General features: G+C 35.6%; 2 pseudogenes; both read right to left on the bottom strand.

Annotated features, from left to right (window-relative positions):
• Positions 1-64,155: 64,155 nt before the first annotated feature.
• LOC119509564 lies at positions 64,156-121,635 on the bottom strand (annotated as a pseudogene).
• Positions 121,636-128,718: 7,083 nt separating this feature from the next.
• On the bottom strand, positions 128,719-129,892 carry LOC119509468 (annotated as a pseudogene).
• Between the last annotated feature and the right edge of the window lie 14,287 nt (positions 129,893-144,179).

The following is a 144,179-nucleotide window of genomic DNA, read 5'->3' as shown; positions in this document are numbered from 1 at the left end:
CCATATTTCCTTGTTTCTCTCACTGGCCAGTTGTCAGACTAGCTCTGTCCCCAGTTTTCCCTCCAAATCAGTTACCCCCCCCTCCCCCATTGCCTGCCACAGGGAAGGGAAGTAGGCACTGGGTATACCAGCAACTTTACTGTGTATGGTAATACAGATTTGCTGGCTTCCAGTGGTTCTCTGCTTTTCATCAACCAGCAAGATCTGGGTTTGTTTTACAGCCATGCTTTAACAGTTGTGTTGTCTGTATTTCTAAGCCAAAACAGGGCTGGGTTTCTGTTCAGGGCATGTAGACCAGCTCCTGTGGTCCTAATAAAGGTTCTGGAGCATCTTTTTAAGTGTCCATTCCCTTGCAGTTTCTGAACTTTCCAGCAGATGGTGCTACTCAGTAACTGACTCATCCTCAGAGCTTGCTTTGCCTCCAAGCACACACTGCATTTACACAGGTGTACTGAAACTGTGAGAATCCTATGCCCTAAATTTGTTGGCCAAAATCTGGCTTCATGTGGGGCTACACCTGTGGCAGAATACTGCCTCAGCTGACCCAGTACTCCAGCCATCCAAAAGGCAAGGAATCAGCCACAAGCTTCTGCTTTCCTCAAGGGTGGGGGAAGGGTTTTCAGACCCAGGACTGAAAACACATACTCTCTCCATGTTTTCTCAGTCCCTTTGACCCTCACTGACTTTGGCCTTGAAATGTCCTCCCCTATCCCCTGGGTTTTCAAACAGTGGGGGTATGTCTTACTGTTGTGAGAGATTTGAAAATCTATGTCCCTGGTGGGAGAAGTCCTGTCTGCTGATACCATGCCTTTCCCACATGGCAATCAAGTGAGGGGGAGAGGAGAGGACTGGCTGGTCTGGAACAGAGGATCCCTACCTGATATTTTTTCTCTTTCTTTAATACTACATTTGCAGGGTCCTTCTCTAGTCTATATCCTTCTCCAGAGTTTCAAACAATTCAGAATTGTCTGTTTTTTTTTTCATTGAGTCTCTGGAGAGGAGTTTTCAGTAGCTGTTTATGACACCATGTTGATCTCTAATGTGTATTTTATATGTACTATATATAACTCTACTTAGTGGGAAAAATAGGAAGGTGTGTGTCTACTCTATGTTGGTCCAGTACTGGAAGTCCATTATCTACATAATGGTGAATGTTCCTTCACTTCTTAGGGCTACTCTGTTCTTATATATCCTGTAAAGTGATGGGTTTTTATATATTTTAGATTCCTTTGAGTGTTTATATTATAGAGAAAAGAGAATAAGATTTTGGCTTATACACATCTAGATCAGAATCTTTTCTCATCTATATACCAGCTGTATGGAGCTAGATGAGAAATTTAATCACCATGTGCTTCTTCATCTGTAATATCTTTTAAATGCCCATCCCAGGGTGACTGTGTTAAATGTAAACTGTTGGCATACAGGGGGCACTCAGTTTTAATTCTTTTCCTAGTTCTTCTGAAGCTATTTTAACCTCATGTACTATTTATTATCACTGTGTATTGTGGAAAGAAGTCTTCATATGAAACTTTTTGAAAGAAGGAAGTAAATACCAGTATAATTTCTTATGTAATTTAGCTATAAGGCAGATTTCATCTTCAAGATCCTTTAGGTTATCTTGTTATATCACTTCTAGAGTCTTTTACCCATAAGAATATACCTTGCACTTAATGGCTTGGTGATATATGAAACATGGAAAAACATATTCTTAAATATAATCTGTTACTGTAGGTGTGAACCCATTGTAAGTAGGTCTTTTTGATGGGGTTGCTTCATTTAAGGTTAGGCCAACCTCAATCAGGATGGGTTATAATTCTATTGCTGGAGTCCATTATATGCAGAATAGAATTCAGACATATAGGAAAGAAGGCCATGTGACTCAAGATGCTGAAAATCAATGGAAACTGGAAGAGAAGGAAAGGCCAGAGGGGCCACCATGTCCATTGCCATGTGACAGAGGAGGCCAGAATCAAGAATTATGGGCAGTCAGCCCCAGAATACCAGTCTTTAGGAACAAAGCATTGCCTCATGATGCCCTGATTTGGACTTCCAGCCGCAAAACCATGAGCTGACAAATTTCTATTGTTTAAGCTAACCAATTGCATGGCATTTGCCTAAGCAGCCAACAAAACTAAAACATATTTTGGTACCAAGAGTGGGGTGCTGCTACTACCAAACATGTGAAAACAGCTCTGGAATTGGGTAGCAGGTAGAGGCTGGAAGAATTGTCAAGGCCCAAAAATGAGTGAGAGACATAGAGAAACTCTGTATCATCTTAGAAAATACATTATTCATTATTAGCAGAATATTGGTAGAAATATGTACTTTAAAGATAGCCCCATTGATGCATTAGAAGGAAATCATAAAGGTGTTATGGGAAACTGGAGACAAGGCAATATTTGTTTTAAAGTGACAGAGAACTTGGCAAAATTGAGCTCTGATGTCAAATGGAAGGTAGCACTTGAAAATGATGTACTGAATATTTAGCTGAAGAAATTTCCAATCTTAGTTTGGAAGGTACAGCCTGGCTTTTCCTTACAGTGAAATGTGAGAGAAAAGGGATAAGCTAAAAACTTAACTCTTAAGCAAAGAAACCAGAAATTGATGGTTTGGAAAATTCTGATGCTATGCAGATAGTTTTGAGATTAGGCCCAGAAGCTGGGCTCTCTCAAGCACCTCCCTGAACTTCCAGAAACAAGTCCCCAGAGAATAGGGCTCTGGAGTTTAACAGAACATGGATTCAGGCAGTTGTTTCAGTGGAAGTCACTATTGCAAATGCTGATATGCAGGAAAGATCTGTGGAAAGTTCTATTGTCCAATGGCAGGGGTGTGAACTACATGTAAAGTGAACAATTTTTTTGTGAAAGTTCTTTGAATGGAACCACAGCCACCTGTACTGAAAGGGACACAGTAGGGACAAACTGAAGATTGAATGAATCAAAGGACAGAAACATGGAAGCTGAGGTCTGGACTGAAGTAAACTTCTCAGGACAAGCGAGTGGGCCCACCCATGTTCATGGAAAGGGCAAGTCAACCCCTGTACTTGGCGGGGGCAGGACATCTGCCCCAAATCTTGGAGGGGCTGGGTTCAGGGAGAGAAATGCCACCCTAATTATTGATGAGGTTAGGGTCTCTGCCCCAGGGTTTCTGGAGAGCCTGGTTGCCATCCAAATTCATACATAGAGATTCAGGGAGAATGTGGTTTCTGTGCAAGCACTTGGAAGGGGTGCTGCTGATGCTGTATCAGGCCTGGAGGACAAAATGTCCATCCATAGATGACTCCCACACTTTGAAATCTAATGGAGTTTGTCCTGCTGGGTTTCAAAGTTCTTTGGGACCCATGACTCCTGACTTCCTTCCAAGTTCTCCAATTTTCTTCCCAAATTATTAGAAACACACAAAGTGCCTATGATGACTCAAGAATAGGTAGAAGCTCTCAAAACACCAATAACTAGCAAATAGATTGAATTAGTAATCAAAAACCTCTCAACAATGAAGAGCCAATAGCTTCACAGGGGAGTTTTACCAAACATTACAAGAAGAATTAATACTAATCCTGCTCAAACTCTTCCCAAAAAAAATTGAAGAGGAGGGAACATTCCTTAATTCATTCTATGAGGCCATAACCTTCATACCAAAGCCAAAAATACCATAAGAAAAGAAACTGAAGACCAATATCTCTAATAAATATAGATAAAATTATCCTTAACAAAATCATAGCAAGCCAAACCCAACAGCGTATCAAAAGAATTATATACTGTGATCAAGATGGATTTATCCCTGGTATGCAAGGGTGGTTCAACCTAAGTAAATCAATTAATGTAACATATGACATTATCAGAATGAAGGGAAAAAACACATGATTATACCATTATATGAAGAAAATGCCTTTGGCAAAATCCACCACCCCTTCTTCATAAAAACACTTAGAAAACTAGGAAAAGAAGGAAACTTACTCAACATGAAAAGGGTGTATATAAAAAACCCATAGCTAACATCTTCCTTAATGGTGAGACTGAAATCTTTCCAACTAAGGTCAGAAACAAGAAAAGGATGCCCATTGCCACCACTGTTATTCAGCATTGTGCTAGACATTTTAGCCATAGCAATTAGTCAAGAAAAATTTTGAAAAGTAATCCAAATTGGAAGAGAAGTCAAACTTTCATTATTTGAAGATGACATGATCCTATATATAGAAAACCCTGAGAGATCAACAGCAAACCTACTAGAGCTAATAAATAAATCCTTCAAAATCAGTAATATTTCTATACACAATGAACAGCAAGCAGAAGAAATCAATAAAAAAATTCCTTTCATAATAGCAACTAAAAGAATCAAATATCTTTGAATACATCTAAGGATGTAAAATTGTACACAAAAAACTACAAATTGCTAAAAGAAATCAAAGTAGACTTAATAACTGGAATAGCAAAAAACATTTGAAAAAGAAGAATGAATTTGGGAGACTCACGTTTCCCAATCATAAAACTTATTACAAAGCCACAGTAATTAAAACGGCATGGTACTGGCACAAGGACAGACATATAGACCAAAGGAAATGAATTGAGAGTTCAGAAATCAAGTTTAATATTTATGGCCAAATGGTATTTGACAAGGTGACAAAGACCACTCAATTGGGAAAGAATAGACTCTTCAACAAATGGTGTTGGGAAAACTGGGTATTCATTTGCAAAGGAATGAAGGAGGACCCCCTTATCTCACATCTTATACAAAAATCAACTCAAAATGGAGCAAAGACCTAAATATAAGAGCCAGAACCAAACACCTAAAAGAAAACATGGGGAAGCATCTTCAGGATGTTGTGTTAGGCAATGGCTTCTTAGTCTTCACTCCCAAAACACAAGCAACCAAAGAAAAATATATAAATGGGACCTCATCAAATTTAAAATGTTTGTGACTCAAAGGTCTTTATCATGAAAGTAAAACTGACAGTCTACACAATGGGAGAATATATTCAGAAAACACATATCGTATAAAGGTTTACTATCCAGAATGCATTAAGAAAATCTGCAAAAAGAAAAACAACCCAATTAACAATGGGCAAAAAACTGGAATAAGCATCTCTCCAAAGATGTGTAAAAATGGCCAAAAAGCAAATGAAAAGATGCTCAACAACATTAACCATCAGGGAAATGCAAATCAAAAACACAATGACATGTCATTTCACACTCACTAGAATGACTACTATTACAAAAAAAAAAAAGCAAAAATTATAAGTGTAGAAGAGGATGCAGAGAAAGAGGAACACTCAGTCATTGCTGGTGGCAATGTAAAATGTGCAGTCAGTGTGTAAAAGAGCTTGTCCATTCCTCAGAAAGTTAAGTAGAGAATTACCACATGACCCAGCAATCCCACTTCTAGGTATATACCGAAAAGAATTGAAAGCAGTGACTTGAAGATGTATTTGCACACTGATGATGTTCACAGTTGTGAAAAGATTATCACAGTTGTGAAAAGATGGAAACAACCCAAGTGTCCATCAACTGATAAATGGATTAAAAAATGTGATTTATACATACAATGGAGTATCATTCATCCATAAATGTAATGAAGTTCTGATACATGTGACAGCAGGGATGAACCTTGAAGACATCATGTTGAATGAAATAATCCAGACACAAAAGGACAAATATTGTATGATCTCATTGATTGATATCATTGATTGATATGATAGGGAAGTGTATATGATTGCAATTTATCTCATCATCTGTAATGTTATTATTAACCATTCATTTTTAAATTTTTGTTAGAAAATTGTGGGTTTACAGAACAAGAATACACAAAATTCAGGATTTCAAAATACCACTCTATTATTAACATCTTTCATTGGTGTGGTTCATTTGTTAAAACTGATAGCTTATTTTTATAACTGCACTCTTAACTATAGTCCATGATTTAACTTAGAGTTCACTGTTTGTGTAGGGCAGTTTTATGGATTTTTAAAAAATATTTTTCTATTACCATATATACAACCCAACATTATCCCTTTTAACCACATTCAGATATGTATATTTCAGTGCTGTGAATTATATTCATGATGTTGTGCTACCATAACTATCATCCATTACCAAAAAATTTCTACTGCTTTAAATAGGAACCCTGTACATTTTAAACCTTACCTCCCTACTCCTTATCCCCACCTTGTACCCAGGTAACCTACATTCTAGAGAAAAGAGAAAGTTAGCTACCCTGGAGGATATAGTCACTTTCCCCAAAATCTGAGATACCCTCTTACAAAATGCAGCAGTAATCAACCAGATAGTACCTGGTATGAATATTGATTAAACACCAGGGTGAGTAGGTATTACTCTTCTATCATTTCTAAAATGAAGATAAAAAATTGCTTGGCAAATACTTCAAACACCATTAAAGGAAAGAATGCTACACTTTAAAGAAATCGCTAAGAAAAACACTTAACCTACCTTTCCCATCAGTAAATACTTTGGGAGTAACAGATATAAAAATAGATTTTGCAGGAGATCTAAAAAAATAACAAAACCAAAACAACTTCACCTTTACCCATAATATTCCAATCAAGTGGTTTATCTAGAAAAATTCTACTCCATCTTCAAATTTTAGCACTAGTGTCTTTTCCCTGGGAAGACTTACCGAATTCAATTCAAATATTATAAATGCTCACAATATAACACAGTTTTGTGATTATAGATATATATATGTATTTGTTTACCACTCTGACATCCCAAGGGCAGGGAAAAATGGTCTTTAGAGTTCTAGCTCCAAACGCAATGCAAGATTTCAATAAATACTGGGATAATGAATGTAGGAGAGTAACGATATGTAGTGTACCTACTCTGATTAAGGTAAAACAAGTTTGTGAATAATACTCAGATACATTTTTTAATTTTCATTTCAAAATTATTTGAATATATAACCTACCTTATTGCTTTTTTAAGTTTGAAAATAGAACTGCAACTGCCTAGGATGCCTGAGATTTATTACATTTATCTCTTAGCTTTATTTATTTTTAATTGACTTTATTTTTTAGAGCAGTTTCAAGTTTACAGAAAAGTGCAGAAAGTAGGACAGTTTTCTATTTTCCACCCCACCCCCCACATACAACATAGTTTCTCCTATTATTAATATTTTGTATTAGTGTGATGCATTCATTACAATTGATGAACTGATATCAATACATTTTTAGTAACTAAAGTCCATAGTTTCCATTAAGTTTCACTCTTTTTATTGTACAGTTTTGGTGGTTTGGACTATTTATACCCCAGAAAAACATGTTCTTGTGGGTGTGAACCCATTAAGTTAGACCTTTGATGAGATTATTCCATTAAGGTGTGGCCCAGGTTGGGTCTTAATCTATTGCTGGAGTATTTTATAAACAGAATAAAAGACAGATAGAGGAAAATCCACAGGAATTAAGAAGCTGAAAATCAACAGAAGAGGACTGAGAGCCCAGGAGAGGCTGCTAGGTGCCTTGCCATGTAACAGAGGATCTAACGAACAAGGATCAGTGGCAGACAGCCCCAGAATGCCCTTTATTTGGACATTTTTCCTGGCTTCAAAGCAATGAGCTACTGTATTCCATTGGTTAACCAATCCATTCCATGGTATTTGCTTGAATAGCCAAAGGAAAATAAAACAATAGTTCTATGGGTTTTGACAAATGCCTAATGTCATGTATCCACCATTAAAATATCACACAATAGTTTCATGCTTTACACATGCCCTGTGCTCCACCTACTCATCCTTTCTTCCTCTCCCTGAACCCATGGCAACCACTGACATTTTAATTCTTTCTACGTTTTTGCCTTTTCCAGATTGTCACATAGTTGGAATTGTACAGTATGACACTTTTTTTCAGACTGGCTTCTTCCACTCAGTAATATGCATGCAAGATTCTTTCATACCTTTTGGTCTTTGATAGCTCATTTCTTTTTATTGTTGAATAATATACCATTGTATAGATGTACCATAGTTTATCCATTTACCTGTTGAAGTGAATCTTGTTTTTTTCTAATTTTTGACAATTATTAATAAAACTGTTATAAACATTGCATTCATATTTCTGTGTGGGTATTAGTTTTCAACTCCTTTGGGGCATGGTTGTTGGATCATATGGTAAACCTATATTTAGCTTTGTAAGAAACTGCTAGACTGTCTTCCAAAGTGGCTGTACAATTTTACATTATCACCAGAAATGAGTGGGGGTTCCTATTGCTTCACATCCTCACCAGCATTTGCTGTTAATATGTGCAATTCACAATTACATATGCCATTGAGCATCTTTTCATATATTTATTTGACATCAGTATATCTTTGGTGAGGTGGTTCTTCAGCTCTTTTGCCCATTCTTTAAACTGGATTTTTTGTTTAATTATTGTTAAATTTAAGAACTCTTTGGATATTTTGGATACAAGTGCTCTATCAGATACATGGTTTGCAAATATTTTCTCCCAGTCTGTTGCTTGTCTTTTTATTCTCTTAACAGTTTCCTTCACAGAGTAGAAGTTTTTAATTTTAATGAAGTCCAACTTCTTGATTTTTGTCTTCATGGATTATGCTATTGATGTCGTATCTATAAAGTCCTTGCAAACCTAAAGTCACCTAGATTTTCTTTTATGTTATTTTCTATTATTTCTATAGTTTTGTATTTTACAATTAGGTTTATGATGTATGGGCTATAATCTAATGGGTCTATTATCCATTTTGAGTTAATTTGGGGGAAAGGTGTAAGGTCTGTGTCTAGATTCATTTTTGTAAGTGGATATCCAGATATTCCAGTACTATTTGTTGAAAAGACTATGTGTTTTCAGTTTAGTTGCCTTTGTTCCTTTGTCAAAGATCAATTAACTATATAGGGTGAGTATATTTCTGGGCTCTCTATTTTGTCTCATTTCTATATTTGTCTATTCTTTCATCAGTGCCACACTGTCTTGATCCCTACAGTTTTAGAGTAAGTCTTAAAGTTGGGTAGTGTCAGTCCTCTATGTTCTTCAGTATTCTGTATCTTTTGTATCAAGAGAAATAAAATCAATATACGTTTATGTGTGTATGTATATGTATGTTTATATCATACATCAACAAAATACTTTCACAATAGTATCTAGACCAGTGTTTGACCAAACAACTGGGCACAGAGACTAGCCATAAATTAAACCATCACATCATGAAGTTGAGGTATTCCTGAGTCTACCTGAAGGAAAGAAAAATATTGCATCCTATGTCTAAACATCCAAGTTGCAAGATTCTCCATTTTCCATTCTACAAAATGCACTCCTTTGTGTTTACATGTTATTGTAAACATTAATATTACTTTGTATGCCTACTTCAGTAATAGTACTTTAATTTTTTGCTCTTTGCTCATTGACTATTTTAGACCATTTTGCTGGTGTGCTGGTGATAGGTGCTACAGGACATTTGTCCCCAATCCTTAAGCCACTGTCATATGGTTGTGCAGGATATTCATAATTCATCTAGTTGCAGGGAGTAGCAAAGGGGGCTACAACTATCCACTTTTTTCTAACCAGATTATGCATGCTGTCTCAGAATTCTTTTGTCCAGAAGAGGTGCATGTTTTCATTCTAGACAAAGGCACACTATAGGCTAGTTTGACCCTGCTCAGTCCTTGAGACAGAGGGAATCCTGTGCTTTTTGCATCAGGGCTTTTGCGGCCTCATTCTTTTACCCCAAGGCTATACAAATATAATAATTTTCTATGTGTGTTTTGACATGAAGGAGTTTGGAACCCAGTTGTCTGTATGACTGTTTTTTAGAAACTTGTGGAGGGGAGCAGGTTCATGTTCACTTTGTAAATATTCTCATACCATAACATTTAAAATGAACACTTAATGCATAATGATTATCATGAAAATAAAGGTAATCATAATAGTAAGTTTCACAACAGTAAAAAATTCATGAGATCTTAAATGTCCACATATATTAAATCTTTACAGTGAGACATCCGGTAGCATGGTGTCTGATAACGGCCTTGAGGGGAAATTGCTTATTAGTGACTTGAAGGAAACCATGTCATCTATTGAATTACTAACATTATATCCTTTGCACCTGGATTTTCCTTGGAGATTATTACTCTTCCAAACATTAGCCAGATTTGACCCTGCTGAGCTTGAGAGCTCTGATGAGCTCATGGCCCAAGGTGGTGTGGTTGCAACTCTGCATTGCAGTAAGAGTATATCTGTCACAGATGAAAATGTAGAAGCATATTTATGTCTTCATGTAGTCCATTCATTGCTTTTTATGAACCTAAAGTTCTCCAAGGAGTGACACAAATTCACATAATGTTCCGATGTGTTATAGTTTGTATTTTGATCTCTGCTTTAGCTGACAGATTTGTTTTTTAATAACTAGAATACTCTCTAGTGAATGCACACATGTGGACATTAAAAAGTTAAAGAATATCTTATTCTAGTTAAAGTCAGCATTCAATTATTTTGAATTATTTTTGTTTCATCTACTCCAATATTTGGTTGAATAATACATTTTCGGCTCTGAGTTTGCATAAACTGCCTCCCCACTGTCTTGGTGGGATATTTCTCACCGTGGTCCCAGCTAATCTCTAAGTGCAGTGCCACTTTCAATATTCCTGACTTGTTCCACACAGGTGTGAACAAAGCAAAAGTTCTTAAAAATAATTTAAAAACTTTACAATAAGCACCTATTTACAGGTATTGAAGTTATAAATATGAATAAGACAATATATAAGAATAACTTCTATAAAATAGAACAAAATAACTCACAATCTTATTGTAGAGTCAACAAATAGACTACATAATATAAATAAGACTGATAAGTATGTCTATAAACAGCCATAACTTCACATTTGAGAATAAACATTTCCTGCAAATATGAGAAAACTTTTATTTTAAAAAATATTTCTAGATATTAAAAATATGATATAACCTGAATATCTACTTTACTCACACCAAATTTATGGAAGTTTGAATATCATATTAACAGCTTGGTCTGAGCTGCATAAATGGGTAGAACACATTTGCCAAGCGTCAGTACTCAATGTCATTTCCAAGACGAAAAATGAGTGGGGGTTCATATTGCATATGACTATTTTTGTTGTTGTAATAGCTCTAATACATCTCTGTAAGTTTTTCATCTTGCCCTCTCTTGCCATCACTGATTTTTCCTCAAGGCCTGCCTGGTTTTGACTCAGACATTTTCTAGTGTCCAGTCTTTCAGAGGATGATCCTCCAAGATATTTGGGGACTTTAATTCTCTTATTTTACCTTAGGTTTTTCCTTCTCAGGATGCAAGACCCACAGTTTGGAGGAACTTTGGAAGCAATGAGAAAGAATGTAAGAAAGAGAGAGTTAAATGAAAATCACTCATGTACAGCCTCATGCTGTACTCTTAACCACTACACAATTAAATCTTTCAGGCTAATTCTGACATTATGGTATTTTCTGTCATGTTCCATTTTCCCTGAAATCTAGCAGGAATTATATCTTATTCTAGCTTTATTACCCAGTATTTTGGCACAATGCTGGAACTTTTATTTTGTAAAAATAAATGAAGATTGCTGTTTTTTCTCTCCTCTCTTTGGGTATTGTTTTACACTTCTTACCTTAATTTATCAGCTAAATGTCAGTGATCTTCAAAGCTCCATACTTATTTTTATTGACTTCGTATTTTATCATTATCTTCCTAACTGATCTAATTCACTTCTATTATTTTAACTGCCTCCAATAAGCAATAATTACCAAGCTTCATAATGTAGATGGTTTTGGCGAGGTAGACCAAAGCCAGACTATGGAGAATATTGCTGGATCAAAGCCATTAGATGTTTTATTTTGATCAAAGGATCAAAACCATTAGAAGTTTTAGAAAAAGGGATTAAGTGATTTTACCTTCAAAATATCTTAACTCTAATAATGTGCTGATAAATATATAAAAACTGACTCTTATCATCATACCTTCCTTGACTTATTTAAGCTTAGTCTCCTTTAGTTCATCAAACGTATTTCTAACAGCTGCCTTAAAGTCTTTGACTATAAGTCTGATATTTGGACCCTCTCACAGGCAGATCCTGCTGCTATTTTTCACATGTATGGATTGTACTCCTGTTTTCTTATTTATTTTGCTATTTTTTGTTGAAAACTAGAAATTTTAGATTATATACTGTTCCAACTCTGGATATTGATTCCCTACCCTCTCCTGAGTTGTTGTTTTTGTTGTTTATTTGCTTATTTGTTGGTGACTTGGCTAGACTATTTTATTGAAGTTTATTTCCCCAACAGTGTGAAGCTCCTTAGATCACAGCCTGAAACATGCACACAGTCATCCTGGGAGGACAATGGTTTCAGCATTCCTCCCTTGGACTGTCTTTTTCCATAATCTTGCTGCTCAGATGTCTGCCTCTGTTGATCTCACACCAGATGTTAAGATCCACTAATTGCCAGCTGGTTGCTCTATTGTTTTCAACAAAGGGTGCAAACATTTTACTCAGCCAGGCACACAAGGGGATTTTTGATACTTCTCCATCCTCCTTTTCTCTATATTAAAATTGCTCCACAGTCTGATCCAATTAAGTATGGACCCTTTTGAAGGCCAGTCTTTGAGGTTTGCTCTGACCCCAGGGGGACTTTTCTTAGCTGTGGCTTTCTCTATTTCTCTATGGTAAACCAGATAACCTGTGTTTTCACTTATTGCTTTCAAGGAGCTAACAGCCAACTCTTAGTTGCTTGCTGCCAAAACCTCCATTGTTTTCAGGAGTGCCCTTATTCTTAAAGTTCCCCACTCCATTCCAAATAAAATCACTTCCTTTGGAGAAAGTTTTGGATTTCTCAGTTCCTATGGTTTGGCTCTCAGCTACTGTTCTGAAGCTGGGGCAAGGGCGGTAGCCTGTTTTTCTTGGAATGACAACCTAGTTTACAAGCATAGTGCCAGGGAGGAAGGGAGGAGACAGTGGGAAATGACTCAGGTGTCACAGACTCTTGCTGTTTTCATTGAGATTTGGCAGATTTTCTTGAATAAATGTTTCTTCATATGCTGGATGCTCTTAGGACAATTTCAGTGACTTTATATGGCTGCTTTTAAAAGTTAATTTTCACTAGTTAAGGCTGTTTTGTTGGGGACCAAGCAAATTCACAGAGATCCTCATGCTGCATTCTGGAGGTGGCTCTCTTTCTTTGTATTAACATTAGTAATCTTATTCTGACTTTCATAAAAATAAAAAAAAAAAGTCTTTCTTTGTGGCTTTTATACAATCCAGTTTCTTGAATGTTATCTGCGATACTTTGACTATCTTAATGGTTTTCTCGTTAATAAGTTGAAAAATGTTTGACACACATTCATTCTATATATGTAAGACAAGTATGTGAGAATTACTCACTTGACATTTTAATCCCTTTTCATGTAAACTTTCCCTGTGAAAACTTCCTGATTCCCTCAAACAGAATTAAACATTTCCTGATGTATATCACTTTGTCTTGTATATATTTTTATTGTATTTACCACACACTCTTGTAATCATCCATCTACTTTGCATCCATTCCAATACAATGTGATATTAATGACAATACTGCAGCAATGTTGTTCTATGAATAGTTAATCCCAATTCCTCACTTTTCTTTGTATTGTATCTACATTGCCATATTTGTCCTTTCTATGAAGTGCCAAAAATATTTTTTGAAAGAGCTATGAACAAACAATAAGTTCAACTGAAATAGCATATACCTTCTCTGGGACTTATTTTCCTCATTTATAAGATGAAAGAGGTGAACTAGGTCAGTGATCATAGTCTGCCCACCTCTTCCTTAGCATAATTTTGAATGATCTTTCAGTATTAGAAAAAGTATCTGTCTTTATATTATCTGAACAGAGACCCCTTTTACTCTAAGAATAAAGAAATAAAGGAAAAAAGAGTCAAAGATGGAAACATAGCCATTCAGTGACATGTGTATACAGAGAAGAAAGGGTGAAGCACAAAAAATGCATACATCAGAAATTAAATCCATGTACTTGGAATTCAAATTCTGTGCTTAGCTGACAGAGAGTGCATACTCATGGACAAGTCCCATTTCAATTCTTCGCTATACTACTTCATTACTCTGAGCTTTGGGGCAAGTCTCAACAACTTAGACTCAGTTTCCTCTACCATATAATTGGAATATTAACATCTAGAAGAAAGAAATGCAATAAAGACATGACATGAATAAACTCTCCACTAAGCAGACTATCTCATGCAAAGATAGTTTAGGAAGCATGAATCAGACTGGAAAGTTGTTTATAAATGCATCACTTACTATTAAGTGTATTTGAAACTCTTCATAAGTCTAAGGCTTTCTACTTTTTGTGTGAATAATATGAACACAGTTACCACAGAAAATTAACCTCTGTAAGATATTTTTATTTAATAAATGTGCCATATGCTATTTACTGTAGAAAATGGAATACTCTTAATGTGTAGCCATTTATTCCCTTCATTCAGCATGTGGCCTTTCTTTCCCCAATTATATCAAGGCCTTACTATGCATACAGATGCTGGGAGGCATTAGCACAACCTCAGCAGGTTTATGGTATCCACCTGCAAGGAAATCGATTTTTTACAGACTAGATCTGGTCTTTTGAAAGACAAACACTTCTGGTTCCATTTTAATACAGTTTTAACTAGCATGACATAATAGCTGGAACTCTACATTAAGCATTTCTTGCAAAAGCCTTTCTTGTAGGATGTCCATTTCAAATTTTATACTCAGGGTTTAATTCATTTGGTTTTATTTTGAATTAATTACTTTTGAGTCTTCATTAAAACTAAATGGCAAAGGTGCTGAGTTTCATGGATGATGTTTAACACCATCCATAAATCTAACGCACTATATACATAGTGAAGGGTTTGATAAACCAGTCTTACATTTGGGGGCTTTGTGCAGAATGAATGGTTTTAAAGTTTATGTTACCATTGTAATAATGCATAAAATAATTTGTTAGGTAGGTAATAGAATAATATTTTTGAGATATCACTCTAATTCCCTAATTCCTCTAGTGTGGTCACTTCCCTTGGTCCTTCTGAAGCAGCTAATTGGTCTGTACTCATTGCCTGAGGGAAGGACATGACAAGATAGGAAAAAAGCCTACCAGAATTCCTGTACTTGGTTTCCAAAGCTTAAACCCTTTGCCATAAATATGCAAAAGCAACCACATTCAGGGGCCAAGGCAGGCTGTGTGAAAGAGTGAAATGGCCAGGTGTAAGAGAAATGTCAATGAAAGGTCACTGATGAATGACAGATGAAACTGTCCACAGTTTTCAGGAGTGGTGAGAACTGTCATGAAAGAGAGAATATAAGTTTCTTTTTAGATAAGCAGCACTAACTCAGCACTACTTTTTAATAATGCACGAAAAATAAAGAGCAGGAAATCCAGATTTTAAAGTTTTTGCAACTAATTTAAAATGTTTCTTCTAGCAAAACTGTGTAAGAAACACTTTGTATATCAAACAATGGAAATATCCGTGGTTGAATGTTTTCCACTGACTGGATTTGCCACATTTGTTTTTGGTTTTGGAGAAAAGAGATTAGGGAAGAAATATCTTTGAAAAAAATTATAAGGAGAAATATTTTCTTACCTTATCAAACCCACTTTGTCCAGTTTAGAACATTAATCTAAGCATTTGAGGTTTGTGGAGAAAGAAACAGAGAGAAGGGAGTGAAAACATAAGTCTCTGTGTCCCCCAAAAGGCCATGTGCACTAATAAGGTAGAAACACTCTGAGGAGGGAAATGGCTTGTGATTTTTGAAATGGAACAACAGATAGCCTCACAGAGAGTTCTTGGCCTTCTGGAATGTAAAATGCTGACTGGTCTCCAGGGTATCGATAACACAGGATAGAACACTTGGGTAGAGAGCTGTGTGTAGGAATGGCTGAGAAAGATGCTCTCTTCCTCCCAAAGCCTTGGCACTCCATTTCCCTCTTGTCCTCAGCCTCTCTTCTCCTTGTTCTGGTTACCTACACCAGAAATTTCATGGAGAAGTCTAATCCCAAAGTGTCCTAAAAGACCAGCTGGATAGGGCCTCAAAATAGAGAGTAAGTAGAGTTAGGTTACAGGAAAATAGCATTATATTTTTTGAATACCTGAATTTAAATTTGCTACAACTGAGGAAAATGTTTATCATTTGTTGCTTTTCTAGACTGTGATCCTTGTCAATCTTTGCCTACTCTGGTGTAGTGGCCCTGGACCTGGGCCCCCTCCTAAATAGGAATGAAACCCCAAGGATGTAACAGCCTACATAACCAGGACGAAGGTCAAGAAAAAAGAAAAAAGAAAAAAAAAAACAATCTCCCCAGAAGGAGAAGAATGTAATCATGGATGTAAAATGGCACTGATTATATCTTAGTCTTAAACATTAATCTTAGTAACCCTTCATGTCTTGGAACATGGATTGCACTAGAGGCCCAATGTCTTCATACTTTATGGAATGTCTTGGGTCTAGAAACATGTACACTTTGCCCCTTGCACTCCTGCCCCTCTGAGGAGCTGCCACTGGAGACTCTCTCCCATTCCTAAGTCCTAATAAGATTATTTCTGCCTCTGTGCCTGGCATGTTTTTTGGTCTCATGGCAGAAACAGCTCATGCTCTTCATGAATTCTATCTGAGCCTGAACATCTGGTTAATTTGTTCATTCTCAATATAAATACATGCATTCATGATAAATTTAAAGTCACAAGCATTGAGATGAAGAAAAATTTGAAGAATGTTGCAATGATAAAAGATGTAAAATGAAGATTTTAGAAATGAGACTTGAAAAAGTTAGAGAAATTAACACAAGGAAGACTTCTATCAAAAACTATACACTATGTTATAAATAGGGCCTCAAAGCCAAAAAACAAAAAAAAAAACAACAACAGAAATAAAGAGAACATGAAACAAAAACAAACACAAACACCACTGCAGAAGGCTGACAACTTTTGTTCTCTGGCTGTCTTCCAGGAAAGTCTCTTTGTTATCCCAGGAATACTAGATTTCTTTTTTTTTCCAAGTGATCTACAAGTTTCACTAATTATTTTTATAATCATCGCAAACTCTCCTCCACCAGTTTTAAAAAACTTTTTTTCCCAGTGGTACTTAGATGGCTTGGATAGAGAAACTCAACACACACACACATACACACACACATGAACAAATTCAAACTAATATTTAGTGATGCATTATGAGCTCAGCACTCCACTAGAAACCATGAAATAATCAACTAGAACACTTCTATGTTTTTAGTCATAATTAATATGTGTATCCTCCACTGTGAGTAATAAATCACAGTAAACCAATGCATGTTATATGCATTCTGTGAAACTTAAGAAAGATGAGTAATGGCTAGGCTAGTCAAATTTATCGTGGCACATATGAGGCAAAGAATTTATATAATTTTTCTTTTCCCTTAACCAATTTTCTCCACTTAATTTTTTGAATATCCAATTGGTTTTCATTGGTTTTTGATACTTCTTTTTAATACATTATGTGTATTATAAACACACATTTATTTATCAATAAATAAAAATAAACTTATTCTTTCATTGATCATTTTTATTTTATAAGTCCCACACTACTTTAATTATTACTGCTCTAATATTAATTTTATTTCCTGGTCTTCTCTTTCACAATTCTTAAGTATTAGTTTGGGTTTTCTAAATATTAATCTTGAGTGTCTTTATAAATAAAATAAGCAATGTTTTCTTTACATTATTCTGAATATGATTGTTTAAACACAACTTCAATCACATTATATGTGTAGCAACCACAAAAACAATGGGTGGAGTGGATGTAAAATGTAGACAGGCACCATTCTGTAGGGAACAGGTAGAAAATTTTTTTCATGGTCATCCAAGTACTATTTAATAATCTAAGGATCTAGGACAATAAATTTAGAAAACCCAAAGAGTTACTACATTGTGCTTGTTACCAAAAAGTTACATAGGTAACTTAAGAGTACTTGGTTCACTGACTCATAGAGTTTATTCCATGCCAGCTGCAGAGCAGTTTCCAGATGGAGGGAATGGCAAAATGGAAACCCGATGCCCCACACAACATCAGAGACGGGACTCTCTTCATTGTTAAAGATGAGCTCCTGGCACATTTAACGGTAAACATTGCCAAGGAGAAAGGAGTCTGGTTTGTTTTTTAGAACACTATACTTGTATACTCTTCCTCAAGGTGATTTATTGAAATCAATTTCAGGTGGCTGTTACTGAGACTAGACTGATGATATAAGTTTTTTTAAAAATAGAAAAGCTATATTTGTTCTCTGACTAAATATAATGCCCAGCAAATGGCGTCACAGTTTTTACACCAAAGGCAAGTGACTGCTGAACAAAACATCTTGCAAACCTGGACATAAAACTTAAATCAATGCTGGATCATAGATAGGCAGAGAACATGAATGCATCCCTATAAGGTAATTTAACTGATTAATAAATAGAGTCAAAATGATGGACTTGATAGACATATTCTCAATTACCTGTGGGCACACCTGATTTTTTATAAAGAAAGCTGATATTTAGATTAGAACAATAAAATTCCACTAAACTTTCTGCTAGTAGGCTTAATTATTAGTTTGCAAGACCACTTTGCTTACTGATTCTTTTCCTTCTTATAATATAGTTTAGGTACCTGGCTTTTATTTTAATTATGATCAAGTTGTTTAGTCTAGTGTTATAACTGTTGAATGTAATTACCCTCATGACAAAGATATTTGCATAATAAACTTATGGTTTCATAACTGTGTTTTAAATCTTGAGTTTAGATTAAAAATAAAAATAAATTTCTTATCTAACTCACCAAAGTACAGAACTCAGAAAAAATCAAAGTATGAAAATTATTTAAGAAAGAAATATTGGTTATTAGAATAGCTATAAATTACATTTTTGAGGGGTAGGCAATTTTGTTCCCAATAAATAAATTGGTTCTTTTTATTTGACCTTTATGTCTTTCACTATTTCAAGTAAAAGAGTCATTTGGACATGCTGATTTCATTTCAGAATTGCTTGTGCACTCTTCTTAATTCCATGGGTATGTTTAGAGAGACATCATACAGAAATTTGGGGGAAACAGTGTAAAATCACTTTGGGACTCTTCTCAAACTTTATTTTGCTGCTTTTATTTGCTCTCTAATACCTTCAAACATTATTTTTTTGGCATTTATATAAACATCATTGTATTTTTAAGAAGTCACAAATGGGATTGAGTACTTACTAATTTGAGAATTTATGTCTTATTATTTATAGGCAATTTGCGGCAAATATTCAAATATATTTTTGATACTTAAAATTGATTCCAATTTATTAAAGACTAATAATACCATTTTGGAAATGAACGTTGTTGTTTCAGACTTCATCATTATTTTTAGGAAGGAAAGGAATATTACAAATATTAGGTAAATTCAGATGAGAGTTTTGTAACATGGACAGAAATATAAGGAACATAACTACATGGAACATTAAATAATTAAGATAATGTTGTTAGAATCTCTGGTGTAGCAAAATAGGTTTACATTTTTATCAAGGTTAGTTAACTCAGAAAATCATATTAGATTTTTAAAATTAGGACTATATTGTGAGAAAGAGAAATCTGTTGAATAGATTACTTGGCAGGAGTATTAGATTTGTATAGCTTCAGAGCACTTCCTTACTCCTTCTCCAATCATCGTTTTTATGTTGTTTGACCCTTATAAGGGATATAGTGCATGGCAATGGGACACAACAAAGAAATTGTCATTAAATTACACCTCTGTTGGCAGCTTTTAAAAAATACATGCAGCAGATTGAGTTAGGTATCCCAGAAAAAAACATGCTCAATCTTAATTCCTCATTCCTGTGGGTGTGTACCCACTATACATAGGACAAGATACTATTTTTAGTTAAGGTGTGGCCAACTGAATAAGGGTGGGTGTTAATCCAAATTACTGGAGGCCTCGTAAAGAGGACTCAAAGTCACCAAAGCCAAAAAGGAGAAAACGTTGATTTCCATATGACGGGAAACACAGATAAGTCAAGCTGCCCCATGGATTGCTAGCAGCCAGCATCAGAACACTACAGACTTTGTGGGGAAAGCATTTTGATTCTGGATTTCTTATAGCCACAAAACCATAAGCCAATAAATTCCTGTTGTGGTATTTGTCATAGCAGTCAGGCAAACTAAGACAACTCTACCCAATTTCTAGCCAGAAAAATACCCATGTCATCTCTTCAATGAACTGGTCTTATAACAATATATGTAACTGTGAAGCTGTTGCACTGTGATGGAAACAATTACAAAGTGATAATAACCAGAACAAATGGCAAGATGGTTCCAGCAAACAGAACCTAAGAAAAAAAATTAATGTCATATTCCTACTTTGTATTGGCCAAGGTTCCTTAAGTTATTTAAATAGTGTGAATAATAAGAGTAATAATAATCTTTTAAAAATATTACCCCTTGCCAGTTACTGTTAAGTACTCAACACACTAAACACACGTTCAACACCCGTGTACAGTCTACAACTAATAAAGCTGTGCTCAGAAAAGTTAAGTTTCTTACAAAAACTAGCAAATGGTAGATTCAGGATTCAAAGCCAAGTTTAATTATGATTATTATGAAAACAATAAAGTTGATAATCATATGTTTTTTAACCATAGGAATTTATATAACTGCAAAGATTCAAAAATGATTGATCAGGGTGTATTAAGCACATTTTCTAAATTGATGCTTTAACAGCTACAGGTGACCCCAGTGGCCAAGCCTCATCTATATATCTGGTATTCCTAGATAATTCCCACCCCTACTGCAGGGATGTCATTTTCAAGTATAGTTAGTCAATCCCATGCTGGCCTGCCCCTGCCCAACTCTTGCATGCCTTCTACAGAAACCACAGTAAGAACACTTTCTCAGTCCCACTCGCTCTCTTTGCCTTGCAACCATCATTGGTGGCTTTCCTGTGTGACCCTGTATGATGTGCTGTTCTCTCCCCAGGGAACTGTGGGTATAATAAATCTATAAACCCTTCCAATCTCTCTCGTGATCTGCTTCTGGCCTCCCTGTACCTTACACAACGTAATATGAACAAAATACGGGGAAACAGTCAATAACCAGCAATTGAAGTAGAATTTGCCAAGTTCAAACATACTTTCAAGCCTATTATTTAACACACTGTAGAATCAGTAGGAGCTTTTGAAGAATATTAAGAAGTTTAAAAAATTTTTAAAACCAGTGGCTCTCCTTTGACTTCCCATACGTCTAACTGTCCAGCCCCCAACCCCAACACTCCTCCTTCCAGTTAAACTTAATAATTTGTCAAACCTCTTCTTAAATAAGTAAATGATAATTTTTATCAAATAGACAAATAATACTCAAAATGTAAGCAACATTGCTTTATTTTCTGAAAGGATCAGTTCACATATTTGTACTCATTATTTTCCAGATATATTGGGGAAAGTTTTCAGCATTGTGTTTCAGATGCTGTTAAGATTATTTTCTGCTCCATTTAATATTATTATTATTATGGTTGTAGTAGATGTTTGTACCAATTTAATTACACATGAAATTATAATTCTCTGGCCAATGTTTGTCTATAGAACTCTTATTATTAACCAGATTGTGTAGATATATATCTGATGTTGCCAGTACCTGACCTTAAAATGTTTTAAGAAAGAAATTAAAAAAAAAACTAAATGTTATGAAACTCTGATAGTAGGTTTATTGTACATGAACATGGTACATTGGCACTCAAAATATTATTTCTCTCTTGATAATGCATTAGTTATACTTTATAAACTCCTTTGGAAATATGAACTAAATATCCATGGACCTCAATAAACTATGAGTATGAATGATACTTCCTCACTTAAAGTATACTTTCAGCAATGACCCTCAGCTCCATCCTCCTTCAGCCACCCTCTTCCAAGGCTCCGTTTTAAGACTCTTACACTTCTGGTATCTGAAAATTCGTGAAAGTTGACTCTCAAGTTCTTTTAAACCCAGACTGCAGCTTACATCACAACTTGCTATTTTTGTCAGACTGGCAAATATCTGAACAGCATAAGTGATATTTAAGTTTATTGTTTTCATTGATATTATTCCCTAGGAGACTCTACAACCCACAAGTAAATGTATATGTATAAATATCTACTGGAATAGAAATGGATAGTTGGTAACGTAAGTAACAATTCAATTGCAGACCTGTGTAAGTTTCTGAATTCTGCTACTCACTACTCTGTGTAAAATTTACTTTACAATATATTTGGTTTATATTCTTGAAGAATTCCTTCTTGGAAGATATAATGGTAGAGAGTCTTTCCCACTATCCACAGGATTCCCCTCTAAATTTGGGGTACAGTGGTATTTTTGAATTAAGCTCCTATGGGAATTTCCCTAGATAAGAAATAGTGCCAGGCTACAGAGAAAGTATCTTCACTTGGCATTCGCAGAGCATTATGGGGATGTTGTTATCCCCATAAAACACATGTTCTCTTCTGGGTATCACTGATTAATCGACCTGATTCCTCTGAATGGCATTCTGAATTAATTTACCAAATATACTGTGAGAAAAGACTATATGTAAAGTACTCTCCTGGAAGTACCACAATAATCTGGTACACATAACCTGATGTAATAAAGATTTTTAAGTAAACAAAGAGTTACAATGCTATGCAGACAAGAAGTAAGGGAGAAAAAGAAAGTAAATGGATATGATATCTAAGCTGGGACTTAAAGAATGGGTAAAGAGCTGGTAATATATTGAAAGTAAAAATTCTGAAAGGCGTTGGTTGACAGACACAGGCTGATGTTTCTTCTTCCTACACCAATCACTAGAAATAAAAGACTACCTAAAAACTGTTAAAATGTAGTCATTGAAATCATGGAAAACAATTAGGGCAGCATTAGGTGGACCAGATTTAAGTAGTCCCCTGGGAAAAAATATGCAGATTTTAGATAGTTTTCTTAGGATTTAGTGATTGAATGAATATGTAAACATGGCAGATAATGTCAAATATGAATCTTAAGTTTCTTCTTTGGCCAATTGAATGGAAAATCATATTTTTTTACATAGTAGAACACAGGAGGAGGAAATCATCTTTTGTTTTGGGAGGGGAAAATTTGCGTAAGGAATTCAGTTTGAAATACGAAGAGTCTGAAGATTCTGTGGTATATCTAATTGAAAGTATTCAATGTATTATGGATAGACTGGTAGAAAGCTTAGGCTTCATTTGGGAATCATCATTGTCTACATGATTCCTGAAACCATGACATTTAATAGGATTTTGAAGGGGGAGTTTATAGAATGAAAGGAGAACAGGGCTTAAGACATTACTTTGAGGAACATCAGCATTCAGAACTGTTGCAAGAGACCCAGAATCATACGTAATCTCCTCTCCCTACCTTTTGAATTATCTTCAAATTATTACAAAGTACTTTGATGACAGTGGCTAAGTTTCAGTTATATTTAAGTACTCAAAACCCAGTAAAATATTGTACCTGCAATTGGTCATCAATAAATATTTATTAAATTAAATTTATTTTCTTACTCTCAGGCTAAAGAGATTTTCACCAGAACCAAATTTTCAACCAGAAAGCTTAGTAATGGGTGTGTGCTTGTCCACTCAAAGCTTCATAAAGAGACAAAGACTTCCCAGAACCACCTTAAGATGATGTTCCAGTTTGTAATGCTTCCCCAAGGCAAAATACCAGAAACTGATTGGCTTTTATAAAGGGGATTTATTCAGTTTCAAATTTACAGTTCTAAGGCCATGAAAGTGTCCAAACTAAGGCATCTACAAGAGGATACCTTCACTGAAGAAAGGCCAATGGCATCCAGAAAACCTGTCAACTGGGAAGGCACCTGGATGGTGTCTGCTGGTCCTTTGCTCCCAGGTTCTTGTTTCAAAATGGCTTTCTCCAAAATGTCTCTGGGCTTCTGTCTCTCTTAACCTCTATCTCAGCCTCTGTGCATCTTGGCTTGTTTTCCCAAGGCATTTCTCTCTAAGCATTAGGAGGTTTTCTCTTAGTTTCTCTGGGAAAACTCTGGACTTCATCTCCAAACGTCCTTCTGTCTGCATCTCCCAGCATCTCCAAGTGTCTTGGTCTGTGTAGGCTCTCAGCTCTCTTAAAGGACTCCAGTGATCTAAGTAAGACCCACCCAGAATGGGCGGGGTTGCATCTCCATGGAAATAATTTAATTAAAGGTTTCATCCACAGTTGGATGAGTCAAATCTCCATGGAAACACTCAATCACAAGGTTCCACCCTAATCAAAAGACTAATAAGTCTGCCTGCACAAGATTGCATTAAAGAACATGGCTTTGTGGGGGACATAATAGATTCAAACCAGCACAGAGGGGAAGCCTGAGGGAATTCCTCTGTTTAGCTGCTTCTGACCTATCCTGACTACATTTTTCTAAATTCTTTCTCTAAAGATATTAATCAAAGTAGGAAGTTTATTTAAGGAAAACAAAATATTAAAGCAATCTCATGGTTAGTATTAAGCTGATAAAAGAAAATCTTATAATAACCTTTTCTTTCAACAAATCTTTTTCTCTTCTTATATGAGAATAAGAAACAGAGAGGTATGCCAGAAGGGATGGACTTGAGAACAGGTTTGTGACGCACACAGTAATTGTGACTTTTCAGGGAGGAAATAATTAAATATACAGGAAAACTCAACATTTTTAAAATTCGATTTTTGAGAACTTCATCAACTGTCAAAATTGTTAAAATTGATTGTTTAATCTGTTACCAAATGTTGATGTAAAACTGGTGGTATCACAGCAACTAACTAACTAGCTACTAGCTAATTACCTAACTCATTACAATTTGTGGTCTATTTTTTTCCTTTCAAGTGAACTTTAAAAAAAAAAATCACTTGAAACTTATAGGAAAGTTGCAAAAATAATACAAAAACAAGAGCTCCAAGATAATCCCAAATCCAGATACCCGGATTTATCATCTTTTGACATTTTGTGATATTTATTATGTCATTTTATCTATCTATCTATCTATCTATCTATCTATCTATCTATCTATCTATCTATCATATAAACATTTGAGAATAGGTTGCATACATCATGCTCCTCTAACACATATTGCATCCAGGTGCATTTCCTGAGAACAAGCATACTCACTGTGTAACCACCTATAATTCAGTGGTGCTAATGACATTCACAATATTGTGTCTCCATCACCATCATTCATTAACAAAACTTTCCCATCACCCACAACAGCAATTCTGTACCAAGCAAGCTAGAACACCACATTTGCTGTACCCTCCCCAGCCCCTAGAAAGCTTTATTCTAGTTCCTGATTCTATGGATTTGATTACTTTGATTATTTCATATCAGTGAGAGCATACAATATTAGTCCTTTTGTATCTGGCTTATTTCAAACAACATGATGTCTTCTAGGTTCATCCACATTGTCACATATATAAGCACTTCGCTCCTATTTATGGCTGCATAATATTCCATTGTGTGTGTGTGTGTGTGTGTGTGTGTGTGTGTGTGTGTGTGTGAATCATACTTTGATTATCCATTCATCTGTTGATGGACACTTGAGTTGCTTCCATCTTTTGGTGATTGTGAATAATGCTGTTATCAACACTAATGTGCAAATATCTTTTCCAGTCCTTGCTTTCAGTTCTTTTGAGCATATGCCTGGAAGTGGGATTGCTGGGTCATATGGCAATTATATTCTTGAGTTTATGAGGAACCATCAAACTGTTTTCCACAGAAGCTGTCATTTTACATTCCCACCAACAATTAATGAGTGTCTCTGCTTCTTCACATCATCCCCAACACTTGTTATTTTTACATGTTTTTTACTAGTAGCTATTTTAGTGAGTGTGAAGTGGTATCTTGTGGTTTTGACTTGCATTTCCCTGATGACTAATGATGTTGAGCATCTTTTTGTGTGTTTTTTTGGTCATGTGATATCTTTGGAGAAATGTTTATTGAAGTATTTTGCCCATTTTCTTCCATTGAATTGTTTGTCTTTTTGTTGAGATGTAGGATTTCTTTTATAAATTCTGGATATTAAACTTTTAGTGATTATGTGGTTTCCAGATGTTTTCTCATAGAATCAGTTAGGCAGTGTTCCTTCCTCTTCAATTTTTGGGAAGAGTTTGAGCAAGATTGGTGTTAATTCTTAGAATATTTGGTAGAATTCACCTGTGAAATCATCCGGTCCTGGGCTTTCCTTTATTGGCAGTGTTTTCATTTTTTAATGTTTTTTATTACAGATTCAATCTCTTTACTTGTAATTGTTGTGTTGAAATCTTCTGTTTCTTCTTCAGTCAGTGTAGATAGTTTGTGTGTTTCTAGTAACTTGTCCATTTTACCTAGGTTTTCTAATTTGTTGGCAAACAGTTGTGTATAGTGTCCTTTATTTCTGAGGGGATGGGTGAGAAATTGCCTCCATGGTCTCTGATGGGTCTTATTGAAGATCCTTGCATATGATAAATTCCTTTTCTTTTGCTGCTTTCAGAATTCTCTCTTTATCTTTTACATTTGACATTTTGATTAGTATGTGTCTTGGAGTAGAACTACTGGCATTATCCTGTTTGGAGTACATTGCACTATTTGGACATGTATATTTAAGTCTTTTGTTAACAGTTGGGAAATATTGGCCATTAGTTCCTCAAATATTCTTTCTTTCCACTTTTCTTCTCCTTCTGGAATTCTCTTGATGTGTATGTTACACATTTCTGCTGTCACACATATCCCTTAGACTCTGCTCAGTTTTTTCTTATTCTTTTTTTCTGTCTATTCTTCTGACTGTATGTTTTTTATTGTCCTGTCTTCTAGTTCACTGATTCATTTTTCTGCCTGTTTAAATCTGACTTTTTTATGTCTGTAGTGCATTTTTAATTTTCATTATTGAGTTTTTCATCCATATAAGTTCTGTTGTGTTTCTTTTTAAACTACCTGATTCTTCTTTTTTTCATGCATTGTCTTCTTAATATCCTTTAGATTTATATCCATATTTAGTTTATTTCTATTTTTCATTCAGCTCTTTGAATTTATTTAGGATATTTGTTTGAACTTCTTTGATTAATTATTCCAAAGTTTGTTTCCCCTGAAGTTTTCATTTGTTTCCTTGAATGAGCCATATCTTCCTGTTTCTTAGTATGGCTTCTAAATTGTTACCAATGTCTGGACACCTAATTATTTTGATATGATAACTCTGAAAGTCAGTTTCTCCCTCTTGCCTAGGATTTAATTGTAGTTTGGCCAAGTATTAGTGTTATTTTTCAGTGTTTTGTATAGATTATACTGAACCATTAGAGCAGCCCATGTTTAACTGCTCAGATTTTCTCTGGTCTTCTGCACCTGTTTCTTAAAAGGTGTGATGCACCTTTTAAGATTGTCATTTTATGAGCAGTTATTTCACCTCCAGGAGAAGATTTTCTTTTTCTGATCATTCTCTGGGAGTCCTGGGCTGTTCTGTTTGTTTTTGTGCAGACTTTCCTCCCCTTTGACTTTGCTCAGCTGCTTGTCCACACTCAGCTGCTTGTCCACACTCAGTGCCTTCTTTTCATTACAACTTTTGGTTCTGTGTCCTGACCTGCCTTACAGTAGTTCAGTTTTCCTTTTTTTTTTTTTTTTTTTTTTTTTTTTTTTTTATGAGGGTTTTCTGCTTCTGGTAACTTACACAGTAGGGTATCCTGCTCCAGGGACCCTGATGGTGTCAGTGTTCACAAACGCCCATTTACTTTTTATTTTGATTCTCCAGTAATTAAGAGACCAGTTTGGATTTGCTCACCACTTGCCAACAGTTCTGCCTGCAGCACACTTTTGTTTCCTAGGAGCCCTTTTGTATGCACGTGCTTGCCAATCACTGTGGTCTCTACAGCCCAGAGTCCATGAGGCCTTGGGTTCCCAAGTCTAAATGTACATAGAGTTCTAAATCATTGCAGTGAGTGACTTTGTGTTCCATGACCACAGCTGGAGTGCTGCAATCTGTGATTCTTAAGCCACATGATACCAAGTGTGGGGTAGGGGTCTGACTGGCAGGTCTGAGTGCAGATTTCCTATCTTCTTTCTTAGAGTTTTTTTTTTTCTTTAATTCAGGGTTTGTGGATTCTTTTCCTAGTTTTTACTTTCCTTTAGAGTTCCAGGCAAGTTGCAATTGCCCTTTTATTAGCTGTTTCTGATGGAAAACTTTCCAGGGATGCCTTAGGCTGTCATCTTGATGACATGGGAGGGTTTTTTATTTTTATAGGAGAGATGGAGAAAAGTGGAAGTCCTTTGCTTGTGTTGTACTCAACTGCTTTTCTTTTCTTATAGATACAGAATAAATTTATTTCCTCTGTAGAATATTAAAATTGCAATAAAGTCCATGCAATTAATTCTATATAAAACCTCAACATTTCTAAACCTCTATGGAAACATCTTGGTTTGTAGATAAGTGGAAACATAATTGATAAAAAGAGGCAATCTATAAATATTTATGGAATGACTGCTGTTTTCATAGTTCTGGAATTCATTCATATACCATTTGTGAATCAGTTTGTGACAGTTTCTGTGGATGAGAAGGATCAGAAACACTATGACATGCTGCAGTAGGATAGTTTTGATGGAGTTATAAAAATTGTATTCCTTACATTTAGCTAGTTATCATAACTCAAGCATTTCTGCTGCTTCTCCTTTTCTCTCCTGGCTTAAAATTTTTAGTTGACATAATTCTAAATATTCCATTGGTTCAACAAGACTAAATTTAGACTAAATATATAATGCTTTTGTATTGAAATTAAGATTTTGGTGAAATCTTGTTGACTTCCTAACCAGTCGCCAGGCATTTGAGTTCAACTTCAATTGCCCAAACTATATAGTACACAAAAGAACTGTTTTATAGGAAAGATCATTATAAAAACATTTTTAATTGTTTTTTGAACTTTATGCTCATGTTACCTTAGATTATTAGAGAAATGAATTCATTTTATTATTAAATATTTCATTGCTAAAGTTAGCAAAGTTTCCTAAATGTTTAAAAAATATTTCCAGTGTATTAGAATTGAGAAAAGTGAAATAATCCTTTTATTTTACAGCTGTTATTAAATGTGAATGGAGCACTCCTTTGATTTACACTTTGACTAGCTTTTGAATTTGCTTGATTATAACATTAATGCAAAATTAAAAGTTAAAGAAGCAATATTAATATTTTACATTAGGAAAAACAGTATAATACATATCATAGATTGAATTATGTGTCCCCAACAAATAAATGTTCTTAATCTTAATCTAAGTCCCTGGGATTTAATCAGGATTCCTGGATGCCTTATAAAGAAAACTGGGAAGTCACTGAAATGAGAAAAGAAAGCACAAGGCCATGTTATCAGAAGAAGAGGGATAAGCCAAGGAACCCCAAGGATTGCTGGCAGCCAGTACCAGCAGCCTAGACTCTTAGTAAAAGTAAGCCTTGCTGATTTTGTATTTCTAGCCTGAAAACTGTGAGACAATAAATTCTTGACGTTAAACCAAACCATTATGTGATATTTGTGATAGCAGCTCTGGCAGACAAGGACAACACGTACGTGATTGGCTTCAAATAATGACATTTCAGATTTTTATTTATTTATTTATGTGTGTATATATATACACATACATATATAATGTATCAATTATAAGAAACTGTTATATCTAACATTAGTCCCTGTCTTTGAAATTTATAAACCAAAAATTCTTTTCATACTTATGTCATATTAACATGATTAGAATTACTGGAATATTTTAAAAAATCATTTCAGACATTGATATTAGTAGGGTCTACTAAGTAATGCAGTTGGTTATACAGAAATCAATGATCAGTTGCCTCAAAATGCCAAACTGGTGATGGCCTGTTCGATTTTGCAAACTAATAAAATTTTGACCTTTACTAAATTATCCCCTGAAGAAAGTGCTCTGGATCCTTGCCTGGGATAAAATGACAGCAGATTTTACCACTATTAGTGTTTTCTTAATACAAATTGATGGACAATCTCTATGAGAAGCAACTAGGATGCTTTTATAAAAATTTAGATTCTTGGGCACCTGCTCTAATTTGAAACATCTAGGGTGAACTCTTGAAATCTATAGAGCTCCCCAGAGGTTTCTGGTGAACGTACAGGTTTTACAGCAATTGTTTATGCCAAATTAATACAGTTGTTAGACTAAAGAAGTAGTTCATAGTCTAATAAATTTGTCCAGAGTGCAGTATTCTTGCCTCTAGGTTGTTGTGGTGATTTATTGTGTTGCTTTAGACATGTCACCTTACTCTTGACATATACAAAATGATGGAGGTAAACAACTAATTTCTAAGCCCTTATCCAGTTCCAAAATTCCATAATTGTGGCTTGTTTATTTTAAATTTGGTCATTTTTTGTTGTTTTTATTTTGTTCCATTGATAGTGACTCAATTTTATAGTAAATTTCTAATGAGGCAGTAAGAAGCTGGACTTTTCACTCAAGGACTCTGGCTTTATTTTCTGGGGGTCAAAGTCTTGCCTTGGAATTTGTTTATCCTCTCTGTTTCTCATCTGCAAAATTAAGAGAATAATTGTATCTATCTCAAACAGTTGTTAAAATGGTTGTTTGTACCTTTGAAAGCTTAACTCAATGCCAGAGCAAAATACTTTATTATTTAGTTTCATTTCATGGATTTGTAATACCCTGGAAATGTGTCTTTTTTTTTAAATCATGCTTTTTATTTTTCAATTATGGTATCATAAATTTTCATCTTATCAAAATATGTGATTTACCACACAAGGAATGAATAGCAGTGTATAGATTTTTAGTAGTTACTGGTTAGAAAAGCAAATCTTATTTGGATATTATTTACAATTAATTTTTATAAATGTAGGAGTTAATGGTTAATTCTTCTATAAAATAAGAATGTGTAAATCAACATACAGAGCAAAAGATCCCCAATCACAAATTGCTTACACTTGATGTAAATATTTGCAACACTATCATGACTGTGTTAGAGTAGGCTTGGCATCTGTAGTAAAGGTATTTTGGTTGAAGAGTGAAATAAAATATGATAGTATGTCTATTAATGACTTAAAATTAAATTGAATTTTAAAATATTAGAAAAAGAGGCTATAAAATGTAACAAAAAGTAAGGAAAAAGTCCAAAGTAAGCCTTAGCACATTTGATTAGAAGGAAAAATGTAACTCAGGCATACTTTAATGCAATGATGGTGAGAAGAATCAGAAGTATGTGCTTCATATGTTTCTTGGGTAGCCAGCTCTTTAAGTTCTCCCTGGGTAGATACTGACAGTTACTTGGGGGCAATAAAAGAATGACAGAAGAGGAATTTTGGTTGCCATATAAATATATCAAGCTTTTAATATTGGGAATTTTTTGATAGCTGTCATTTGTCTCAAAATAGTTGTCAGTCAGTATAAATAAATCAATGAAAGCAGCTTTCCATCCTTTACCTTTACTATCTGCCATCTTCACTTATATGGATATGTCCCTAGACTAAAAGATTATGCAAAGATTGATTGGTAGGCTGGATTTCAATGGACTCAATTGTTTTCTCTGACAACTTTAGAAGCTGCTTTAAGTAGAAAGACAAAAAATGGGATGTGAATCTTAAACCTAGATATTTATTTTCCTGCAGTGAATTTACTTCTTGACTGGAACAGAGTTCTCAAATATAATACAGAAGGGTTTGGCAAAAGTAAAGATGTGAGAGAAACCTGGGGAAGATGACAGAGTACAGACTTCCAGGACTCAGCCCTTCCAGCAAAATGACTATTAAACAGGAAGGAACCCTCTGAGAAAACTGTTTTGAAAGTCCAGTGGACAGAAGAACAATGTACAGCATTCAGGGAAGACTAGGAAGAATCAGCTAATAAATTACGGTAAAGAACAGTAAATGGCTCTTTCCAAGTGGTGGCTACCAGCGCCCATTCCCAACTCTCATGGCAGGCTGCCATGGGTCCAAGGCCTGGTTAATGGATGCTGACAAAAGGGGACATAAAAATCATCTTCCACAAGAATAGAGGTGGGCATGGCCAATCACTTGTCATGGCTTTTTAAAAATTCAACTTTATTGAGATACATTCACAAACCATACAATGATCCACGGTATACAATCAGTTGTTCACAGTACCATTGTAGAGTTGTACATTCATCACTACAATTTTTGAACATTTTTATTACAAAAAAAGAATAAAATTAAAATAAAAAAGAACACCCAATACATCCCATATCCCCCAATCCTCCCTATAATTCATTTACTATTTGTCCTCATTTTTCTAGTCATCTGTCCATACACTGGATAAAGGGAGTGGGAGTCACAGGTTTTCACAATCACACATCCCCATGAGTCATATCCCACATTGCCAGGGTGATTTACACCCCTGGGAGTCATGCCACATATAGTGGGGGAGGGCAATGAGTTTACTTGCTGAGTGGGCTTAGAGACAGAGCGGCCACATCTGAGCAATGAAAGAGGTTCTTTGGGGGCCACTCTTAGGCACAATTTTAAATAGGCTTAGCCTCTCCTTTGCAGTAAAAACTTCATAAGAGCAAGCCCTAGGATTGAGGCTCAGCTTCCTAAATTGGTAGCCCTAAATGCTTGTGAGAATATCAGTAATTCCCCAGGTAGGAAAGTTCAATATTTCCACATTTTCCCCCAGTCCTTCAAGAGGGCTTTGCAAATATATTTTGATTCTCTGTTGAAATTACTCTGGGTTGTATTGGGGCTTCACACTATCTGGTAAAAACCAAGCAGATTTCACTTCCTATCCAAAGTTCCATGTAATTATGTTTGAATAAACTGACCAAAGAAGTTAAATTATACAGTGTGTGCTCGTTTGCTAATGTTGCCATTATGCAAAAATGGATTGGCTTTTAGAAAGGGGGTTTATTTGGTTACAGAGCTACATTCTGAAGGCCATGAAAATGTCCAAATTAAGGCATCAACTCAAGTATACCTTCACTGAAGGAAGGCCAATGGCATCCAGAAAACCTCTGTTACTGGGAAGGCACATGGCTGACATCTACTGATCCCAGGTTGTTCCAGCTCCTCTTCCTGTACATTCTTCAAAATGTTGCTCTTGGGACATCTGTCCTCTCTTAGCTTCTCTGGAGAAAACTCTGGGCTAGCATCTCCAAAGTTTCAGCAAAATTCTGCTCTCAGTGGTATCTCCAAAATGTCTCTCTCAGCTGCTCTGAGATCCTTTTGTCTGTGAACTCTTTTATAGGACTCCAGTGTTTTAATTAAGACACACCCTGAATGGGTGTGGTAACATCAACATGGAAATTATCTAATCAAAGTTCTTGCCCACAGTTGATTGAGTCACATCTCCATGGAACCACTCAAAGGATTCCAATCTAATCAACATTAATAGGTTTGCTCCCACAGATTGCATTAAATAACTTGGTGTTTTGGGGGACATAATACATCCAAACCAGCACAGTGTGTTACAAAAAATACAGATTTTACACATGATAAACATCTTTTCATTTGGTCTCACACAGAAGTTAAAGTTTTAAAACACTATCACTATTGTCTTTTACCCTTAGTCTGATTTACCTTAGTCCTAAGCAAGTTCATTTTGTTCATATCACTAACTGAAGTATGATCTGTTTTTCAGACTCTTTAACATTTACTCAATGGAGTAATGCTGACATTCACAGCTGCCAGACTGGCTTTGAGTCTCAGGTATCGTACAGATACCCAAAGTTCCAGGGATGAAGCAGGTTATGCACAAAGAGCTCAGCATCTCAGAATTTAGGAATAGCCATTACAACTCAGGAATAGATGTAACTGCTGTAAGAAATTACAATCTAGGAACCTTTACAATAAGGCTTCCCCTGATAACCCATGCTCTCAGATTCAATTCTCAGAGTTTGCACATTGTAGTTGGTCCATACTAGTGAGGCATTATAATGTTTCTCTTTTCATTTCTGGTTTATTTCATACAACATAGTGTCCTCAATGTCCAATCATCTAGTTGCATAACTCACAACTTCATTCCCTCTTGTACTAGTTCAATATTCCATTGTATGTATACATTTGCCATTCCATTCATCAGTCAATGTACCCTAGGGACACCTGCCTCCACTGCAAATCATGGATACTGCCACCATAAATCCCATTGTGAAAATGTCCACTTGTGTCCCTCTTTTCAGTTCTTCCAAGTATATACCCAATAACAGGGTTGCAGGACCATATGGCACCCCATTTTCAGCTTCCTGTGGAACCACCACACTACCCTCCAAACAGGCTGCACCATTCTCTCTCTCTCTCCAATGGTGATTAGGTACATCCCACTCTCCACATTTTCTCCAGCACTTGTATCCCTCTGTTTATTTTTAGATGGTTTTATTCACACACCATACATTCCCTCCTAAGTAAACAATCAATTGTTCCCTGTACAATTGCATAGCTATGCATTCACCATCACCATCCACATGAGGACACCTCCACTTTTTCCACAAAGAAGAGACAAAAAAAAGAAAAAAAGAACTAAAGAAAAAGAAAGAAAAAATTGACAACTAAAAATCAACAAAAGAAAAAAATAAAATTAAAATAAAATACAATAAAAAGGTCAGACAACAGCACCAATGCCAAAATACCATACACCTCCCTTTTATCCCCCTCCTACAGACATCCAGCACTGGTATATTGCCTTTGTTACAATTAATGGAGCCATGTTACAATGTTACTGTTAGCTTTGGATTCTAATTTGCATTGATTGTATTTTTCCCCAATACCATCCCATTTTCAACACCTCACAAAGTTGACATTCATTTGTTCTCCCTCATGCAAAAACATTCTTATATTTGTACTTTGAATCACAATTACTGATCCCTCTAGGTTTGACTAAGTTATACCATTCCAGTATTTATTTTCTATCTTTCCTTCTGGTATCCTATATACCTCAACCTTCCTCTCTCAAATGCACTCACAGTCATATTTGTTCAGTGTACATATAACATTGTGCCACCATCACCCAGCACTGTGCCATCCATTCCTGGATCTATAGAATCAATCCTCTGAACATTTGTTATCTCCCGGTATCTTCATTTCTACATTCTTCTCCAAACCTCTCTCTCCTGTCTTTTCCATCTGTCTGCAGCACTCCCTTTAGTATTTTGTGTAGAGGAGGTCTCCTTTACATGAACTCAGTGTCTGCTTATCTGTAAATATTTTAAACTCTCCCTCATTTTTTGAAGGACAGTTTTGCCAGATCTAGGATTCTTGGTTGGCAGTTCCTCTCCTTCAGTATGCCTTCTCGCCTCCATGTTTTCTACTGAGAAATCTGCATTTAGTCTAATTGAGCTTCCCTTGATTGTGATGGATTGTTTTTCTCTTGCTGCTTTCAGAATTCTCTCTTTGTCTTTGATATTTGACAATCTGATTAATACATGTCTTGGAGTAGGTCTATTTGGGTCAATTCTGTTTGGGGTATGCTGCACTTCTTGGACTGGAATTTTATTTCTTTCATAAGAATTGGGAAATTTTCACCAATTATTTTCTCTATTATTCTTTCTTCCCCTTTTCCCTTCTAGGACACCTATAACACATATATTCATGAACTTCATGTTGTCCTTCAGTTCCTGGAGCCCATGCTCATATTTTTCCATTGTTCTCTCCATCTGTTCTTTTGTGTATAGGGTTTCAGATGTACTGTCCTCCAGTTCAGTAATCCTTTCCTCTGCCTCTCCAAGTCTGCTGTTGTATGTCTCCATTGTGTTTTTCATCTCTTCTATTGTGACTTTCATTCCCATAAGTTTTGCCATTTGTTTTTTCCAAGCCTACAAATTCTTCCTTATGATCACCCAGTGTCTTCTTTATATCCTTAATATCTTTTATCACCTTTTTCAACTCATCGATTTGATTTAGAATATTTGTTTGAGCATCTTTAATTAGTTGTTTCCCCTCTTGAATCTCAGTTGAGGTGTTAGTTTATTCCTTTTACTGGGCTATATCTTCATGTTTCCTGGTGTGGCTTGTGATTTTTTACTGTCTAGACATCTGATTCTCTTTATTAGTTTATTCTGAAGTTTGTTTTCTCTCTTTTGCCTTGGGTTTCCTTGTGGTTTTCTTTGATCTCTTTATTTGTTTGTTTTGCTTGCCAGTTGTCAGATTCCCTCTGCCCCCAAGTCTTCCTCCCAAATCTGGCACCCACTGTGGCCTGCCACAGGGGAGCGAGGTAGGCAGCGGGCATCCCAGCAAGTTCACTGTGTGTGATAATATAGATATGTGAGCTTTCAATGGTCTTCTGCTTCCCTTGCACTTTTCACATTATTCAGCAGATGGTGCTGTTTGGTAACTGAACTTTCCCCAGAGGCTGCTTTGCCTCCAAGCACAGAGTGCATATATGTGAGCTGAAACTGTGGGACCCCTATGCCCTCAATATGCTGGGCAAAATATGGCTCCTTGTGGGGCTACACCTGTGGCAGAGTACTCCCTCAGCTGACCCATACTCCAGCCATCCCAAAGGCAAGGAAACAGCTGCCAGCTGCTGCTTCCCTCTAGGATGGGGGAAGAGTTTTCTCTCCACATTTTCTTAGTCTCTTTGTCCTTCACTAACCTGGGCCTTAAAATGTCCTCCCCTATCCACAGGTCTTCAAACAGTGGGGGTATGTCTCAACGCTGTAACAGATTTTAAAATCTGTGCCCCTGGTGCAAGGGTTCCCATCTGCTGATTCTGTGCCTTTCCCACACAGAGACTGAGTGAGGGAGAGGGGAGAGGACTGGCTTGTCTGGGACAGAAGATTACTACCTGAGAGATCTCTTTTTTTCAATTTGGCATCAGCATTGTTCCTTTTTTCATTGGATCTCTGGAGAGGAGTTTTCAGTAGCTGTTTAGGCCACCATGTTGATGTCATCACCCACTGATCATGGCTTTTGATTATTGAATTTGAATAGCTGGGAGTCAATGCACACTGGACAAAGGCAGTGCGGCCATTTATTTCAACCATCAAAAGATGGGAGGAGAAGCTGTAGAGATTTAAATGCAGTGCTTCCTCAGGGCTGTGGAGGACAGTTAGCTTCTCAGAGAAGCTCTTGATGTCCTTCCTGATCTGCTCCCAGGGCATCTTAGAGCTGGTCTGTGCCCATTCATGGGATGCTGGCCTTGTTTTGACTGAGAAAGACTGACTTGGGAAAGTTCTTTCTCGGGTGACCCTCCTCTCAGTATTTGCCCTTCAGGCAAAAGCAGCTTGAGACAATTAAATAAGTACAAAAACTGTAGAGGTGGACAGTCTGGGATAAGGGGCTGTGGGCTTCAAACACCCAGGAGAACATATCTGTCTCCTGGGAAACAGAAAAGATAGCCAAACTCCTGTAAAGTGGGTTACTCCAAAACAACTAATAAATAAAACCAAGGTCAAGATAGAGGCCCAGAAAGACAGAGAAAACCCTGCACACTGCATTCTCCTTGGGCAGGTCATCCTAATAAGAGGCCTAAACTCAAGAAAATCTCTATCTTATCACCAGCTGTCTACAAAACCAAGAAACAGTCATCTAAGGGAAGAAATCCCCAAGTTAACATTTTAAAATATTAAAATGTATAGTATGCAACAAGAGTGCAAGACAAAAATGAAACAGGAAATTATGACTAACCCAAAGGAAGAGAATAAAAATGCACAAAACACTGAGAAAGAGGATGAGAAAGTGAACATACCAAAGTCTTTTTAAAAAATCATCTTAAAAATTGCTCAGAGAGAGGAGATAAGATGGCAGCATGAAGAGGAGTGGAAGACTGTTAGTCCACCCGGGACAAATCATGAGTGACCAATAAACTAGTAAATAACCTGGAACAACTGCGGGGAGACAAACATGATTGTCCACTCATCATCCACCAACTTGAATTGGGAGGAATGCCCAAGATCGCAGGATAAAATCTGTAAAGTAAAAACTGCAGACCTGCGCTGAGAGCTGAGAGCCGAGAGCCCTTCCCTCACGGAAGCCATGCGGTGCTAGAGAGCAGCACTCTCCGAACAAGCTAGTGTACCTCAGCCCAGCTCCAACTGGGGTTTTAATGTTAACTGCTCAATACAGACAGTGAATCCTCAACAAGCAGACAGAGGCTTTTGGTGACAACTAACCTTGGGAGAGTCAGGGGTCACATCTGGCTCAGGACAGGGAGCCCAGAGGATTGGGTGCTATCTCTGACTGACAGGTGAATCTGGGGGCTTTCTGTCCCTTTCTCTCTCTGTGGAGAAAGCCTCAGCCATTTTCAGCCCACTGCACTTTGCAGTAAGGAAAGCCTCAGCCATTTTAAAATCGCAACACTTTGACCAGCAGAGTCAGAGAAACAAAGAACTTACTGATATGCTGATGACCTCTCTGGAGGGGGCATAGCTTCCCAAGAAGAAAGGGAGGGGCCCAGCTCTACTGCCTGCCTTACTAGAACCAGAGCCCAAAGCCTGAGGGAGGAGAGCTACAGGCCACACCCTCTGACACCAGCTGGTGACAGGCTGACAGGAACCACCTGCTCTGTAGAAAATCACAGGGTATATCAATCCTCTAAGAAAAACCATCAAGAAAATATATTTCCTCCTTCTGTGACCTGAGCCTGTTCTCATCTAGGAAAACCTTATTGGGGAGGCCTAGGAGGGCAGATGCCTAGACAACAGAAAACTACAACCTACACTAAGAAAAACAAAGTTATGGCTCTGTCAAAGGAACAAACGTACACTTCAACTGAGATACAGGAATTTAAACAACAAATACTAAATCAATTCAAAAAGTTTAGAGAAGATTTGACAAAAGAGATGAAGGCTACAAAGAAAACACTGGGCATATATAAGTCAGAAATCAAAAGTTAAAAAAGACAACTAGCAGAATCTATGGAAATGAAAGGCACAACACAAGAGATAAAAGACATAATGGAAACATACAACAGCAGATCTCAAGAGGCAGAAGAAAACACTCAGGAACTGGAGAACAAAACACCTGATAGCCTACACGCAAAGGAGCAGATGGAGAAAAGAATGAAAAAATATGAGCAACATCTCTGGGAACTTAAGGATGAAACAAAGTACAAGAACATACATATCATTGGTGTCTCAGAAGGAGAAGAGAAGGGAAAAGGGGCAGAAGCAATAATAGAGGAAATAATCAATGAAAATTTCCCATCTCTTATGAAAGACATAAAATTACAGATCCAAGAAGCACAGTATACTCCAAACAGAATAGATCTGAATAGGCCTACACCAAGACACTTAATAATCAGATTATCAAGTATCAAAGACAAAGAGAGAATCCTGAAAGCAGCAAGAGAAAAGCAATCCATCACATACAGAGGAAGCTTAATAAGACTGTGTATGGATCTCTCAGCTAAAATCATGGAGGCAAGAAGGAAGTGGTGTGATATATTTAAAATACTGAAAGAGAAAAACTGCCAGCCAAGAATCCTATATCCAGCAAAGCTGTCCTTAAAATATGAGGGAGAGCTCAAAATATTTTCTGACAAACAGGCAATGAGAGATTTCATGAACAAGACACCTGCCCTACAGGGAATACTAAAGGGAGCACTACAGAGTGATAGGAGAAGACAGGAGTGCATGGTTTGGAACACAATTTTGGGAGATGGTAGCACAACAATGTAAGTACATGGAACAAAGATAACTATGAATATGGTTGAGAGAGGAAGGTTGGGAGCATGTGAGACACCACAAGAAAGGAGGAAAGATAAAGTCTGGGACTGTGTAACTTGGTGAAATCTAGAGTGTTCAACAATTGTAATAAAATGTACAAATATGTTCTTTTATGAGGAGAACAAGCAAATGTCAACCTTGCAAGGTGTTAAAAATGGGGAGGCATTGGGGGAGGGATGTAATCAATGTAAACTAGAGACTGTAACTAACAGAATCATTTTATTATGCTTCCTTTAATGTAACAAAGGCAATGTACCAAGGTAAATGCAGATGGGGGGGAGTAGGTGAGGCGTGTTAGACACTTGATGTTGGTAGTATTATCTGACACTTTTCTCTACTTTGATTTAAGGTTATTTTTCCTTTTGCTGCTTCCTAGCTGTCATTTTTTTTCTTCCTCTTTTCTTTTTTTTTTTTTACCTTTTGCCTCTCTACCTTCTTTGACTTTCCCTCCCACTTTGTGAAAGAAATATAGATGCCCTTTTATAGGTAGTGGTGAAGGTGGTGAACACATAAATATGTGACCATACAGAGAACCATCAATTGTTTACTTAGGATGGAATGTATGACATGTGAACAAAACCATCTTAAAAAAAAAATGTGTTGATGACAAAACCTCAAAGGCAATATACTGAGTGAAATAAGCCAGACACATAAGGACAAATATTGCAGGGTCTCACTGATAGGAACTAATTATAATATGTAAACTCATAGACATGAAATATAAGGTACCAAGATGTAGGATGAGGCTAAAGAATGGGGAGCAGTTGCTTAGTATGAGCAGAATGTTCAACTAGGATGAACTTAAATGTTTGGAAATGAACAGAGGTGTCGGTAGCAAGATGTGAGAATAACTAACAGTGTTGAATAGTGTGTGAATGAGGTGGCGAGGGGAAGCTCAGAGTCATATATGTCACCAGAAGGAAAGTTGGAGGTCAAAAGATGGGAATGTATAAAACTGAATCCTATGGTGGACAATGTTCATGATTAACTGTACAAATATTAGAAATCTCTTCCATGAACCAGAACAAATGTATGACAATACAATTAGAAGTTAATAATTAAGGGGCATGTAGGGAAAAATATATACTATTGCAAACTATATACTACAGTTAGTGGTATTTCATCATTCTTTCATAAACAGTAACAAATGTACTATACCAGTATTATAAGTCAATAATTCAGGGGTATTGGTTAGGGATATGGGAGGATTCAAGTCTCCTTTTCTTTTCTTTTCTTTTTTTTTTTCTTTTTCTTTTTTAGTCTTCAGATTTATTTCTTGTCTGGAGTAATGAAAAGGTTCTAAACATTGAACAAAAATTAAGCATGGTGATGGATGCACAGCTGTATGAGGGTCCCAGGGGCAACTGATTGTACACTTTGGATCTTTGGATAATTGTATGGTATGTGAACAATCTCAATAAAAATTAAAAAAAAATTGCTCAAGGAAAATACAGAGAAAGAACTGAAGTATATCAGGGAAATAACAAATGATTAGTGTGAGAGTACAATTAAAGAGACAGAAATTTTAGAAAGGAACCAAAGAGAACTACCAGAATTGAAGATCACAATAACTGAAATAAAAAATATCCAGGAGAGTTTACAGACTAGATCAGAACTGGCAGAAGAAAGAACAAGTGAACGTGATGACCAGAGACGTGAAATAAATAATACTGAAGAATAAAAAGAAAAAGGAAATATTGAGAGTGAAAATAACCAAAGACAACTCTGGGCATCATCAAGCACTTATGCATTGTTGGAGTCCCAGAAGGGAAAGAAAGAGAGAAAGGGGCAGAAGGAATAGTCAAAGAAATAATGACAGAGAACTTCCCAAACTTAGCAGAAGACATGAATATGCACATCCAAGAAACTAAGAGAACAATAAAGAGGATAAACATGAAGAAAAATACATCCCATTGTATATTGATCAAAATATTGAATGCAAAGGACAGGAGAGTTCCGAAAGCTGTCAGAAAAAAGCAATGTGAATGTACAAGGGAGTCCCAATTAGATTGAGAACCAATTTCTCATCAGGAACTGCGGAAGCAAGAAGGCAGAGGGTTAAAATACTTAAAGTACTGAAAGAAAAAACTGCCAGCCAAAAATTTTATATCTGGTGAGAATCTCTTACAAAAATGATGGACAGATTAAGACATTCTAGGATAAATAAAAGCTGAGGGAATACTTCACCGTAGACCCGCCTTACAAACAATGGTAAAGGGAGTTCTTCAGGCTGAAAAGAATGGACACTGGGCAGTGGTTCAAAGCAGAATAAGGAAATAAAGACCTGAAGTAAAGGTAACCATTGTGTAATTATAAATGGCAGTATTATTGTACTGTATTGTTTGGTATGCAACTCCTCTTCTTTCTTCCTACAGGTGATAAAATGCAAATGCACAACAATGATAAATCTATGTTTTTGTACGTAAAATGTACAAAGATATAAGTGGTAAAAAGTACAGAGAAGGTGGTGGGGGTATAGAGGAGTACAGGAAAATTATGTGTATACTAATGACGTCAAGTTGTTATCAAACCAAATATGATTGTTATATATTTAGGATGCTAAAGTTTAACCCCATGTTAACCACAAGGAAAATAGATGAAAAGTACTTCCAGACAGAAATGAGAAGACACTCAATAAGGTGCAACAGAAAAAAAGCAAATAAATATAAAAGTAGGTATTAACAGAAGTGAGAGAAAAAAAATTATAAGACTTACAAAGGTTAAATAGCCTCTTCTGTCAAAAGGCAGAGATTGGCAGAATGGATAAAAAAGCATGATAAAACTCTGTGCTGTCTGAAGAGATTCACCTTAAAGTCAAAGATCCAAGTAGGTCAAGGGTGAAAAGATGGGGAAAAAATACAACCTGCAAGTAGTAACCAAAAGAGAGCTGGGGTGACTATACTAATATTGAATAAAATAGACTTTAAGTAAAAAAGACTTATGAAGGACAAAGATGCTCATTATATATTGATAAGGGGGGCAATTCAACAGGAATATGTAACAGTTATAAATAAATATGCACCTAACAGCAGAGCCCCAAAATATATGAAGCAAATACTGACAGATGTAAACAGAGAAGCTGATGGTTCTACATTAAATGTAGGCGACTTTAAGTCATCACTCTCAATAATGGATAGGACATTTAGTTAGAGATCATTAAGAAGTACAGAACTTAAATGATACACTAAACCAACTAGATCTAACAGATATTAGAACACTGCACCCAACAAAAACAGAACACACATTCTTCTCAAGTGCACATGGATCATTCTCCAGGATAGACCATATATTGGATCATAATCAAGTTTCAATAAATCAAAAAATATTGAAGTCCTACAATGTATATTCACTGGCCATAAGGGAATGAAGCCATAAAACAATAACATAGGGAGAAATGGAAAATTGACAGATATGTGAAAATTAAACAACATACTCTTAAACAACAACTGAATTAAAGAGGAAATCAGAAGCAATATTAGAAAATATCTTGAGGCTAATTAAAATAAAATACAACATACCAAAACTTATGGGATGCAGAGAAGGCAGTTCTGAGAGGGGAATTTATGGATATGCATGCTTACATTTAAAAAGAAGAAAGACTTCAAATCAGACTTAACCTCAAAACTAGAACTAGGAAAAGAAGAGCAAACTAAAACCAAAGCAAGTGGGAGGAAATAACAAAGATTAGAGCAGAAATAAATGAAATATGTAACACAACAAAATGAAAAGTTTGTTCTTTGAAAAGATCAATAAAATTGACAAAACTTTAGCTAGACTGATTAAAAAAGAGAGAAGATATACATAATGAAAATCAGAAATGAAAAGGGGAACATTACTACTGACCCCACTGAAAATAAAAGGACTGTAAAAGGGTACTATGAACAATGTATGCCAATAAATTAGATAGAGTGGACAGTCTTAGAAACACACAAACTACCTAAATTGACTCAAGAAGAAATAGAAGTTCTCAACAAACCCATTACTAGTAAAGAAATTGAATCAGTAATCAAAAACCTCCCAAGAGAGAAAAGTCAAGAACCAGATGTCTTCAAAGGGTAATTCTACTGAACATTCCAAAAAGACAACTCCATTCTGCTCAAACTCTTCCAAAAATTGAAGAGGAGAGAACACTTTCTAAGTCATTCTACTAGGCCAACATCACCCTCGTACCAAAGCTGGGTAAAGATACCATGAAAGAGGAAAACTACAGATCAATATTTTTTATGAATATAGACACAAAATTCATTAACAAAATACTAGCACACTGAACCCAACAGCATATTAAAACTATACATTATGATCAAGTGAGATCAAGAATTATACACCATGATCAACTTGGTATGCAAGGTTGGTTCAACATAAGAAAATCAGTTAATGTAATACACCACCTTAACAGAATGGAAAAAAAAAATATGATCATCTTAATTGATGCAGAAAAGACATTTAACAAAATGTAGCACACTTTCTTGATAAAAAAATACATAGAACACCAGTAATAGAAGGGACCTTTTTGAATGTAATAAAAGGCATATGGAAAAGGTCACAACTAACATCCTAATTAATGGTGAAAGAATGAAAGCTTTCCCTTTAAGATCAGAAATAAGAAAAGGATGTGCACTGTTACCACTGGAAGTTCTTGCCAGAGCAATTGGCAAGAAAAAGAAATAAAAGACATTCTATTGGAAAGGAAGAAGTAAAATTTTCACTACGTGCAGATATGATCCTATATAAAGAAAATCCTAAAAAATCCACAAAAATCCCTTAGAGCTAACAAACGAATTCAGCAAGTGGTGGGGTACAAGATGAATACCCAAAACTCAGTAGTATTTCTATAAACAAGCAACAAACAATTAAAAGAAGAAATCAAGAAAAGAATTCCATTCACAATAGCAATGAAAATAATGAAACATCTTTGATTAAATCTAACCAAGGATGTAAAGAAATTGTATACAGAAAACTATAAGACATTGCTAAAAAAAAGTCAAAGAAGAACTAAAAAAAGGGAAGAAAATTCCATGTTCATGGATTGGAAGACTAAATATGGTTAAGATGCTAATATTACCCAAATCCATTTATAGATTCAATGTAATCCCAATGAAAATTCTAGTAACCTTCTTTGCAGAAATGGAAAAACCAATCATCAGATATATATGGAAAGGTAAGGAGATCCAAATAGCCATCTTGAAAAACAAGTATGAAGTTGGAGGACTCTCATTTCCTGACCTTAAAACTGATTACAGAGACATAGTAATCAAAAAAGCATAGCACTGACACAAGGACAGAGATATAAGTCAATAGAATAGAATTGAGAGCCCCCAAATTAGCCTACACCTTTATAGTCAATGATTTTGACATGGTAGCAAATACCACTAAATTAGGAAAGAATAGTTTTTTCAACAATGGTGCTTGGGAAACTAGATGTCTATTTGCAAAAAGCAAAGAACCTCTATCTCACACCATATACAGAAATTAACTCAAAATGGATCAAAGACCTTAATATAAGAGCTAGAACAATCAAACTCCAAGAAGAAAACATAGGGAAACATCTTCAGGAACTTGTATTAGGTGATGCATTCTTAGACTTTACACACAAAGCACAAGCAACAAAAGAAAAAATAGACAATGAGACCTTATCTAAATTAAAAACTTTTGTACCCCAAAGTACTTTATCATGAAATAAAATGACCACCTACATGATGGGAGAAAATATTTGAAAACCACATATCCAATAAAGGTTTACTGTACAGAATACATAAAGAAATGTTTCAACTTAACAGCAAAAAGACATACAACCCAATTAACAATGGGCAAAAGTCTTGAACAGACATCTCTCCAAGAAGATATACAAATGGCCAGAAAGCAGATGTAAAGACGCTCAATATCATTAGCCATCAGGAAAATGCAAATCAAAACCACTATGAAATAGCATTTCACACCCATTAGAATGGCCACTATTTAAAAAAAAACAAAAACAAAAAATAACAAGTGTCGGGAAGGATGCAGAGAAATAGGAATGCTTATTCATAGCTAGTTTCAATGTAGAATGGTGCAGCTTTTGTGGAAGACAATTTGAAGGTTCCTCAGAATGTCAAGTACAGAATTACCATATGATCCAACAATCCCTCTGCTAGATATATATCCAGAAGAATTGAAAGCAGGATCTTGAACACATACGTGCACACCAGTGTTCATAGTGGCATTGTTCACAATTGCGATAAAAAGGAATGAATTCCTGATACATGCAACAACATGGAGGAACCTTAAAGACATCATATTGAGTGAAGTAAGCCAGCACAAAAGGACAAATATTGTATTAACTCACTGATCTGAAATAATTAGAATAAGCAAACTCAGAGTCAGAAACCAGAATGTGGGTACCAGGGAACACAGTAGGAAGAGGGAATGCGAAGTCAAGTGTTAAAATGCATGGAGTTCCTATTTGGAATGATCAAAATGTTTTGATAATGGAGGTGGGGATGGTGACACAACATTGTGTATGCTATTAATAGCACTTGTATATATATATACGAATATGATTAAAAGATGCAATGTTAGATTGTATACATGGTAGAATAAAAATTTTTAAAGTCCCTGGAACTACACTACACTGACAGTGAACCGTAAGTTAGACTATGGCCTCTAATTAATGCTGCAATTATAAAAATAAGCTATCATCCATTTGTGCTGGTTTGTATATATTATGTTCCCCAGAAAAAGCCATATTCTTTAATGCAATCTTGTGTGGGCAGACATATTAGTGTGGATTAGGTTGGCACCTTTTGATTGTTTCCATGGAGATGTGACTAGTAACATCTTTGATTAGGGTGTGACCTGTTGATGGGATTGTTTCCATAGAGGTGTGGCCCCACCCATTCAGCTTGGGTCTTGATATATTTGCTGGATCCCTATAAATATATAAGCTCAGAAACAGATGGACTTCAGAGGAGCTGCAACTTACAGAGACATTTTGAAGACAGCCATTGAAAGCAGAGTTTTGCTGATCCTTTGGAGGTACTAGCCCAGAGTTTGCCCCAAGAAGCTGATACAGAGACATTTTGGAGAACACCACTTTGAAACACAACCTGGGAACAAGCAGACACCAGCCACGTGCCTTCCCAGCTAACAGACGTTCTCCGGACACCAATGGCCTTTTCTCCAGTGAAGGTATCCTATTGCTGATGCCTTACCTTGGACACTTTATGACTTAAGACTGTAACTGTATAACCAAATAAACCCCCTTTATAAAAGCCAAATCCTTCTCTGGTGTTTTGCAAATGGCAGCATTAGCAAACTGGAACATCATTGTAACAAAACTTCCACATCAATGCAAAGTATTGGTTGTGGGGTGGCATATAGCTATCCTGTATTTTATGATTTTCTGTAAACTCACAATTTCTCTAATAAGGAAGAAAAAAAGTAAAGATATGATATTCAGTTGGAAATATAGTGAATATTACAATCAACACAATCATAGCTTAACCAATATTATAATAGTAGTTTATTTTATGAGTTGTATGCTATTGTTCTCAGCTAACGGGCTAGATTAATTTGGAAGCAGTTGCATGATAAAATTTCTTAAACATTAGGTTTTCAGACTAGAAATAAAATAATCTTGGAGACTCATTTAAGTATCCTTGTTTGGAATGAACCAGGTTGTATCAGCAATGGATTTGTTCTTATTTCTTAATATAGTGTTAAACTTCATATCCAAGTGTATTACCTCTTCTTTGTGCTAATACAATAGAAGATTTTTTTTAAGTGAAAGAAATGGAAAATGAGACAGTAATTATGAAAATGAAATAATTAAGAATTGGGAGACTTACATAGAAACATAAGGCAACCCAAAAACCCTGACAGTTAAATTAGTATCATACTACATGCATATGATCAGTGATATACAAAACATAAATTAAAAACAAATTTTCCCACAACCAGAAACCAGAACAGTAAGAATTTGGGAGGAATTCAGGGATGATATTAACATTATTTGAAATTAAAAAGCATGGAATTCAGAAGGAGAGGGCTAAGTATAAACTAAAGAAAAAATGGTAAACTGAAAAACAAATTGGTCTTGGCCAGTGAAGGCTGTGCAATGTCCTGTGGATTGTGCATTTATATTTCTGTTAAAAAGATAACTGCACAAAGTGATAAGCATACCCTGGTGCTAGCAAACATTTAAATCTTAAACTTAATGGTATAGAGTATAGTGGTTAAGAGTACAAGTTCCAGAACAGGCCCACTAGGACTCATCTCCCAACTTCTCCACTTACCAGATGTGCGATTTTGAGTTAACTAGTACTCTCTCTAGGAATTACTTTTCTCATCTATAAAATATGGATAACAATAGTACATACTTCAAAAGTCTATGGAGAGTATTAAATGAGTCTACATAAGGCACAAAACTTAAATTTTAAGTGCTCGCTATTTTTTTATACCAATGTCAGAAAACTTTTAGGTAAATTTTGGTTTCTCATAAATATAAATCTGCATACAAGGAGAGAATATGTGGCTCACACTCCCAATCACTTTCAGGTAAGTGTGGTGGTTATAATTCTTATCATAAATGCATAGATTAGCATCTTAGCCTCTGTATCCTGGAGCAGTGATCTGCAGAGGCCAGCTTGCAGTGGCTCATGAGAGCCTGTTGTGGACATCTCTTTCCAATTTGTTAATAAGTGACTTCTTACAGATAGCCTGAAATCAGCAAATGATACAAATCAAGGTTGCTCCCCACCACCATTTAAGGGCCAGTCATCAAACGTTTACCAGCACAATGCTGCTTCTGGGTCTCCTTCAGTCTGATCATTTTGTGATGCAGCAAAGCTGATGACCAAAATTTGTCAAGGAAATATAATAAAATACCAAGGAAATATAATAAGGACTCTGGGAGCTGGATATTTATCCCCTAGGGAATTTTCTGACTTCCTAGTAACTCCTTTTAATCTACAATAAGAATATGCATCTTTTATATGGCATTTTATAAAGGAAAGGTAGAAAATATAAGATTATTATTCAAGTGACTAAATACAGTAGTAACACTTTGAATGGACTGTGCCAGTTAGGGAGTATTTTAGTTTCCTTGACTGCTCAAGTAAATACCATGGAATAGGTTGGCTTAAAAAAGGAAGTTTATTGGCTCATGGATTTGAGGTTAGAAGAAGTCAAAATGAAGGTATCACCAAGGTGATGCTTTCTTCCCAAAGACTGTGGCCCTCTGGGACTGGCTGCCAGTGATCCTTGGCCCTCACTCCTGTGTCACATAACAACACAAATGATGACCTCTCCTGGCTTCTCCTTTCTCTTCTGAGTTCTGTTGACATTCACTTTCTTGCTTCCTGTAGTTTTCTCTGTGTGTTTAAATTTCATTCTGCTTATAAAGGGCTCCAGTAGTAGGATTAGGACCCTTCCTGATTGAGTTGGTCCACACATTAACTGAAGTAACCTCATCAAAAAGTCCTTCTTACAATGGAGTCACACCCACATAAATGTATTACATCTAAGAACTTGTTTTCCTGGGGTACATAGCTAGAAACCATGATGGGGAGCAAGGAAAATTTGGTGCTTTCCTGAAGATTAGAAACCTTCTATTCACTAATATGATGTAAAGTTGGTAAATCATCTGGCCCTTCTCTGGCCACAGGGCTGCTCAATGAAATGTGATGGGTTTTAGTTTTTTTTTTAAAAAAGTATTAGAGATTTCCAAAGAAATACAGGCTGGATTTATTCAGGCTGAAAATAAAAGTTAATCCCAACTATTTCACAAAAACTTGAGGTGATATTTAGACTTAGACTTTGAATTGAATACTTCAATTTATTATTTCACCGGGCATATGAGTACACAACCACATTAGAGATGCTTTCCATGCCCTTAGGAGTAAAGTTTAATGTACATGAGCATCAGTGGCATACAGCTATTCATTAACTTATAATCAACTTGTGGGAAGGAAAAAGAGGCATTAAGTAATTTCACTCATACATGGAATAATTCTCCATTGTGTAACTACTATGGGAAAGGTGCACAGAATGAAAGTTGAACAAGAATGATGCTAGCACAAAGACAGATACAACTAAACAAATGTTATTATGGAAAAATTGCAATTAAGATTCTCTTAATTAGCCTGTCATTTTGTATTTATCATCATAATGTTTGTTTTACAATGCTTTATTAAATCTGGCTTTATGACAAACAGTCTGCTGGCAACACATCCTGCTGTGCAACATATGGTGTTACACCTAATGAATATTAATGTTGTGAAGTATAAATGGTCTTCAGGGATGGTGCTGATGGCTGGGAAACTCATGCATATGGCATTATTATTCACAAAGGTTAACTTGCATGCTTCTCATCAGTTTTTTTTTTCTTTCTCTCATAGTGTCCTACTCTCTTGCCTATGAAACCCCAAAAGCACATTCAAAAGTTAAAATATTTATTTTGGTATTATTATTCTGCCGGCTCTTCCAAGTAGTCTTGCTCTGCTATTTCTTCCAATCAACTGACTTCTCATGAGGATCCTCTCATCTGCATGCTTCTTCACAGGTGAGTCTGTTCTTCCAAGTAATCCATTTGTAACTTTACCAAATGTTTTCCTCTTATAACTGTGCAGTGTCCACCATATTCTAATGTTTCCAAATTTAGGTATAGGTCAATTTAAAAAAAATAATAATGCAGTGTATATCCTCTACTGATTGCAACTGCTTTCTCCTACACTAACTACCAAATGGAATTTCCAATAATTTTTAAATGACTATCTGAAATGCCCAAGTCAAGGAAATGAAAAAGAAGAAAGCGATCTACAAAAAATAATTTTTTTGTAAGAGGTGTATTTTGCTCCACATAATTGTTTCAAAAAGTGAATTGTGATTCAAGACAATTTGTTTCATTATAAACCACAGCCAACACAGAGCACAGCAAAATAATTCCCAAAAAAAGCTAGTATGGTTTTTTCCTAACAATATATGCAAAACTTTGGAGAGGAAATTGAAAAAAAAAATTTACCTCACTTTCTCAGGAATGTAGAGGAAAGTTATAAAAGAATCAATCATGAAATTATACGGTAATACTTGATTGGTATTTCTATAAACATCAAAAAAATTGTAAGCTAAAAATACATGATTGTGGATGGGCTGTGTCCCGGTAAATATCCCATGTAATCTTGCATTAAAAAGTGCCCCACTGTATATAGTATAATGTAATTAGGTATAAATTTCACCAACAAATCAGCTTAAGAATAGGGGGTGGGGATATCATTAAACAGCCTGTAGACATTCTGAAGATTTCTGCTCTTATCATAAAGGCAATCATAGGCTTACCCTCCTTCCCTAATATGTAAGTGAATTTATTTCAGATACATTACAGGGAAGAGGAATGGGGTAGATTGCAACACTTGGTTTCAGCAGCCAGAACTTAGTCATCAATCAACCCCAAATAATATTGGTACAGACTTACACCTAATGATGAATAATGATAATTGTGCTATTAGTAGGTCATTTACTATTTATATAGCAATTTATATTCACTAATCTAATTTTAACAATTGTGCGAAGTAAATTTTTAAAAGCTTCATTATATAGAAGAGAGATAAGAACTAAATATCCAACAACTACAGCTTCCAAGTAGAGATGCTTTGTTTCTATGCAGCCATCCTAATATTTTATGACATCTAGACCACTGAACTATGGAGCTTTCTAACGGCGAGTACACCAGAAGCTTCATGAGATCTATATTTCCATCCAAATGAGGAGGGATTTAGGTTTTCTAGACTGGCTCTTCATCTGAAAGTTACGATTTCTATCTAAGAAGCATCCACACATTTATTCCACTAATTTTAGAGTGCCTTACATCACTAGGTAGTACACAAGAGAGAATTAATTCTTAAATTAATACATAAAAATGCAGATATTGTACTTAGTTTATGGGGGAAATGCCTCCTTTAAAAATCAAGTTATATCCTGCAAAAAATGTTGTACAGGGATAATTAGATAGTGAATGACTACCACAGATAAACCCAAAACAAGAACAGTAGCAGGATCAACAAAATTTAGAAAATATGAGAAGAGAAAATGCAGACTATTTTCTTAGCCATATCTGAGTCATATTTCTTTCTCTTGTCAACCAGCTTACTACAGAACATTGCACAATATTCTATACCAGGAACCTCTCTAGATAAAACGTAAAATTTTATCCGAATCTACTGAATCTCTTATATAGCTTATTATCTGTAAAATTGTCTAAGTAAAATTGATAATGATATGTATATTGTTCTCATCCCAGAATGTGAATTTCATCATTTTAAGTAAGCTTATGCTTTTGTTCTTCTCTTCATAAATAAACAAAAAAGATCTCCTCCTGATTCGTCATAGATACATGTCTGGAGTAGGTAAATCACATCTGACAGTGCTATTTGGATGCCAGAATTAGCAAAACCAGAGAAATTGCACCTCTTATAGAATATTGTGCTAAGGATAATTTTTCCAGGTATTTTATTCATTATATATGTCTAGTACTTTTTCCATTCAATAATTCAAAGCATCAGGATACTATATCAGGCTCTGACCAGTACTGGAATACAAAAGCCAGATAATTCCCTCAAAACCTGCATGTGGAAAAGAGAATAACATGAGGCATCCCATGACTAAAGGCCAAATTGAGAAACAAAATTTGTGTGTTCAGCAGGGGTGAAGCCAAATCTGCTGGAGCATTCAATACTGAAAACAGGGATGGCTCAAAAGGTGATCTCAGAGCACTCTTTTATTAATATTACAAAATCTGCCCCAAATATTCCAAATTATTATGCAGAGAAGCACAAAAGAGAGCAAAGAAAACTTGAAACCACAGTTTTAAAACCAAGTATCTGTAAAAGAAATATTGGAGGGGGGAAAAAAAAGAAACATAACACAGAGGCATTCCAAAAATGAACAGTAGCTTTTGATATTTGGTTTGTCTTTGGTTTATAGCAGTTTTTTGAGAATGTGTCTTGTAGTGGTACTCTTTGAATTTATTCTACCCAAATTCTTGACTCTGGGGTCTTTTATCAGTTTGTAAACTTCTCAGCCAGTTATTCTCAAAATGTTTTTTTTTCCTCCATTTTCTTTCTTTTCTTGTTCTCCTTCTAGGAAGCTGACATATTCATCATGCCTCCACACATCTCTTACAATCTTTCTTCTATTTTTCATCATTTTTCTTTGTGCTAATTTGTATATATTCTAAAGAACTCTTTTGGCTTCCAATCTACCAATTTTCTGTGATCGTCCTATAATTTTACTTCTAGATTTATTGTTTGAGTTTTTGTCATGGATCCCAGGTCTCTGCTAAAATTCTCCATTTACCGTATTTTCCTGAATATGTTAATTATAGTTATTTTAAAGTCTTTGCTTCCTATGTTGAAAATCATAATCCTTTGGGGTCTCTTTTGTCAGTTGTCTCTTTGGCTTCCAGTTAATTGATCATATTTTTCAGTATGCCTGTCATTTTTTTTAATTGGATGAAAATTTGTAGAAGCCCCGATGATATATGTTTAAGAATAGCAAGTACAAATTTATATATGTTTAAATTAAAGAATGCTAAGTTTTCCTTTGCCTTATCTTCAGGGTAGTGGAGGATCACCTTGATCTTTTCAAGGATTGATTTTCTGCTTTGCTGCCCTGGTATAGTTCATTTTTGCTTTCACTCCTATGATATGGTTTTCTGACTTTCAGCTGAAAGTCAAGAGGTTGTATCATGGTGGGCTTTGAATACCAACATCGGGTCTTCCCTGCACCACACAACTCCATCAATGTCTGCTTTCTTCTTTGGTCTTCTAGCTGCTATCTTTGACCAGTTTCCTCAGAGTCACATCCTGAACATTGGCTGATTTACCAGCCAGTGGCTGACTCAATGGGATAGCGTTTGTATATTTTGAAGTTCACTTCAGTAGGATTCCTTTCTTTCTGGGATCTGTTGCTTGTTGCTCTGCTTATGCTTATCCTCCCCACTCAACCCCCAGATAGGAATTGCTTTTAAGAAGAAAACCACAGTGAGTGTGAAAAAGCTCATGTCCTGGACATTCTATTTCTCTAGAATCATAGCACCACAGATCCTTCCTGCATTAATTGTTCCCCAATGCCATCAAATAGTATGTGTTTATGTGTTGATGAGATCTCCTCAATACTTTCCCGAATGAGAAGTACTGATTTGCGCAGTATCGTTTTATGCTTAAAAAAGAAAAACTTTTTTTTTTTTTTTTTAGTATTTTCTACATTGTCTGAAATAAGGAATAGCTCATTACCTATCATCCCTGGGTAAATCTGCTGATGCCACATTTGGATAAATAACAAATTAAATGATGTTTCTTCCTTTTAGAAGCAACTACTTTCATTTATCTTTAGTAACAGACTAGCTAGCAAATAATGGTACATTACTGTTTAAATCATGAATAATAGTATTTTCTTTTCAACTTTTCATTTACTTTATAATGTTATTTTATGTTTAAGAGTAGCAAGTACAAATAATTTCTTTAAAAAATACTTTTTTGTTGGGAAATGATGTTTTGAAAATCTCTGCACAAGATTATCCATAACTTTATATATTATATTATATAGTTATAACTATATACAATATATAACTCGTAGAAATAGAAGGGTGTAAAATGACAGGAGATTAAGATATCTGAGAATTGTTGGCTTTTATAAAGATAAAATGAAAGGTTTTCTCATGTTTTAGACTTCTTGCATTTCTTAACAAATTGAACTAAAAATTGGATGAATCCAAAGATAATGAAAACATTTAACAGTTGCATCCACAATATGAAATGTTAAGTCCTTTGTTTATGCAACTGCTAGCACAGAGCATTTTGGGGTTAAGAGGACCAATTCCAAATAAGCTCAACTGGTCCATAATCAGTGCAAAAACAACAACAACAACAACAAAAGTGTTTTCACATTGATATTTCCTCCTAAAAGGGAAAATTAACAATACAAGAAAGGTAGATCCAAATATCCTCAAAGATCTACATCTTGTTTTCTAAAAATATTCAGTTTCCAAAACTTTCAATTTCTTCATAAATTCTCAAATATAAATAATATGATGACAGAAGTTTTGCCTTGTTTTGTTTTGCTTTTCAAATGAGTTAATTATACACACTAATGTTTAACAAAAACATTTCTCAGAACACTTTTGTTTAAACTGAAGGGAACCCAGTTTGAACAAACTTAGGCAAAAAAGAAAAGTATACTTGTTCACAAAAACAAATCATCAAAAAGTGTGGGAGCAGCTGGCTTCAGGAATGGCTATAAATAAGGAATGGGATATTTCCAGTTTCTCATTCCACCCCACACTGTCACTTTTATTCTCTCTTTGTGCAGAGCAACTTCTTCCACATTGAGGATTTCATATCTACCAGTTATTTCTATAAGCATATTCCTCCATTTACTTCCAACAACCACCTCTTTTTTAAATCCAATTTCAGAATTACTGGAGAAGGTATCCTAATGGCACAGCTTTGGAAAGATACACAATCCTTGCTAATCAATGTTGGCTAATGGGTGCGGTCAGTAAGAAGACATCAATTCTTAATCAAAGCACAAGGTTGAAGAATTATGGATAATGGTGGGCAAGAGAGGAAGGGTTGCTCAAAAGAATGTGGAACAAGATAGTAGACAGCCATCACACTATGTAATGAGTTTATTATAAAGCTTCTGTCGTTTTATACCTTTATCTATGCTGCTAACTCTCATAATTTTTAAATGTCTATATTTTTTCTGTATATAATTATCATTTTTTCATAATCATGAGAGAAAAATACTAACATGATATGGGGGGTAGGAAATTTACATCGTGAACATATGTTTTGGAAAATAGTTGGGTATGATTTTTTTAAGTGGACATAAATATTCCCACCCGGGAGTATTTATTTTTCAAATAAATAAAAGCTTCCACATATTGAGCATTGCTATGTGGTGCTAGGCAGTGTTTTAATAGCTTTAGATATATTACATCATCTATTTTTACAGCAGCAATATAAGATACATATATACACTTACAAGTGGAAAAAAAATTAGGCTTAATGAAGTTTTATAACTTTCTCAGTGTCACACAGTTCAAAGTTAGGACTTGAACCCAGTAACTCTAAAAACCCTTTTTATCACTCCAGTATAAGATTCACAGTAGTGAAATTACAATATCCTTTATGTGCTCTTCTAAAGCCTAAGGAAGATAGTACTATTAAAAATTTCTTTTATTACAATGAACTTTTATTACAATGAACTACAAAATATGAACTGGAATTACATGAAATGTAAATGACAAGAAAATAAATAGTTGCTTAATAGGTAAATTTTCTTTGAAATATTATTACAGATTCATCATTTTACTAATATCTCACTTATTAAAAAATGTTCAAGACTTTCAGAAAACTGGAGGAAAAACATTACAAGTCAAACTCTCTATCTTAATTTGGTTTCAATAGCTAATTTTAAAAAATTGTAACATGATGTTAGCTACATGTATTCATATAACAATTATAAAATTAATTTCAAGCACTTCATTCTTTCTTTGACTATAAGGTTCTATAATATTCTGGCTTTCAGACATCCTTTTCTACTGTCAATAATTTGTTTTGTTATATTAGGTACTCGTCTTTCTTTAGAACTTTATTCTCTGTTTTCTCTTTTGCAAAGGTTAAGTTTTGTTATGGTCCAATTTGTATGTCCCAGCCTGGCTTAATCATGAGTACAACCAATTACTAAATGATAATTTTCTTCACTAAAAATGAATATTCCTTTCTAATAAAAGTCCAATTCTTCATTATATATTGAGATGGATTTGTGGGAGTACATGACTGTGTAAGAGATTTCATAGACTTCACTTTTTAAATGTATCTTGAAGGAAAAGGGTTTTTTTCAAACAGCAGAGTATGCTCTTTTTGCATTAGTTTTTTTAATTAGAGAAGTTATAGGTTTAAAGAAAAATCATGTAAAAACTACAATGTTCCTGTAACACCCCCCCATTATTGACACTTTATACTAGTGTGATACCCTTCTTACAATTGCTGAAACAACAGTATAATTGTAATATTAACTATAGTTCATAGTTTACATTAGGGTGTATTGTTTTCCAATATACCACCCTATTATTGGCATCTTGCATTAGTGTGGTAGATTTGTTATAATTCATGACAAAGCATTCTTATATGTCTATGATTAACTATAGTTCATTGTTTAAAATAGGGTTCACCACAGCTGAAATGCAGCTGGAAATCAATAACCACCAAAGAGCCAGAACTTTCACAAATATATAGAGGTTAAACAATCAGTGAGTCAAAGAAGAAATTACAAGAGAAATTGGTAAATATCTAGAAACTAATGAAAATGAGAACACAACATATCAAAACCTATGGGATGCAGGGAAGGTGGTGCTAAGAGGGAAATTTATAGCTCTAAGTGCCATACATTAGAAAGGAAGAAAGAGCTAAAACCAAAGATCTAACTGCACAACTGAAGAAGCTAGAGAAATGAACAGCAAACCAACCCTAAAGCAAGTAGAAGAAAAGAAATAACAAAGATCAAAGCAAAAATAAATGTTCTGGATAACAACAACAACAAAAACAAAACAAAACAGAACAAAACAAAAAACAATAGAGAGAATAAATAAAACCAAAGTTGGTTCTTTGAGAAGATCAGCAAGATTGACAAACACTTAACCAGACTGACAAAGTGAAAAAGAGAGAAGACCCAAATAAAGAAAATCAGAAACAAAAGGGGGGTCATTACTATGGAACCTGAAGAAATTTACAAAATCAAAAGAGGATACTCTGAACAACTGTACAGCAACAAACTGGACAACTTAGAGGAAATGGACACTTTTCTGGAAACACATGAACAACCTAGACTGACAGGAGAAGAAATACAAGACCTCAAAAACTCAAAAAACTAATCACAACAAAGGAATCCAGTCATAAAAAATCTTCCTAAAAGTAAAAGTAAAGCCCAGTGCCAGATGTATTCACAAGGGAATTCAGAGACTGACACCATTCCTGCTCAAATTATTTCAAAAATTTAGAAGAAAAAGGAACACTAGCCAACTATTTTTAGAAGCTAACATCACCCTAATACCAAAACGAGATAAAGATACTACAAGAAAGGAAACCTACAGGCAATTGATTGTGCACATTGGATGATTATATGGTATGTGAACAATCTCAATAAAAGTGAATTTAATAGAAAGAGTGTTTGGAACACTACTTTAGTTTGAATCCTCAGTGAAAGCTTTTGTGAGGACATTACTGTTAAGATAAGCCCTAAATTATAAGGAGACAATCACAAGTGAGTCAAATGGAAGCATGCAGGAAAGAGAAGGAAGAAGCTTATTTGATAAAACAAAATTCCTTATGTAGATTGATGCATCAAATACCTCTAAAATGACACCAGATATACTTGGAAAAGCAAACAGAATGTAGATCATGTGGGACTTTTAAGTCGAGTAAATATTTCAAGCTGGGGGGCAATGTGTTTAATTTACAATTTTATTTGCTGCTATATGAGAAAGGATTTTATTGGTGTAAGAGAGGAGAGAAGAAAGACAATTAGAATGCATTGCAGTTGTTTGGGGAAGAGATAATGGTGACTTATACAAGAGTGATGTTACGACTAATTATCGTGTCACCTTTGTGCAGCTTGAAAGGTGCAAGACTCACCCATTAGACCAAATATTTGTACCAAAAAATTGCACCCTGTCTTAGTTTCTTAGGGCTGCCAAAACAAAATACCAAAAGCTAGGTAGCTTAAAACAACAGAAATTTATTGTCTCAAGTTCTGTAGGCAGGTTGTCACAGACCATGCTTCCCTGACACCTGTTAGGGAAGAATTCTTTCTTGCCTCTTCCTAGAAACCTGCAGTTTGCTGGTGGTCTTTGGTGTTCTGTGGTTTGCAGCTTTAGCACTTCTGTCTCTGCCTCTATCTTCACAGGGCCTGCTCCCCTCTGTTGGACTGTCTGTCCCCTTCTCCAAATTTCTATCTTCTTATGAGGATACCAGTCATACTGGATTAGAGTCTACCTAATACAGTTTGGGCTCACCCAATCACATCTTCAAATATCTTGTTTGCAAATAATCGCATTCTGAAGTAATGGGGGTTAGGACTTTAACATATGTTTGGGGCGGGGGGGGGGGGGATACAATTCAACCCATATCTAACACACCAGGATTAGTGAGTGGAATATGGGCTGAATTTTATCAAAGACTTACCCTGTGGCTGGATGACTTTTTTTCATTGCACAATTCACATGGTGTGGCCATGATAGTAGTTGTTGAAGTGTTGAGATGTTAATGAATTCAGAATATATTTTGAAAATAGAATGAAAAAATTACTCTTTGGTTATAAGGAGGGGGAGGATAGGAATTAGGAAAATGTCTAGATTTGTGGTGTGAGGAATTCAGTAGATATTTACTAAAATTAAAAAAAAAAAAAACAGATCTTTTTTGGTAAAATTGTACAAGACGTCTATTAGAAATCCAAGTGGGAATATCATGTAATCAAGTGGAAAAATTAATCTGGTGTTTTGGAGAGATGGTACACATGATGATAGCATTTGAATTCACAAGATGAGATTACAATGGGATAGTAGCTTAAATTCTAGATGGAAAAATCAGGGAGCTTAAGGTCAAGCCCCTGCTCAATTTAGAGAGTAATAGGGAAGGGTGAGCTACCAAAGGAACCTGAGAAGTCAGGTGAGAAGAAAACTAGTGATTCCAAAGAAGAGAATGTTTCAAGACGGGGAGAATAATTAGCAGTGCCCAGTGATGCTAGAGTTTAAGGAAGATAATAACAGAGTTATTCTGACAACATGTTGATTATTGGCAACATTGCAAAAAATAGACTCAGGAGAGTGACAGACTGGGGGCTCTATCTGAGTGCTGTAAAGAAATAATGTGAGGTAAGAGAGTGGGAATAGTGGCTACAAAAGTCATTTTCAGTATTTTCCCATACAGGGGAGCAGAGAAATGGAAGCAGAGCTAGGGCAAGGGTGGGGCATGGGTTCAAGTGTTCGCTTGTCATTTATTTTGTTTTAGAAATACATCAGTAGAACATACTGTACACTAGTGGTGATTATTAGTAGTAATTTTGAAATTGATGTCAGAAAAGGAGGTAAAAATTGAGTAGCAAATTCTTGAGGCTTGGAAGAGCTGTAGGGTCTAAGTGGGGTTGTTTGTGGAATAGCCAAGTTTCAATTAGGAAAAGAAAGTGAAGGGAACATTTGAGCAGAGTTTGAGCCCATCAGTACTTTGCTGATGACAGAGTGCTTTGCAAAGGGCACAGTTGAAGAGTTTGGGAGTTAAGAGATTAGAGGAGATTAATGGATGTACACAGTAGTGTGGGGATATGAATCCACATGATGATGGATGGCAGAGCCTTCTTGGGCTTCTCTGAATGACTAAGGAGAATTGGAAAGTGAGGAATGATGAGATTAACCCTGATAGTTTCTAGAAAGAATGTGAATAAACAGTTCAAGCTGGAAAACACAGGGCAGCTGCATATTTTTCTCCCCTCCAGCTTCCATTTTTTGGTGGCCAGAGAGTGATTGAAAGCTTCCTTAGAGAACTGCTTCTTTACGTAAGCTGAAATTAGAGTCCCAGTGAAGCCTCCCCCCTTTTTTTTTTCTATCAGAATAATGATGGGATGGGTTGGGGTCAGGAAAGGGGGAGATGAGAGCTTGCTCTTGTCTGCAGTAGCATGGAGATGAGACTACTGGGAATGTACGGTGAGACAGAATAAAGGGCTTATTTTCTGAATGAATGAAATAAGGAAGGAAGGAATGAAATAAGTAGTTAATTGTTAACTGATTAATTGATATCATTTGTAAATAAACAAGATATTTCACTGAGCTGGAAGAGTAAAACAAGTTTCTATTTCCTAATTTCAGTTATAAATCCTCTACTTTTGAAGTTTTAGAGTACAAACTACAGTACAAATTTAGGGTACAGATTCTTGAATGCAAAGAATTTCTTATTGCTTTGAGAAATCATCTGGTTACTTACTTTTAATAAAACCTGATGAAATCTGTCTTAAAAGGAAAATTTATTTTTTCTTCCATCCATAGCACTATTTACAGCATCATTTCCAGTATTCATCATCGCACCCTGATTTAACTAGTGATAGGATATTTATGTATAATTCAATTTTTCATTCATAATATTGAAGTATAAATCAGTTTTTTAATCTGCTTCAGGCCAAGATAGAGTAACACATACAGAATTTTTCTTTCTGTAAAAAATAATAAAGAACTAGACAGCAGATGTGAAATTTCAGATATTGGATATCAGGCAGCAAACAACAGAGATCTCTGAAAGAGGGTAAACAAAATAGGTGAGCTCTACAATTATCCCAGCTTACTGCCTGGAGATAACTGGCAGGACACTGAACAAATGGGGGGAACCAAAGCAGAGCCTCACTTTCCTGAATTGAAAAGACTGAGTTGTGAATCCAAGAGAACCAAGGTGGCTAGGGTTCCCCAGGCAGAATACTTAAGATGAGAGATCAACAAAGAGATAAATAAAATTACCTGAACCCCAGCTATGTTCAGAGATTTTAGCTGAATAATGATGAGCGCATGTATGTGAGAAAAATGCCTAAGCCTCAAGAAAGAAATATTTGTAAGAATTGAAGGAAATAATCATTGAAAATCAGGACTGAGAAATTTTTGTCTTCCCAATAACTAGGATGGAAGAGCTTTATAATTCACAGGACATCAGTTAAAGTACTCAGAAAGGTATCAGAAAATTAGCCCTATACTAATGGCTATGCTGATCTTACCTCACAAAGATTAAAAATAGCATCAAATGATCCAACTCTGCCCAAGTAAATTAATTCATCCCAAAACAATACTAAAAAATGTTAATAGAAAATTCATGTGTACCTGTTTATATACCAAGTAAGTAAAATTTGCAAATAAAACCTATTATGTAAAGAAGCAGCCATAAAAAATACAAGCGATAATGAAGAAAAAAATCAATCCACATGTGAAACATGATAAAAATTAATAAGCATGGGCAGTAAAACAATTACTATAACTATATTCAATACAGTCAGGAAGTTAGACGGAAGAATGAGAAAGATAAGTAACAAATGTAATTTATAAAAATGACCCAAACACTTGAGATGAAAACTATAGTAGATGAAATGGAATATATAATGTATATAAATAAGAGCATATTAGACATTGCAGGGAAAAAAGATTAATGAACTGGAAGACATGAAAATAGAAACTATCCAAATATCAGCACAGAAACAGGACAAAGACTGGGAAAAAAGTCAAGACAGCCTCAGTGAGCTATGAGATAACTTCAAGCAACCTAATATAAGTATAATTGAAAGTCCTTGAAAGAGGAGTGTTAAGGGAGGTCAGAAAAATATTTGATGAAATAATGGCTGAAAATATTCCAAATTTGTTGAAAGCTATCAACTCTTATACCCAAGAATCTCAATGGAATAAGAAACTTGAAGAAAAGTACCCCAAGGCATATAATATGAAAATGGCTTAAAATCAGCTGGGGTGTGGGGTGAGCACATTAGGTACAAAGGAACAAAGATAGGAAGAGCAGATTTCTTTTCATAAAAATGCTAGAAGGAGACAGTAGAGAAACACTATTTTTAAAGTACTAAAACAACAACAAAAATATATTTTACTCTACAATTTTAATAGCCAGTGAAAATATCTTTCAAAAATTAAGGTAAAGTAATACCTTTATCAGATATGCAAGTGCTGAAATAATCCACTATTAATGGTTCTGTTCTTGAAAATATAAAGTTAAGACCTTTGTGCAGAAGGAAAATTACACCAAACGGAAATCTGGGTTTATACAAGGAAATGAAGAACACCATAAGTGGAAAATCCAAAGTTAAATCATTTTCCCTTAGTTTTAGTCTTATTAAAAGATAATTGACTGTTTATATTAAAATAAAAACAAAGTGTTGTGGAACTTATAGGTAGAAGGTAAATGTAAGATGACCATAGCACAAGGAACATGAGAGGAAAATAGAAGTAGACCTTTGTAAGATCATTATACTCTATAGGAAGTGACATAACATTACCTGAATAAAACTTCAGTAAGCTGGAAAAATAAACTGTAAACCCTAAAACAACCACTAAAAATAAAATAAAACAATTAAAGCTAAGTAATTTAGGTAAAAATGAAAACAAAGGTGATAAAATGGATCATAAAATGCATTAAATCCCAAAGAAAGCAGAATAATGGGAGAAAAAGTAGCAAAGAGCAGTTGAGGCAAACATAAAACAAATTAAAAAATGATAAATCTAAGCCCAACCATATCAATAATAACATTAAATATAAAATATCTAAATATATCAACTAAATGGTAGACATTTGATTTTAAAAACAGGTGCAATTATATGCTAACTGTAAGAAAACTATTTCAAATATAAAGAAAACAGATAGATTAAAAGTAAGAGTATAAAAAGTATACATAGTATGCTATCAATCCAATGAAAGTGGAAGAGGCTATAATGTTATTCAACAACTTAGATTTCAGAGCAAAGAATATTACTAGTGATAATGTGTATCATTTAATAAATAATAATAAATATAAATTTAATAAATATAAATTCATCTACAATCCAAAATAATTATTTAAATGAAAGTAAGCTTCGAAATACAGGAAGCAGAAACTGATAGAACTACCAGAAGAAATAGACAAATCTAAAATTATAGTTCAAGATTTCAGTACCCCTTTCACAATAATTGAGAGAATAGTAGGCAGAAAATCAATAAGGATTTAGATTAGAAAATACTCTCAATCAACACTACCTATTGATATTTTTTTTTCCCAAGGATGAAATATCCACATTTATTTTTCTTCCACGTGCATAGAAAATGTCGGTGAAGTGTTTTATGAAAGAGGCAGTGAATGGGTGTGGCATTGCTACACCAGACAGGACTTTGTGCTTCAAAGGTACACTATTCGTTTTAAAACAAAGGATGTTGTAGTTTGGTTTTAATTGCTAACAGCTCCTTGGTTTTTCCATTTGTTTTCTAAGCTATCAGTTTCTTCAAATCTCTTTTCGAATGACACACTGCATACAAATGATGGCACTTAACCAATGTGGCATTTCCATATTTACATCAAGAAAAGAAATTTACAAAACGTAATAGCATATAATCTTAACATTTAGTAATAGCAATAAAACATGAAGGGCATCCTTTTTATTTTCTTCTGTACAAACTATCAGAACATAACTTCATTCACATTAAAAAAAATCGTCTTTAATTTGATTTGACCTACACACTCCCATCTCATTTTCACCCATTTCCCAAACCTCTCATCACATCGCCCACACCTTCACCAGACTACAGAATCTACCAGTAATTAGATATAACACTTAAATGGAGCTTAGAAACTCCTCTCTTCCAAAGTTTCCTCACTTCCCTGATAATCCCTCAAAAATGAAAAAAAAGAATAAGCTCTTCACTCATTCCTTCCATTTCACTTTCACATTTCACTATCAGATCAGCAAGACAGACTTTTCACCTCAATTCAAACAAGGTTGGAAAGAAAGAGTTCCCCGGCTGAGCATCTTGAGGCTACACCCAGGAGTCTGGGGACCCTGGGTACTGTTCTGCTCGATAAAAAGGCTGTTTAGTGGAGTGAAAGCCTACGTAATTTGTGGTTGATTTCAGTCCATACTGTGTTGAGTAATCAGTAGAAGCTGGAAAGTGAAGTCAGTCATCAAAATAAGGATCTTCATAGCTACAAGGAGTCTGCAAATACAATCTGTATGCATCAACATTCTTTCTGTTGGAGTCATCTTGACTATAATACAGCTGTTGATGCTGTAGCTGTCTATTTTTTTCTGTTGCTGGTGAGGAATAGGAACTGATGTAAATTGGTGAAGGTTTGCTGGAGCCAGGGTACAAGCCGTTATGTGTGGCATTTCCTTGGCTATTGTAATACCGCATAGATGGCTGGGTCCTATTGTATTCAGAGCAAGGTTCTCTGATTCCTAACAGTGCTGGTGAGGAAGAGGTGCTGCCGACTGACTGAATGATGGGTGACATCTGTTGGTGGGTGGTAGACAAGGAAGGATGTGATTTGAATCGGCCCCTCTCTAATGTCGACACAGGTGTAATAAAATGGTTCTGATTCCATCCATCCCTTTTATCCCGATATTGCCATAATGTATTCAAGACCTGGGCTGCTGCGTTCACCACTTTCAGAGATGATCTGTCTCCTCTGCATTTGGTTATGTTCGCCGCCTTTTCAGTCCCTCCTGAGTTGGTCAGGGCCTTGACATTCTCCATGTTTTTTCTGGTGACCTCATGCAGAGTGCAGCAGATAGCTGCCATGGTCTCAACGGACAGTATGCTGGGGCCATCACCACCCGGCAGCCAATTGACCAGGTCTTGCATGGTGTATTTGCGTATGAGCTCCTTGTTGCGAACATCTAGTGCCATATTCCTCAAGGCAGTTGCCACCAAAGAAACGACTCTATCGTTATCCATTCTCAGAAGTTCTACTAGGATGGGGAGCCCTTTTTCTTTTCTGACGGCTGCCCAGATGTATGCTGCAGACTTCCAATTACCAGCAGAGAGGTTCTGGAGAGATCCGGCAGAGCCTTCTAAGGTGGCTGGGTTGGAACTTTCTGCTAGAAGAGTCAGATATGGTTTTACCACTGATGGATGCCATAGCATCTCAACCCCTTTGGGGAACTTCAACAGTCCTGGAATAGGACCAACTCCATCCCATTGATCCTCTTGTGGTTTCCTCTTTTTCTTTTTCTTCTTTTTCCCCCAGCAGCTTGGCTCAGAATCTTTGCTGGGAGACTCTTTCCCTACTAAGTCATCCAATTCGTTTAGTCCCAGTAGCCAGGCCTGGGGAACCTTCAGTTCCAGCTGATAGGACAGGTTCCTCAGGGTGCACACACAGCTGTCCACCATCTTGCTGTCATAATCAGTTGTGTTCACGCATGTGTGGATCACGTACAGCAGCGAGTCCACCAGCCCCTCACAGGACCGCATTTGCTTCTGCGCCTTCTCCCTGGTGGAGCTGAGGTTCCTCAAGCAACCTGTCGTGTTATGCAGAACTAGTGAAGTCTGAAATTTAATTTTATGATGATCATCAAAAGAAGAGTTATTCCATCCAGAATGTGGAACTATCACTGTGTTTGCTAAGGTTGAGAGAGCATCTCAAATGATTGTCATCTTTATGGCATCACATGTGGATAAATTCCAAAGAACTCTTGTAACAAGTTCCCTTACTTCTGCATCAAAAGATTTTCTCAACAGCCACAACAAGGCAGGTATCCCACCAACATTCTTCATTGCTATTTTATTATCATCTGTAGACTTGCCAAAAACCAGGTTTCAGAGAGCACCACAAGCATTCTTCTGAACTTCTAAAACTCTGTGGTCCAAAAGGCCACCCAGATGCTTGATTCCCTCTAACCTACACACCTCCATCTTCATTTTGTTGTCACCAAAGCACAGATGCTGCAGGTAGGCCGCTGCATTTGCCTGGACCAAGGGAAGCTGGTGCTGCAGCATGTGGATGACTTCAGGCAGCTCAGGATCACACCACGCAAACTCCTTGGGGTCTTTCTGAATGCTGTCTATTGAAGGTGATCTTGTGGTGCCATCATCTGCAGGCACTGCATGAAGCCTGTTACAATTGCACTCTTGTACTCAGTATTGTGCCCCATAGGGTTCTGGGAGGTAGCTGTTGTATTCAGGGCATAATTATTTCTTTGGTATGTAAGGGTACTTCGTTGGCTGGAGGTCCTTTGCAGATTTCCAACACCTACTGAACCTGTGCAATAATACAAGGCCACCTGTGATCCCTGGAGCTCTATGATTCCATAGTTGCGACTGCAGTACACTGGACTGTAATAGGTTCTTCCCTCATATATGGGAGTGATGTGCAAGTCAGGCGACACAGCTGAACCGAGGTCTTGCCCAAGCTGGCTGTGCTGACTAGCATATGAACTCCGTAAGCCTGTCAGGCTGTCTGGTTGAGTTGGAATCATCCTCTCGTAAATGTCGTACTGCTGCTGTCTAAACGAAATAGCAGACTTCTAAATAATCTAGCATCACAGAAGTCCAAAGAGAAATTTAGTATTCCAAACTGTGGAAAACAAAAACATAGTATGTCAACTTTGTCAGATACAGCTTAGAGGGAGATTTAAAGTAATAAATAATTATATTAGAAAAGAAGAAAGGTATCAAATCAATGACTTCACCATCTCCCTTTAAGGACTAGAAAAATAAGATCAAATTAAATGCCAAAAATGCACAAAGAGGGAAATAATAAAGATAAAAACAAAAATAATTAAGATAGAAAACAGAAAAAAGAAATATTGAAATTCAAAGCAATTGAAACCCTCTTCTTTTGTTAAGATCATTAAAATAAAAATTAAAAAACCTCTACCCTAATAAGGAAAAAAAGAAACACAATAGCCAATATATGGAATGAGAGAGATGACATAATTACATATCTGTGGATAATAAAAGGATTAAATAATATTATGAAAAATAATGCCAATAAATTTTTAGACAACTTAGAGGAAATAGACAAATTCCTTGAGATACATATTTATCAAAGATCACTTTTAAAATAACCTGAAAATCCTTCTATCTATTAGAAAATAAATTTGTACTTAGAAACCTTCCTAAAAATAAAACTTCAGGCTCAGATGGCTTCACTGATATATTCTAAAGAATAGTCTTTTAAACAAATGTTATTGGAACAATTGGTTATCTATTTGCCAAAAAAATGAATTTTAATCCTAATCTCATGCCAAATGCAGAAATTAACTCAAAAGCAATCATGAACCTAAATATGAAGCATAGTACTACACATACTTAACCTAAAGCATAATAGAAAATTTTTGTGATTTTGAGCTAGGCAAAATACATACGAATAAATTGATAAATTGAACTTCATCAAAATTAAGAACTTTTGGTCTTCAAAACACATGTTAAAGAGAATTAAAAGACAATACACAATATAGGAGAGGATATTCTCAAAATACAATAATAAAAAAACAATGAATCTAATAAAAATGCACAGAAGATTTGCACAAACACTTCTCCAAAGAAGATAAATGGATGGCAAATAAATACATGGAAAGATGTCCAACATTATTAGATATTAAAGGAAATCCAAACTAAAACTCCAGTGTAATATCACAATATACCTAAAATAATGTCAAAAATTTTGAAGTCAACAAAACAGTTCATATTGCATGAAAGGCAAAGTAATTTTCATCACAGAAAGCACACCACTGGTAATTTGGTGATGGATGTGCACATGTCGCATGGAGAGGGGACCAAGGAAAGTTTACAAAGGCGCATGAGGAAAGTTTTGGTGATGACAGATAAGTCATTATGTTGAGTGTGCTGATCCGTTTACAGTTGTATTAAGTATCACAACTTTTCAAAGTATACACTTTAAATATTTGCTGTTTATTGTATGTTAATTATACCTCCTTAAAGCTATAAAAAAAGAAAAAGAAACTAAAGATCATAAGGTAGTTTGCTAAGTGAAAATATTAAGATACCAAATTATTGATACACCATTTGTTATACTGCAAGCAAATATTCCAAAACATTCACCCAACCTGATAATGAAACGTTATTTTAAAAAGTTTATTTCTTTCTATGAATGTATTATCTCAATATTAAAGAATAATCTGTTATTAAATTTATAATCAAATCAAGCTATGAAAAAAAGCCTCTAAGTCTCATAAATAGCTATAATAAAAGACTGTTCTCTTTCTTTCTCTAACTTTAAATCATGTACTGTCCTTCCTTGGATAGAAACTAGTGATCTTGTTGTTGTGGTAGTTTTTAACTATCCACAGTTACTTTTGTTTGACAGAAACAAAATACAATTAATAATATAATTCTTTTTATTCACCCAAAGAAGAGAGATAGAAAACCTGACTGCTATAAGCCTTAACAGTTACTAAAAGGAGAACTGACATGAGACACACTGACAATGAAGAATTAGACAGTTGGCAGAACAGTAATATAATGAATACTCATAATCAAGGGCATGAATTAACAATAAAATGTTTAAAAGCCTGTCAATCTCTATTTGTCAATAATAGTTAAATAGATGTCTTGGTCATGTAAAGAAATAAGCATCGGGTTATCTGTAAGACTCATTTCTAGCAAAGACTACCAGATAAATGAAGAATTACTCTTACTGTACAATTTTAGGAAAGTAGAATGAAGGCTTTGACTTTTAGAAATGCATTTTAAATGATATTCATTCTAAATTATCCTTTTTTTTTTTTCCTTTCAGAGAAAAAAAATTTGCTCAAATGAAGGAAATGGTAACAGATAATTTTATTTTGTATTTCTACTTATTTAAAGCCGACTTGTTTTCTGTTTAAGAACTATGAAAACTTTTAATTGTTTAGTGATATTTTTCTGATAATTACTGTCAAAGCATTTAATAGTCTTGCACAGGAAATTCCAACAGACAAATATATTCACAACGAACTTGTTTCTTAGTAAAGAGAAAATTATAGATGGCTAAATTAAGGTTAATGATAAAATAATAGAATAACTGATAGAATCCATGGAGTACCACATGATTTATATGAGTCCCTCAAAATAGGGAGAATTCTTATTTGTCAGTATATTCCCAGCATACATGTGGTGTCTGGCCCGTGGCATGTTGTCTATAAATGATGTTGAATAAATGAATTATCAAAACATTGTCTAGATTTTTAATTTCAATTTTACTCAGTGACACAGTGTTTTTGTCTGAGTTAATCATAGTCCTTAGGGAATGAAACCATCCAAATAAATACATAAAGGAACAAAAAAATTCCTTTCCAATAGAACTTACAGAACAAAGGGTAAATGATTGGCATAGCAGGTGCAACCTGCAGGTCAGAAATACTTCATAGGCAAAAAACCTCAGCAGGAGGTTACAAAAACATATTGTATATGATTCTGTTTGCTTTGATAACCCAAGCTCCAACATTCTCTTCTCAAAGGGATATAGAAACTGTGACTTATTCTGAGTGATAACACATACAATCACATGATTGATTAAAAGCTGTCTGCACTTTCTTCTCTCCAAATAAGTAACTCAAAGAAATGAAAGCTTCACTCTATCTTTCATCTCTTCACTCTAAAGGCCTTCCCTGACTGAGAATCTCATTCAAAATTTCAAAGATAAGACTTATTTTAAACCACCAGAAAAAAATAAGTTGACAAAGAGATGCCTTCAGGAAATTAATAGCCTCTCTAACACTTTTGAATATAAATTGTCTATTTATGAAACATAAAAATGAAATCACCAGCTTTTTCCGATGTTATGGCCACATTATTTGATAAAAGTAGGTGATCTCTGCAGGAAGAATACTCATGTTAGAAAGAATTTATAACCATGCTGCTAAATGCAGAGGAACCTAAAGAGGTATTACTAAGAAATATGGGATGGCAAATCCTCTCATTGTAAGTATGAAACTGGAAGATTTCCTTCTCAAAAACCTTTAGTCTTTTCCAAGAGCTTACATGTTTTTCTCCATAAATAGATAGTGAATTTATATTCCTGAAAACCTGGAAAATAAGTTTCTGTAAGATTATGAGATTTACATAATCTAGGTGCATTGTATTCTATAAGGATTATTTTAATATTAAAATAATTTGTCTTAAGGTTCCACCACCAGAGCTCTTATCTGACCAAACCTCTCCCAGTAACAAGTATATAAACACATTGATATTTTTGTCAAAAACAGTGGAGAGCAACCAAATGCTGATAGTTTCTCAAGAGGAGTAAATATTTGGAATAGGGAATGCATTCAGTGATTTTACTTTATCTTTCATTTATTTACTTTTTATCTTATTTTATTTTTAAATAGCACCTACCCTAAGGAGACGCCTCAGTCTGTTCCATGCAAATACATCTCATGAATATATTGGCTCATGGTTTAGGAGGATAGAAGCCCAAAATTAAGGTGTCAGCAAAGCCATACTTTCTCCCCAAAGTCTGTGGTATTCTGGTCTGGTTTGCAAAGATCCTTGGGGTTCCTTGGCTTGCATCTCTGCCTCACGTCACACGGCAATCATTCTCTTCTGATGTCTGTTCTTTCAATTTCTGTTGGCTTCCTGCTTCTGGCTGAGTGGCCTTCTGTGACTTCTGGCTTCCAGTTTCTTCTCTTCATAAGGCCTCCAGTAATATGGAAAGAGACACACCCTGCTTCTGTTGGCCACACTTTAACTAAAAATAACATCTTCAATAGATCCTATTTACAAATGGTGTCACATCCAAAGGTATATACATTAAAATTAAGAACATGTCTTTTTTGTTCAATCTGAGGCAATAATTGCAACTCCAGTAGGAAACTTTAGAGATTCTGTCTTGAAAATTCAAATGTTTTAGTTCGAGGCAATGACAACCACTGGAAAGTGAGGGAGGAATGTTAGATGAAATAGTAAAGACAAAGTCCCAATTCTGTGTATAAACTCTGACAAAATTTTTTCCTGATCCCTGAACTATACATGGTGGGGCAGACTCTGAGCAGTTCAATAGAACTAAGAGGACTACAGTGAGATTTGAGCTTGTGCCCAAGAGAAGGAATTGTAGTTTGATTTAAATTAAAGTGTCACATAAAACAATCCCTTCCGTAAAAGCATGACAAAATCCAGGATCTCCATAATGTAACACTTAGAATGTCCATGACCCAAAATTATTTGACACATGAAGAAAGAGGAAAATGTGACATACTCTCAAAGAAAAGGACAATGAACATAAGCCTATCCTGATATGAACCAAATGTTAAATTTAAAAGAAAACAATCATGGATAAAAATAAGTTTGTAGTAAATGAAAACACAGAACATCTCAGCAAAAAAATGGAAACCATAAGAATCAAATGGAAATTCTAGAATTGAAAAATAAAATATCTGAAAAATAATTCACTGAATGTGCTTAACAGCAGAATGGAAATACGTTAATAGAAATTAGTCAATTTAGAAACTAGAGGGAAACAAAAGAAGACTGAAAAAATACCAGAGCCATAAGACCTATGTGACAATATCAAAAAGTCTACTATCCATGTAACCAGAGTCCTTCATATGAGGACAAAAGAAAGAATTGGATGTTAAAAAAAAAAGTAAACAGGTGGTGGCAGTAAAGTTTTAAAATATGGTGAAGTATACAAATTTACAAATGCAGGTAATTCAGAAAACCCAAGTAGGATAACAAAAAACCATGTTCAAGAATAATGGAATCAAACTGATGAAAATAAAAAATAAGGGCAGTATTCTTAAAGAGCAAAAATAAAATATCAGCATTATATATAGCTAAACAACAATGCAAATGATCACTGACCTCACCAAAAACAACTGGGGACAGAACACTGTATCCAGAGAAAACATTACTCAAGAATGAAGGTGAACTCAAGACATTTTTAGAGCTTAAAAAAAAAAGAAAAATAACAAGTGAGAATTCCTTAGAATTCATTGCCACAGACAAGCACCACAAGAATTGCTAAAGAAATTTCTTCAGTCTGTAGGCAATTGATAAAAGATGGATACTTGGATCTTTGGAAATGGTAATTTCTTTAAAATGCACTCTATTGATTACAGGAAACATTACAGCATTTTTTTCCAGGGCTCATTACGTATACTGCAATACATACAGCAACTAAAACATAAAGAGCAAGGAAGGTGGGTAAATGGACCTATCTGTTCACCAGTGGTACATTATATGCAAGCAGACTTTTTAAACATTAATAACATGTAGTGCTGTCTTAAAATGAGCACTAAAAATGCAGGAAGGTTTTGCTAAAAAGCCAATTGATAAATTAAAATTGAATTCTAAAGAATGTTGTAATAATTCAAAAGGAGGCAGTTATATTAGGGTTCTCTCAGGAAATAGAACCAACAGGAAATATCTGTAAATATTATGAGATTTTTGTAAGAATTTTCTCATGCAGCTGTGGGGATGGGCAAGTCCAATTCCGTAGGGCAAGGTGGGAACTCTGATGAAGGTTTTAAGCGAATTCTGCTGGAGAAGCTGGCTGGCCAAAGAAGAGATGGAAATACTTTCTTCCGACTGCTGAAATAATCACTTTTCCTTTTAAAGCCTTCAGCTGATTGGCGAATCTTCTCATTGTTGAAGGGGATCTCCTCAGTTGATTGTAGAAGTAATCAGCCATAGGTGCAATCAACTTACTCATGATTCAAGTCCACAAAATGTTCTCACAGTAACAAGCAGGCCAGTGCTTGCTTGACCAAACAGCTGGCCAAGTTGACACATAAACTTAACCATCACAGCATGAAAGGAGAAAGGGAACCAAACAAGGGAAAAACAGTTAAAAAAAAAAAAAAGTAAAATGATAGTTTTAAATACAACCATATCAATAATTACATTAAATTTTAGTAGAGGAAACACCAAAATTGAAAGTCAGGAATTGTCAGAATAGATAAAATATTTTCTGTAAAAGTCATAAAGTCAATGCTTTAGAATCCTGTGACTTCATATTATATGGTTTTCAAGTCCTTCTTTCTACATCTTATCCCTGGAGATCTACAACCCAGTGTAAGAAACACAGAATGCATTATTTTAATTTTAGTGGCCTAAGAAACAATACTTAATTACAAACTATTGACATAAAAATATCCACCAACTATAAGCTTTAGTTATAATTTTCCAAAACAAGAAATCTCTGAGTACACATATAAGGTTTAATAGACTAGTATCTTGGGTAGAATGGACATTTTATTTTTGCTTTGACTCATAGAGAAATCTAACTAATAGCTAGATTTCTCTACAATAAGATAAAATGAGTTGCAGGCTATTGTTCTTCAAATGATGATACCTATAGATAATAAAGATTGAAAAATACATGAATTTAGGGGTAAATTTGCTCATATATTTCCTAGTATGTCTTAATGACAATCTTCCTTTTCAAACATTCCTTGTACCTAAGAGGATGATACCTTTTGCTTCTACTATACATTTCCTAGCTACAAGACAATAAGATTCCAATCAGCGTAGCACAAATAAAGTTATGATTATTCATCTTTCTCACAGTGTGTCAACTACTGTGACTTCTGAATAGACCTGCCCCCTCTCTGCCCCAATTCACTTAGAAAATATTCAGTGCTTTTGAGCAATAAAACTGCCTTTTCTCAGGAGTGCGCTAGCATCCTTTTATTGACTCTGGTTTATTTGCAGGCATTGATGTTGACATCTTCAGATAAAATATTATAGCTCCTTCATGGATGACATATATTTATGCATTTCCCATTTGTGTGCTTTCTCACATCTTTCTCCTCCCTACTCCCTTCCCTCTTCATGCCACCTTGGAACAGGCACAACCTTAAGTTTTCATCTCTAGCTAAGAAATGTGGTTTCTTTTTCTAGGTTAACCAAGGCACCAGATAGAAGCTAGTTTTTAGCTATAGAATAAAACAATAATCACGTAATAATTATAATCCTGATGAAAACTAAAATAGCATAATACATGATTTCAAAAAAAAGATGCATGACAACTCATCAGTGTAATCATGACTCTTTGCAACTTTACCCCTGTCTTTTACCTTCCTTGTCCTGTAAAAATTAGAGAAGTTTTGACTGTCTAATTTATCAGAACTTTTATGAGATATTTGCATAGAGATGAGATGCCAGAATGGTCCTTCTTCTGACTTATTGTGTGTGTTTCAGGCCATAAGCAAGCACATTAAAGGAAAGGAATCCAAAACTTTTAAGGCACTTTTCAATAATTAGTAGTCTGTATTCCTCTCTGTGCCTCTTTTTAGCACAGTTAGTTCTACTAATACACATGTTTTGAGGATCTGTCAAAAGCCAAAGACTGTGTAAGTGCTAGGGATGCAAACCTGTATAAAATGCATCTTGACTTCAAGGAATTTAAATCCATTGAGGGAACAGTAAGATGTGAAGAGTGCAATAAAATATTCATGAGGCAAAATGTACAGAGAAGCTTCAGCAAATGATGAGAACCAACTATCTGTTAGGCACTGCAGTAGATGCTGCATAATCATATTCTTTAAGCTTCATAGACTTACTAAAGTAAGGAATAAATATTAGCTTTAGATTACACAACTGTTACCTATTGCTGGGCAAAACCTACATAATTCTACAGTGTTCATCAAGTAGGGTGTGCTTTCTCAAATATTATTACATTTTGCAGGAGAGAAAACATGTAAACAGAAAGATTTCTTATTTGGATTAGGATTTATATGTCTAGGTTTTAGCTCTGTTTCTGTAACTCACTGATTGAGAGATTTGGGTAATAGTTTTGTCAAGTATGTAATGAAGACATTTCAGCAATTAATTTTGAAGGTACCTTAAAATTCCAATATGTTGATATATATTTAATAAAAAATTGTCACTCAATCCAATCTCCAGTGCTTTACTATTTCTCAGGGCTCAAAATTATATAAGAATTGCCCAAATTATTATGATCATCCTTAGAATTATCAATATAATTATATGTTATCAAATGTTCCACTCAAAATTCATCAAGAAACTGTGTTTACTTTTATATTTTTGGTGGGTTGTCCAGTGCCTGAAATTAAAAAAAATAATAAACAAATGTTGGTTCTGCATGAAGAAATAAGTGTAAACAAATAATGTAAGGAAAATAAAATTTATAAAATTATGTTTTCCATATTTTGGATATCCTTTACCTTCTACATTTGTATCAATTTTTAAAGATTTTGTCTCAGATGAAAAATGAAGACTTTTCTTTCTATATAGAAATAGTGAGCCCCCCAATTTGTGGAATATAATACTTGAATTTTTATACTTTCAGTTAATGATCAAAATTTCAAAGGCGTCATCTAAAGTTGTAGATAAAGAATGATGACGGCCATGTCAATGACTCATAACTCTGCATTAAGAGGCAATGCTTTTATTCTAGATTCTTAGTTTATGAGTGTTCAATAAAGACATAATTCTATTGTATTTTCACATTAATAGCAGTAATTTCTTCTCTGGAATAGATTTCACAATTGGGAGTTTCCTAATAATGATGTTCAATTTTCTCATGGTTAAATGAAGTTTTATATCTTTTTTGAAATAATTTTATTGTTTTCCATACAATTAACTGTAATTGTCATGCAAGATAGAGAAAAATATTTAGGATTCTAATTTTATTAACTTTTTCTATAAAAGCAGCAATATGAAATATTTTATTCTTTTAAGAATGTGGATCATTTGAATAACATAATTATAAAGAGTGGAGAGCTAAGTAATGCAAAATACAAATTGTTTTCTTGTCTCTATACTTTGAGAATTCCAAAATTTTTATTCACCACTCCTGATTTGTATCAATTTATAAAATGTTTTGAAAAAACATGTCTGCCATTCTCAGTCATTGCTTTTTATCCCTTAGATGTTCACGGATAATACAAAGCATATTTTTGAATTTAATTTATTAAATTATATTCTATGTTTTTATTTTTATGATATTTTGTTTGGAGGTAAGTTTAGATCTGTATGCAGTTGTAATAAATGATACAGAGAGAATCTGTGTACCTTTTACCCATTTCCTATTGCTAACATCTTGCATTAGGAATCACAAGCAGGATATTGACACTGATGTATTCAAGGTACATAACTTTTCTATCACCAAAAGCATTCTTCATGGTGCCCTTTTATAACCACATTTGTTTCTCTCCTCTCACATTCCTTTTGCCTCCTCCACTCCTAATTCCTGAAAATCATTAATATGTCTTATTTCTATAATTTTATCATTTCAAAATGTTATATAATGGGATGATATATTGTGTCACCTTTTGGGATCGGCTTTTTTCACTCAGCATAATTCTCTGGAGATTCATTCAAGTTATTGCAGGTGTCAATAGTTTGTTAATTTGTGTTGCTGAGTAGCATTCCACTGCATATTTAACCATTTTCTGTTTGAAAGAGATCTAGATTGTTTTCAGTTTTGAGCTATTACACACAAAGCTGCTATAAATATTATTTTACTGGTTTGGGGTGGTTATAAGTTTTCATTTCTTTGGAAGAGAACAATTGCTAGGTGGTATGTAGTTTTATATTTAGATTTTAAAGAAACTGCAAAGCAGTTTTCCAGAATGGTTGCAACATTTTACACTACTACTTGCAAAATATGAGTAGCCCACTTTCTCTGCATCCTCACCAGCATTTGATGGTGTCACTGTTTTTATTTTAGCCATTATTTTAGTTTCATTGATGGCTTAAGCAAATGCCATGAAAGGTGGTGGGTTTAACAATGGGAATGGATTCATTCACAGTTTCGAGGCTAAAAGAAAGTCCAAATCATGATGACGTTAAGACAATGTTTTTTTTCCCCAAAGACTAGTTTTTTGGGCTGGCTGCCAGTGATCAAGGAGCCAAATCAAAGATCACTGTACTTGGCTCCTCTCTCGCATGGCAATGCATATGGTGACCTCGCCTCACCTTTCCCTTCTCTACCTGGTTCCACTGAATTTCAGCTTCTTGCTTCTGTGGCTTTCTCTCTCTCTATATATATATATCTCAATTTCATTCCACTTATAAATGACTCCAGTAATAGGGATTAAGACCCATCCTGACTGGGCTGGCCACTATTTAGTTGAAGTAACCTCACAAAAATGTCCTATTTATAATGGGTTCACATCCACAGGAATGGATCAGAGTTAAGAACATATTTTTCTGGGGTACATACAGTTTCAAACCACCACAGTCATCTCATGAGAATATAGTAATATCTCATTGCGGCTTTAATTTTTATTTCCCTAATGGTTAATGATGCACATCTTTCCAGTTGTTTATAGCCATATTATTGAGTGAAATGTCTCTTCAGGTATTTTGCCTATTTTGTAATTGGAGTATTTTTTTTTATTGTTGAATTTCAAGATTTTAGTTTTTATCTACTCTGGATATGATTGCTTTGTTGGATATATGATTTGAAATATTTTCTCAGAATCTGTAGCTGTCTTTTCATCCTTTTAACAGCCTCTCATGCAGAAGCACAGTTTTAAATTTTAATGAAGTCCAATTATCAATTTTTATTTTTATGGATTGTGCTTTTGGTGTCAATCTAAATGCTACAGTATTTCATATCCCTAGGTACCAAAGATTTTCTTCTATGATTTTTTTTTTAAGTTTTAAAGTTTTACATTAATTTCCATGATGTGTGAGACTTAGGTCCAAGCTCTTTTTTTTTTTTGCCAGTGGGTGTCCTGTAATTCCAGCACCATGTATTGAAAAGGCTATATTTGCTTCATTGTATTGCTTTTGCTAATTTTTCAAAAATCAGTTGAGTGTAATATGTGAACCTATTTCTTGGTCATTTAATTCTCTTCCTTTGATCTATGTGTTTATCCTTCTGCCAGTTCCACACAGTCTTGATTAATCTTACCTATAAAATAAATCTTAAAATTGGATACACTGATCCCTACCACTTTATTCTTCCTTTTAAAAATTGTTTTAGCTATTCTAATTCCTTTAGCTTTCCATATAAACATTAGAATAATCTGGCTTGTATATTTAAAAAATCTTACTGGGATGTTGATAGGAAATGTGCTAAACTTGTATATCAGTTTGGGGAGAATTGACACCTTTATTCTTTTTTTTTTGTTTTAATCTTTACTCTTTTGAGTTCTTCAATCCATGATCTTATTTAAAATTGCTTTTATCAGTAATTGAGACTTACCAGTATATACATCCTATAAGTGTTATTTTTTATACTTACACAAAATTATTAGATTTTTGAGCAATTGTAAAGGGGTTTGTATTTAAATTTTCAATGTCCTCATATTTTTTGTCTAGGATATAGCAATTTAATTGGTTTTGTATGTTTGTCTTGTATTCTGCAACCTTGCTGAATTCACTTCTTAGTCACAGAAGCTTTTCTTAAATTCTGTAGGATTTGTATGTATACATTTGTATCACTTGCAAATAGGGGCAGTTTTATTTCTTCCTTTACTATCTGTATGCAATTCTTCTTTTTATATTATTGCCCTGCCTAGAACTTCCAGCACTATGTTGAATAAGAGTGGTGATTCTGAACACCCTTGTCTTGTTCTCAATCTTAGGGGGAAAGCATTCAATCTTTCGCCTAATATTAACTGCAGATTTCTTTACCAAGTTGAGGAAGTTACACTCTATTCCTATTTTTTGATAGTTTTTATCATGAGTGGGTTTTCAATTTTGTCAAATGCTATTTCTGCATTTAGTGGAAATTCTTCTGTAATTTTTTACTTACTAGCCTCTTAATATGGTGGATTATATTGAGTTTCAAATATTGGGACATCCTTGTATCTCTAAAATAAACATCCCTGAAAATGGTGTATAATTCCTTTTTAATATTGCTGAATTCTGTTTGCTCATGTTTTGTTAAGGATTGTTTGCCAGTGTTCATGATGAATATTAGTCTGTATTATTACTTTTTCATATTCTGTTTTTGGTTTTATTATCAACATAATACTTAATTCATAAAACGACTTAGGAAATATCTCTCCTCTTCTGTTTTCTGGAAGAGATTGTGTTTAATTGGTGCTAATTCCAATTTAAACATTTGGTAGAATTATCCACAGGCCATAATTATTTGGGCTTGAATATTATTACTATTTTGGGAGTTTATAAATTACAGATTCAATTAACTTACTAGCGATATGGCTATTCAAATTATCTATTTCATATTGGGTGAGTTACAGTAGCTTGTGCTTTTCAAGGAGTTGGTCCATGAATGTATGTGGAATTGTTTGTAGTATTTACTTACTATATCCATTTGATGTCTGCACAGTCTGTGATGATAGCTCCTGTTTCATTACTGATACTGCAATTTCTGTCTTCTCTTCTTTTTCTTTGCCAGTCTTAATAAGGTCTGTCAAATTCATTGATCTTTTCAAAGGACCAACTCTTTTGTTTCATTCATTTTCTCTATCGTTTTTCTTTTTTCACTTTCATTGTTTTCTGCTCTTTCTTATTTTCTCATTCTGTTTGCTTTTCTTTTCTTTTCTAGGTTCTTGAGGTGATAGGTTATATTTTTCATTTGAGATTTCTACTCTTCTAAATGTATGCATGTAGTCCTATAAATTTCCCTCAACACTGTTTTTGCTGCATCCAACAAATTTTAATATATTGTATTTTCATTTCCAAAGTCCATGCTTCTTCCTCTACTGCATGCTGCTTTCCATTAAGTGGAAGAAAAGAAAGAAAAGTCCCTTGAAACTTCCCTGGTCTTCATATCTGGAGACGGATGTGCCTGTAATTAAACCACAGCAGCATGCACAGTGACATTCTTACCATTTTCTGGAAAAAAAAGTTAAGTAGTGAAACAAAGTAACAATGGCAAAAGCAGTGAAATGGCTACAAGCAGACAGAAAAGGTAGAGTAGTGCAAAAAGGCCCATAAGCCTTAGCAAATAAACAATGTTTTAAATATGATTTCTTGGGTTGTAGAATGCAATTATATTGAAGCAGTCACTTTCTAATTATCCTAGCAGAATATTTACCAGGTTTTAACTTTATTTTAATTGTGTTTAACTTTCTAATTTTTTTTTTTTAGTGTCTTCCAGACACAGATCAGTGAAATGTCATTTGTATGCTCTTCTATGAATGTGTGCGTAGTGGCAGCAAAAAGGAAGTTAGAGCTACACTTTAGTTTATCTATTGTTTCTCAATTCCAAAACCTCATCCTATTTTGAGCAGCCGCATGACAGCTGTATTGAAATCCAAATTCAGTCAGTGCTGCTTGTCAACTAACACAATCCATTAAGTTATGTGAGTTAATATGACTCTACCAACAGAGAAAAGTGTATTTTCTGCCAAGGATAAGACACTTTGAGACTATCTGGGCTATGAATAAAAGATATCTTTCCTTTCTGTGACCATGTTTCAAGATAACATTAGTCTCACAAATTATAAGTAAACTTATAAGGTGGGTTAATTTTTTATTCTGGAACAGACAATAAAATTTGGAGCATCCTAGTAAAATGATTTGCAAAATGTTTTTTAAATGTTGTCTTTTGATTTATTTGCCTTCCAGTGTTTATGACCAAAACCAGGGGCAAATTGCTTTGTAAGCCGTTTAAAAAATCATAGGTATGCAAACAGGGAAAGATATGAATATAGCCACGTGAATGAGGCTATGCATGTTTAATCAAACAGATTGTGAAAATTTGACTTTAATCTAGTGTTATTCTTGGTACTGTGAGGACTTACCTTTAGCTCCATGTTTGTTTTCATCCTGTCTTCTAATTACAGGGAATAAGAACAATCTTATCTTTATATCCTCTTGGCCCATTTATACTCAATCTAATTTCCTACTTTTTCTCCTTTCATTGTTCTGCTGCGGTCAGAACATGTCTCCTTATTGTTTTCAAACAAGCCTTGCACACTCCCTCCCTAGAGTCTTTGCAATGCTCTTCTCTCTGCCTGGAATGTTTTTCCCCAGGAGACCTGCATGGTGTGCTCATTCACTGCCTCCATGTCTCAGTTTAAATATCCACATATCAGCCATGACTTCCCTGAGCATAAACTAATAAATTCTACTCACACTACCTTGTCCTTCCCGTTGTTCTTACGTTACTCTCCTATTCTCCATTGCCTTTGTGGCATACTATATATTCACTTGCATGCTTGTTTATTTCCTGTCCCTTCCCATGTTCTGCTTATTTACTGCTTACAAACCACCCTAAAGCACTGACTTAGGACAGTAAGAATCAGTTATTTTTCTCATGAATTTGGGTTGACTGGGCTTAGTTACAGAGTTTTCTATCAGAGTCTCTCATGCGCTTACTCTCAGAGAGTGACTGGGGCTTGAATCATTTGTAGGCTCACTCACTCCTTCATATTGGTGGCACTTGGGCTGGGAAAACTCAAACTTCTGGGAGCTGGAAGAGCTGGGGCTCCTCAGGAGTCTCTCTGTATCTATGTGGTCGCTGCTCAGCATGGCAGAGTTAGAGTAGCCAGAAAACTTAAATAGATTCCAAAGTAAGTACAGAGAGGCAGCAGTTTTGCCTTTTACAACCTTGCCTTGGACCTCACATGGCATGTAACTCCTGCCAAATTTTATTCATTGATTGAGTCATAAAGGCCTGCCCAGTTTCAAGTGGAAGAGAAGTAGACTCCAGCTTCTGATAGAGTGTGTCAGGATTGCGCAAGAGCAGTTTGGATTAAAAATATTTCTATGGTCAACTCTGGAAGAAAAAAATCTGCTACACACTCTAAGGTCCACAGGGACAGGATCTGTCCTAGTCATTCTTCTATGCTTAATATATTAGACTAGTGCTTGACATTTACTAGGAGCTAATAAACATTTACATTTTTTTATTAGAGAAGTTGTAGGTTTAAGAAAAAATCATGCAGAATAATAAATATTTTATGAATAACTAAATGAGTTAATGAATGAAAGGAAAACCTAAGTCACCTAGGTAAAAAATTATTGTAGATGGTTTGGGAACTCTGTATTTTTTGCTTGATATTTCTGTAAACCTACAACTTACCTATAAAAAAATAGAATAAAAGTGTTGTACATAAACCACATTTCCAATATTTTAATAACAACAGAAGAGAGGTTTTGTAAATGTCCATGGCTATGTGCTTAAAGGGTGTTGCAATTCTTTTTAAACAGAATCCCCATTTTTTCTTCTTAGTCTTCTTGAATTTAGCATAGATTGACCAATATCGGCATCCTATTTGAAGTGGAGGTTTGAAATCTTGATTTTATGAATTATTTGAGGACAAGAATAGATCACACAAAGAGCATGCTTCAAACTTTGCTTCCAATTCCCATATTAATGTTTTTGTGGGAGTCCCAGGAATGCTCCATAATCAACGCTAAGAGATAAGGTGTATGGCATACAGACCTTGTCTGTTTTTCTCCTGGTTTTCTTTCTAATTATTTGTACAACTCCTAGTACATAAAGGTTTCTTAAAGTTTGTTAAAGGGAAAATAGATAAATTTTTTTACCAAATTTATAGGCACAAGTTGAAGAAATTTTAAAAGTCTTATATTTTAGAGGGGAGCATTAACTTCATATAGAAACTAGATAGATACTCTGTTAGTTTGTATTATATTTGTTATGGTGAGTTCAAGGATTTGGGGGTTGGTCATGGAATAGAAGGGACCATGAGATGGAAGTAACCTACAACAATTTTATTTGAACAGTGCTTGGACAAGGATGCATGAGAAGGGAAATTGGATGTGTAAGAATTTGAGTTCAGTGTTGGCAAGCTTTGGGTTGAGTTCTAGCCTGATCTGAAGAACTTCACAACATGGGAGCCACAGAGGGCAGTACACAGGGGCCATCTTTGACCCATTTTTTGACCACAAAATTTTATGATATGGGTCCAAATTTTATTTATCATTTATTTTAAAAAGTATTAAACACTCTATTGGTAAGATGCTAAAAACCAACTAAATCGCAAAATGGCCTGGAATAGAAAAGTCAATTTAATTTGGATAATCCATTACTTGGGGGAAAGAGAAGCTCAGTTATGGACTGTTATTTTTCAGAGTGCATTGCTATGGTGGTTTGGAGCTAGATGAATCCCAGAAAAGCATGTTATTAAATCTGATCCATTTCTGTGGGTGTGAACACATTGTAAGTAGGACCATTTGATGAGGTTACTTTAGTTAAGGTGTGGCCCACGTCAATCAGGATGGGTTTTAATCCTATTACTGGAGTTCTTTATAAATGGAATGAGTTCAGACACACAAAGCCTTGGAAGCAAGAAGCTGAAATCAGTGAAACCCAGAAGAGAAGGGAGAGACCATCCGACATGCTATATGCCTTACCATGTGGCAGAGGAGTCAATGAAGCCTGGTGGCTGGTCTTCAGGAAGAAAGCACTACCTTGATGATGTAGTGGTTTGGATATTTTCCAGACTCTACCCGTGAGCAAATAAATCCCATTGTTTAAGCCAACCCAGTTAATGGTATTTGCTTTCAGCAGCCTAGGAAACTAAAACAGAGTTGGTACCAGGAGAATGGGGTGCTGCTCAGCTATAGACTAATTATTCAGAGTGCATTGCTGTTGTCCTTTGCTTTTGATTTTGTTTTTGTGTTTTTCTCCATAATATTGTCCATACCCTAAAATATCATAATTGTATTATTTTCTTAAAATGCTTTTTATTATAAAATGCATTTTCTTTTGAAGTACCTGTGTTTCTCATTACTGGAATGTTTTAATCAAGTTGGTTTCTCTCTGTCAATAAGCTGGTAAGTCGTGTAATCCATTTGAAGTGTAAATGTGAACACTAATCAGGATCTGGATGTATAATTCATTGCTTGGTCTGATTATGTGTTTAGTGTATGTGAACATCTGGAGAATTAAAAACTTGTCAAAATGTAATACTAACTATTAGAGATAGCTGCATTTTATGTAGGCACTAAGTTTAACTTCTCTGATATACTCTCCCAGTGACAAAGACTAAATTCGGAAGATTATAAAATCAAAGTTACTCTAAGTGTCATCTATAATGCTCCATATTATATATCACATACTACTGTAAATTTTTTAGAAGTCCATTAGTTGGCTTATGAAAACCTAGATAAAACACTGTAAAAAGGCCTAAAAATGAAAAACAGAGACTCTGGCTTTCAGCACCAATCCATCAGTAAATAGAATATGACCTGAAAAATCTACATAAGGCATGGAAATCTGCAAAATAAATGAAAATGCTAATTCCAGATTTTTGGAAACAAAAGAACTACAAAATTCCATGAGAAACTTTATTTTCCTTTTTTATATTTTACTTTTCTCAGACATTATTTCTTTTAAATGTTTTTTAGTGAGATACTCATAGTTCTGTGACCTGTTTGTGACTATGTATGTGCATGCATGCACACACATGTGAAAGTGTACTTTACTAGATATATATTATAAAAATCGTAAAAAGAGCAGAAGAATGGAGATCAAGTACTGGAGTCTTGGAATATATGGAGAGGCTGGCTGTGTCATCATCATCTTGAATAAGTCATCTGAACTTGAGATTCACAGTGATGAATTTTAGAAGATAGTAATATGCGTTGTGCCAGTTTGAATGTATTATGTCCCCCAGAAAAAGCCATATTCTTTGATGCAATCTTGTGGGGCAGACATATTAGTGGGGATTAAGTTCTAACATTTGGATTAGGTTGTTTACATGGAAATGCGCCCCACCCAACTGTGGGTGATGACTCTGATTGGATAATTTCCGTTGAGGTGTTACCCCTTCCATTCAGGGTGGGTCTAAATTAAATCACTGGAGCCATATAAATGAGCTGACAAACAGAAGGAACTCAGTGCAGCTGAGAGTGATATTTTGAAGAGGAGCTACAGCCAAGAGGGACACCTTGAAGAAAGCACAGGAGCTGCAGATGAGAGACAGTTTGAAGATGGCCATTGAAAGCAGACTCCTGCTCTGGAGAAGTTAAGAGAGGACAAATGCCCCAAGAGCAACTGAGAGTGACATTTTGAAGAGAAGCTGCAGCCTAGAGAGGAACATCCTGGGAGAAAGCCATTTTGAAACCAGAACTTGGAGCAGATGCCAGCCATGTGCCTTCCCAGCTAACAGAGGTTTTCTGGACATCATTGGCCATCCTCCAGTGAAGGTACCCGATTGTTGATGTGCTACCTTGGACACTTTATGGCTTTCAGAATGTAACTTTGTAAACAAATAAACCCCCTTTTATAAAAGCCAATCCATCTCTGGTGTTTTGCATTCTGGCAGCATTAGCAAACTACAACACCTGTCATGCTTACCTCATAATGTAGATATGTTTTTTTAAAAAGGGGCGGGGGGATTAAATCTTTAAAAAGTGTAATGTGTAACCTAAAAGTCAATTAATTAGCAATTTCAAAATAGACTGGGATAACATCTTAGGAAAGGAATAGGTCATAAAATCTTATACACTCAAAATTACTCTTGAATCCCAAAATTGTTTCTGAAATTCAACATTTGCTTCCTTTCAGCATTTAAGTTGTGTAGAAATAATTTGAAAAGTTGTAGAGTAGAAAGTTAAATAAAGGGATGTTTTTTTCCACTCACACTTCCCTCTTCTTTTCCTTTATTTCTGCTCTTTCCTTCCTTCTCTCTCTTCCTTCCCCAGGCACAATTATCTTTACAGAGTTTTCAGCTATATTTGTGTAAACTAAATGGGTGTGTGCTAAACCTCTACTGTTTCATAAATAAACACACTCTAATTACTCTATAATTACATGGAGCATAGTTTAAACTGTCTGATGATGTCTGGTGGCTGCAGTGCATCAGACTCTATCACTATGAGAATCAATTCCCATATTTGTTATGGTTTATAGGGATAAAATCATGTTTCTTGTTTTTCTGTTACGTGCATTGAGGCCAAATGGAGCCTGAATATGTTGTACAGACATTATTTATGTTGAAATTCTTTTCAACTTAGTATTTATTTTTAATTTTAAAAACTATTTTTTCTAACTTGCTCCATACTCACCTTATTATTTTTTAAACAACTGGCAGCTCAATTTTCTGAGGACCTCTGTTAGTAGCTTCAGGAAAATTAACAGTTAAATCAATTAAAATATCTTTGCAAGCCAACTGAGGTCAAACTCCTATTATCACTGATGGCTCATTTAAAGACTTTTCTTTGACACTTAAGGTATACAGCTCAACATGTACCAAGTTCAATAATGAGAGTAGCTGGTTATTCTGCATAATCAAAAAATAACTTAATCATTTGGTTTAATCATAATTTACTCACTAAAGATGCAATGAAGTTAAGTACAAGAAAGATATGAACAACCAAAAGCTCATGAGGATATGAATGTACATGTCTGGTAATGGAAATAACAATTAAAATATTTATAGTTTAAAAACTGTTTCCATCATTTATAGATGAGGAAAATGAGATTCAGGAAAGTTAATTACTGGAGCCCAAGGTCACATTTTTAACCAAAAGGGCTACAGCATACCCCAACTCTTGATAGCAAACCTGTGCTCCTCACAGTTCAAATGACTTCTTTGGAAAGATATGTAAAGGATGGAGTTATATGGCCAGTGACAAAATACAAAAATCCAAGTTCCATTGCTTTCTATCTGTGTAAACTTCCCTGAACCTGAGTTACTCAGTATATTAATAGGTAAAGAGGGAGAATTATCATACTCATCAGGAGATATAGGAAAATATTTAGCATTGTGCTTGTCACATAACACTCACTCACTATATAATGGTAATAATGTGTGAGAGGAGGAGAAAATGTCATAATTTATACCTCTGTTCAAAAGCTCAAAAGTTAGTCCATAATTTGTAAAATCAATACCTCTGATGAAGTAACAAAAAAACATTACAAATACTGTATTTCTTAAGATATCAAAAATTATAGAAGCAACAAGGATTAGAGGAGCTAACATTTTAGAGTGAGAAAGGACCTTCCTATATGAGCTAACAATCATTGTCATAGCTTTAGGGGCATTCACCAATGCTGAGTACCCAGGAGAGGATTTGCCTTGACCTAGGAAGGTAAAAAAAAATCAAAGGAGCTCTGCACTATTACACACATTGGTGTTATGGAATAGAATCTAGAAAAGTAAAAATTGTATGGTCAGTTTACCTAATGAGACATTTTTTAAATGTGTGCTTGTGTACACATGTGTGAAAGATCATTCTGTTTAGGGGCAACAGAGTTCTTCAGACTGAATGAAAATATCGCTGATGGAAGCAGAGAATTTTAGGAAAGGATGAAATGTACAGCATTTAAATATACACAATATTAAAAATATAAGTTAACTGTTCAGAGGCAATAACAATAATCACAATGTCATATATTTTAACATGTATACAATCAAACTATATGTGCTGGTTTGTATATATTATGTCCCCAAGAAAAAGTCATATTCTTTGAAGCAATTTTGTGTTGGCAGACATATTAGTGTTGAGTAGGTTGGAACCTGGAGGTATGACTCAAACACCTGTGGGCCACACCTTTCATTGGATTATTTCTATGGAGGTATTGCCCCACCCATTCAGGATGGGTCTCTATTGGATCACTGAGTACTTTAAAAAGAGCCACACAGGCCCAGACATGGAGCAGCTGTGAGAGGCATTTTGGAGAGCAACTGACAGTTACATTTTGAAGAGGAGCTGCAGCTAAGTGAGGACAAAATGGCTGTTGAAAGCTGACGTTTTGGAGAATGCCATTTTGAAACGCAACCTGGGAGCAAGCAGATGCCATCCACGTGCCTTCCCAGCTAACAGAGGTTTTCTGGATGTCATTGGCCATTCTTCGGTGAAGATACCCTATTGTTGATGATTTAGCTTGGATACTATTATGGCCTTAAGGCTGTAACTTTGTAACCAAATAAATCCTCTTTATAAAAGCCAATCCATTTCTGGTATTTTGCATAGTGGCAGCATTAGCAAACCAGACCACTATGTAAGAACAAAGAAGTCAGGAGAGGTTTAAATGAAGATAAATTGTTGTGTAATGTAACTCTAGTACCACCACTAAAAGAATACTATTTTTAAAAAGTCTACCTAAAAACTAAAGTTGATATAAAGAAGGCAGTACAATAGTGAAAAAGGAACAAAGAAAAGAAGAAACACACTTTATATAAAATTACATAGAAAGACTGATTGAAAAAAAATACCATATTTTGGGGATTAAAACATGTACCCACCCACCCCCACCCCACCCCCAAGAGACAATCTTCATTTCTTTAGGTGGGAACTCATTTGTAAATAGGACCTTTGAAGATGTTATTATTAGCTACAGTGCAGGCTATTTATGAATAGAATCTTCAAAGACCCCGTTTAGATGATGCAAAATTGAATTGGAGTTGGATGTAATCCATATGACTTGAGTCACATATAAGCAAAGGAAAATATAAGCAAAGATAATTCAGAAGTAGTCAGTCAGGAGAAGCCAGAAGTCAAAGGAAGCAACAGGAGGAGTCCAAGGAAACAGACCACCAAGTGATGGAGGTAGAGACACAATCCAAGGCACTCCAGGAATTGCAGCAAGTCAGCACCAGAATGCTACAGACTCTGGGAGAAAGCATGGACTATTGAGAAATTGATTTTGGAATTCTAGGCTCCAAAATGCTGAGAAAATAAATCTCATTGTTTAAGCAAATCAGAGTGTAGTATTTGTCATAGCAGCCCTGGCAAACTAACACTATGTGCACACTCTAAACAACAGGCCGTGGTTGTGGTTATACTGTTATCAAACAAATTAGGTTTTGAGGCAAGAAGTATTAATAGATATAAAGAAAGGATACTTCTTGATGATAACAGGTCAATCCAAAAGGAGGACACAGAAATCAAAATTTGTAAGCACTGAAAGCAAAAACTGACAGAACCCAAAGAATAAACATATACATATATTATAGTCAGAGACTTTAATTACACTTCCTTCAATTTTTGTAGTAAAGGTAAAAAATAATCAGTAAAATGTGAATTTTTAATTTTCCTGGTTAAAAATCAATTGTGTTTCTACAAACCAGCAACAAATTAATAGAAAATGAAATTATAAACATAACATTTACCTTAATATCAAAAGAATATATACCTAGAAATAAAATTAAATGCAAAAATTTGCAAGAGCCATACAATAAAAACTATTGAAAATTGAGAAAATGTATAAAAGACTTAACTAAATGTAAGACTATCCTATGTTTATGAAATGGAAGACTCCATATTTTAAAGGTGTCAATTATCCCCAAGTTGATCTATAGATTCAATGCAAAGTCAATAATAATTCCAGTAGTTCTTTTGGTTTTAGTTTGTTTTGTTTTTGGTGTGAAACTTGATAAGCTGTTTTAATGTTTAAATAGAAATACAAAAGGCCATGAATAGCCAAGTCAGTCTTGAATAACAAAAAAGTCAGAGGGCTTTCTTTAATAGATTTCAAGATTTACTATAAATATAAAGGTAATAAAAACATTATTGTGGTGGTACAAGTTCAGAACAGATCTATGGAACAGAATAGAATGTCAGAAAGAGAGACTTACATAAGTGGTGAGATAATTTGTTAAGACTGCCCCTGCAATGCAGAGAGAAAAGTGCTGCCTTTTCAATAAATGGTGCTGAGTTAATTAAACATTAATAACTTGACTCTTATCTCATGCCATACACAAAAACAATTTCAAATGAGTTATTCATATGAATTTGCACAAATATTAAAACTTCTAAAATTAATATAGTAGAATAACTTTATTTTGAGATGGCCAAAGATATATTAACCAAGTTATGCAAAGTGCTCATGCATCATTAAAGATTAAAAGAATAAATAAGACTACATTAAAATTAAGAACTTTTGTCACTAGAAAACATCATTATGAGAGTGAAATGCCAAGCCATGGAGTGGGAAATATATAATTATAAATAAATAAATATATATATATAACATTATATATAATTACTGATATTTTAGTACATGTAAGCATATATAAATATATATAAGATGTTGTGGAGTGATATGCTATATGGTGCATCATGGGAACACTGGCTCAGTCACAGCAGAGACTCTCAGCAATGACCAGTTTATCACTTACACAGCACAAAGTATCCAAAAGAGTGGGGGGAAAATCCTACCACAGCCAGTCCTCCAGGGGGGCAACTATTCAAGTCAGGGTCAGTGGATGGCAGCCCCGCATCACATTAGAGAGGAGGGACCAGTTATGGCTGGATTCAGAGAGGTCAGCTGCTTGGCAGCTCCACACACTTTGCTTCATGTCAGAGATGAGGGACACCTACATTTATATACTCCAGAGTAAGGGGATCTGCCGATGAGCAAATTTTATGTCCAGGCAAGGAGCTGGGCTGGTCAAGATTTAATGTCTCCCTAGTTTCCTGTGGTCTCTTGTGAAATAAAAACATTACCAGACCTCTGGATGCAAACAAACAAGAGTGGAAATATAACAAACACCTGCACACAAACAAGCAAGAGGGGGAATGCTGGGAGGGGTTGTAGGACAGGGTTGGAAGATGGCTGCTGAGTGTATTCATGACTTCTCCAGGATTATAGTTAGTATATTAACTTGCATTTAAAGCATAGATATAAATTTTAGTATATATTTAATATAATAAAATATATTCTATATTGTATGAAATATAATAGTGTAAAATTTAGTATAGAGTTTAATTATGTGGTATCTAGAATAGATATATTTATATAGAGGATATATTTATACAATATTTTGAGTATATATTTTTATACAACTAATATAGGTAACCAGTATATATATATATATATATATATATATATATATATATATATATATATATGTGTGTGTGTGTGTGTGTGTGTGTGTGTGTGTGTGTGTGTGTGTGTCTGTGTGTGTATATCTATATATATAAGCATTTGTAAAGTATTATAAAACATATAATTGTATATAATTTCCACTGTGTGGAAATTATCTATTTATATTATGCAAACACACGTAAACACACATATGTATAATTTCAAACAATAAACTCATGTATATATCCTAAAATTAATGTGGAAATGTAAATTAAATAGAAAAATAATTTGCAGTTACCTCACAAAAGAAAATATTTACTTGAAAAATATACACACACACACACACACACACGCATATATGTGTATATTTACATATGAAAGTGTTCAATAGTGTCCATCAGGGACAACCAAATTAAAGCCACAATAAGATAAACCACATTTTCTAGAATGGCTACGTTTTTAAAATACAGATGGTATTAACTTCATTTTTTTCCCAAGTGGATTAGAATTGTATATACAACAAATTTGTATCACTTTACAGTGTTCTAAAAGTAAGCATAGTTATACCATCTGTCACAGCAATTCCAGTCTTAGGCATATATGTAATACAAATGCCTGAACATGTTCATGGAAAGGAATATACAGAAATATTCACAATGCTATTTTTTGCTGTAACTCCAAACTTGAAATAAATTGTCCATTAAGAATAGAAAAGGTAAATTATGCTATATCCATGCAAAAGAATATTGTAACAGCAAAGAATATGAACAACATGCAAAGGTATCTTATAAATCTAATTTGAGCCAAAGGAGTCAGACACCAAAGGGTTGGTATGATATGATTGCATTCATAGAAAGTTCAAAAACAGACAAAACTAATTAATGGTATTCAAAGTCATGTAACCTTTGGGTGGGTGGGGGAATTAGGGATGGAGTATACGAAGGGACATTTATGGTGCTGGCAAAATTCTATTTCTTTACCCACTTGTTCGTTTTTGTTTATGTTCAACATGCTGGGAAAATTGATCAAGGTATACACTTTTGATTGTCTACTTTTCTCTGTTTTTGACAAGAGATGATGGTGTTTTCATTTGCTAAAGCAGCCGAAATGCAATATACCAGAAATCATTTGGATTTTACGATGGAGATTTATTAACTTACAAGCTTGCAGTTCTGAGGCCATGAAAATGTCCAAATCAAGGCATCCACAGCTGATGCTTTCTCCCTGAAGACTGGCTACTAGTGATCTTGGACTCTGTCACATGGCAAGTCACATGGCAGTTTCTGATGGTCTCTCCCTTCTCTGCTGGGCATTGCTGCATTCAGCTTCTTGCTTCCATGGCTTTCTCTCTGAGCTTCTGTGGCTTTCTCATGTCTTCTGCGTGCTTCTCTCTGTCATCTTCTTACAAAGGACCCAGTAAGATTCACCTGGAGCACACCTCAACTGAAATCACCTAATCAAAAGGTGCCTCCCACAATAGATTTACACCCACAGGAATGGATTAGCTTTAAGAACACGATCTTCTGGAGTCCATAAAGCCTTCAAGCCATCACAGAAAGGATATTAGATTAGGATAGCATGAACAGGTATACATCTGAGAACTATTAAGGGAAAACTTAGAAAAATAATTTTACTTGATCTTATTGTTGACTACAGTGGGTGAGTATGAAAGAAGTGTAATTAGTATAGGCCATGTGTCCAACTTGGATAACCAGGATGCTGGTGGAACCTTTCACTGAGTTGCAGTGCATAGGGAAAAGACTGGGTTTGGGTTGACTGTGTAGAGTTGGGTCAGTGTGAATTTGAAGTATCTTTAAGTCTTTGAGAAGGAAATGTCAAGTTCTCATTGGAAATAGTGGTATTTGGCTATTTCACTAAAAAGTCATGGTTCTTGATTAAGATAAAGAAAGTGGGTAGTTATTGTCTAAGGAGAAATCTCATTGGAGTACAGCATAAAAAATATGGTTTCTCATATCACCTCTGATTCACAAACTACTTTTGGTCAAGTCAATGTGATGTGTCTGTTTTTAGACACATAATCCATATTTAGAGATTAGATGGTTTGGGCCAGATCCGTGGGTGATCCATTTTATCTTTGAAGTTTGCAATTCTTATGAATTTCAGCTTGACTCACTACTCCATAGACAATTCTTATGCAAATGGAAATTTAATTATATCAATGTTACCTGTTTCGCCCACAGACCTCACACTCCTATTTCCATTCCATGCCCAGACAAATTGCTTCTTTATAGGTCTATTATGTCTACCAGAAGATTGCCATTTATGTAGCTCTGAAAGGAAAGATAACTGAGAGAAAATTAATTTTTTTCTTAGCCCCAGGCATTTTCCAATAGTATAACAGTCATTAATATTCCTATTGGCAACAATTTCATTAAATTCTGAGAATATGGGAAAACTATTTTGCCTAAAGTAAAAAAAATTCTTGAGCAAAATCACTAGTACTTCTATTATGCTTTACATTTCATAATGTTTTATCATGTATTTTATGTTTTTTAATCCTCCTAACAATGCTGTGCTGTAGGACAGACATGATGAGGAATATGAATGCCCCAGTTCAACTAAATAATTTGATCATCTTTCTCACTTATATTCTTTACATTTCAAATTAATTTTTAATTATACAAGTAATACCTCAATATGTCTATTTAAAAACACTAAAATATCGTTAATAAGATGAAAAACTTTTTATTTTTTGACTTTAATCCCACCCCCATACAAATACCCATATTTATGAGTTCAATGTATACTCCTAAGCATTTCAAAGCAAATACTTGTGCATAGACACCAATAAAATATATAATGTATTTGTGTGTGTGTGTGTGTGTGTGTGCATGCATGTCTGTCTCTCTCTCTCTCTCTCTGTACACACTGAGGCATTGTTTAGCAATTTGATTTCCTTCCAGATCAGTACTTACTCATTATTTATTCACCAGAGTCATTCATTTTAACTGCAATATACTCTTTCATAATTTGAGCATGTAAGTTTATGCCCATAAAAATGGATATTGATGTTGTCCCAATTTATGTTCCTGGAATCGATGAACATCCCTTAAATATTTTCCCATGTACAGGTTTTAGTGCGTCTCTTGGTAGGTCATGGGAAAGTGTTTGTTAAATTGTTTGTTAAATCCTTACAAACAATGTGTGTTTCTATCCACCTCACCAATAATTTTCTTTCTATGTCAGCCAATCAGATGGGTAAATATATTGTTTTTGTTGCTTTAATTTGCATTTTTCTATAGTCTGTTGGTGTGATTGAATCTTTTTTATTTACTAACTGCATTTTTTCCCTACAAATACCTCTCTTTTGCCTACATTCCTATTAGATTCTTGTCATTTTCCTATTGATTTTAATTCTTCATATATTATAGACACAAATCTTTTGCTATGTTTTCCCAGTCTTTGATCTTTGCTTATGTTGTCTTTTGCTATAAAGATATTTTATTTCAGCTGTATATAAATTTATCCATATTTTGGTATTTTGTTTTTGCTTTTATATTTCATTTAAGACATATCCTCATATACCAAAGTTATAAGCCTATTCCATATTTTTCTAAAACAATATATTTAAGAACATGATTATTTAGACTTTAATCAATGCTGTGAATTAGATATTTATTTTTTTCAAAATGAGTTGCTAGTGTTCTGAGAATGATTTTTTAAATAGTCCATCACTTATTTGAAATGCCATTTACATAATTTATGTTCCACTGGTCTATTCTTTCTGGTACTGCAGTTATGCTTTTGAATGCTATGGTTTCATTTTTGGTATCTGGTAAAGCCAGTGTCCCCTTTCTGTTCTTCCTTTACAAAATTATCTTTATCATGTGAATTTCAATCTTTTTTTGTTAAGTTTCAGATATATAGCTAGGTATTTTCTGTAACCTGTATCAACAGATATTTAGTTTCCATTATTTTTTGCATTCTTCTCTAAAATGTCAGTGTTTCTGGTTGAAATATTTGTTCATTTCTTGTTCAATTTAAATACAAGCACTTTATAGAATCTATTTTTTAAATAGAAAGTTTATTCCTGTTACATTGTCAACTTACGTATTTATGGTATATAGGAGAACATTTGAATTTAAAATATTGACCTCTTTTTCCTGTCTGCTTTCTAAATGTTCTAAATTGTCACTTGTTTCTCTTGGCTCTTCTAAGGAGATGATAATATTGTTGGCAACTAATAATAGTGGTGTGTTTTTCCTTCCAATCTATATAATTTTTGTCTTCTTTTCAGGTTATAGTTAATTGTTACACATGTCCAGGTTAACCTTGAATAATAGCAATAATAGTATGGATCTTATTTTTCTTCCTAATTTAATGCAAATGCTTCCAATATTTCACGTTAATTATAGTATTTGCTGAAATGCTTTTTTTTAAAAAGTTGGCATCAAATTAAGGAAGTTCTATTTTATTTCTAATTTGCAAATTTGCCAAGAGTTTTACCTATCAGGAATTGTACTTGAAAATTTTCAAATTATATTCTTACATATTTGAAATTTATTGACTATGATTAATGTTAAAACTTCCTTGCATTTTTTAAATAAACTGCCTCTACCAAATTAAATTTTAATACATTGATGAATTCCCTATTTGCTAAAATTCAATTTATGATATGTTGTTTTAATTTTACCTTGAAATTAGCATCCAATTTTATTTCTAGTTTTACTCTTGCCTGGTGTACCAATTAGCTATTACTACATAATAAACAATCATAGAATAAAAGTGATAATATAGTAAGCATTTTTTTTTATTAATGCACCTGCAGATTCTCTGGGCTATGGCTGATCTTGTCAGGGCTGTGCTTGGTGACCCTAAGCTGCTGCTGGGGTATGGTATGCTGCACGTAACTCTTTCTCTTTGATATGTGGAAGATTTGGGAAATGTTCTTGTAAAGAATTCACTTTCATTTTTACTTTCTCCATTTTTTGTGTGTTATTCACTATTTCTACTTCTGAGGCCAACCTTTGTAATGTGTATTTTATAATAAATGTTCCACTCTATAAATTGTTTTCCAAAAGTTTTCATAACAAATATTGTGTATGTAAGCTTTCTGTAATTTTAAAGACCATATTATCAAAACAGTTTACATTTTACTTGTTTCAAATAGCTTACTTTCAGTTTATTTTATCCTTTATTATATTATATTAATTTTACTTTAATCTTTGATAACATTTTTCTATTCTTTTGAGTTTTTCTTTATTACAAATTCTTCAGTTAAATATTTATTTCATATTTCTAATCTTTCTTTTTTTATCCTAATAAGCTATATCAAAGGTTATAAATTTCATTCTGGCATTTATATGCATCAGAAGTTTGTTTTATAGGATTCTCATCATCCTTCAGTTCTAAATTCATGTAAATTTGTTTTAATATTTTTAATCTAAATGGTACTTAGAGGAATATTTTTACACTCTTAAGTTTTAGGTTATAAGGATATTTTATTGTTATTTTATTTCTGCAGTTTCATTGTGATCATTTAACACACACACACATACACATATATACATATACATATATTTAAGTTTATCATATGGAAAAGGACATGATAAATTTTACATTTGAGTTTGTAAAGAATGTTTACTCTTTGCTAATGTCTCTTCACCCCATATAATCTATTATATGAGCAAGTTAAATTGTGCTATCCATGCACTTTATGTTCTTACTCATTATTATTATTTTGTCCATTGGTATCCTTCATATGCAATTTTCTAAGATTGTTTTTAAAATAGCCCCAAAATATTGTGGAATTGGAATATTTCCTTAATTTTTTCTCAATATTTGCTTTACACATTTTGCTTCTATTATCTTATTCACATAAAGATGTGTGCCTTCTTGGTGAATTTTTTTCTTTTATCAACATAAAATATCCATTTTATTTGTTTTGCCTTAAATATCATTGTCTCTGATATTAATTTTGTCATTCTAGTTTCTTCTGGTTGAGTACTAGTAAATTTGTTTTACACCTTAACTTTGGCTCCTTTTTTATTTTTCTTGTTTTTTTATTCAGTTTTATTGAGATATAATCACATACCATACAATCATCCAAAGTGTACAATCAGTTGTTCACAGTACAATAATATTGTTGTGCATTCATCACTACAACCAATTTTTGAACATTTTCATTATCCCAAAAAATAAAAATAAGAATAAAAATTAAAAAGAACACCTAAACCAGCCCATATTTTCAATTAATTTTCAATTAATTTTTGTTCCCATTTTTCTCCTCTTTATCTATACACTGGATAAAGAGAACATGAGCCACAAAGTTTTCACAATCACATGGTCACATAGCATAAGCTATATAGTTATAAAATCATCTTCAAGAACCAAGGCTACTGGGCTGCAGTTCAAGAGTTTCAGGTATTTCCTTTTAGCTATTCCAATACTCTAAAAACTGAAAAGGGATATCTATGTAACACATGAAAATAACTTCCAGAATGACCTGTCAACTCCATTTGAAATCTCTCAGTCACTAAAACTTTATTTTGTTTCATGTCTCTTCCCCCTTTTGATCAAGAAGGCTTTCTCAATCCCATGATGCTGGAATCAGGCACATCCCCAGGAGTCATATCCCATGTTGCCAGGGAATTTACACCCCTGGGAGTCATGTCCCATGCAGAAGGGAGGACAGTGAGTTTACCTGCAGAGTTGGCTTAGAGAGAGAGACCACATCTGAGCAACAAGAGGTAATGTGGGGGAGGCCCTTAGGCACAACTATAAGTAGGCTTAGCCTCTCCTTTGCAGTAAAGTGCTGCATAAGGGCAAGCCCCAAGATCAAGGGCTCAGCTTACTAAATTGGTAGTTACAATGCTTGCGAGAATATCAATAATTCCCTAGGTGGAGAAGTTTAATATTTCCACATTTTCCCCCAATCCCTCAAGGGGGCTTTGCAAACACATTTTTATTCTCTGCTCAAATTACTCTGGGATGTATTGGGACTTATAACCTGTACAAACCAAACATATCTCAATCCCTATTCAAAGTTCCATATAATTATGATGTTTGAATAAACTGGCCATGCAAATTAAATTATATAGTGTAGTACAGAAAATATAGATTTTGCAGTAAACAAAACTCTTTTCCTTTGGTCTCACAGAGAAGATGAAGTTTTAAAACACCCTCAGCATTGTCCTTTACCCTTTAGTCTCATTTACCTTAGTCCTAACCAAGCCCATTTCATTTATATCTCTAATTGAAGTCTGATCTCTTTTTCAATTCCCTTAACATTTGCTGTATGGGGTAATGCTGACATTCATAGCTGCCAAACTCTGGCACTAAGTCTCAGATGTCACACAGATACCCAAAGTTCCAGGGACTATCCAGGTTATACACAAAGATCTCAGCATCTCTGAAATTAGAAATAACCTTTACAACCCAGGAATAGATGTAACTGCTGTAAGAGTTTATAATCTAGGAAACTTTACCTTAAGCCTTCCCCTGATAACCAATACTCTCAGATTCAATTCTCAGAATTTGCATATTATAGTTAGTCCATATTAGTGAGGCATTGTAATGTTTTTCTTTTAGTTTCTGGTTTACTTCACTCAGTATACTGTCCTCAAGATCCATTCATCTAGCTGCATACCTCATAGCTTCATTCCTTCTTGCAGCCAGTCAATATTCCATTGTATGTATACATCACTGTTTGCCATTCAATTCATCAGGTGATGTACCCATAGGACACCTCCATCCCTTGCAAATTGTGAATATTGCTGTCATAATCACCAGTATGCAAATGTCCATTCATGCCCCTGCTCTCAGTTCTTCCAAGTACACACACAACAAGAGGTTGCAGGACCATATGGCAATCTCATACTTAGAGTGGGACCATCACACTGCCATCCAGATGGGCTGCACCATTGTACTTCCTCACCAAGAGTGATTAGGTACATCTCTCTATATACATTTTTTCTGGAACTTATATCCCTCTGTTTATTTTTTCAACAGTTTTAGCCACACACCATCCATTTCCTCCTAAGTAAACAATCAATGGTTCCTGGCATAATCACAGAGTTATGCATTCTCCACCACAATCTATATGAGGACATTTCCACTTCTTCCATAAACAAAGAGGAAGAGAAAGAAAAGAAAAAAGTAAAAAATGCATGATGAATAAAAAGAAAGAAAAATTAAAAACAAAATACAATAAAATACAATAAAAAGGTCAGACAACACCACCACCACCAAACATCCCATACCCTTCCCTTATATACCCCTCATATAAACATTTAGCTTTGTTATACTGCCTTTGTTACAATTAATGGAAGCATATTACAGTGTTACTGTTAACTATTGACTCTAGTTTGCATTGATTTTATTTTTCCCCCAATACCATCCCATTTTCAACACCTTGCAAATTTGACATTCATTTGTCCTCCCTCATGGAAAAGCTTTCTTGTATTTATACTTTTATTCACCATCACTGACCACTCTAGGTTTCACAAAGTTATACAATCCCAGACTTTATCGTCTATCTTTCCTTTGGGTGTCATGCATGCCCCAGCCTTCCTCTTTCAACTGTACTCAAAGTCATGTTTGTTGAGTATACTTACAATATAGTGCTATCATCACACAGCATTCTTCTATCCATTTGTAGATCTACACCATCAATCTGAATGAACATTTGTATTCCTTCAGCATTAAATGCCCTATCTCTACCCTCTTTCTATCTCCTGATAACTGTGTTCTCAGCTTTAACACTCAAAGTTTGCTCATCAGTATTAGTTCATATTAGTGAGACCATACAGTATTTGTCCTTTTGTATCTGGCTAATTTCATTCAACATAATGTCCTCAAGGTCCATCCACATTGCTATATGCTCTGCATCTTTATTCTATTTTACAGATGCATAATATTCCATCATATGTATATACCACAGTTTGTTTATCCCCTTGCCCATTGATGGACATGGGCTCTTTTCATCTCTTGGCAATCATGAATAATGCTGCTATAAACATCAGTTTATAAACATCCATTCATGTCCTAGCTTTCACTTCCTCTGAGTGTATAACTAGTAATGGGCTTACTGGATAATATAGGCATTCTATACTTAGCTTCCTGAGGAACTGCCACACTGCCTTTCAGAGTGGTGGCACCATTCTACATTCCTACCAACAGTGAATTAGTGTGCCTTTTTCTCCACATCCTCTCTAGTATTTGTAACATCCTGTTATTTATTTATTTATTTATTTATTTATTTATTTTAGATAATGGCCATTCTAGTAGGCATGAGATGATATCTTATTGTAGTTTTGATGTGCATTCCCCTAATAGGCAGTGAAGTTGAGCATCTTTTCAAATGTTTTTGAGCCATTTGTAGTTAATCTTCAGAGAAGTATCTGTCCATGTCTTTTGTCCATTTTTTGTGTGGGTTGTTTGTCTTTTTACTGCTAAGTTGTAGTATCTTTTTATATATTCTGGATATTAAACCCTTATCTGATATGTGGTCTCCAAATATTGTCTCTTATTGCATAGGCTGTCTTTTTATTTTTTCTGACAAACTCCTTTGATGCACAAAAGTGTTCAATTTTGAGGAGATCCCATTTATCTATTTCTTCTTTCACTGTTTGTGCCTTGTGTAAGGTCTGGGAAACTACCTCCTATCAAAAGATCTTTAAGATATTTCCGTGTGTTTTCTTCTAAAAGTTTTATGGCCTTAACTCTAATCTTTGATCCATTTCAAGTTAATTTTTGTATAAAGTGTGAGACAGGCGTCCTTTTTCATTCTTTTGGCTATAGATACCCAGTTCTCCAAACACCTTTTATTGAAGAGGCTACTCTGTCCCAGTTGCATTGGCTTGACTGCCATATCAAAAATCAATTGTCCTTAGATGTGAGGGTTTATTTCTGAACATTCAGTTCAATTCCATTGGTAGTATATCTATCATTATGCCAGTACCATGCTGTTTTGACCACTGTATCTTTGTAATATGCTCTAAAGTCAGGTAGGGTGAGACCTCTCATTTCATTCCTCATTTCTCCAGATATTTTTGACTATTTGAGGCACTCTGTCCTTCCAAATAAATTTGTCTATTGATTTTCGTACTTCTGCAAAGTAAGTTGTTAGGATATTAATTGATATTTCATTAAATCTATAAATCAATTTAGGTAGAATTGACATCTTAAATATATTTAGTCTTCCAATCCATGAACAGAGTATGTCCTTCCATTTATTTAGGTCTTCAGTGATTTCTGTGAGCAATTTTGTGTAATTTTCTGTGTCTAGGTCTTTTGTAGCCTTAAGTTTATTCCTAAATATTTGATTCTTTTGTTTGCTACTGTAAATGGAATTTTTTTTTCTTGATTCCTTCCTCCTATTGCTTGTTACTGGCATATAGGAACAGTACTGATTTTTGCATGTTGATCTTATACCCTGCCACTTTTCTGTATTCATTTATTAGCTCTAGTAACTCTGCTATAGATTTTTCTGGATTTTCTGCTTATAGAATTGTATCAACTGCAAACAGTGAAAGTTGTACTTCTTCCTGTCCAATATGAATGACTTTCATTTCTTTTCCTTGCCTAATTGCTCTAGCAAGAACTTCCAGCACAAGGCTGAATAACAATGGTGACAGTGGGCATCCCTGTATTTTTCCTGATCTTAGAATGAAAGCTTTCAGTCTTTCCCCATTCAGTATTATGTTACCTGTGGGTTTTTCATATATTGCCTTTATCATATTGAGAAAGTTTCCTTCTATTCTTAGACTTTGAAATACTTTCTCAAGAAAGTTGTTGAGTTTTGTCAAATGCTTTTCTGAATTGATCAAGATGATCATGTGGTTCTTCCTGCTTTTATTTCTTGTGTTGAACTAGCCTTGCATACCTGGAATAAATCCCAACTGGTTGTGGTGTATAATTCCTTTAATGTGCTGCTGGATTCAATTTGTGAGTATTTTGTCAAGGATTTTTGCATCTATAGTCATTGGTTTATAATTTTTTTTTTTGTAGTATCTTTGTCTGACTTTGGTATTAGGGTTATGTTGGTTTTATAGAATGAGTTAGGTAGCTTTCCCTCCTTTGCAATTTTTTGAAGAGTTTGAGCAAGATTGATACTAATTATTTCTTGAATCCTTTGTAGAATTCATGTGTGAAGCCAACTGGTCCTAGGCTTTTCTTTTTTTGGAAGCTTTTTGATGACTGATGCAATTTTGCATATAGTTGCTCATATTATCCTCTCATTATCTCCTTTATTTCTACAGGGTCAGTAGTTATTCCCCCTTTCCCATTTCTGATTTTATATATTTGCATTCTCTCTCTCTCCCTCTCCATCTCCTTCTCAGTCTCTCTCTCTCCATCTCTCTCTCTGTCTTTCTCTCTCTGTCTCTCTCTCGTTAGCCTAGCTAAGGGTCCATAAATTTTATTGATTTTTGTAAAGAACAAATTTCTGGATTTGTTGATTCTCTCTATTGTTTTCATGTTCTAAATTTCATTTTTTTTTTTTTTTTGGTCTAATCTTTACTATTTCCTTCTGTTTGCTTTGGGGCTAGTTTGCTGTTTTTCCTCTAGTTGTTCCAGGTTAACAGTTAATTCCTCAATTATTGCTCTTTCTTCTTTTTTAATATAGTCATTTAGGGCAGTAAATTTCCCTCTCAGCACTGCCTTTGCTGCATCCCATAAATTTTGATATGTTTTGTTTTCATTTTCATATACCTCAAGATATTTACTAATTTATCCTATAATTTATTCCTTGAGCCATTGGTTGCTTAAGAGTGTGCTGTTTAGCCTCCATATATTTGTGACTTTTCTGGCCTTCCACCTGTTATTGATTTCCAACTTCATTCCATTTTGATCTGAGAAAGTGTTGTGTATAATATCAATATTTTTAAGTTTATTGAGACTTGCTTTGTGACCGATCATGTGGATTACCCTGGAGAATGGTCCATGAACACTTGAGAAATTTGTATATCTTGCTGTTGTGGTGTGTAGTGTTCTACAAATGCGTGTTAAGTCTAGTTTATTTATCACACAATTCAACATCTCTGTTTCTCATTGGTCTTCTGTCTAGATGTTCTATCCATTGATGAACGTGGTTTATTGAATTCTTCAACTATTATTGTAGAGGTGTCTACTTCTCCTTTCATTGTTGTTAGTGTTTGCCTCATGTATTTTGGGGTGCTCTGGCTCACTGCATAAATATTTATGATTGTTATATCTTCCTGATTATTTTTCCCTTTTATTAATATATAGTGTCCTTCTTTGTCTCTTTTAATTGTTTTGCATTTGAAGTCTAATTTGATATTAATATAGCTACCCTGCTCTTTTCTGGTTGTTGTTTGTGTGAAATATCATTTTCCAACTTTTCACTTTCAACCTATTTTTGTCCCTATTTCTAAAGTGAGACTCTTGTAGGCAGCATAGATGGGTCCTGTTTCCTAATCCATTCTGACAGTCTATGTCTTTTTATTGAGGAATTTAATCCATTAACACTTAATGTTATTACTATAAGGGCATTACTTCTTTCTACCATTTTGTCTTTTGGGTAATACTCTTATTGACCTTCTGTTGCATATAATCAATCACTTTTCTCTTGCTGCTATCAGAATTCTCTCTTTGTCTTTGACATTGGAGAATGTGATCAATAAGTGTCTTAGAGTAGGTCTATTTGGAACTCTTCTGTTTGGGGTATCTGAGCTTCCTGAATCTGTAATCTTATGCCTTTTATAAGAGTTGGGAAATTTTTAGTGATTATTTCCTCCATCATTCTTTCTGCCACTTTTTCCTTCTCTTCTCCTTCTGAATATCCTATAACATGGGTGTTCATGTGTGTCATGTTCCCATTTAGTTTCCCAAGACTCTGCTCATATTTTTCCATTCTTTTCCCTATCTGTTCTTCTGTGTGTATGTTTTCAGGTGTTCTGTTTTCTAGTTCACTGATCCTTTCTTCTGCCTCTTCAAATCTGCTGTTATGTGTCTCCATTTTGTTTTTCATCTCTTCATCTCTCCTATTGTGCCTTTCATTCCTGTAATTTCTGCCATTTGTTTTTTCAAGCTTATGAACTCTTCTTTATGGTCACCCATTGTCTTCTTTATATTCTTTACCACTTTTGCCACATTTCCCTTCAGCTCATTGATATGATTTAGATTTGTTTGAACATATTTAATTAGTTGTTTCAACTCCTGAATGTCAGTTAAAGTGTTAGTTTGTTCCTTTGGCTGGTCCATATTTTCATGTTTCCTAGTCTGGCTCATGATTTTTCTCTGCCTGGGCATCTGATTTTCTTGATTAGTTTAATCTGGAGATCATTTTCACTCTTTTACCTAGGGTTCTCTTATTGGTTGGTCTTGTTCTGTATCTGTTCTTTGACAATCAGTTCAACTTATTTTAGACCTCTGGCATAGCTTCTGTTTAATCAGAATTTTTCAGATCTTGTTTTTCTGGTTCTTGCCCTGTCTATGTGGAACCTTTTTTTTTTTTGAGGTCTCCCTAGGTATGATTGACCCCAATCAGATTTTCCCAATTGAGACAGGCTCATGTCTCAGGAGAAGTGTGTAATCCATACCAATTTTCCCTAAGAATGAGAGCCAGCTTGTCATCAGACCTTCCTGTGAATCCTCCTACTCTGTGCTTTTCCTATCCTGTCCAGCAGATGGCAGTTGTCAGCCTGTGGCTCTACACCAGCATAAACAGATGTGGTACCTCTAATTCTCAGCAGCCCCTGTCCCTGCATGGTTGACTCAAGCTGTTTCTGTCTTCTAGCTCTTGGGATCTGAGTTCTCTGAAGGAGGGCCACCACTTGATCAGGGACCTGCTTCCCATTTTCTTGTGGAAGATATGCCCTTTAGGGAATTATCTCCCTCAGTTGACTCATTGCTTTGTCACTTAGGCCTGTCTTAGCTCTGCCCTTGCCTGGGTCCAGCTGTCAATTGATAGTCCAGCTGAGACTATCTCTAATGAGCTACTTAGAGTAGTTTTTAAAGTGAAGCAAACTTTAAAAAAGAAACAAAGAAAAGGAAAAAAAACAAGGAAAAAAAGTGATCTCTCTTTTCAGAGACTTTCCCCAACCCCCAAGGTTCATCAGTCAGAACCCAGAGTTGGTACCCAGCTTTGTACACCCTCCTTCTTGGGACACAACTCTGAGCTTGGCCAACTCCAAAATCATCTGTATTCTTTTATATTTTATTTCATTTTTTTTTTCTGTCAACACCACTCCTCTCTGCTGTAATTAAAGCCACAGTTGTAGCTTGGCCAATCTGCTTCCCCTTACTCCCAGTAGAGACTACTGAAATATACATCCTTTAGGGAATTATATCCTTCACCTGACTAGTTACTCTCAGACACACCAATTCCACCCTTGCCCAGGGCAGTGTTGAAACCTAAGAGTTCTGCAGCTCTAATGGGCTATTGAAAAGTAAAAGAAAAATAATAATAAAAATAAAGAAAGGGAGATAAAGAAAAGAAGAAATAAACCCTTTTCAAAGCAGGACCCCAGCTCCCCAGGTTTGCCAATCAAGAGCCAGACTTGGTGCCCTTTCTATGTGTTCCTTTTTCTTGGCTCCTAGCCCTTCTCCAGTATTACAAGTTCCTCCAATTCAAAAAGTCTCTGTTTTATTTGTTGTTGTTGTTATCCCTGTCTCCTCTCTGCCAGGGTGAAAACTCCTGGTTCCTTCACCCTTGCTCTTGATTTATCTGTGCTCAGAGATTTATTCAGCAGTCTGAATTTGTTAATTAATTCTGCAATTGAAGCCTGATTGAGCCACCTTCCTTGCTCTCATCAGAAATTGCTTCTTTTTCTGTTGGAGAACCAGCTCCAAGATAGCCCGCTGTGCCATTGGGGGAGGGGCACTAGTCCCCTGGCCAGGGAGATTTATAGTATATCACTGTGATCTCAGCCATTCCACCTATTCTGGACTGGTGTATGATGTGTGTCCAGTCACAGATGTACCCCAAACAATTGTTCCAGACAGTTCCTGGCTATTTACCAGTTTCTTTAGATGATTAACTAAATTCCACACCTCACTAGGCTGCATTCTGGCCCTCTGGCTCTTTGTCTTTTAATAGAAATATTTTTGAAAATAAATTATTATTTACATTTTTTGTAATTCTTAATTTGTGTTACCCTATATGATCTATATTATTTTGTTTCTCTTTACCGTATTTCAAGTTTTCTCCTCCATTTCTTACCCTGTGTTGTCATGGAAAATATTTTTCTTCTATTGTTTTCTTCAACTGCTTTAAAGTTATCCCTATTTTATTTATCTACATCTATTCTAATAGTTACGTTTTTAGCACTCATATTTAAACATTCTTTTGCAACAAATTCTAGAGTTATTACCGTCTATTATCCTTCCACTAAAAAAGTAAAATGGTTTTTACCCTCTATCTGTTCTCTTCCACACACCATCTTTTTTTTTATTTTGAAATAAATTCAAAGTTATATGAACAGTTGCAAAAACAATACTAGCCCCATACACAGAATTCCATCATACCCTGACCCCCCTCCCCTGATAGCTCAATCCACCAACTTTAACATGCTGTCACATCACTATTTCTTTCCCTCCCTCCCTATATATCATCCATCATCTATTGCTCTGTCTTCTGAACATATGAGAGTTAGCTGCACACATCCTTGAACATACACTATAATTCACGTATACACTTCCCATGAACAAGAACATTCTTTTATGCAGTCCCATTAAGCGCAGCTAAGAAGTACAATAGATTCAACAATGATACAAAAGCTTACAATCTATATTTCCTTTTCCTTATGTCTCAACTGTGACCCTTTGAGCCACCTGTCCTCTATCCTCCAGTCCCATCCAAGTTCATCCTTAGCATTCAACTGTCATCTAGTTAGACTGTCTTTTATATGTTAACATCATTGAATTTTTTTTTATTTGTCAATGTACTATGTGAATTCACAACACTTTCTATCCCCCCAAATTATTTTCTGCTCCATTTTCATTTTATGTATAAAAGTTCAGCACCACAGGGTCTCTTAATAGCAGAAGATTGCAATAAAAACATTAGAACAGATTCAAGTTTCATATAACACAAATCATTTTCTTACCAAAAATAACAAATCGTGGGAAAATAACCAACTACAGATACATATGATGTTATTCCTTACATATTTTAGAATTGAATTTATTTGTAGTATAGCCCTGCTATATACCAATATTCTCTGATATCAAATTTCTTTTTACCTCTGTGGTTTTAGACTGTTTCAAGATCAACAGACAATTCCTTCTACTCAAAAGTTGTAATTTTCTGCTAAATTTCAACATAGAATATACTATTGTACATAAACACAATAATGTTTCCCTGACAAAAGTTTCACTGGAAGTATATTGAACTCATTTTTTCCTAAAATTATTTGTTGAAAATTGAGTTGTATAATTTATACCTGAAGTTTCATATGTTGATCAATATTACTCATAGAATCCTGTCTTTTCAGTTCTACATTGTGAATTTTTCCATTCCTTTTTCATTTTCACATTGTCAAAATCTAATTAGATTTTGTAGCTTCTAGATTTATACCCAATGTTTTACCTTTTCCAAACTTTATCTTTGTTTTGTCTTCAGGGAGAATTACTTGGGTCAAATTTACATCTAAAGAATTCTTTCTTTCTCACTGAACATTCTTTTATTTTGTCTGCTAATGTATTAGGGTTCTCCAGAGAAGTGGAACTGACAAGATACATGCATGTATGTGTATATAGTGGTGGCTTGCAATTATTTGTCCCCAGAAAAACAAATTCCTAAATTTAACCCATTCCTGCAGGTGTAAACCCTTTGTAAATATGATTTTTTGATGAGGTCATTTCAGATATAGGTGTAGCCCAACTGAATCATGATATATCTTAATCGTATTACTGGTGGCCATATAGAGAAAGTCTTTGGAGAATCATAAAGGCAATGCTTTCTCCATGAATTCTGTGGCATTTTGGGGCTGGCTGCTGGTGATTCCTGGTCCTTAACATCACATGACAAAGCACATGATGACCTCTTCTGGTCTCTACCTTCCACTGATTTCAGCTTCTAACTGTCCCTTCTGTGGCTTTTCTCTTCCTTTGTCAGAATTTCATTCTCTTATAAAGGACTACAGTAATAGGATTAAGATCCATTCTGATTGAGGTGTGCCATACCTTAACTGAAGTAATCTCATCAAAAAGTCCTACTTAAGAGTGCACACCTACAGTAATGGATTAAGTTTAATAACATGTTTTTCAGGGGTACATACTGGTCCAAGCTACCACATGAAGTGACCCAAACCTTCATTCCTGAAGAGCCTAGACCATTTAAAGTCCTGCCTGGATTGGGTTGATGCAGTTTTCCATTGATTTTAATCACAGGGCATAGTAGGGAGTAAGAAACCTTTTAAGGGATCTCCTGTATTCCAGGCATACTCTTCTTTGCCTCCATTGGATAGCAGCAGTCTAATTTGCCTTTGAAAACCAGGATCGGTCATGCCAGCTAATACATTAACTTACTTCTTAGCCTGTTGATTCCAAGGCGTGAGGACCCCAAAATGATGGCATGGCAGTCTTAACTTCTAGTGCAATGGAATCATTATTGTGTGCTCTGGTGGAAGCACTCTTCCTTTCAGAACTAAGACCTCTAGACCATCTGAGCATAAGGCAGGAAGCAAAAATGTTTCTAAAGGATCACTAGGGCTAATAGTGAATGGTGCCATTTCCTCTTCTACCCCTTGATTTCTGGAACAGTTAATCCTGACTACGTGAGAGACAGCAACATGGATTGGGCAGTAATTGAGAGTATATGTAGCCTCCTGGAGAACATTAACCCAGACCTTCAAGGTATTGCCATCCATTTGGTGTCATAATTGAGTCTTCAAAAGGCTATTCCACTGATCTATCAATACAGCTGCTTCTGGATGATAATGGAGAATATGCCAATAACAGGGAAATCTATGTTCCTATCAATTCAGCTACTTCAGAATAATGAGGAACATGTTAAGACCAAGAAATTCTACTGTCATTGGTCCATTTCCACACTTCATCAGCTGTGAAGTGAGTTCCTTGATCAGAAGCAGTGCTGTGTGGAATACCATAACAGTGGATCAGGCATTCTGTGGGTACATGGATGGTAGTTGTAACAGAAGAATTGCACGTAGGGAAGATAAATCCATATTCTGAAGAAGTGTCTATTCCAGTAAGAATAAAATACTGCCCATTCTATGAAGAAAGTGATCCAATGTAATCAACCCACCACCAGCAGACCAATCACCTTGGGGAATGGTGCCATTATTAGGGACTGAGCATTGGTTTCAGCTGCTGGCAGGTTGGGCACTCAATAGTGTCTGTAGCCAGGTCAGGTTTGGTGAGTGGAAGCCCATGTTGCTGAACCCATGCATAACCTCCATCCCTATCACCATGTCCATTTTGCTCATGAGCCATTGGGCAATGACAGGTATGGCTGGGGAAAGAAGCCAAGTTGTATCAAAAAAAAATGGGCTACCTTACCCACTTGATTATTAAAATCCCCCTTTGCTAAATCATACTCTGCTGAACATTCACACAGGGCACAAATACCATGTTTTTGTTGTTGTTTTGTTTTGTTTTTTGCCATTTAGAAAAGTCTTCACATTCCTGTCTCCCAGACCTCTTTGTCACCATTTTTCCAATTATCTTCCTTTCAAGTCCCTAACCAGCAGCAAAACCATTGGCTACAGTCCATGAATTGGTTTATAAACACAACACCTGCTATTTCTTCTTAAAAGTGAAATGAGCAGCTAGATAAACTGTTCAAAGTTTTGCCCACTGGGGGGATTTCCCTTCACCACTCTCCTCCAGGGAGTCCCAAAAAGAGGCAGCAATGCTGCAGCTGTCCACTTTTGGGTGTTACCTGCACATCATGCAGAATCACTGGTAAACCAGGCCCAAGTTTTCTCCTTCCTCAGTCATCTAACCATACAGAACTCCCAAAGAAGTCATAAGTATGGGAGAGAGAGAAGTTAATGTGACAAGACTGGGAGCCATAGCAATTAGGGCCACTTCCTAGTGTAACTCCTTTATGCCGTTAGGGTCTGCTCAAGCTCAGTTTTATATATTGCTTCCATTTAATAATGCTGTGCAGCTGTGCATGACTCAGTGGATCAGACAATAAACAGTTCATGATTTGCTACTCAGGTCACATGGTAACTTAGTGTCCCATGATTAAGAATTCATTCTCTACTAAGGCCCAGAAACAGGCCAAAAGCTGTTTCTCAACAGAAGAGTAGTTATCTGCAGAGGATAGCAAGGCTTTGCTCCAAAATACTAAGGATCTGCACTGTAATTCTCCTATAGGGGATTGCCAAAATCTCCAAACAGCATCTCTATTTGCCCCTGACATACCATTGAACCTGTTCGATCATATGGCCCAAATGGTGGAGCATCTTGCCAGTTAGGCCAGTTCTTGCTTAACTAAACAACTGAACACTATAACCTAGCCAAGTTGACACATGAAATTAACCACCATGCTAAGATTTTTACTTAAATAATAAAATTTTAATTTTTATGATTCCTTCTGTGGATATATGCATTCAAATGCTTTTAGAGGATTAAAATTACAGTTATTCTAAAGTTATGTTTCCTTACTGTATTTGCTCAGTTTCCTCAGGGATAAGCTCTTCAATTTGTTGAGAGGGTTGTCTGTTGACTCTTGACTATGAGATTTTCTTCCTCAGCAGTATTCTTTGCTAGATTTGTACTTTATGTTTCTGCATAATGTTTGAGAGAAGGTGATGCTGTGGTTGCTGTGGATTGAATACAGCCTGTTTTCAGGCAGGGTAGGGAATGAGCAAGACCTACTGTTTTCCTGGGTGTGGATCTTCCCTAGACATCCCAGCAGTCTCCACTCATTCTCCCACACTTGTAGCCACTTAAACGGTTCCTGCCTGGAGTTGCTCTCTTCTCCAGGATGAAGGAAGAAAGATATGAAAAATAAATCTACTTGCCTGAACCCAATTGTTTTCCCTTTAGTCTCCATGCTCTTGATAGCTTTCAACTCTGTGCAGGAAGTACTCTTAGAACCCTCTTAAATGCATTTAAGAATTTCTTTCTTTTATTTTGGGTTGTGGTTTCAATTTTCAATACAAGTCTTATATGCTTTCTATTTCCTCAGGGTTTTTCCTAATCTTTGGTTTCACAAAATTATTCTTCCTGATTTCTCATGTTGTGAATTTCAAAATAACTTTAAAGAAATCATGTCTAGGCAATTCAGACAAAAAGGAGACCCTGTATTTTATGCTTAGCCTACCAATTTGAAACAGAATTTAGAATACCTATTTGTCAATATTTATTTAATACTCATTAAACAGTAGGGACAAGCTATTTCTATGTTAATAAAAATATGTAATTTCTATCTTTATATTTAAAATAATTTAGTAAATATTAATTATTGAAAATTATTAATTTTAGTTTTTCCATTCCATAACTAGATAGTGTTATTCATTCAAATTCTAAGAATAAAAAAGGTTATATGAATATATATCCAAAACAGCTTTCAAAGATTTATAAGGCTTTCATGCCAATAACTATACTTTCTGATACGTGTGGTTTCTGAGCAATATTTTCAATTTACATTAACACCAAAATATGCATGTTAATTATACATGGCAAGTAAAAATTGCATTTTAATTAGTTTAGGTTTACTAAATCCACAGATAAGTTCAAAACTAAGATTTCTAATAAGCATTTTCTATAATTCATGGAGTTATATTAATGATTGTATGATCTCAATACCAAATATACTTTTCCTTAATTTTGGAATATATCTTATACTATAATGTGACTACTGATTGTTGAATAAATAAGTTAGAATATCTAATGCAGTAGTAACATCAAACTTTCAATGTCCTAACAAAATAAAAAGACATTTCTCATTTTCCACATATTCCAATATGGTTGATGGGTAGAAGTGTGGGAACTCTGTTCCATAGAGTCCTTTGGAACCTAGATGCCTTCAAACAATTCACCATGTCAAAGGGACTCAATGTTCCCCACCAAGTCCTCTGAGTCATCATGACTGGCAAGTGAAGACAGGTAGAATGGAGGCACATAATGGAGATTTTTAGACCTAAAGGTGACATATATCACCTCCAACCAGATTCCATTGCCTAAACCTCAATTATACAACCCTACATAAATGAATAGGCTAAAAAATGTTGCTTAGAAAAGGAGGAACATGTCTATTATAGAGTATTACCACTCCCTGATACCAGAAATTAAGGCTGCTTGGGATAATCCTTGGAATTTATGGCAGAAATATTATTCAATGTTGTTGGTAGGCAGGATCTCTAGTTTTTATTTAAAATTTACTTTTGGTTACTGTGCTGGTTTGAGTCTATTATGTCCCTCACAAAAGCTATGTTCTTTAAATGCAATCTTGTGGGGCAGTCTTATTAGTCTTTTGATTAGGGTGGAAACTTTTGATTGGTTTTATCCATGGAGATGTGACCCACCCAATTGTAGTTGTGACTTTTTAATTAGGTTATTTCCATGGAGGTGTGACCCCACCTATTCAGGGTGGGTCTTGATTAGTTCACTGGAGTACTTAAGAGAGCTCAAGGGCCAACACAGATGCTGACACTTGGAGATGCAGACAGAAACACATTTGCTAAGATACGAAGCCCAGAGTTTACCCTGGAGAAGCTAAGAGAGGGCTCCCAGATGCTTAGAGAGAAATATCCTGGGAGAACAAGCAAAGATGCACAGGAGCTAAGAGGGAGAAGCTAAGAGAGACAGAAGCCCAGAGGCATTTAGGATAAAGCCATTTTGAAACACAACCCAGGAGCAAAGGCCAGCCAAAAATGACGACATGCCTTCCCCAACTGACAGAGGTGTTCCAAACACCACTGGCCTTCCTTCAGTGAAAGTAGCCTCTTGTTGATGTCCTAGCTTGGACACTTTTATGGCCTTAGAACTTAGGTTATTTGTAACTTATTAAATCCCCTTTATAAAAGCCAATCCATTTCTGGTATTTTGTGTAACAGCAGCATTAGCAAACTGGAACAGTTACCCAATTTTAAGTTAACACTGTACTGTTTTATTTTCTGTTCCAAACTAAAACTGTAAATCACTTTCGTTGTAAGTAAGTCTCATAGGAATAAGAACAGAAGAGATTCATTTATTGATTTCAGTTTCAATGATCAAAGCAGAGTCAACATTCTGCACAAGAAATATAAAGAAGCAAAGAAAAAGAAATACATTTTCTATTGTATTCATTCTCTCTTCTGTTTTCTTTTGCAGTTTTCCTAACCAAACTATTTCAACAGGGAAATAGCAATGTCCTTAAGTTTTAAGTAATAAAAGCAAATGTTTTTCCCCCAGGACAAAATAGTGGTGGATTAGAGGTTCTAACTTATCCATTCTGAGTATACTATCAAAATACCAGTGGAGACTGCAGAAAATGATATTTTCAGTGTGACTGTAAGCTAATGCTAAAGGAATAAATGAAAAACCCTCAGTTGGGAGAACTCAGGCAAGGAAGTGACTGCATGTTGAAAAGGAATATTATGAGAAGCACTTTTTTGGATCTCTCTCTCTCTCTCTCATATGCGCACACACACGTTCCTGCGCCAGCGCTGGCCCGCTGGCACACACACTCACTCTGTCTTCTTAATCCTGATTCCTTAAATAAAAGAGAACAGAGATTGAGGCAAATGCTAACAGGTAAGTGTTGAATTTGGGGAATACAACCCCAGGGTAATAAGAGTCAAGGATAAAGGAAAGTGAAGCAAAGAAGGTGGGAGAGGAAATACAAGATGGTGAATTACTGACTTGGCCACAGCTTTACCATAAAACTCATTTTGTTGCTTTATTTGTATGGGATATATCCAGAGAGGTCACACAGAAACCCTTATGTCTAAAATGACTTAACCAGGGAAGGAGAGGGAGCAATAGATTTGTTTGTCCTTTCTTTCTGTCTTTTGTCAAAGCTCTTCCTTCAGGGCATAAATGCCCCCAAATGTCTTTGCTGTTTAACCTGACCTATTCTCTAGGAAATCACCAGGGAAACCAGAGCTTCAATGGGTACCATCCAGCCACTGTGAAGATACAGAAGTCTCCCCTAGTTAGTTGGCACTAAACAAGGGGTACCTCAGTCTGTGGTGTCGATATCATTGTTGTCTATTGGCTGTCAGAACTTTACAACTGTGAGAACAGCATGGGCCTTCTGCTAGAGCTGCTCAGGCCAGGAAGCAAGGCAAGTGGCCAAGCCCTGGGGTTGAGTAGGTCTGAAGTGGCAGATAACTGTGTCCAGTACTCATTCATAAAAGCTCTTCAACCAGAACAAGGTAATGCCCCCCAAAGACAGGCTGGGATGGATTTATCTCACATCCACTTTCTGAGTATAAATTCAGGATGCCTGGACTAAGTTGATTCACAAGAAAACTTGATAATTATAAGCCCCAGTTGCAGTCTTTTAAAATTGTTTCAAACAATGCAAGTTTTAGGGACCAAACTGAGAAGAATGAAAGAATGGACAAAAGCATATTGCATCCTGTGATACTTAGCCATTGCTGGAAAACAAATTCATTAGGACTTTGATGTGGATTTCTAGAAGTAATGAGTGCTTTCGATGGTAGAGGTTGCCTGGAATAGTATTTTAAAAAAATCCAAAAATGATGAACTGTTTAGGTGGCTATGTGATGGGGGTGGGGAGGGGCAGAAGAATCTTGAAGAAACATTTCCTAAATGAATGCCAATTTGTCCTTGTTGATGTATCTAAGTGCTATGCAGAGCAACTGATAGTCAGGCTAAATTATGAAAAGGGAAAGCTATAAACATCCAAACAAACAGTGACAAGAATTAAAAACTCTCCTACTGATCCTGATCTTTTGCAAAATGAAGACCTGGATAAAGCTGTCCCCATACAATGCTGGAAAAGAAAAGGAAGGAAAAAACTACTTAACTTATGGTAATATTATTTAAAGGGAGCATAAAAATTACTTAAAAATATTGCAACATATTTAGAAGGGAACCTCTACTTGAAAACTCATAAAAAATGTATTTCAAAAAATACTTTTTACAATGAGAAAAATATTTCAGAAAACATACCTCACCAAAATAATAAAAATTACAGTATTGCAATAAAACAGAAGCAAGCGTATCAGACCACAATATTGTTAAAATAAGAACTTGAAAAAATTTGGTTAGATCTCAGAGAGTTTTATTGAATTAATTCATCTATTGGGGAGATTCCAGCTGCCACAAAATGGAGAGGAATTCCACTGAACATAGAGAGCACTGGGCTTTTGGAGACAGCAAACAGGATTATATTGGGAGGGAATTTTCATTGGTTAATGCAGACTACATTTCCCAATATGGTTAATGCCGGTGGTTGTTTAGGATCGAGGAAGTTAGTTGGCATAAGAATAGGGAGTTGCCATAGCTGATTAGCTGATTTAAATTCTGTTTTCTGGGCAAGCCAGGCATTTACAGGGAATAGAAACACTGAGATTTTTATTTTACTGACATGAGGCTTAATAACATGGGCACCTCTGGTTGGGCCTACTAGATTTCAATTATCAAAGGGAAAGAATAGATTAAAAATAAATAAATAAAGGGCTGGTTGAAATGAGTCAAGTTACCACTACTATTCTCCTTCTGGCATTGGGGGTGATGGGGAGACAGACTGGTGTCAGACTTCTAGCCTGGATTGTTCAATTATAGAAAACAGGATTTTGAAAGAGGAAAGACATTTTTTTTTTTAATTATCCATTTAAATTTTTCTCTTGGTTATGGCTGAAAAGCTCAATATAAAATCAGTTTGCTTCAAATACAGAAGCACAATCAAAAGTTCCACTATGTTGGGATTTGAGTTTTTCTTACTGTAAGTTAGCTTTACCATCTCTATTCAGTATTTTCATAGATAGGAATATAGATGTCTTTGTTTTTCAAGGCTGCTGTAACAAAGCAAGACAGACTAGTTGGCTTAAACAACAGAAGTGTATTATCTCACATTTCTGGAGCCTAGAAGTCTGAAATCAAGGTGTTGGCAGGGCCATGCTTCATTTGAAGTCTGTAGGGTTCTGGCAGTGACTGGCAATCCAAAATATTCCTTGGATCCTGGCAAAACTCAATGCCTGCCTTTAATCCATACATGGCTGTCACTCTCACCATCTGTCTCCTCTTCTTAGAAGGGAGACAGCCACATTGAATTAGGGCCCACTGGAATCCAGTTTGGCCTCATTTTAACTAAAAACACCTTCAATTATCCTATTTACAAATGCAGTTACACAGTCACAGGTTTGGGAGTTAGGACTTTTGGGGGGACACAGTTTAATCCATAAAAATAGATATTTTTTCAACAGAATAAACTACTTATAAAGTGAGAGTTTGGATCAAGGTACAAAACTTAAATTTGAGCATTTTTGGAACTGTTTTGCATTTAAATTTTTGAGTAAGAACAAAGTAATTCATTTGCTTTTCAAACTATTCTGGGAAATTCACTTCCCATTATAAATTAGGAGTCATCAAAAAAGTCTTGTCAACAAACTTCTGGATTGCATAACTTCCCTTTTGTTTTTTGTTTGTTTTTTTTTTCTTTTTTCCCAACTTCAGCTTCACTTTTGCTTAAGTTTACTTTAAGAAGAAAAATTCAAACCATTAAAAAACCTGGAAATCTCTAAACATTGATTTTAAGGTCTTACTAAAAAAATATGTTGTTGATTAAATAACTCAATTCACTCTAATGAGAACCTGATGTTTACCAGAACCAATCTCCTCATCTTTATTCTGTCAAAAGTGTCCTACAAACTGGGACATGGTCTAAAAATAGTCAATTCAAGACAGTTGAACAGTGTGCCTTTTATTTGCAAAGCGAGTCATCACAAGTGAAGAAAGCCAGTATATACCTTACTATGGTAGTAGTAGAGATTCATCTCAGCATCAATGTCAGTTATGTTTTTCACAGTCATTCACTAAAGAGTAACTCAAAAAACAGCATCTGAATTTTTTGAATGAAACTAATATGTGAAAGTTTAGACTACACAGGTATAGATTTTTCTACTTTGTATGATTATATAAAAAACAAAGGAAGTGTCATTCAAGTATATTGTGGAAGCTATAAACGTGTATGTGCATTTTCCTATGAGGAAGCATATATATTTTCCATAACCATCCATCAGGCTAACATTTCACCAATGTAACCCCTGTGCAATATGATTCATATTTCTTCTGCATATCCCAATAGGATGAGATTGTAAGGCCAGTTTTCCTATTAGGCATAAATTTGTTTCTTGAATTTATTCATGTTTCCTTTGGAGACTTATGGGGCAAAGGAAAAATCACATACATACATCCTGATTTTCTATCTCATTAGATGACTGCCTTGTAATACAGTTTTTATTTGTTGCATAAACAGTCAGCCAATTAGATTTCCATACTAAGAAGTAAAGAAGAGCGGTAGATGTGTCCCAGTAACCTAGAAATACATGGCATAGTCTGTTATAAGCGGAAACAAACTGTGACTATATTCCCTGTTGCAAGCCAGGAAATTCAGGTTTATACTGGGTGAGGATAATTGTTGCTATCCCTAAAGTCCTGTGCTAAGATGTTAGAGTGATAGAACTAGCATCTTTTTTTTTATCAAACTTTCAGAAAAAAAAATCCAGGGAAAGAGTGTGAAGGCCAGCATGGAATTCTCTGTCAACATAGGTTATTTTCCTTTATTCAGGTAGAAATTAATTTTTTCAAACTGCAGATAAAGCACAGAATAGAATTAAAGAGACAATACTTTTTTTTCTTTGTGAGGCTTCTTTGTACCAGGGAATAGAATATTCACTATCATAGTATACGCCCTCTTTCACTATTCCCATTCCCATCAGGCTGAATTCTCATAAAAGTCTCTGTTTAATGTTCTTTTTAAATGTTTCACAGAAGAATTTATTATTTTCCACATCAAAATGTATTTGGAAGTCATAGCTATCCATGAAGTGTACAACAATTCTAGCACAGAATCAAAAGTACAATATAAGAAAATTTCATATTTTTATAATTATAAGTTATTGCATTTAATATTTTAAGTTTTGATTATTTCAAGAGCACAGTGCTTGTAACTTGAGATGAGAAACCTGGGGGTTTCTTAATCCTTCCTCTCCTATTATAGTTGTAATAATAGAGACCATTTTTTTGTTGTAATAATTGTTGAGAGAAGGGGGCCTTGATGGTATGAAGGGAGACATTCCCACTACCCTTTCCTGCACCAAACCAATACAACCATTTGTGTTGTCCAGTCCACCATGAGTCGGAAAGTTCTATTTAACAATGATGGGTTGCTATATTACCACCCTATGAAGACTTGTCTTTGTCTTCCTTCTAAACAGATGACCAAGTCCTAGGATTTCTGTTATATAGAAATTCTGGAGCCAACACTGGGAGGGAGTATAGGGTTTTTTAAATTATAAACATTTAGAAATGGTTAATGCATATTTATAAGGAGATTTTCTTTTGAATACAAAAGTTAATTACAACATGAAACTTGCAGTTTTATTTAAAAAAATAAATCTTTAAATTTTCATTGGATCACCAGAACTTTTCCAATACTGTTTTATCTTTGTGGGATGGACATATCTTCTGTGCTACTTTCTGAAAGAATCAGTTATCCAGCCTTAGAAAATATACTCAGAGCATCAAAAACTCATATTTTTATGGAAATATTGATTCAAGGTGAAAAAGAAAGAAGGTAAGCGTACTTACATTGCATGTTCCTCAGCCTAATGGCTGTGTTCTATAAAGGCTAACTTTAATTAGGTAATCAGCAATGGACCAGTGATAATTTGCAAATCCCTTGTAGAATTAGATATAAGTGGGGATCAAATGGGCTAACTCCCTTATGATTCTCACAAAGGAAGTCAGATAATTATATTGATAGTATTCTTTTAAATTTTATTTTCCTTAAAATTATTCTCAATTGATTTATAATTTAAAAAATTCTCAAGTATTTTGTATTATACCTGTGCCAGTTTGTATGTATTGTGTCCCCCAGAAAAAGCCATGTTCTTTGGTGCAGTCTTGTGGGGGCAGACATATTGGTATTGAGTAGATTGCAACCTTTGGATTGGGTTGTTTCCATGGAGATGCACCCCACCCGACTGTGGTTGATAACTCTGATTGGATAATTTCCTTGGAGGCGTGGCCCCACCCATTCAGCATGGGCCTTGATTAGTTTACTGGAGCACTATATAAGCTCACATAGAAGGAGCAAGCTTGCTACAGCCAAGAGGGATACTTTGAAGAATGTGCAGGAGCTGAGAGAGGAGCTGCAGATGGGAGACAGTTTGAAGATGGCCGTTGAAAGCAGACTCTTCCTCCGGAGAAGTCAAGAGAAGACAAACACCCCAAGAGCAACTGAGGGTGACATTTTGGAGAGAAGCTGAAGCCTAGAGAGAAATAACCCCGGGAGAAAGTCGTTTTGAAACCAGAACTCCAGAGCAGACGCCAGTCACATGCCTTCCCAGCTAATGGAGGTTTTCCAGACACCACTGGCCATCCTCCAGTGAAGGTACCCAATTGTTGATACATTGTTCTGGACACTTTATGGCCTTAAGACTGTAACTGTGTAACAAAATAAACCCCCTTTGTAAAAGCCAATCCATTTCTGGTGTTTTGTATAACAGGCAGCATTCGCAAACTAGAACAATACCTATGTGTTTTTATAACAGCAGTTTATATTATTAAGAATATTTAAAATCATCCCTCAATCAATATTATTTGAATAAATGAGTTAACAACACTGGGGCAGTGGATCTAGAATGTTGCAAGTATCATAAAATATCAAATGGTAATCAACAACTCTTAGCTATTATTAATATTTAAAATTGTCTCTTGGTATTGATTTATATAAAATAGATTTAGAAAGTATCTTTTGATAGCAGAACTTGTCAAGGACATTTATATATCTATGGTAAAGTTTTCAGAATCCATACAAATTCTGTAAACAGTGAGATCTTCCAGCTGGACCAGAAATAGCTTATTAACTGCAGTCCTAAATTATCACAGACAATTTTGAGAGTATAAACATGATTGATATTTAAACTAGAACAGGCTGTATTTTTTTACTTTAGATAGGAGCTGGCCTCTTCATGATGACCCAATAGTCTGAGAGAAAGTTCCTCAAAAAAAACAAAAAAAAAAAAAGGGAGGAAGTAACTCTTGCATAATGGTCAATGAAAGAAAATGTTTATCTGTACAAGTCATGCCACACCAACTGGTTATAGAAGTCCAACCTATGACTCCCAACTTTATATATTTTTGAATGATAATAATAATATCAATAATAATTATATTAACAGCATTTGATAATTTATTGAATCCTTACTATGTGCTAAGTATGCTATTAAGCTCTTTATATGCACTTTCTTAACTAATAATGAAGATAGCCCTATAAAGTAGGAACTGTTAGCATTCTCCTCCAGTGAGGGGAAACTAGAACTTAGAGGTTAAATATTTTCTCTTGGCCACCCTGTTAGAATATATTGCTGCCAGGATTTGATTCCAAATGGCTCTAGCTTGGTATGTGCTCTTCATCACCATCATACTTTTAGTCTCTGTCAGGATAACTTCATATTCCCAGAAGGGAAGATAAACCAAATCTGAAGATATTTTCCTTAGATTAATGTCTTAGATTATTCATCCTTATCTCTAATTATTTTCTTTCCCACTGAAATTTCATGAGAACTAAAATTTGGCTGCATCAAAGGTGATATTTATTTAGTTTTCTAGGTTTTGGACATTGCCACCCTCTGGAGTCCCTCTCTGCTCTCCATGAACACCAGCTTTTACATTTTCAGGAAATACTGAAGAATCTTGTAGACACTGTGGGATTTTGGTCTCATCCCAGGGACATAAAAATGTAAATGACAACTTCGAATTTTATGAAGCCCTGTAGAAATGAACTTGAACTTAGTCCACAATTAAGGTTTGGGCAGATTCAAAATCTCTTGATGGATTGAAAATCATCACATGAGGTCTGCCTAATGGAAAAGAATACTGGGATCCCGAGACAAACAAACAAGCCATGGAACAAAATGAAACAAAAAGACTCATGAAAGAGATTGCCAGAGTGAATGAAGCTGGGCAGCAGGGTCCAAATTTGTTTGGAGTAATGATGCCATATGAAATATGAGGTTTCCTTTGCTCTCCATCAAAATTATCTGGGAAGTTTTATGATAATATAGATTGTTAGGTTCCTTCATCAATTACTCTAATTAAGTAAACATGAAGTGGAACCAAAGAATCTGTACCTTTTTAACAGCTCAGTGATTTTTATCAGCAGTTGGTTAGGAACCACTAGTATAAATGAAAGAACTGTGTCAAAAAGGGCACAAGAACTCTGCCGTGATAAATCTCTTTGAGAGAGCGTATCTGTGGAGGCATAAGAAGCTTTTCTGTTGACTTGAGTATAGAAAGAACACCTGGGTGAGCAAGTCCAAAAGCTATCTGAAGCTGCAAAGAAGTAGCTGATGAGCGGCATGGAAGTTGGGGACCCAGGACTTGTGCAGAAACCAAACAGTATCAATGGTCCAGAAAAACAGAAGACAGTGATTCTAGAATGTTGCCTCCAGGCTGCCAGGGGCATTCATCATCTTGTTCATTGACTATGCCCTGTATCTTGAATCATATCTTGCTCATAGTTCAGCCTCAATCAGTATTTGTTGAATAAAAGAGTAAACAACACTGGGACAAAGGATCTAAACTCTTGAAAGTTTCACAAGATATCAAATGGTAGTCAAATGACCCTTATCTATTTTCTTAGTTTCTCAACTGCTAAAGCAAATGCAATCAATGGCTGGGCTTAACAACAGGAATTTTTTGGCTCATCGTTTCAGATGCTAGAAGGCTTACTTCTTCCCAGTGTCAGTATCTTCTGCCTGGCTGGAAAAAACTGGGGGTTCCTTGGCCTTTACATCACACAGCAATGCACTTAGCAGCATCTTTTCCTTTCTCTTCTGGGTTTTCTTGACCTCCAGCTTCTGGCTTCTCCCCATGACTTCTCTTTCCATATCCAATTTCCTTTGCTTCTGAGAACTTCAGCCATACTGAATCAACTAGGGTACATCTCAACTACAAACATCTTCAAAGGACCTATTTACAAATGGGTTCACACCCAGAGGGCCAGGGTCTGGAACCTGTACATGCCTTTTGTGAGAGACATGACTCAGTCCCCAGCACCTTTCTGCATACATGTTCCTCCCCAGGTCCCTAGATAATTGACAAAGGAGAGCCCAGAAACAGGTTGGAGTTTTGCTAATCAAACAAATGAAAGCTTAGGACTTTGAGAATTGTAGCACAGTACATTTAAAATATAGTACATATGTATTTATATGTGTGGCAGGGGATACTTCATTTTCAAATGGAAGTTTTTGATATGCATTTTACTTTCTTTGAGATTTGGTCTAAGCTACCTGGCAAATGACAACTCCAGACAATTTTGGTTAATGCTAAACCTGTCTTCACCCAGTTGGTTAATTCAGCTTAAACCTGAGATTATTAAAATCCATATGTTTCTGATATATTGTCTCCATAGACTGGGTCCTTGGAGAAATATATATTTGCCAGTGTAATCACAGAGATCAAATTCCTGGTAGGCACTTCATATTACCTGCTACAACAAGGATGAAGCAGCTGTTCTGACTCCATTCATCTGTAGGACTCCATTGTAAAGGGAAATAAACTCTCAGAAGTTCAAATTAAATGTTCTCTACCACCTGAGGCAAATTGTCAAAGATGTTCTCACTTTTACTCTAGGTAAAGTTACATCATTCTATGCATTTCAAACAAATAAGATATCTGAATATTGTTTCCCCACTAGTCTATAAATGAAATTTCTTAACAAAAGTTTGAAAAGTCTTGATTTTTGATACTGAACTTCCTACTCCTATTAAATATATGCCTTAAGCAATCAGACATGCCAGAAAGTTCCTCTATTCACTGGGGTATTCAATTAAATTATTTATTAATTGATTCAAAGATACTGAACTCAAAATGGATTTTTTTTCTCTGTCACTATGTGTAATTAGATATGACTGCTTTACCAATAACTTGCAGTAATTAGACCAGACATTACACTGACTAAAAGTAGCATATCCAGTCCACAAGATGATTTTATGACAGTATTTCAAATTAAAAATAGAACACAGCACTGAACAAAGTGGTGTTCAGATTTGTGATTGACAACTAGTCCAATCAGTGTGAAAAGAAATATTTTGCTTCAAATGCAGCAGCAAATATCAAATTATAAAATTTCTCCTACTTTAATAATATTCATGTATATCACATCACTATGCCTGCATCACATCTGTCAGATTTTCCTGATACTATAAGAGATTTTATACGAAGTCTCCCTTTTTGAAACTCAGTCATACTACACAGAAACTCTGTGAGGCTAGTCCTAGTTATTCAACATGCTGTTTCAGAGAAATTAGAATAGAATTTTCAGTTCTATTTAACTGGAAAAATAGAATTTTTTGTCACATGGCAGAAAGTGAGATGGGCACTTTGTTCACTTACTCAACGTATAAGACACTCTTCAAGCTCATGGACACATGTGGAAGAAAGTTTCCCACCACATTTAAAGTGAATGCAATGATTACTTTAACCAAAAGAACTTAGCCTAAAATATGATTATTTCTTTTTGGCTTGGATGTCGTTTCTCTGTTTGTTTTTATATTTGGAAGTTACCACCCAGATTTAAAATTCTATGAGTCTATCATTTATCTTGTAAAGATAATACATAAAGAACAATTAACAAGAATTGACCTCATAAAAATAAAGAGTTCTAAATATGAAACCATATTTTTTTAAATGTCATAGGAATAAGTAGGAAAGTGACAGATTTTTCAATAAATCATGCAGGATCAATTGCTTGCTATATGCAAAAAAAAAGTGCAACCAGCTTTGAAATAGTTCAAAACTATAAAAATAAATTCCAGATTCTAAAATTCAATGTAAAAAAATTTAAAAATTAAAATGTGTATAATTATCAATGAATATTTTTAAACTGCTACTGAAATACTCTAGACCATTAGCCCAGTAAATTCACAAGTTTATCCATGCAATATGATGTGATTAAATATGAATAAATTTAGCAAAATAACATATTGCTGTTTTAAAAATCCAATTTAGTGAGCACTATAAAGTCAGGGAGGGGGCTAAGTGCTGGGAAAGATGCAGTCTGTTTTAAAAATATTTGTTAATATCAAATACTGTTATCTTGTGTGAACAAGAAAAATAAGGCCAGAAAGGCACATCTCAAAGGGATTCTCATTTTATTTCCATGCTCAGAACTGATTGAAATGATTCCAAGTACCATCTATCAGCAAGTCAAAGGGATATTCCCCCAAGCGATTTTGAGAGTATATGTTTTATGATAATGTAATATGTTAAAATGGATATAATCTCACTTGGAGAATGGGGAAGGTGCAAATTGGGGCTCAGTATACTAGAAACAAAATTTTTAAAGTCTCAGTGCTAGAAGAAAGGCTGGCATGGGCATGAATACCCATGTGGTGTGATTTGACAGGTACCACAAAGCTGCCCCCTACTCAATGTGTATTCCCCACTGGCTTCCTGTCAGTTGAGGAAATTTTAATAGATATGAAAGTTGGGCTTGTGAGAAAAGACAGGTAAAAATTTAGAGACAAAAAGGAATGTGTGTTGAAAGATCCACATTAAGACAGGTGCTGAATCCACACTTTGATTATTTCACATTTAGTTTAAGGTGAACCAAGAAAAGAAAAAAGAATTGAAAAATGGAAAAGAAAATAAATCCAAAGTATTAATTATGAAGGTTGTGCACTGAGAACTGGGGAATCATTATGACCCTTTACTCTCAAATAAAATGTTTTCCCTTATGGGGCAGCAGGAACAAGTGAGACTAGGACTTTTCTTCCTTTGAGCTGGGTAAGCTGGCATCAGTTTCAGGGAGGAACAGAGATCGCTGCAGAGAACTAGCTACTACACGAGGCAAAATCAGCATCCTTGCTTGTCGGTTCTTTCAGTTTCCTTGGCGCCCACATAACCAGGTGGGAGTTGAAAAGTTCAGGTATATCCTCTCTCCTCTTAAAGCATATTCCAGTTTGCTAATGCTGCCACTATGCAAAATACCAGAAATGGATTGGCTTTTATAATGGGGATTTATTAGGTTACAAATTTACAGTTTTAAGGCCACAAAAGTGTCCAAACTAAGGCACCAACAAGAGGACACCTTCACTAAAGGAAGGCCAATGGCATCCAGAACACCTCTGTCAGCTGGGAAGGCACATGGCTGGCATCTGCTGGTCCTTTGCTCCTGGGTTGTGTTTCAAAATGGCTTTCTCCAAAATGTCTCTGGGGTGCTCTCTCTTAGCTCCTGAGTGTCCTTGTTTCTCTCTCCCATGGTGTTTCTCTCTCAGTGTTTGGGAAGCCTCTCAGCTTCTCCAGGGCAAACTCTGGGCTTTAACTCTTAGCTTAGCATCTCCAAATGTCCTTCTGTCTGCATCTCCAAGTGTCTCCAAGCATCTGCAAGCATCTGGGTCTGTGTCAGCTCTTAGCTTCTCTCTTAAATACTCCAGTGAACTAATCAAGACCCATGCTGAATGGGCAGGACCACATCTCCATGGAAATAATCTAATCAAAGGAGTCACCCACAGTTGGGTGAGTCACATCTCCATGGAAACATTCAATCAAAAGTTTCCATCCTAATGAAAAGACTAATAAATCTGCCCCCACAAGATTGCATTAAAGAACATGGCTTTTTGGGGAACACAATACATCCAAACCAGTACAAAGCAGGAAAGGCTCTAAGGCTTCCTCCAGGTACCTCATTAGTGGCCTGACAACCTGCCTGTAACTGTATCACCACTCACACACATCCCTTGTAGCATGGCAGACACCTGGGGTACTCCAACAACTAGCTTCAAGAATATGACAAAGAAAATTGACCTCCCATCTGAACATGGTGGCATACAAAGAAAAAAGTTTATCCACAACAAACACATCAGCCAAATTGAGATAGAAATGGAGACAAATAACAACCTGGATAAGCTGAATAAATATATTCCTAGGAAAACTGAGGTTCATTCCCAAAAGACTTCTGGAGCTTTAAAAAATATTTTCCTAACAAAAACAAAAACAAAATCAGTACTTTGTAGAAAGAAAACATAGAAAATGTTCTTTATATTCAGTATATAAGAGAAATAGAAACTGATAATAGAAGAGCAAGAACTTGGTAATTAGAAGAAAATTTCCTGAACTGTAAAAGAACTAAATGAAGGCTTCTTATTGAAGGAAAAAAAAAAAAAAAAAACTTACTGAATTGAAGGTTAAACTTATGAGAAAAGGCAGAAAAACTAGGCAAATCCTAGTACAACTTTTGAACTTTAAGAACCAACAAAAAATCTTATAAGATACAAGGCAGGAAGAGCAAGGTGACTACAAAGAAAAAAATATTTATCTGGATCAATGAATTTTTAAAAAAAACTTGAATAGCATCTTCAGAATACTGAGCTAAAAAGAAAACTATATAAAAGTACAGTTCTGTCAATATATCATTTAGTAAATTTATATAATGATGCACAAAAAATCAGGGAGTTTATTATCCAAGCACATAAATGAACGAAAAAGGTCCAAAAAGGCTCAGTGCCATTCAGGGTTCTTACTACCACCAACAGAATATATTCTGGATTTTTTTTTTATTTGAGAAGTTGTAAATTTACAGAATGATCATGCAGAAAATACAGTTACATATACCTCCCCACACACACTTAATTTTCCCTTTTATTAACAGATTGCATTAGTGTAGTGTTTGTCAAATTGATACAACAATATTATAATTATACTATTAATTATAATCCATAGTTTACATTAGGGTTCACTGCTTTTAGTGTACAGTTTTATGATTTAAAAAAAAAAAAAACTTTGAGTAAAATGTACACAACCTGAAATTTCCCCCTTTAACCACATTCAAATATATAATTCAGTGGCATTAATTGCATTCACAATATTGTGCTAACATCACCACCACCTGTTACCAAAACTTTTCCATCACACCCAACAGAAGGTATGTAACAATTAATTTCCCATTCCTGACCCCCACATGGTCCCTGGTAACCTGATTCTAGTTTCTGATTCTATGAATTTACTTCTAATTATTTCATAACAGTGAGATCATACATTTATCATTTTGTGTCCAGCTTATTTCATGAGAACTGATATTTTCAAGGTTTGTCAATGTTGTCATATGTATCAGAACTTCATTCCATTTACAGCTGAAAAATACTATAATAATATATATGATATGATATGATATAAACACACACATGTATACCACATTTTGTTTATCCATTCATCTATTGATGGACACTTGAGTTGCTTAAATCTTTTGACAATTTTGAATTATGTTGCTATGAACATTGGTATGCAAATATCTATCAAGGACCTGCTACCAGTTATTTTGGATATATACCTACAAGTGAGATTGCCAGATCATAAGATAATTCTAAATTTTACTTTCTGAGGAAACACCAAGCTGTTTTCCATAGCAGCTGCACCATTTTACATTCCCACCCACAATTTTTCCACATCCTCTCCAACACTTGTTATTTTCCCCCTTTTTTATTCTTTAAGAAAACATTACTGAAACTTTTATTTACAAAAGATTTAAAAACAAACAATACCCTCTGTTTTGCAAATAATGTTTTGTTTAAAAAGGGCCACCCAGTTACAGCATTGCAATATCATGAATAAAGACTGTACAAGAGAAACAAACCAATGTGGCTAACATTTGGAGATCTGCCAATATTACTGACTGAAGTGTAGATAACACACATCACAACTTGTAGTCCATCACTTCAGGGCAGAGCTAATGATTGCCAAAAACTCTTCCCACACATGCTTTGGTCAGGTCACATATTCTGCTTGACTAAATATTCCACAGTTTCATTTGTCAATATACAGAAAATAGATTGCAAAGATATACACAAAAATAAACAAGTTTTACACACCTCAGGTAATTTTATCAGGTATATTATTATTTTGTTGTTTTGCACCAAATCTATCCAATATTTATCTTTGTAGCAATGACAAAACCACACATTTTTATTTCTGATTTAATTTGAAACAAAATAAACCTACAAATTTGCTGTCTTTGGGCTTTAATAAAATTGATTTGTGGAATCAACAAATCAAGATCATCATAAATATAGCTATAAAATTTTTAAAAAATAGTGGTAAGCAGTGATAGAATGTAAAAAAAAGCAGGTCAAGGGAAGTGTGCTATCATGAAATAACTGCAGCTTCAAAATCTTGGATACCAGTTTCCTGGCAGATACTCAAAATCCAATCACAAGGGATTTTTTTTCCTGAAGGGTATAAAGCTGGTTTGAAAAATTCTTCAGTCACAGAGCAACCTATACATGACAATTAGAAACTCACAGACACCAGATGTGCTTGGAACATTAAACACTATCTGAGGTAAAAGCAGTTATTAAGCTCCTCAGTAGTTCTTTTGTCTTTTTTAATGTTAGTTTTGCTGAATCAACTGTTTGCACAATGCACACACTATATTCTGTGGGTTAAAACAAGTAAATAATGTATAAAGTTGCCAGATGGTCATTTTTCCAGCTAAAAGCAAGAAAAAACAAAATTTCTGATAAAGCAGAAGATTTGAGTCAGAGTCATGCTCTAAAGTACAAATTTGTTGTTCCACAATCTCATATAGATACCACTCCTGTAGAATGGAAAGGACAGACATGAAACAAGGAAATAAATTACAGTCAGAGCTAGTTAATTTAGCAGAGGGAAAAACAAACCAACCCCAAGCATGTAAAGTTTATCAAAATATTCAATGTTATATAGCTTTCTCCAATCTCTGTCACACACACTAGCTAACAAGTTTATTAAGTTAAGGCCAAATTTAATCTGAATGTGTTTCTATTTATTAAGATCTGAGATAGGAGTGATCATATTCAGTACTGAAAAGCAAAAAATAAATTGGGCTGTGAAAGGAAAAAAAAGATATCATCTATTGTTCAAGGAATTCAATCAGAGATAGAACCTATATACAAGTATATGTGAAGCTTTGATAAAATAAAAACAAAAGCTATTTCATGTAATGAATACTTGTTGGCTTCCTCTTCATATGCATTCCCTGTGCAATTATATACATAGGATGAACCAGAACCAAGGATGGCCACAGTATTTGGCATCATCACTGTGCTCTTCAAAGAACATGTCTCTCATTTTCAAAAAGGCCATGCCTGTAAGCAATGAATCAGACCCTGCTGGATATTGTGATCCTATCTGTTCCAGCTCTAACTCTCAGAAACTTCCTATAATCTACCTTTGAGATTTTTGCAGCTCTTCATAAGATACTTCACATCATAAATGACAGGAAAAAACAATGGGAATATCTCAAAGAGGTCAAGTTCTTCTGCAGGCAAGTTAGAGTTGGCCAGGATTTTGATTGAATAGCCAAAGTCATAACCAGTATGAATGGATAATCATTTAACCCTTTCACGGATGATTACTCCAATGTCATAAGAAGTTCTTCAAAGTACCAGTTCTCAATTGCTTCTTCTTCATGTTTTTTAAACTGGATATCAGATGTTGTTAGTAGCTCTATAGCATTCTGAGCATACATGTCCTCCATCAAATTGAATTCAAAATTAAACTTACATGTTGAAATTCTTGGAGGGTATTCTCCTTGCTTATTCATAAATGTCAGTCCTAGTTGAATTATCTTAACAAGTCTATATTACATGGCAAGAGTTGGTACCAACAATCAGCACTGTTCCTGAATTCTCCAATGGGCCTTGCAACCACACCTAGAAACTTGGTGTCTATAGCAACATAAATATATTGTGGGAAAACTTGATGAATTTTCTTCATCTCTTCACCCAGGCTGAAAGCCCAAATTTCACAAATTCTTTGGCTATGATCTACAGTTGCTGCTGAAACAATGAGGGTACAGGGAAGTCTAGATGTCGAGCATCAAAATGTTATACTTTATTGGAGATTTGTTTCATAAAATAATTTATCCTTTACTTGTGTACTTGTGTCACTGAGCTCACAATCCTCCTTGCCACAGAGATAGCACCCAACTGTGGTGGCAGTAGCAGCAGTGGTAGCAGGAGTCACATAGTCACCTCTAGCCCAGCAGGGGGAAAGGGGATCCAGAGCTGCATTGCACTGTACTGCACTGTCACTTATCATCCCTCTTTTTCAAATAGTAGCCATTCTAGTGTATGTGAAATGGTATTTCATTGTGGTTTTGATTTGAATTTCCCTAATGTCTGTGTTCAGAATCTTTTCATGTGCTTTTTGGATATTTGTATATCATCTTTGGAGAATGTCTATTTAAGACTTTTTCTCAGTTTTTGAGTTCTTTATCTTTTTGTTGAATTATAGAATGTCTTTATATATTTTGGATAATAAACCCTTATCGGATATGTGGTGTTCTAGTTTGCTAATGCTGCCAGAATGAGAAAACCAGAAAAGGATCTGCTTTTATAAAGGGGGATTATTTGGTTACAAAGTTACAGTCTTAAGGCCATAAAGTGTCCAAGGTAAGTCATCTACAATTGTGTACCTTCACTGGAGGATGGCCAATGGCATCCGGAAAACCTCTGTTAGCTTGGAAGGCATGTGGCTGGCATCTGCTCCAAAGTTCTGGGTTCAAAATGGCTTTCTCCCAGGATGTTCCTCTCTAGGCTGTGGTTTCTCAAAAATGTCACTCTTAGTTGCTCTTGGGCTGTTTTTCTCTCAGCTTCTCTGGAATGAGAGTCTTCTTTCAACAGCCATCTTCAAACAGTCACTCATCTGCAGCTACTTTCAGCTTCTGTGCTTTCTTCAAAGTGTTTCTCTTGGCTGTAGCAAACTCACTCCTTCTGTCTAAGCTTATATAGTGCCCCAGTAAACTAATTCCCACCCACCCTGAATGGGTGGGGTCACACCTCCATGAAAACTATCTAATCAGAGTCATCACCCACAGGTGGGTGGGTTGCATCTCCATGGAAATACTCAAAAGAGTACAATCTAATCAACACTAATACATCTGCCCACAGAAGATTACATCAAAGATAATGGCGTTTTGGGGGACATAATACATTCAAACCAGAATATTTGGTTTTTAAATATTTTATTCCATTCTCTAGGTTGTCTTTTTTACTTTAATGATGAAGTTCTTTGAGACATGAAAGTTTTTAATTGTGATGAAGTCCTGTTTATCTATTTGTATTGTTACTTGTGATTTTGGTGTAAAGTCTAAGAAACCATTGCTTTTTAACACAAATACTGAAGATGCTTCCCTATTTTTCTTCTAGGAATTTTGTGATTTGGGTTCATATATTGCAGTATTTGACCTGTTTTTAGTTAATTATTGTATATTGCTTGAGGTAGGTATTCACCTTCATTCATTTGCATATGGGTATCCCATGTTCTCAGCACCATTTGTTTAAGAAATTATTCTTTCCCAATAGAGTGGACTTGCCTTCCTTGTAAAAAATCAATCAGCCATAGATGTGAGGGCTTATGTCTGAACTCTCAGTTCAACTCCCTTGGCCTATTCATCTGTGCATGTGCCTGTCCCATGCAGTTTTGATTTTTATAGCTTTGTAATAAGCTTTAAAATTGGAAAGTGTGAGTACTCCAACTTTCCCTTTTGTTCAAGAGGTTTTTACCTGTTCAGGGTCCCTTTATCCCTCCATATAAAACTGATGATTGGCTCTGACATTTTCATAAAGAAGGCAGTTGGAAATTTGAGATAACTTTGAATTTGTAAATTGCTTTTGGACAGAATTAACATCTTAACAATATTTGATCTTCCAATCCATGAAAATGGAATGTTCTTCCACTTTTTAGGCCTCCTTTGATTTTTTTTTTTTTTTTTTTTTTTTTTTTTTTAGCAAGGCTTTGTAGTTTCTGGTGTGTAAGTCCTTTACATCCTTATTTAAGTTTATTCCTAGATATTTGATACTTTTAGTTGCTAATGTAAATGGATTTTTAAAATTTCCTCTGCAGATTGTTTATTACCGGTGTATAGAAAGAGTACAGATATTTGCATGTGTATCTTGTACCCTATCCCTTTTCTGAATTTATTAGTTCTAGTAAAGGTTTTGTGGAATTCTCAGGATTTTCTATATATAGGATCATGTCATCTGCAAATAGGAAAAGTTTAACTTCTCCCATTCCAATATGGATGTCTTTATTTCTTTTTCTTGCTTACTTGCTCTTAAAACTTTTTCTTGCTTACTTGCTCTTAAAACTTCCAGTAAAATGTTGAATAACAGTAGTGATTGGAGGCATCCTTGTCTTGTTCCAGATCTTAGAGGGAAAGTTTTCAGTCTTTCACCATTGAGTTCGAAATTAGCTGTGGGTTTTTCATATACGCCCTTTATCATTTTGAGAAAGTTTCCTTCTATTCCTAGTATTCTAAGTGTTTATATAAAGAAAGTGTGCTGGATTTTGTCAAATGCCTTTTCTGCATTGTTCTAGTTTGCTAATGCTGCCGGAATGCAAAACACCAGAGACGGATTGGCTTTTATAAAAGGGGTTTTATTTGGTTACACAGTTACAGTCTTAAGGCCATAAAGTGTCCAAGGTAATACATCAGCAATTGGGTACCTTCACTGGAGGATGGCCAATGGTGTCTATAAAACCTCTGTTAGCTGGGAAGGTATGTGGCTGGTGTCTGCTCCAAAGTTCTGGTTTCAAAATGGCTTTCTCCCAGAACATTCCTCTCTAGGCTGCAGTTCTTCAAAAATGTCACTCTTAGTTGCACTTGGGTTATTTGTCCTCTCTTAGCTTCTCTGGAGCAAGAATCTGCTTTCAATGGCCATCTTCAAAATGTCTCTAATCTGCAGCTCCTGTGCTTTCTTCAAAGTGTCCCTCTTGGCTGTAGCTCCTCTTCAAAACATCACTCACAGCTGCACTGAGTTCCCTCTGCCCATCAGCTCATTTATATGGCTCCAGTGACTCAACTTAGACCCACCCTGAATGAGTGGAGCAACACCTCCATGGAAATTATCCAATCAGAGTCATCACTCACAGCTGGGTGGGGCACATCTCCAAAGAAACACTCAAAGAAATCTAATCAACACTGATAATGTCTGCCCACACAAGATTACATCAAAGATAATGGCATTTGGGAGACACAATACATTCAGACTGGCACATGCATTAATTGAGATGGTCATGTGCTTTTTTTCCTTCAGTCTATTAATATGACAGATTTCATTAATTGATTTTCTTATGTTGAGCTACCCTTGCACATCTGTGATAAATTACACTTGATCATGGAACATAATTCTTTTAATGTGCATTTCATCCACTTGTTCATATTTTGTTGAGTATTTTTGCATCTATTTTCATAAGGGATATTGGTCTGTAATTTTCTTTTCTTGTGACTTTGGTATTAGGGACATGTTGGTTTCATAGAATGAGTTAGGAAGTATTCCCTGCTCAATGTTTTGGAAGAATATGAGTTAATATGTATTAATACTTCTTACAATATTTAGTAAAAATCACCAAGAAGCCTAGCTTGTCAGGATTAAATGCAATATAGCCAGCAACGATGTTAAGAATTGTAGGGCTATTCTAGAAAAAAAATCACTGCCTCCTGACTGCAGCAATGTGTTGAACTAGACCCCCAAATTCATCTACCCCTTCTCCATTTAAAACCAAATGGCTTGATCTAGGAAAAATATGGTGGGGTAGGGAGCCCCAGGACTCTGCTCTCCAGATCAGCTAGTAAACAGCCAGGAATTGTCTGAAACAACAGCTCTGGGGTTCTGGAGGACAGAACAACACTGTAGAGCATCCAGAGAAGAGCAGGAGAGGAGACCAATAAACTGTGTTGATGAACTCTGAGTAGCTCGTTCCATGATGGTGGCTGCTGCTCATCCACTATCTCATGGCAGGCTGCCTTGTGATCTAGTCCCTGGATAGCTGCTGCTGTTGGAAAGGGATGTAAGTCCTCTTCCAGAAGAATGGGGGTGGGTGGGTGGGGACACAGATTAGTATTGATCATGACTTTTGAATAGCAAACTTGGATCACTGGGTCCTGGCTCAGAGAGCAGCTATTGTCCCCCCCACCCCCACCCCAGACAAAAGCAACTAGAAGCCTCTGGTTCAACCCCACCCCCAACAGGGGTGGAAGCAGGGATGATTTAAAGATATAGCGGCTTCTTAGGGATGTGAGGAACAGCATGGCTTTTTGCCAAGAAGAGGGGTGAGCACAGACAAGTATGATCACAGCCTTTGATTACTGAATTCAAATCACTGGGTCCTGGCTCTGAGCTAAGGTTTCAGCCTGCCTGGGAAAAAAGTAGCTAGCTGCTGCTGTTTCAACCCACGTCAAAAGGAATGGAGTCGGTGGAGACTTAAAGGCAGACTAACTCCTTAGACTGTGGGAACAGTTTGCTGAAGAGTGCCAGCTGCTGGGCAGGGCAATAAAGACAGATTCAGAGGGTGGTCAAACATAAACTTGGTATGCTTCCCAGGACACTTTGGAAACAGTCGACACTCCCTTCATAGATCTTTGGCCCTGTTTTGACTGGGAAATATTGACTTGGGAAAGCCATCTCTAAGTTACCCTCCCTCAGAATCAGCCCTCCAGGCAAAAGCAGCTAGAAACAAAGAAAGGAGTGTAAAAAAAAAACTACAGAGTCAAATCAAAAACAGAACAAGAGACAGAAGAAGATGGTGGCATAGAGAGGAATGGAAGCTAGTTAGTCCCACAGAGCAATTAATAAACACCAGTAACAATTAGTAAATGATCTGGAATAACTGCTGGGGGACAACAGTGACTGTCCATTCATCATGCACCCACCTGGATTGGAAGGAATGCCTGATATCACAGCATGGAATCTGTGAGTGGAAACTACAGATCTGAGCTGGGAGCCCCCTTCTCCAAAGGCAGCCTGAATGGCAGAGCCTTGCTGTGATAAAGAACACCACTCTCTGAACAAGTGAATATACCTCAGTCCATCTCCAACTGGGGTTTTAATTGGCAAATGTGGACTGCTCCACAAAAGCTGCAAATCCAGGGGACTTCTCTGTCTCAGGAGGGGGAACCCAGAGGACTGGGTGCTATCTCTGGCTGATGGGTGAAACTGACTCTGAAAGGGGGCTTCCTGTCCCCTTTTCTCTCTCTCAACCTGAGCAGCTCAGTGAAGAAAGCCTCAGCCATTTTCAGCTTGCAGCTCTTTGCAGTGGAGAAAGCCTCAGCCATTTTCAGCTTGCAGAACTCTGACCCAGACAAGGGTGGAGATAGCAGTCATAGAGACAAAGAACCTACTTTAATGCAAATGAAAACTCCCTGGGGGGGTATCTTCCCTAAGAGGAAAGTGGCAGTGCCCAGCTCTACTACCTGCCTTCCATTCAGAAACAGACACCAGAGCCTGGGGGAAAACAGCCACAGGCTACACTTCCTTACACCAGTCAGGAGTTACAGGTTGACAGGTGCCACCTGGTGGGCAGGTTAGGAAAAGCACAGCAGTTGCTGCCTCACAAGGTGTGTCAATCTTCTAAGACACAACCTCAGGGAAACTGGATACTGAATATTTCCTCCGTCTGGGACCGGAGTCAGTTCTGGTCTGGGAAAACCTTATTGGGGTAACCAAGGAAATCAGATGCTTAGACAAAAGAAAACTAGAACCTACACTAAGAAAGAGAAAGTTATGGACCAGTCAAAGGAAGAAACTTACACTGCAACTGAGATACAGGAATTGAAACAACGAATGCTAAATTGATTCAAAAGGTTAAAGAAGATATGGAAAAAGAGATGAAGTCTATAAATAAAACACTGGGTGTACATAAGGTAGAAATCAAAAGTTAAAAAAAGAAAACAAATGGCAGCATCTATGGAAATGAAAGGCACAACACAAGAGATGAAATACACAATGGAGACATACAGCAGCAGATCTCAAGAAGCAGAAGAAAACACTCAGGAACTGAAGAACAAGACACCTGAAAGCCTACACACAAAAGAACAGATAGGGAAAAGAATGGAAAAATATGAGGAACAACTTAGGGAATTGAATGACAACATGAAGCACAGGAATCTTCGTGTCATGGGTGTCCCAGAAGGAGAAGAGAAAGGAAAAGGGGCAGAAGCAATAACAGAGGAAATAATTAGTGAAAATTTCCCATCTCTTGTGAAAGACATAAAATTACAGATTCAAGAATCACAGTGTACCCCAAACAGAATAGATCTGACTAGGCCTACACCAAGACATTTAATAGTGAGATTATCAAATGTCAAAGACAAAGAGAGAATCCTGAAAGAAGCAAGAGAAAACAATCCATCACATATAAAGGAAGCTTGATAAGACTATGTGCAAATTTCTCAGCAGAAACCATGAAGGCAAGAAGGAAGTGGTGTGATATATTTAAGATATTGAAAGAGAAAAACTGCCAACCAGGAATCCTATATCCAGCAAAACTGTCCTTCAAATGTGAGGGAGAGTTTAATATATTCTCTGACAAACAGAAAATGACAGAGTTTGTGGACAAGATACCTGCTCTACAAGAAATACCAAAGGGAGCGCTACAGACAGATAGGAAAAGACAGGAGTGAGAGGTTTGGAACACAATGTTGGGTGATGGTAGCACAGCAATGTAAGTACACAGAACAAAGATGACTATGAATGTGGTTGAAAGAGGAAGGTTATGATCATGTGGGACACCAGATGGAAAGAGGAAAGATAAAGACTGGGACTGTATAACTCAGTGATACCTATAGAGCTCAGCAATTGTGATAAAATGCACAAATATGTTTTTTCATGAGGGAGAACAAATGAATGTCAGCTTTGCAAGGTGTTAAAAATAAGAAGGTATTGGGGGAAAAATACAATCAATGCAAACTAGAGACTATAATTAACAGAAACATTTTATTATGCTTCCTTTAATATAACAAAGGCAATATACCAAAGCTAAATGCATATAAGAGAGGAGCATAAGGAAGGGTATGGGACCCTTGGCATTGGTAATGTTGTCTGCCTCTTTATCCCACTTTAATTTAATTCTATCTTTCCTTCTGTTGCTTCCTAGCTTTAATGCCTCTCTCTCTCTCTCTCTCTCTCTCTCTCTCTCCCTTCCTTTTGTCTTTCTAACTTCTTTGACTCTTCCTCCTTCTGTGTAGAAGAAATGGAAATATCCTTATATAGACAGTGGTGAGAGTGGTGAATACATAAATATGTGACTATACAGGGAACCATAAGTTATTTAGTCAGGAAAGAATGTACGGTGTGTGAACAAAATGGTCTTAAAAAATGGGTTGATGAAGAAACCTTGAGGGCACTACATTGAATGAAATAAGATAGGCATATAAGGACAAGTATTGCAGGGTCTCACTGATATGAACTAATTATAATATATAAACTCATAGACATGAGATTTAAGTTACCAGGATATAAAATGAGGCTAAAGAATGGGGAGTGGTTGCTCATTATGAACAGATTGTCCAACTAGGTTGAACTTAAATGCTTGGAAATGAACAGAGGTGATGGTAGCACACTGTAAGAATAACTAACAGTGCTGAACGTTGCATGAAGTGGTGGAAAGGGGATGCTCAGAGTCACATATGTGACCAGAAGGAAAGTTGGAGGTTAAAATATGGGAATGTATAAAACAGTGAACCTTGTGGTGGGCAATGTCCATGATTACTGCAAAAATAGTAGAAATCTTTTTCATGAACCAGAACAAATGTATGACACTGTAACTAGAAGTTAATTATCAAGGGGCATATAGGGAAAAAATGTATCTATTGCAATCTATATACTACAGTTAGTAGTATTTTAATGCTCTTTCATCAACAGTAACAAATGTACTATACCAATAGTATTAGTCAACAATGGTGGGGGGTGGTTGGGGAATGGGAGGATTTCAGTTTCCTTTTTTCTCTTTATTTCTTTTCTGGAGTAATGAAAATGTTCTAAAAATTGAGAAAACAATTAATTGAGTTGATGGATGCACAGGTGTATGATGGTACTGGGGGCAATTGATTGTACACGTTGGATCTTTGGATAATTGTATAGTATGTGAACAATCTCAATTAAAAAAACAGAACAGATCAACATTGCTGAAGAAGGAACAGAGGAAAGGGAGATTTCTACTGGGGGGGAGAAACAATTGCACAAATAGTAGAATCTCAAAAGTTGTACCATATATCCAATGCAAGAATCAGATGAAGAACTGAAAAAAATTTGATCAGTTAAGCACAAGCTATTCTGAAATTCTAGAATAGGTTGAACCACATCAAAAAATATCCTTAATACAAAGCCAATAGACAGTAAAACCCTAGGCAGGAGAATTAAAATGATCTTGAGTAAACTCACCAAGATAATCAGATGCTAAGACATCAGCAAAAAATTACAAGCTATGCTAAGAAACAGGAAAATATGGCCCAGTAAAGGAACAAATAAACACTTCAGAGGAGATAAGTTTGGCAAAACTAATCAAAGATGTTCAAAACAAATCTCCTAAATCAATTAGGAAATGAAGGAAAATATGGCTAAAGAGATAAAAGGTATTAAGAAGACACTGGATGAGAATAAAGAAGAATTCGACAGTAGAAAAAGAAATATAGCAGAAATGAGGGGAATGCAAGGCACAATAGAAGAGATTAAAAGACACTAGGGTCATACAACAGCAAATTTGAAGAGGCAGAAGAAAGAGTCAGTGAGCTAGAAGAAAGATAATCAAATTCTTACAGACAGAAGAATAGATAGAGAAAGAATGGGAAAAATTGGGCAGGGTTTCAGGGATTTGTATGACAGCATGAAATGTACAAATGTACATGCCATTGGTGCCCCAGGAGGAGAAGAGAAGGGAAAAGAGATAGAACAAATTTTGAGGAAGTAACGGTCCATAATTTCCCAGCTCTTATGAAAGATAAAAATTTATCTGTCCAAGAAGTGCAACATACTCCAAACAGAATAAATCCTAATAGACTTATTCAGAGACACATAATAATCAGAATGTCAAGTGCTAAAGATAAAGTGAGAATCTTGAAAGCAGCAGGAGAAAGGCAAGTCTTCACATACAAGGTGAACACAATAAAGTTAAATGCCAATTTTTCATCAGAAACCATTGAGGTGAGAAGGCAGTGGTATAATATTTAAGATACTTACAGAAAAAAACTGCCAGCCAAGAATTATTTATGCAGCAGATTTGTCCTTTGAAAATCAGGGAGGTGGGGGCAAGATGGCAACATGAGTAGGTGTGGAATTTAGTTAGTGCCCTAGAGCAACTAGTAAATAGCCAGGAACAACTAGTAAATAGTCTGAAACAACTGTTTGGGAACATCCGTGAACAAAAACACATTGGACATCAGTCTGGAACAGGTGGAATGACTGAGATTGCAGTAGAGAACTGTAAGAAAATCTCCCCAAAATGAAGAGCTGGTGCCCCTCCCCCACTGACACAGCAGGCTGATTGGAACACTCTTATGTGAGAAACAGAAGTAATCTCTGCTGGGCACAAAGGAAGGTAGTTCAGCCAAGCTCCCATTATTGTTCCATTTAATGAATTTGGACTACTGAATACAAACTATGAGCACAGATAAACCCAGAACAAGCAGGAAAGGAACCCTGAGGTCTCTCCTGGCAGAGAGGAGATTGAGCTGATGGAAAAATAACAATAATAAATAAAGAGGCTTTTATAATATATAAAATAATTTAAAAAAAGAGGCTTTTGGAGTCAGCTGAGCTCAGAATACTGGAAAAGTGCTGTGTACCAAGGAAAGGGGCACATGGAAATGGGTGCCAACTCTGGTCAACTGGTGAAGCTAGAGGCTGGCACTGGTCTGAAAAGGGATTTGTTTTTTTATTTCCTTTTTTTTTTTTTTTCTTTCAGGCTAAGTAGCTCATTAGAGAAAGCATCAGGCATTTTCAATTGTCAGTGTTGACCCAGGCAAGGGTGGAGTTAAGATTGTTAGAGGGATAAAGGAAGAAGTCAAGTGAAAGAGATAATTCCCTAAAGGGCTTATCTTCTCTATGAAAAGGGAGGCAGGGTGTAGCTCAAGTGGTGGCCCTTCCTAAGATAATTCAGATCCCAGAGCCTGGGGAAAAGAAACAAAACAGAAACAGTTTAAGTGTAGCTTCTGATTCACCCTCAGTCCCTGGTGGTCAAGGTCTGCTGAGAATTAAGAGCATTGCACCTCTTTATACTGGAGATCTGTGTGCTGACAAGAACCACTCGCTGGGCAGGATAGGAAAAGCATGGAGTCTAGAGGCCTCACAGGAAAGTCTGACAATCTGCTGGGATTCATCCTCAGGAAAACTTGATATTGATTACACTCTCCTCCTGAGACATGGGCCCATCTGGTGTGGGAAAATTGGATTGGGGTAATCAAGGAAACTGGATGCCGAGAAAACAAAAAACTATGAGCCACACTAGAAAAAACTAAGATATGTACCAGTCAAAGTAACAAACTTACACTTCAAATGAGATGCAGGAGTTGAGACAACTAATTAAAGATGCTTAAACAAATATGCTAAAGCACTTCAAAAATCAAATAAACAAGTTGAGGAAAGATAAGGCAAAAGAGATGAAGGATAAAAAGAAGACATTGGGTGAACATAAGGAAGAACTCAAAAGTTGGCAAAACAATTGGCAGAACTTATGGGAATGAAAGGCACAGTAGAAGAGTTGAAAAACACAATGGAGACATACCACAGCAGAGTTGAAGTGGCAGAAGAAAGGATTCAGGAACTAGAGGACAGGACATCTGAAATCCTACACACAAAAGAAAAAAAATAGAGAAAAGAGTGGAAAAATATGAGCAGGGTCTCAGGGAATTGAAGGACAACATGAAGTGCACAAATATATATGTCCTGGATGTCCCAGAAGGAGAACAGAAGGGGAAAGGGGACAGAAAGAATAATGGAGGAAATAATCACAGAAGATTTCCCATCCTTAAAGAAAGACATAAAATTACAGATCCAAGAAGCACAGTGTACCTCAAACAGAATATATCTGAATAGACCTACTCCAAGACACTTAATATTCAGATTATCAAATGTGAAAACAAAGAGAGAATTCTGAAAGCAGCAAGAGAAAAGTGACCCATCACATACAAGGGGAGCTCAACAAGACTATATGTAGATTTCTCAGTAGAAACCATGAAGGTGAGAAGGCAGTGGTATGATATATTTAAGAAATTGAAAGAGAAAAACTACCAACCAAGATTTCTATATCCAGCAAAACTGTCCCTCAAAAATGAGGGAGAGTGTAAATTATTTTCCGACAAACAGACACTGAGAAAGTTTGTGAACAAGGTACCTGCTCTACAAGAAATACTAAAGGGATCACTAAAGGTACATAGGAAAAGCAAGGAGAGAGAGGTTTGGAAAACAGTATAGAAATGAAGACTATTGGGAATGGTAAAAAGAGAGAGAGAGGGTGTGCCAGTTTGAAACTGTTATGGGCCCCAGAAGAGTCATGATCTTTTAACCCAATCTTTTCAGGTGGAGCATTGTGATCGAGAGTTTCCATGGAGATGTGACTCACCCAATTGTTCATGTATCCTTTATTGGGTTATTTCCATGGAGGTGTGGACCCTACTCACTCAGGATGCATCTTGATTGGCATACTTAAGAGAGCTCAGGAGCTAACACAGGCGCTGAAGCTTGGAGATGTCTGGAGATTCAGACAGAAGGATGTTTAGAAGCCCAGAGTTTTCCAAGGAGATGCTAAGAGAGGATCCCCGGATGCTTAGTGAGAAGTGCCCTGGAAGAAAGAAGCAAGGATGCACAGGAGCTGAGAGGAGCGAAGACAGAAGCCAGGGACATTTTGGAGAAAGCCATTTTGAAACACTACCTGGGAGCAAAGTAATAGTGGATGCCAGACACAGGCCTTCCCAGCTGACAGAGGTGTTCTGTATGCCATTGGCCAGTGTTCGTTGAAGGTATCCTCATGTTGATGCCTTATTTTGGACACTTTCATGGCCTTAGAATTGTAAATTTGTAACTGAATAAATCCCCTTTATAAAAGCCAATCCATTTCTTGTATTTTGCATTTCAGCAGCTCTAGCAAAGTGGAACAGAGGGAAAAAATAAAATTAAATAAAATATGACATATAAAATCAAAATGACCAAATGGTAGACAATAGACATTGTGTTGAGTGAAATTAGCCAGAAACAAAATGACAGATACTGTATGGTCTCACTAATATTAACTAACATTGATAAGTGAAGTCTGAGAGTTAAAGTTGAGAACACAGGTTATCCGGGGATAGAAAGAGGTTAGAGATTAGGCATTTGATTCTGAAGGAGTATAGAAGGTTCAACAGGATCAATTGTACAGATACAAAATGGATAGCACTGTACTGTGTGATGGTAGCACAATATTGTAAGTACTCTGAAGAAAGATGAATGTGAGTATATTTGAAAGAGGAATGCTAGGGGCATGTATGACACCAGAAGGAAAGATACAAAATAAAGACTGGGCTTGTATAACTTAGCAAAACTTAGAGTGGTCAGTGATGGTATTTATATGTACACATATAGGAACGTTTATACATGAGGAAGAACAAATGAATGTGAACATTGCAAGGAGTCAAAAATTGTATGGTATTGGGAAAAATACAATCAATGCAAACTAGAGTCTATAGTTAACGACAGTCTACAGTAACACTGTAAGATTCTTCCATTAATTATAACCAAGGCAATATACCAAAGCTAAATGTCTATAAGATGGGGATATAAGGGAGTGGTATGGGATTCTTGGTGTTGGTGCTGGTGTCTGACCTTTTAATTGTATTTTATTTTCCTTCTATCTTCTGTTTTTTTTATTCTTCATTTTTTTCTCCTCTTCCTCTTTCTTTGTGGAAGAAATGGACATATCCTCAGATACATTGTGGTGGTGAAGGCATAGCTATGTGATTATGCTGGGAGTCATAGATTGTTTACTTAGGATGGATTATGTGTTTTATGAATAAAACTGTTTAAAAAACAGAGGAATACAAGTGTTGGGGAAAATGTGGAGAGAAGTATGTACCTCTTCCCTTTTGGTGGGGAAGTAGAATGTTGCAGCCCATGTGGAGGCAGTGTGGTGGTTCCACAAGTTAAGAATGATGTTGCCATATGGTCATGCAACCCCATTGTTATGTATATACTTGGATGAACTGAGAGCAGGGACATAAATGGACATTAGCACACTGGTGTTTACTGCAGCAGTATTCATGATTTTCAATGGAAGGAGATGGCCCAAGGATACATTGACTGATAAACACAATGGTGAACTGTGGTGTATACATGCAATGGAATATTGAGCAGCAGCTAAGAAGGAATAGAGTTATGAGGTTTGCAACTAGGTGAATGAACACTGAGGACAGTTTTTTGAGTAAAATAAGCCAGAAACTAAAAGAAAAACATTATAAAGCCTCACTAATATGGACTAACTATAATGTGCAAACTCTGAGTACTGAATCTGATGACATAGGTTATCAGGGTAAGGCTTACTATAAACACTCTAGAGTGCAAGCTCTTACAGCAGTGACATCCATTAATGAGTTGTAACAGTTATTTCTAAATTCTGACATGCTGAGTTGTTTGCATATAACCTGTTGGTCCCCGGAACTTCAGGTATCTGTGACACCTGAGACTCACAGCCAGAGTTCAGCACCTATGAATATCAGTATTACCTCATAAAGCAACTTGTAAAAAGAACTGAAAAAGATATCAGACTTCAATTAGTGATATGAATGAAATTGATTTGGTTGGGACTAAGGTACACCAGACTAAAGGGTAAAGGGTCATATTGACTGTTTTAAAACTTCAACTCTTACGTGAGACAAAAAGAAGAGATGCTTATTTTGTGCAAAATCTATGTTTCCTATAGCACAATATATAATTTAACTTGTATTTTCAGTTAACTCAAACACTGTAATTACATAGTGGGTGAGATCTGGTTACTTTTTACAGGTTAGTGTGGAGCCTCATTATATCCCAGAGGAATTTGGGCAGAGATTAAAAATGTGCTTGCAAAATCCCCTTGAGGGAATGGGGAAAAATGTGGAAATATTAAACTTCCCTATCTGGGGAATTCCTGATATTTGTGCAAGCATCAGGGACTGCCAGTTTAGTAGACTAAGCCCTTGATCTTGGAGCTTACCCTTATGAACCTTGTTACTGCAAAAGAGAGGCTAAGCCTATTTATAATTGTCCCTAAGAATCACCCCCAGATAACCTCTTTTCTTGCTCAGATGTGGCCACTTTCTAAGCCAACTCAGCAGGTAAACTCACTGCTTTCCACCTTATCTGGGACATGACTCCCAGGGATGTAAATCTCCCTGGCAACTTGGGATGTGACTCCCAGGGACAAGCCTGGATCTGGCATCATAGGATTGAGAAAGACTTCTTGACCAAAAGGGGAAAGAAAGATAAACAAAATAAAGTTTCAGTGGCTAAGAGATTTCAAATAGAGTCAGGAGGTCATTCTGGAGATTATTCTTATGCATTATGTAGATATCCTTTTTTAGTTTTTAGTGTATTAGAAT

Source organism: Choloepus didactylus, chromosome 1, assembly GCF_015220235.1.
Source record: "Choloepus didactylus isolate mChoDid1 chromosome 1, mChoDid1.pri, whole genome shotgun sequence".
In the NCBI taxonomy this organism is placed as follows: domain Eukaryota; kingdom Metazoa; phylum Chordata; class Mammalia; order Pilosa; family Megalonychidae; genus Choloepus; species Choloepus didactylus.
The sequence above is the reverse complement of the archived record's forward strand: the minus strand, read 5'-3'. Positions and strand labels throughout refer to the sequence as shown.